Source organism: Papaver somniferum, chromosome 9 (assembly GCF_003573695.1).
Source record: "Papaver somniferum cultivar HN1 chromosome 9, ASM357369v1, whole genome shotgun sequence".
Classification (NCBI taxonomy): Eukaryota; Viridiplantae; Streptophyta; class Magnoliopsida; order Ranunculales; family Papaveraceae; genus Papaver; species Papaver somniferum.
Window position 1 is genome coordinate 24,000,431 of NC_039366.1, and position 144,179 is coordinate 24,144,609.

At 36.4% G+C, this 144,179-nt stretch overlaps 6 protein-coding genes, 1 long non-coding RNA gene and 3 other non-coding genes across 14 annotated transcripts; 5 read left to right on the forward strand and 5 right to left on the reverse strand.

Annotated features, from left to right (window-relative positions):
• Positions 1–36,522: 36,522 nt before the first annotated feature.
• Positions 36,523–42,004, reverse strand: LOC113309593 (4-hydroxy-3-methylbut-2-en-1-yl diphosphate synthase (ferredoxin), chloroplastic-like). The gene is made up of 20 exons (XM_026558044.1): positions 41,845–42,004; positions 41,464–41,738; positions 41,200–41,357; positions 40,963–41,069; positions 40,739–40,839; positions 40,589–40,665; positions 39,949–40,068; positions 39,631–39,861; positions 39,336–39,452; positions 39,174–39,248; positions 39,009–39,086; positions 38,408–38,467; positions 38,254–38,316; positions 37,987–38,131; positions 37,767–37,905; positions 37,592–37,669; positions 37,341–37,500; positions 37,143–37,241; positions 36,937–37,041; positions 36,523–36,858 (listed from the first exon to the last, which is right to left on the reverse strand). Exons 2-20 carry the CDS (start codon positions 41,678–41,680, stop codon positions 36,757–36,759), a joined length of 2,232 nt encoding a protein of 743 aa, XP_026413829.1. The 5' UTR covers positions 41,681–41,738; positions 41,845–42,004; the 3' UTR covers positions 36,523–36,756.
• A 452-nt stretch (positions 42,005–42,456) lies between these two features.
• On the reverse strand, positions 42,457–44,900 carry LOC113308520 (tyrosine-specific transport protein-like). Its single transcript, XM_026556974.1, has 8 exons — positions 44,752–44,900; positions 44,428–44,677; positions 43,950–44,340; positions 43,731–43,868; positions 43,483–43,642; positions 43,197–43,356; positions 42,909–43,088; positions 42,457–42,814 (listed from the first exon to the last, which is right to left on the reverse strand). Exons 1-8 carry the CDS (start codon positions 44,865–44,867, stop codon positions 42,578–42,580), a joined length of 1,632 nt encoding a protein of 543 aa, XP_026412759.1. The 5' UTR covers positions 44,868–44,900; the 3' UTR covers positions 42,457–42,577.
• A 244-nt stretch (positions 44,901–45,144) lies between these two features.
• LOC113314361 (ruvB-like protein 1) lies at positions 45,145–49,151 on the reverse strand. The gene is made up of 12 exons (XM_026563157.1): positions 48,992–49,151; positions 48,534–48,722; positions 48,146–48,277; positions 47,915–48,064; positions 47,580–47,735; positions 46,730–46,864; positions 46,543–46,608; positions 46,342–46,448; positions 46,135–46,234; positions 45,960–46,051; positions 45,688–45,757; positions 45,145–45,585 (listed from the first exon to the last, which is right to left on the reverse strand). The coding sequence occupies exons 1-12, from the start codon at positions 49,070–49,072 to the stop codon at positions 45,496–45,498; spliced, it is 1,368 nt and encodes a 455-aa protein (XP_026418942.1). The 5' UTR covers positions 49,073–49,151; the 3' UTR covers positions 45,145–45,495.
• Positions 47,339–47,449, reverse strand: LOC113314654. Its single transcript, XR_003342536.1, has one exon. It is a non-coding gene; the product is annotated as a small nucleolar RNA snoR100 (small nucleolar RNA).
• An 11,002-nt stretch (positions 49,152–60,153) lies between the features above and the next one.
• Positions 60,154–60,226, forward strand: TRNAR-CCU. The gene has a single exon. It is a non-coding gene; the product is annotated as a tRNA-Arg (tRNA).
• Positions 60,227–61,231: 1,005 nt separating this feature from the next.
• Positions 61,232–64,920, reverse strand: LOC113310793. The gene is made up of 8 exons (XM_026559578.1): positions 64,470–64,920; positions 63,732–64,232; positions 63,445–63,613; positions 62,586–62,880; positions 62,351–62,423; positions 62,175–62,265; positions 61,981–62,060; positions 61,232–61,652 (listed from the first exon to the last, which is right to left on the reverse strand). The coding sequence occupies exons 1-8, from the start codon at positions 64,572–64,574 to the stop codon at positions 61,395–61,397; spliced, it is 1,572 nt and encodes a 523-aa protein (XP_026415363.1). The 5' UTR covers positions 64,575–64,920; the 3' UTR covers positions 61,232–61,394.
• Positions 64,921–73,629: 8,709 nt separating this feature from the next.
• LOC113309002 lies at positions 73,630–78,424 on the forward strand. Of its 4 annotated transcripts, none has more exons than XR_003340258.1 (12): positions 73,630–73,834; positions 73,920–73,965; positions 74,635–74,931; positions 75,040–75,170; positions 75,403–75,694; positions 76,509–76,606; positions 76,686–76,817; positions 76,898–76,968; positions 77,223–77,312; positions 77,527–77,582; positions 77,908–78,008; positions 78,106–78,424. It is a non-coding gene; the product is annotated as an uncharacterized LOC113309002 (long non-coding RNA). The 4 variants fall into 4 exon arrangements; XR_003340257.1 differs by having other exon boundaries at positions 76,686–76,812; XR_003340256.1 differs by having other exon boundaries at positions 76,686–76,968.
• A 15,101-nt stretch (positions 78,425–93,525) lies between these two features.
• TRNAV-AAC lies at positions 93,526–93,599 on the forward strand. Its single transcript has one exon. It is a non-coding gene; the product is annotated as a tRNA-Val (tRNA).
• A 1,134-nt stretch (positions 93,600–94,733) lies between these two features.
• LOC113309827 (general transcriptional corepressor trfA-like) lies at positions 94,734–98,210 on the forward strand. Its single transcript, XM_026558341.1, has 3 exons — positions 94,734–95,167; positions 95,274–96,000; positions 96,530–98,210. The coding sequence occupies exons 1-3, from the start codon at positions 94,773–94,775 to the stop codon at positions 97,679–97,681; spliced, it is 2,274 nt and encodes a 757-aa protein (XP_026414126.1). The 5' UTR covers positions 94,734–94,772; the 3' UTR covers positions 97,682–98,210.
• A 43,760-nt stretch (positions 98,211–141,970) lies between these two features.
• On the forward strand, positions 141,971–144,008 carry LOC113308052. Of its 2 annotated transcripts, XM_026556520.1 has the most exons (7): positions 141,980–142,069; positions 142,413–142,470; positions 142,591–142,646; positions 142,737–142,975; positions 143,189–143,236; positions 143,325–143,399; positions 143,525–144,008. In XM_026556520.1, the coding sequence occupies exons 3-7, from the start codon at positions 142,604–142,606 to the stop codon at positions 143,714–143,716; spliced, it is 597 nt and encodes a 198-aa protein (XP_026412305.1). In that variant the 5' UTR covers positions 141,980–142,069; positions 142,413–142,470; positions 142,591–142,603; the 3' UTR covers positions 143,717–144,008. The 2 variants fall into 2 exon arrangements, with proteins under 2 accessions (XP_026412304.1, XP_026412305.1); XM_026556519.1 differs by lacking the exon at positions 142,413–142,470 and having other exon boundaries at positions 141,971–142,069.
• Positions 144,009–144,179: the final 171 nt, after the last annotated feature.

Consider the following 144,179-nt stretch of genomic DNA (forward strand, 5'->3'; position numbering starts at 1 on the left):
TCCCTAAACTGAAATTGTCTCATGCTCACACTCTTTGGCCTTATGGGAAGCCTACAACGGTTAAATATGAATTTTTGAACTCACAGGAAAAGGGTAAGGAGAAAAAGATGTTGGAGTTGAGGGAGACATTGGATAAGTTAACAGTGGAAGATGTGGTTTTCCATCCTTACACCATTGCATCAGATGAAGACGAGGAAGATGTTGAGATTATTGATTTCTCACCTGTTGCGGCTTATAATGGACTGTTGTTTCATCATGGAGGTTGTACAATGTATAATCCTCGAAGAGTAATGAGACAACTTTCTTGTGTCCAAAGTGTCCCACAAGTGGAAGACTTCAACTTCAAGGTGAAGAAGCAGGAAACTAAGAAAACCGAGAAGAATTTCTCCCCAAAATACGATCCTGCTCCATCAATGGACCATTGGAGGAACTTTGGGAATTATCTTGTTCCAGTCGAAGAGTTGCAAGATTCGTTTGATGAGCCAAATGCTGCTGACGAGGGATATATGGAATGGTATGAACATTTTTCTCATCCTCGTGTAATAAACAGTGTCCAACAAGCCCGTGCTGATAAAGGAAAAGCGAAGGCAATGGAGAAGGAGGCTCATAAACTTATGAAGCATACCCCTATGTATGGTGATGAAGCCTTGCGCTTGTGGAATTCGGCGGTAAGATATTTACTCTTATTTTTGTTTTTCAAAATGTTATAAAGTATTGAAAAATAATAGTTAATTATGTTTTTGATTGACAAAAGGTGAAGGCAAGTGCTAAATTTTTGAAGAAAATGATGGCAAAAATATGGAGTGGAGAGCCGATGGACACTCGACAACAAACAGAGCTCTACAACCAATGGATTAATGTTTTTAATCCCAACCTTGTCGATACAAGCCAGGTTGATCCAAGCCAGACCATGCCGTTGAAGAGGAGTTGCCGACAAGGGGAAGGTTCAAGTTGGATGGTTGAACAACAAAGCAGTGGAGATGACACTCCTAGTGACGATGGACGACCTCAAGCTCCTAAACGCAAGACTAGAAAAGTTTCTCGTAGTGGTCGTGGAAAATGAGTGATTGCAACAATTAGTACTTTGGTTTCTTATGTTTGAAAGACTTTTTTATTGCGGATTTGGTAGTTTGTTTCCTTATGTTTGGAAGACTTTTGTTTTGCGGATTTGGTAGTTTGTTTTCTTATGTTTGTTTCCAACATTTAGTAATGTGGATTAGTAAATGAATTTCATAATTTGGTTTTTAATTTGTGTTTTAAGGGATTAGTTCGGCTATTTGACTCATATGTATTTCATTAAGTTCAAAATTTTAAGAAATAATTAGGTAGTTCTGTTAGTAGACTAAATATCGTAAACAACCGAACTTGATGGTCCACAAGTTCGGTTTGTTTGCAGATTTTGCAATATAACCGAACTCTGCAACAACAAAATTTCAAAAGATACAGTGAAATGTTCGGTTACCTGCAAAATAATACCAGGTAACCGAACTGTGGAGCTCAAAAACCAGTGAAAATTTTCCTAAGTTCGGTTACCTGCCATTTTATACCAGGTAACCGAATAATACACTTTTGATTTATTTATTTTTTTGGCTGAGTTCGGTTACCTTGATTTGACGGAACCAACCGAACTTGAGGACAACCAAGTTCGGTTATAATTATAAAGTTCGGTGGCAACCGAACACCGGTGTTCGGTTTTGTCGATGCATTTCTTATGAAACCGAACTATGTATTTTGAAATTTGAATGACACAAATTTCAAAATAACGGCTATTTTTATAGCCGTTATACACCTCAGTAGTATAAATATGTGTCTCATAGTTAACAATTTGTCTCAAAATATTCTAGAAATGGCAGCTACTACTCCTAAATTTACTGTAGATGAAGATCTTTCTCTTTACAGAAACTACATACTATACTATCCAAAGAGGGGTGAAGAACGAAGAATGAATGGGATTATGAGTCAAAGTTATTGGGGGAAAATTCATGAGTTTTTCATAACGCGTTTTGGATATTAAGTGTTATGTTCGGTTATGTAATTTTATTTCGGCATTTCCTTGTAATTTTCATTTCCTAACTGAACTTCTGTCATGTAATAGTTCGCTATTGTATTGCAATTTCATTTCTTAACCGAATTTCTATAAAATGCATTGCGAAAAACAACAAAATATGAGCAAATAACACAAAAACAAGACCAAATACCAAAAAACACAATCTTTCATTCTTATGTTGATGTCAAAACATACATAAGACCAAATACAAAAAAACACAATCTTTAATTCTTATGATGATGTTCAAAGCATGCATATTCTAGTTAAGGGTACATTTAATCATCCCCAAGGGAAATTGAACCTTCGTGTATAATTTTGTTCGATTCCTCCAAAGCTTTCCACATCCCCATGTTATGTTCATACATAATGCACCAACCCAACATCATGTCGGGGTTAAATCCACCCCAATAAGAGCATCCGCATATCGGAGGCAATGGACAATTGTATTCTAACCGGAGGCCTATAAAATGGTTGTTGTTAACGAGCGCAATCATCACTCTCCTACTTCTAAGTTGCTCGACACATATGGTTGTTTTGGGAGTGTATGTGAAACTAGCACCTTTTGAGAAATAGTGAACCACACAATTGAATGTGTCGGCGATTAAGTGCCCACATATCGGCATGGCCATCCAATGATCCCTTGTGATTGTATTGGCCCCGTGGAGACGGATTTGATACCTAACAAATTGCATATTGATACTAGCATCGCCATCGGACAACATTGTCTTGTAAAATTCCGGTTTCTCCTTTAGCTTCATCAACAACCTTTGAAAGACATAAGTGATTTGATTATCATCATATAGCTTGGCACCTTGAGTGAAAGGCCCTAGTTGTTGTACGACTACATGGAAACCGCAATTACCATCCGAAGGGACGTCATGGGTGGATATGACGTAATCTCTAATGTAAGGAGGTAGCACTTCCAAGTACCTTTTATCATCAAGAGGTGGTGTATCAATTGGAGCCTTTAGCTTCACGTCTCGTTGACTTGGTTGGCTCGGTTCCGACGGAGTAGTTTGAGAGTATAACATTGGTCCTTTTTTCTTCATATCCCGTTCACTTGACTCGCCCTTTTCAATAATATTCCTTCCCCTTTTCTTAGAATCTTCTTGGTACTTCGCCAGGGTATACTCATCCCCGAAGGATCTCTAGTAAAAAGGGTAATTTCACTTTTCCTTTTAGCCAACACCTTTGCATATTCTCTAACTTGTTTTTTTGTTTCTTTGGTTCTTCGCCTACCTTTTCCCTTGCCTTTATTCGGTTCTTGCACATTCTCCGAAGTGTGCGGAAAAACGATTGGCCGCATGTCATCCCAAAAGATTTGCCTTTTGAGTTTGTTCATGTTCTGGTACATTTCGATAACGATTTTTCCCATTTCATTGTCACCAAACTCTTCTCCTACACCGCCCTTTGGAGGAGGGACAAAACTTAATTTTTACCAATGTGGATCAATATCGCTTAAAGGGATTATGCCATGTTCATACTTAGCTATCATGTGGCGACAAGGGAGTCCCATAGACTTCATCATGTTGCAAACCCACACCTTATCCGGCTTGGTTCTCCATATGTCGATCAAATTCACCTCAACCATTAACCTCTTAATGCAAGCATGTGAAACATTATAGTGGAGTCCCTTGAATAACCGAAGGTCCGACATTTTCTTGATGTTACCACCTTTGTCTACAATCTTTTTATACTTCATGATGCGGCTTTTTTGGAACTTCTCTTTAATTCTCTCAATATCGTGGTTGAAGTAACTCTCCATTGCGTTAAACACAACCACAAAATTATCGACACATCCAAAGAGATTTTTCTTCAACCGGTGGTGAGCCGATTCTACCAAACTTGTCGCTTGATTCTCAAAGTGTTTATAGTTGTTGGTAAAAGCATAAACGAAGCGCTCTTTGTGCGGTTCCAACCATTGCTCCACCACGTACGTTATTATATCCTCCGGATATTCGGGGCTAGACCAATGTTCTCTAAATTCGGCAAGATTTAGATAATACTCTTCTTCGGTCAGATACCAAGTCAATGCCTCCCATTCCCCGGAGAAGGCAACCCATTTAACGTGATTTATGGTGTATTGTTTGTTGAATGCCTCTTTTGCATCCGCTTGTTCATTTTCCGGTAGCCTACTAATCTCTTCCAATCCTTTCCTCTTAGGCGGACAAAGTTGAGGCTTGCACCTATTCATCACATTGCACCATATATGAAATGTACAAAGCGTATTATGTGCCAATGGGAAGACTTTCTCTATTGCGTTCATCAATGCTACTTCATCGTCCATCATGATAACTGATGTGTTTTCAAAGTTGTTGTAGATAGTGATAAAAGGGTTGTTTTAAGACTTGTGAAGGAAATAAATTTTATACTTAATAAAAATTTAAAAACAAAGAAAACTTATTACAAAATTAACTTCAAGATATTAGAAAACAACCAAGACACTGATTTCACTATTACACATGAATAAATTATGGTAAACAATCCAAAACTCTAATTATCTTTTAAGACTCTTATTTCTTAATTCACAAATAATCTGGAAAATTCTCAAAAATTAATTGTATCCCTAAGCATAGATTATCTAAACAAAGCATAACCTATCTAATTGAATCACAACTAATGAAGAAAATTTTTGCAAACAATTAAAAACTCTGCAAAAGCAGTGATTGAGTGAATTATAAATTATAAATTAGAGGAAATAAATGATTACCAATTATTCATGCGTAAATAGCTTCCTCACTGCCTTGGTTGTGGGATAAATTAGCCTCTCATCATGTTGGAAACACGCTCAAAAGTTGATTTCATTTATGCTCAAAGATGGGTTTACAAATGATGAAAAGGGAGAAATATAATGAAAACCGGGTTTGTAACAGTTATATGTGTTATTGTTTCTCTAAGACCCACGGTTCTGTGTCGCTTTCACTGTTGCAGATAAGTCTGCCCTAGTGTCGCTGTTACTGTGCAAATAAGTTTGTCGCTCCACTGTAGCATGAACGACGGTTCTCTGTGGGTTGTTGTTCTTCGTGTGTTCTTCACCAGCATCAACAATGGAGTTCTCTGCAACTTTGATTTCTCGCCTCTGTTGTCTTCTAAAGTCTCCCTAACTATCTCCCAGACTCTCCGTCCTCACTCTACTGATCCTCCACGACTTATATAGCCTCATTGCCCCCAAATATCCCCTCATAACTGCATATAATTCTCCATTGATTGCGATTATTCTCAATTGCCAATCACGGGAATAATTTCGTTTTACAGATCCTTCACGCGTTATTTTCTCTCTGGCATACTCCAAACACATTATTTCGCGTCCCAGCTGGAGTATAACTCTGTTAATACACATGTTATCTTCTAATATGCACAGGAAATCCCATGAATATCTCGTGTGAATATTTCTCCACTGTTTTGTATGTTGACATGATTTCTCCCTGTTTTTGCGAAACTAAAAGACTTACCATTCTTGTTATGGTAAAACATGATATTTCCACTTAAATTTCACGAGAATATCTCATGAAATCACTACCAAATTAACTCCGGAATATTACGCAGACACAAAGAATATTTTCCCGCCAGAAAATTTTTTTGAAATGTTGAAGATGGTGTCCCCCTAACCAAACTGGGGGTGCGAATAGCAGGTGCCCAATTGAGGTTCCCCTTATCCAAATTGAGGGTGCCTTTAGTACTTTTCTCCGGGAGTCCAAATAGCACTTTTTGAGCAACTTTTTCCACACAAGTGTATTTCTCCAAAAACACCTACAAACACACAAAGCATCAAAATTAGTACAAAAATCGAGCACTAACAATAGAGACATTGAGTACAATTTAGACACAAAAATGTGTCTATCAATAACCCCGGGGATATCATCATCTCGGTAGATCGCCTTCACTTATTGTAGCGCCCAAGTGTAATTTGGTTCTTGCTCGTCCTTTAGAAAACAAAAAGCAACGGTAAACGGTGACTTCGTCGACGTACGACCAACAATGTTCAACAATGGCATCTCGTATTTGTTTGTCTTGTAAGTGCAATCCATTATAAGAACTTCATGGAATGATTGAGCCAATTGAACACTCTTCGGATGAGCAATGAAGAGATGAGTAATTTTTTCTTCCGGGCCTACCTTCTTTTAAACCGCGTAGCCTTTCTCTTGAGCCAAAAAAAAAAAACAATTGTTGAATTACTTGTCTATCCTTCCATTCATTCCTTTTAATTGTCTCAATTGCATTGTAAATGGTGGACAAAGATGATACGTTATCCAGGTTATCTTCCTTTAATAAGCGAAGCATAACGGTAGGTGGAATACTCATTTTCCTATACTTAGCAATTTTTTCCATTTCTTGAGGAGTAAGCCTTGCGGCGATTGCATGTCCTTCAAGATCTTCCGAGCGAGGGTGGTTATGACAACCTACCACCTTATCCATAGCTAGAAACCATTTCTTCGTTAATTTGCCCTTGCTAAATACTAACTTGAACGGGCATTTAATTTTCTTTGAGCATGTTGTGTTTTTCCTCGTCGTCTTTCCTTTATACTCATAACCCTTCCTCTTGTGACTAACATCTGGATCTCCACTTCTCTCACAAACCATTTTAAAATGAGTTTGGATTTCTTTTCCATTCAAAACTAAGACGCACTTGACTTTCTTAGCATGTTCTCTAGCCCAATTCTCGCATCAATAGGTAAGTCAAATACCAACTCATTAGCATAGTGATGAGATGTATCTTCGAACAACATACCAACCGGAGAAGGTTGATCATGCATTGGTATAGGTTGGCATTCCATCTACAAGAAATATAACAACACAATTGGAATTACATTAGAGTTCGGTTACTTATAAATTTTATCGTGAAAACCGAACTCCGGGTTCGGTTCCTAAAGCATATTTGACATGTAACCGAACAAATAAAAAATAAAATGTTCGGTTACTTCCTATTTTATCTAGGTAACCGAATAGAACACTGTAACTTTTGATTTATTTTTTTTGCTTAGTTCGGTTGTTTATGCTCTTGTTTCGAGTTTGCGAAACAACCGAACTTAATACATTTAGTATACTCTTATATTATGTCAAGTTCGGTTAGCTAGTTCGTAAACATGAAGTTTGCGAAACAACCGAACTTCGTACACTAATTTAACTCTTATTTCTACGTAAGTTCGGTTAGTTATTGGTTAATTGGTTGCGAACCAACTGAACTTTGTACACTAAGTTAGATCTAATTTTTACGTAAAGTTCGGTTTGTTAATTTGTTATGAACCAACCGAACATAACGCTAGTAATCCCAGAAACTTCCATTAACGGTGAGTTCGATAACCTGCGTGTTTGGACCAAGTAACCGAACTGCACTTTCAGCCGAGTTCGGATACCTGTTCTTCACACGATGGAACCTAACTACACATTCAGGAGAGTTCAGTTACATGTTCTTCACAGAAGGTAACCGACCCGTCCCAAATCCAGTTGAAAATTTTAGATTTTTAGGAAAGTTTTGACCAACTCAACATACATTATCCAAGTTTGGAGCATACATTAACAAATACTCTAGGAGAGGATGGAGATGAAGAATCAGATGAGTTTTTATCACTTGAATACCCAAAGTTAGTGAATTGGAAAAAAAAAATTATTTTCCATGTTTTTCTCCTTCATCTTCTCTAACTTTACTCTCTCAATAATTCTACCCATCTAATAAAAAACCCATCTTTTAATTTAATCTCACTAATTAATTTTAACTAAATCATTTCACTAATCATAACCTAAAATTAATTATGAGGGTAGTTTAGGTATTAATATGAATATCTAGATATGAGGTGACCTAGGTTTACTTCTAATGTCTTTACCCAAAATAAAACCATGGTCCCCCAAAGAAACCATGGTGCCCAAAAAATCGTTCAGAATAAACTCACAAGTCCTAAACAACTTGTGAAAATAATTGGGCCTATGCTGGTTCTCGGAAAAGTCGTGTCGTGGAATCCAAGTCATTCCAAGCTTGGGAAAGGTATGAAATGTCAAGTTCAATGGCTTTCAAGTTGGGTTTATCCACACTTTTTTCCAGACGTGTTCCAAAATTCCGTGGAAAATATCTTGGAATCCAAAAAAGTGGTAATCTGGATCGCTTTAAATTTTATGGTTGGTTTTACTTCTAAATGTAAAGGTCTTTCTTTGACAGTCGATTTTATGGGATAAGATTATAATCACGTTTAACGTAATTCCGAATCGCGTTTTGGAATCTATTTACCTTCCACCATTAAAATTGAACTTCCATGATTAATTCTAAAAGCTTATGTGTCATGGAATTTGGAAGGTGGAATTCTTCCACCATAAGACTTGCTCTTAGCTTAATTACACAGATTAACACGATTTATAAAGGGATACCAAATCTACCGGGAATACCAATCCATAAAACATTTGAAACAAAACTTTCTTAACCACTTGGATTTTTGGATTGTTACCCCTGATTAGGTTTTGTATCCCCTTTACCAATCGTAAATGGTGCATATAAAGTAACCAGACACAAATATAGTATAGTTGGTTGTATCACAGAGTCTACCAGTTTATGAATATTATTCTTTCTTCTTCCTCCATTATCCAACTGAGGAAGGTGTCTTGTATTACAGTTCCCTTCTTTAAAATGCTTGGATTTATCTCTAGTTAATCATTTTATGTGCTTCTCCATTTTTATTTGCTTGAGGTTCATCTTCCATTGTGCTCTGTTGCTGATTTCCTCATTATCAAGTTTACCTGGCTCTTCTTGCAAATTTTACTTTTCAAATTATGGGTAGATTAGCACTTTGTCCAGCCGGCAGACACTTGGATCATTTTGTAAATTTGACGAAATGTTCAAATCCTAACTAAATGTTAGGTCAATGAGATCATGAGAGGCCATAAATTCACTGAAAAGTCTCCTCCCCAAATTTGAACCTCCATCCTGATAAATCATCAAGATCTTTCAAAAACAAAATCTAATCTTTCATAATCATTATAGGGACTATACACATTTATGAGTGTCCATTCAACTCTGTCATTTTTATTTGTAAATTTCTAACTTACGGCGTTTGGAGAAATGACATTTTCATCGCATATTAAAGCATCATCATTCAATATGATCATCACATGTCTACCTATTCAGAAGGCATCATACTCCATTTATAGTGCTCACCTGCACGATTTCTTACAAGCCGGCTTGTTATTCTCCATGTTTTTATTTCCGCGTGACCACAATATTTGACTTGTGGATCTTTATTAGACCTTTCAAACAATTTTTTTATCAATACCTTTAAGGCCCCTTGTATTCCACGACCATACTTTAGTACGTATTGATAATGCTCATATCCTTTTCAACGAATGCTCTACTGCTTACTCCAACTTCCCCTCCTTTACCTGGTGTGATAAGACCTTGTTCATGCTTTTCTACAATGCTTGCAAAAATATGTTGAACCTCTATGTTCTTTCAATTGTGGTGAGTACCCAAAGTACTGTTCACTTCCATGAGAAGTTCGACTGTGTTAGATGTCGTGTCTATGTTATTTGCAACATTCGAGTTTAATTGTCGAATATCAATTATCACCCATCTATCTTTGATCTTAAAATGACAATTCTCATTCCTTGCAAAAGTGTTTACTTCTAAAATTAAGCCTGAGTAAGGAATCGCAATTGCATCTTCCCTGATCACCTCTACATTTTTCAGGTTTCAGTATCTCTCTTCATTTGAATTATGTAATTGATTTTGTTTCGGTTGAAACATCTTCAACATGGATCAAATCATATTTGGTTTTGGATTTATATTTGAAAGGCTTGGATTTCTGTTCTTTTTATGTTTACCAAAGAGACTAGATGATTTTTCAAAACCAGCTACTTCATCTCTATCGTATTTGCGCCACTTACCGCCACATGAGAAGTCTGATCATTAACTTGTTGTTGATTGAATCTTCCACATGCTAGTTAGAATTCAAATTCTAATTTTGAAAACCCGCAACAACTTTCTGGATCTACCATCTTGATTGTGTATCAAATTAGCATATTCTTAGGCCGACGATGGTCTTATTTGAATGAAAAAGCAGTGCAAGAGTGAAGATCTTATTATAAATTTCTATCTTTAAATATAAGGTGATCACAAGTTTTTCTTCTCAATCTTGTTGTCAATATAAGATGTACAAAACTATATCTTGATTTTAATATACTACACTTAAGTCTAGGACTAGGATTATAGTATGGTAGTTGAGTTTCAAACATTACTGAATAACCCTCGAAGATTGAAGACTGAAGAACAAACGAAGACATTTGCGAAAACTACATCGACAAAGTGGCATGTGAAGATTGACCTATCCTATTTACTCACAATATTTACTATTTTATCTTATGAGACTATGCCGTATGATCTTAGTAGATTTAATATTGAAAACAAAAAATCGAGATCAAATTTGTCTTGGTAAAACTCTCGAAATATGAATCAAGCGCAGTTTATTGTTCAAGAACTATTTTTGTTTCCCAAGAAACAATGCATACTGTATATGGATATTAGGAATGATTCAAATTAATTACGAGACAAAAAGAATCGCTTGGCGATATGTAAACATACTTGTATGTTTTACCGAAGTCAGTCTGGATTCCGAGAACTGTATAGGTTCGCAAACCCGGTTTGCAAACCCCTACCATCTAACTTTCTCTAACTTCCAGGGTTTTCAAACCTGGTTTGCAAACCTTTATGGACTGAGTTTCGCGAAATGCTAAGGTTTTTAAACCCGGTTTGCAAAACCTGTCCAGTTCCAATATTAGAAGAAGTCACAAACTACTCTATATGTTTAAGTTCGATTTTGATACAATTCTCATAGACACTTTTAAAAAAACTTTATTCACAAAATAACTTAATGGTTGTGGGTCATTGATTAGTCTTGAGTGTTATTGAACACCACTATGTGCTTATAAGTTTAAAGGCTACTTAGCAGCTATGAACTATCATTGTGTATGGTTTTCAGAACCCAGGACCATAATGCATATTCTTCTGTGTAATTTCAAGGCAGACTTCTCACGTGCTTACATGAATTCCTAATAAGGAATACATCTAAACCGAGAAAGTGTTTGCTTAGATCTCAAGCTATCTTGGCTTGAATTCAAAGCTACCAAGAGCCTTTAAAATCTATAAATAGAGAGACTTGTGCAACTTGATTTCTCAATCCATGGCACTCTTATATCCTAGTTGTTAATCTAGAGTCGTCTTCCATAACATAGGTTTCCTTTGAGAAACATAATTAGATTACGACTTTGAAGACTTCACTTAGGAATTCGTGAAGCCCGTCAGACTATATTTTCTCTGATAGTTCGTGTATCCTGATCTTATTCTTATTGATCATTGAGGTTTTTATAATTTGGATCAGGAACGAGACAAATAGAAATCACAAAGTTCTCTTCGTGTCAGACTTTGTGATTCCTCAAGATAGCTATCTAAACTATTCTTTGAATTGTTTGGATTGTTCTTGAGAGGTGGTTAGTAATCCAGGCTTCTCAGCTCACTGAGTATAAGTGTTCCGGATTCGTGAGGTTTGCTTGACTTTGTCTATTGCAAAAAAATTCCAAACCTAGATTGAAAAATTAAATAGGCTTGTTTGTTAGAGGCAGGTTGGTATCAAAAGTCTTCCCGAGGTTGTAGCAACTATTAGGCTGTAATGGACATCAACTAAGGGAACCAAGTGCGCAGAATCTTGCAAATTCAAGAGGGGTAAGGAAAATGACTGCAGCTGAATTTCTTGGAGCTTTAATTTGGGCTGAACTACATTCCAAAGTATGTTGGTATGCTAGTGACTATAGCGGTTTTGAAAAGGAGAGGGTACCAAGTGCATCACCAAATTTTTCGTTCCGAAACCTATATGGACAAAACCTAATACAATTGCAAGTAGGCCAACTTAATGATCTTTGACAATATGTATACATAGTTTATATCTCTATCATATCTCTTCTCGATCAATATGTATATAAAAAAGGAGTCTGTGAACCTGATTGTTAAGAAGAGTACTTGGACGATCTCAAGAATCAATATCCAAGATCAATCTAGTCGTATCCAAATAATCCAATCAGAAAATTTCCAAGTAATAAACTTCTTACCTATCTTTCAAGATACGAATTTTACAAGAAACGAGTCTCGTAATCTATCACAATTAGATGGACGTATCTACTAAGATTGAATACGTACAACTTGTGTAAATACAATTATAAAGATAAACAATATAATGCGGAAAAGGAAAAACACCAGAAGTTAATTTAACGAGAAAACTGCAACTGCAGAAAAACCCCGGGACCTCGTCCAAATTTGAACACCAAACTGTATTAATTAAGACGCTATAGACACTAGCCTACTATCAGACTTCTAACTGGAATGTAAATGAGACAGAATCCACCCTCAAAGAAATTAGTTACAGTCGCGCTCCTTATGTCTCTTGAACCTCGCAAGGATCTACGCAGTTGATTCTCTTAGGTGACGTCCTTTTACAGCCTAAGAGTAAGTGAATACTTTTAATACCAATCTGCCTCTAACAGATAAGCCTATTTGATGTCCTTTTAGATCAAAGATCAAGGCTTGGAAATATGTTTGCACTAGACAAACCTAGAAAACCACACAATCCAGAACACTTACCCTCACTTAGATGAGAAGCCTGAATCTTTTACCAAATCTCAAGAAAAATCTTCAACTTATCAATTAAGGCCAGTTTTGAGATATCTATCCTGAGGAATCACAAAGTCTGAGATGAAGAGAACTTTGTGATTTCTATCTACCTTGCCTAAAAGAGATTACTCACAACCTCAATAACATAAAAACAAGATTAGGATACACGAACTATCAAGTTAAAGACAGTCGGACTTGGCTTCACGAATCCCCAAAACGAAGTCTTTCAGTCATAGACCTAATTATGTTTCTCAAAGGAAACCTAGGTAAATAGAGGACGACTTTAGAAATCAACTAGGACATAAAGTGTGAGGGATTTATTTTCTCAGTTGAAAGAGTATATTTATTTATCGTTTTTCAAGACTGAGGGTTGCTTAGAATTCAAGCTAAGATAACTTGAGAAACAAGCAAACACTTTCTATGTTTAGATGAAACTCTAGTTAGGGTTTTAATTAAACATGTGAGAATTTATTCTTGATAATACAATACAAGAATATACATTACGGTTCGGTTAAGAAGTATGTATAATGATTGTTCGGTTTCGCAAATATGTCATGTGAACAATAAGCAAACAATGTATAATGAGAGTATAACAATGCTAAACATATTTAAAAAATAAGTCTTCGAGCATATGCTAAATTCTACTGGAACTGTTGGTGAAACGGTTCGTGAACCGAAAGGCTTGTTCACGAGTCAGGGTGCTACGATTAGTGAACCGGGTTTGCCAACTACTAGTCATTTAATACCAACATAAAAATCCAGTTCGCCACGGTTTGTGAACTGTCCCCAACTGAACTTATGGTTTGCGAACTGGTTCTCCAACCTTCTCTGTATTTCTGAAACTCAGATATGTATGGTCGCGAAGTGGTTCGTCAACCTACCCTGAGCAGAAATATTAGAAGTTCTGAATTTATCTCTTTCTATGTTTGAAGCATTCCCAAGTGATAAAATCATTTGCATATGCAATTTTCAATTGATCCACAAATTAATTCTCAAACAATAAATTATTTCAACCTACTATTGTCAAGGACCGTTGAACATCTATGCTATAATCATATTTCGAGATTTTTAAAAGACAAGCTTGACTCGAAATTTCTTCTTGGTGAATATACTAGAAGTCATATGACATAGTCTCAATAGATATAGTGGGTAAGATAGTGAGTAAAATATAATGGTTTAGTCTTCACATACCTGATATAGAAGTTCTCCAAAGGTCTTTGTCGAGCTTCAGTCTTGAGGGTGATGTCTGATAATCAACTACCAAATTCTAACCTAGTCCGAGACTTGACTTAGCAGACTAGAAATCAAGATATAGTTTTGATCAAGTAACTTTGATAACAATCTTGAGACAAGAAAACTGGTGGGTTCAACCGAGCATTGCTCTAACAGGTTTAATAAAGTACGGTGTTCAAAGATAGACGAGGTATCGGGGATTTTCTGCAGGTACAATTTTCCTCATTAAGAAATTTCTGGTATCTTTTCTTTTAAAACATTATATTGGTTTATATTTATTGAAAATATGGGGGTACCACAATACACCACTAACTTTTTCGTAGGAAACCTATATGTACTAAACTAAAATACAATTCCGAGAGTTCAATTTAATGAATCTTAACCAAAGAATTATATGAAGAGATTATATCTCTTTTCTCTCACAATTAGAATGTTTACAGAACCAAGTCCGTGAACCTAATTATGTGTGAGAGTTCATGGACGATCTCAAAAATCAATATCCAAGAATCAATCAAGTCGTATCCAACAAACAAGGATGGATATATCTACTTTGATTGACTTACATACACCTTGTGATATTTCAATTATAAAGATAAACAATATAATACGAAAAAATAAATAACACAGACACTAGAAATTTTGTTAACGAGGAAACCGCAAATGCAGAAAAACCCCAGGACCTAATCCAGATTTGAACATCGAACTATATTAAGCCGCTACAGACTCTAGCCTACTATCAAAACTTCGGACTGGAACGTAGTTGCGAACGAATTAAACCGTCACAACAATTCAGTTACAGTCGCGCTCCTTATACCTCTTGAATCCAAATAGGACTCCGTGCAATTTATTCCCTTAGCTGACGTCCTTTACAGCCTAAGAGTTGCTTCAACACAATTGAAGACTTTAAACCAATCTGTCTCCCCACAGATAAGCCTATTTGTGATTTTCGTTCTGATCAAAGATCCAGGTGAGGTAGGAAATCGATTGCAATAGACAAAGTCTAGGAACCTCAAAATCCGGACTTATGCTTCCCGAAGAGCAGCCTAGATTATTATTCACCTCACAAGTCTGAGACGAAGATACTTTGTGTTTTTATCCATCTTGTTTGAGTGAGCATATCAACAATCAAAAAAAGATCAGGATACTCGAACTATCAAAATAACGATAGTTGGACCTGGCTTCACGAATCCCTATGAAGTCCTTGTTGTTGCTAAACCCTAGAAGGGTTTGAAGGAGTGGACGATTCTAGTTTACAACTAGGACACACAAGAATACTGTCGGGATTCAAAGATCTTAGTTGTTAGAGGTTCTCCTTTTATAGACTCTCAAGGTCAAGGTTGCTTTAGGTTTAAGCTAATTTGGCTTTGGAACCAAGTAATCAACAATCATCGTTAGATGAAAAACTTGACTTGAGATTTACATATACATAACAGAATATACACTCTAGTTAGGATGAACCGTAACCGAACCGTGTATAATGACGCAGTGATATCCGATTCTCAACCACACACTTTCATCCTAATCCGAGACTCACTAAATATAGATTAGAAATCAAGATATAGTTTTGACAGCTAAATCTGACAACAAGATTGAGATAGCAACACTCTTGAGTTCGATCGAGCAATACTCTAACAATCTCCCCCTTTGTCAATTTTTGTGACAAAATTTTCAATACATTTGGATTAAAAAATAAAACATCAAAACTCCAGAATCCACTATGCTTTATTTTCTTGGTTCTTCAACTTCTTGAATTCTTCGTTACTTTAAGTTGCAATGATTCTGAACGTGTTCAACTCAGCATAGTTGTTGTTGAAGATCCATAGCGATAACAAATTTCAAAACAGAAATTCTCAATTGTTGTTATATATACAGAAACATAGTATTATTATCTTCTCCAAAGTTCAATTGTATCACAACTTCGAAGTAATAATATGGTGATATGTGTCTCCCCCTTAGTCAATGCTTGCATCTTTTGCATAATAGGTGAAACCTATATATTTTGATTCACCCCCCCCCCCCCCCCTGCATAATGGTACGTAAACCATATGTATGTAGTGCGAAACTACTAATTAATTCTCCCCTATTTTGTCAATAAAAATTGGCAAAGGTACGAAAACTATGAGATCGTAATGAATTAAATCAAAAGATATTTCAAGACTTAAAGGTACTACATATCAACTTTAATTTAGACGACAATACAAAATATGAAATACTTAGCGTCTCGTTTAGGATATTTAAGATACAAGAATCCCCTTTAAATTCCACATCCATGCTCCCACAAATATATAGCAATTAAGCACGAGTTCATTTAAGAACTCTCCCTGATTGGATGTCATTCTCAAGAGAACAACATGAGTGACCTCACTTTAATGAAAAATAAGGATTTTGTCGTACATTGACAAATCACTTGGATTTGTATCCTGGACATCGATATAAATTAATCTCAGCGCCAATTACGAACAAGGAGATAATTTTAATCGGTATTGAAAAGACGAGGGTATCCAAATGCACCACAATCTTTTTATTTCAACATATAAGTCCGATACCAAGTATAATCGTCTATGGACAATACGAGAACTTGATATTCACTTGATAATAGTTACAGTCTGAAACCGATTTATTATAGGATCAATATCAAGTGATTAGGATTAGCGCACAAGTGTATTTACTTTATTATAATATAAAACAATTATACTGTGGAAGTAAAGTAAATAACACAGCACAAAATTTTATTAACGAGGAAACCGCAAATGCAGAAAAACCCCGGGACCTAGTCCAGTTTTGAATACTCTCAGAATTAAGCCGCTATACAAAATCTAATACCAACTTCGTATAGTTGAGACCAACAAACTACCCCTAGCTACTTAGTTACCTCAGTATCCCTGCGCCTTCGACTTCTAGAGTCACACACATGAATAACAAGTTAGTTAGATCATATTCTAAACACCAAAGGAATAATATGTTTGGTAACCACTCTAATAAATCTTGCTACAAGATATATATATATATATGAGTCGTTGATAAAGGATCTTCCGTTTAATCTAATAAATTCCTTTGTCTGGTTAGAACAATCTCACTTTAACTACCGAAATAGTCAAGTATAGATTCGCACTCAATAAATATAAATATCAAAGTGAAATATAGAGAATGTCGATCTCACGCAACTAATCAATCATATCTATCAAAGATAAACTGATTCTAGTCGGATCCCAGCCGATCAAGGTTTGTGCACAAAATTCACAAGATACGAAAACTAATAAAAAATCTTCTTCGTCTTCAAATATGTTTTTGTCTTCAAAACCTGCACAACACCACTTGAATCTCTTGTGATCAATCATACACAGAACGAAGTTTGTTAACAATGGATTATCACAAGATGTCTTTAGATCTAACAATAGTTCTAAAGATTCAGTCGGTACTTTGATCTAGTCTGAGTGAATCTTGTATCAGAAGAGAAGATTCTCAAGCATAAACAAACTAGGTGCAATCAAATTTTCAACAGCTGTTAGTCAATCAAAAAAAATCGAAAACTAATAACACTGCAATTATCTAGTTTCCCACCAACGGTACTTGTAGAGCTTCTTGATACCACATAAGTCTTTAAACGAGCGATCGTAAGAGATTTCACCTAATTAGGATACTTTCCTCTCCGGATAGACGGCTCCACTAGAAACAACAAGAAATTATGTTTGCTTGGATCTTAGGCTAGAAATGAAAAACTAGGTATTTATAGACCAAGGATGTTTGGACACCAAGGAATTTCCAAAACCGAAGATATTCTCAAGATATGCAATGAATGTCAAAATTCGATTTTCATAATTCCAATAAATGCTTGTCCAATATTTCCGAAATCTCCCAATAGAAAATATCCAATTAGTGAATGCACATTACTAATTTTTATTCTCTAGAGCTATGTATTAATTGCTGGTAATTAAAGCATATAAAACCAAAAACCTTAATCAAAAGATTCTTAATTTATTTCGGTACAAGATCACCTTGAGTACCAAGGAATATCTTTGAACAATAAATGATAAGAGTTACTGCTCGTGTTCAAATTATGTTGACATCTTTTCACTGCAAATCCTTATTTCATATTTACATGGATTTGCTTTCTTGGAATCGGTTATATCACACTTCCAAACAAGTTTAGAATTGGTTTGCATGTATTCCAAGACTACTATGTAATTGGTCATACCAAATCACATACATGAGTTCGGATCGGTTATACCAATCACTAGGATCAGTTATGCCTAAATATGGTAACTACTTATGATCGGTCACACCAATCATTAGGATCGGTTACACCAGTTACAAAGATCGGTTCCATATACACATGGTATCTACTTTTGATCGGTCATACCAGTTACCAGGACCGGTTACACCAATTACAAGGATCGGTTACATAACACTTATGATCGGTCACACTAATTACTAGGATCGGTCACACCAATTACAAGGATCGATCATACCATCTCATGGTGAATTTAGGATTGGTTGCACCAATTACCAGGACTGGTCATACCAAATTATAAGTCTAGGCATTGTGATTAGTTATACCAAGATACATAACCTGAGTTAAGATCGGTTCTACCATCTCACACATATTGGTCATCCAAAGATATGCGATGAATAGCCGGACCAATAAGCATATTGATTTCCCTTTCGATTCACGAAACAAGTTCATGAATGTGCTTCCTTTAGACAAATGTAAAACATTGTTTCCTAGGATGAAATCTTCACCATAACCCATTCCCATAAATCATAACACTATATACAAGATTATGTCGATGTCATATCTACAAAGTTCAAAAGATAAGCGTTATACTTCGTAGTCTAATTCCTTAATAGTATGATCGTACTATTATGATCATGTCATATCACTAGAGTATTATATACAATATGTACAGTATATACAACTTTGTAGTTATGTTTTCAATATAACAAGACTTGAAAGATATGTTAGGATTGGAACTGTTCAAGTCAATATTACTAACCTCAAGTGGAAGGATGATGTCGTTGTAGTTCGTTACTTCTTCACATTCTTCAGGTCTTCGGAGTAACGAAGTTGACTCTAGTATTTAATCAAGCGACTTTAGATGAGTTTTGATACTAAAATATGACAACCAAACTTGACATACCAACGCTTGGTGAGTTCAACCGAGCTATGCTCTAACATGTATGACTCGACATAAGAAAATCTTACGGAGATTATAGTGCAATAATTTCATAAAAATGGGACTACAAGAGGATCAATACTGCGAAAATTTCTCATAAATTTTAATCTATTTCATAGTTTATTATAAAACACAATAGATTTAACTTTTGAGCATATATGAGATATCAGTTCAAATCACATAAAGTAAGGACACGTATATCTCATAAGATTTTGCAATATATTAAACAAATAATGATCAAATACTGCAAGTTCATCTTCCCAAAACTCTATAATTTAAATAAATAAATCTAAACTCATGGACTCAACTACCAAAATACACCACCAACTTTTTCATAGGCAACCTGTATGGACTAAACTCATATACAATTATGAGAGTTCAACTTAATGAATCTCAATCAAAGAATTATATAAAGAGCTTATATCTCTTTTCTCTCACAATTAAAATGTTTACAGAACCAAGTTCGTGAACTAAATTATGTGCGAGAGTTCTTGGACGATCTAAAAAATCAATATCCAAGAATCAATCAAGTCGTATCTAATAAACAATGATGGATATATCTACTTTGATTGTTTTACGTACAACCTGTGATATTTTCATTATAAAGATAAACAATATAATACGGAAAAAGAAATAACACAGATACCAGAAATTTTGTTAACGAGGAAACCGCAAATGCAGAAAAACCCCAGGACCTAGTCCAGATTTGAACAATGAACTGTATTAAGCCGCTACAGACTCTAGCCTACTACCAGAACTTCATACTGAAATGTAGTTGTGACTGAATTTAAACGACACAACAATTTAACTACAGTCGCGCTCCTTACACCTCTTGAACCCCAGCAGGACTCCGTGCAATTGATTCCCTTAACTGACGTCCTTTACAACCTAAGAGTTGCTTCAACTCAATTGAAGACTTTAAACCAATTTGTCTCCCTACAGATAAGCCTATTTGTGATTTCCGTTCTGATCAAAGATCAAGGTGAGGTGGGAAATCGATTGCAATAGACAAAGGCTATCTAAGTTCAAAATCCGTACATATGCTTCCCGAAGAGCAGCCTAGATTATTATTCATCTCACAAGTTGAAACTTGTGGAATCACAAAGTCTGAGACGAAGATACTTTGTGATTTTTATCCATCTTGTTTGAGTGAGTAGCTCAACAATCAAAACAAGATCAGGATACTCGAACTATCAAAATAACGATAGTTGGACCTGGCTTCACGAATCCCTATGAATTCTTTGTATTCGCTAAACCCTAAAAGGGTTTGAAGGAGAGGACGACTCTATTTTACAACTAGGACACACAAGAATAGTGTCGGGATTGAAAGATCCCAGTTGTTAGAGGTTCTCCTTTTATAGACTCTCAAGGTAAGGTTTCATAAGGTTTAAGGTAAGATAAATTTGAAACCAAGCAATCAATAATCACCGTTAGATGAAAAACTTTACTTGAGATTTACATAATAGAATATATACTCTGGTTAGGATGAACCGTAACCGAACCGTGTATAATGACGTGTTCATGTAGATTAGCTGAAACTAGCCAATTGAATAATAAGCTTAACCATTTTCATATAACACTTTAAGACTTTTCTTGAATCACACATATGATCAAAAATGTCTAGATAGTGTTTTTAGAGAGTTGTTCAAATGCCGATTATCTCATAGAAATAATTTCGATGCATCTGAAAATGTTTGGCAATGTAAGACGTGTATTGTGCCTGTTCGTGAATTATTTATGTCATGGTACGTGACCGGGTATGTGTACCCTTAAGACAAAAATAGATTTCGGAACTTACATATCTTTTCTTGCTTGCATACTGGGTTGGATACCACACCGGTTTCAAAACCAAAAATTCTTTTATGTATGCATACTAAGCATGCCTACCTTCCAGGTTCACGAGTTCACAAACTTTTTATGGTATGGATACCGAGTATGCGTACCAAAAATTTGTTGTCGAACTATAGCTACACCTATACATGTACTGCGGATCTGAACTTGTAACAGTTCTCCCAGTATGTGAACTGGTATGCATAATGTTCTGTATCCAGATTTAACAGTAGTTTATATATCTCTAGAAATCAATTTGAAACATTCCCGAATAACATCAATGACACATATCACTGTTCCATGCCATTTTCAAATGATTAATTTCGAGAACAATGATTAGTTGTTTTAAACCAAATTCATTAAGTATGAACAAATGTTATTAAGATTAGCCATATTTTGAGAATAAATATTCAAGATAAACTTGACTCGAAATTTCTACTATACATATACTATCTAATTTAGTCATGAGACAATGTATCAAAGATAGAATAGTGAAAACTTGAGAAATATGTGGTTCGACTTCAAACGGTAGAACGCAGTGATATTCGATTCTTAACCACACACTTCTATCCTAATCCGAGACTGACTAAATGTAGACTAGAAATCAAGATATAGTTTTGACAACTAAATTTGAAAACAATCTTGAGATAGCAACACTTGTGAGTTCGACCGAACAATGCTCTAACATTTATAATAGGAATAACACAAGTAGTACGTAATCAATATAGATAGTTTAAGTCCTTATTATTTGAGATAAAAAACAAGATTGTTCTTGTTGAATTCATATATTCAAAGATAGATTGAAAGTTTCATACTTGTTGGGATTCGGATCTTTTTAATTCGGATGTGACATGATTGATCTTGGATATTGATTTTTGAGATCATCCAAAAACTCCTCTACACAATTAGGTTCACAGACCTTTGGTTTAAACATATTGTTTGTGGAAGATAAAGAGAGAAAATCTATAATAAATCTTCTTCAAGGGTCTTTGCTTTGATATCCTTATGAATGCATAAGGTTTTGTTCATACAGGTTGCTGAACGAAATTTTTTGTGGTGTATTTGGTACCCTATTATTTTCACAGACTAGAGATTAATAAAAAAAAAGACCCTTTTATCTTCATCCACATATTACACTCTCTAATAACGTCTGGGGATATAGTATCATTATTGCAAATACCATCTCCTGAGCTAAATCAGTGTAGCTTTCACATGCGATTTTAATGGCTACCAAGTATTCATCCACTCATCATCATTATTGGGTGAGAAGTAGCTTGATTTTTTATTGATCTTTAAGTACCGATTCCACTTTAATTTATGTGATATTGCTTTTTCCAACCCACTGCACGCAAGATCCCGTTAACGGTGATAGTTACCGTTCGTGATATTTAGTCCTTGATGGAGTGATTACTGACATGTTGAGATACAAAATAATTACTCTATGTAATGGCTTGATCACTGGTTTGACGACCGATTTATATCTCTAAAAGTTCTCCGAAATTCAACCAACTTCCTTATTTTTCTCCTTTTAGAATGCTTAGAAGTTAATTATTTTCTTCTACTTTTATCGAATGTGGATATTTGCATACACTCTCCCTCTCATTCTTTTTGAGTTTTACTTGGAAAGCATAATCATCATCTTTCTTGCTCCATCATACTTCCACTTCTTGAATTTATTGGATGTAACTTTTTCCATGACCCCCCTTTATCCGTTCTCCCATTGATAAAAATATTAAAACCCAAAAGTAAAAACCTTTTCTTTATTTTCCCTCGATTTTAATCCATTTTCATTACCCAATTTGTTTTCTGAGATCAAAAGATTCCAGTCGATCTGAAAGGATTTTGAATTACTACTTTGTTGAGACATTTTTTTGAGTTGACTCAGTACACCACCGATCTGATGATTCACTCTCTCCTATTCTATTGACTTAATATGAGTTAAATCTGAATGTAAATGCAAGTTTTTTTCTTCATCAAATCTTTACTAAAAGTTTTTTTTCTTTTATTGACTTATATGCTTGTTCACATATTAGATTCGAACTTATGATCACATGCCTATGAGAACAAGCACTCTAACCACTGAGCCAAGCATTTTTTTATGGGTTATGTTGCATATATTATAGATATACGTCAAATTACATTCGTAAAATCATAGTATTTTTTCATAAAACTTTGTCCACTTGTTGCTAAAAGGTTTATTCATGTTATTTAATATGTGTCGATTTTTCAGTGTCAAATTCATATTAGTATAACGACTTATACACATAATATGATGAATTGCTAACTAGGGATCCGACTGAGCTAATTAATTTCATTCACCAAGAGTTTTAGAAGAGTTAGAAGCTCTTTAAGGATGTGTTATTTTTTCCTCTCCTTATTTATTTATGTTTGTCTCTACTCTCTGTTTTTGTTTTCAGATCCGAAACATGGGTCAACCTTTCCAAAATATAAATATTTCGGCAGATAAACCGATGCACATGATGAAATATTTCAGTATTTTTGTATCTAAATCTTGTTGTGGAAGTAAGGTTCACGATCTGAAAAATACTGAGAGATTTCACAGATTTAGATACAAAAATTATGAAATATTTTTGCATAGTATATAGGGAATCACTTATAGATTAATTTGCAAGCTATAAGTCATGGTGTTGTACTATGACGTTGTATATTTTATAAATTAAATTTCCATTTCATAGAAAAGTGTGAAACAACCAATGCAAGATCAGCCTATAATGGAGGCAGAGTTATTGCTTGTGATGAAGCAACTACTCATGTTATTTGGTTAAAAAAGTTTATGAGGGGTCTTCAAGTTATAGAAAGTTTTACTGTGATAACCAAGCTACAATAAGTTTTGCGAAAGACAATCAAGGAACATGAAGATCAAAACATATAGATGTTAAGTATTTCCTGGTAAAGCGCAAAATCAAGGAACGAGAAATAGATATTTCTCATATTTCATCTGATCGTATGTTTGTCATCCAATGACGAAATTTTTTAGTCCTAAATTGTTTAAAGAGCATGTGTTTTCTATAGGTATTGTTGATGTCTTTTACTCCCTTCGTACAAGTTCTATAGGCGGAGAAACCAAACCTTTTAGATTAAGAAAATTGTATGTGTTTTATAAAATTCCATCCTCTTTACTTTTGATGAAAACTAGGAATATTAAATTAAATTTAGTGTAATATTACTATCATAAATATATGAATAATTGGAAAGAGTTATTTAGGAACTTGAACTATGCCTATATAGATGGACAACCAAAAACTAATTAGGGAGTAAGTTTTATTGAAGCTTGTATGTTCTGGTTATATGATATATAATCAACTACTTCAGTTCTGCATGTCAACATGTTCTTTTTTTATATGCTCTCTTTATATGCTTCTGTTAGGTCTCATTAATGCAACATAATAAGGTTTTGTTTACAAGATAACAATACTAAAGGTTTATGTCAGCTAAAAATACAAAAGAAATTTAGAACTCTCCAAATTTAAGTGATGAACCTAATTTTTTTTTTCCTTTTTTTTTTGGGCAAGGGGCGCTGCACCTATGATAAGAACTTTCCTGGAGGACGTTCTCTTTCACCCTATATTTATGAGTCCTGAAGAGAGGACAGAGTATCTTGTGAGGGTCAGTGACCAAATGTACACAAACTCTGTGCCTGTCAATACCCTTCGGATTGAGCATATTTGCACCCCAAATGTTAGATACTCTAACTGGAGAACCAATTGATTGGAGAGATTGGACTTTGGTTCTTGGTCAAACACAGTATAAAGTCTGAAGTGAAAGTGCATTTAAATTCAAAAAAATTAAAAAATAAGTGAATAACTCACATATATCTCGAAGAGATATGGTAAAAGCTTGGGCCAATATGATACCAGCCAACCCCTAAAATTGTGTTTCGTGATAACAGGAGGGGGGATATCCACCGGTAGGTTGCGCTCCCCTATCGCATCATTCACATGGGTGACTCAGTTGCGAGAAAATCTTACACACTCAGAGACACTTCTTTTATAGTAATTTTTTGTTTTCAAAGTTCCCTGTCATTTTGGAATTTTTATATATGTTAATCATCTTCTTTTTATTTTTCTAATTGTTGCAGGGTAGTTGTACAGACAAGAGATCTATTAGGACGTGATACGTGTCAGCAACACTACATAAGTGAGAAATTTTAAGAATAAATATATATATATATTATAGGTAGAACTCTCAGTTATTAGAAGTTAATGAACAATGATAACTTTATTTGAAAACAAAAGAAGCAAAATCCTCCAATTAATACATGCGGATAAACTAAGTTGTTGTTTAATTTTTTGAGAAATTATGCATGCTTGAACTGAAGACTTGCTTGAGTAGATCATGAGACATCTATATAGACCCTTATAATGGTTATTGGATGACTATTATGGAAGTTTTGTCCTACTGACGTTCTTGCTAAAAAAAATTGTTATGTTTTTTTGCTAGTCTATAGTTGGTTGACAACAGCTCCCTAATGTGGATATGGATTGTAATTCGGGAACATGTCATTACAATCAAAGGAATGCAGGTAAGTACATGGGTACTCATGGTCCTCACAACTACTTCCATAACAGAAAGATAACAAAAATAAAGAGAACCAGCAGTATGTGAAAATATTTGATACAACAGATGTTACAAAAAAGAAAACTAAGTTATACGATGCCTTCTTATGGTTTGCAATATTGTGCATAGTTGCGTGAATTATCGAAAATGTTTCTTCTCATAAGAAACTAAGTTATAGTACAACTTAAATGACTAATCTCATGAAAAGAAGTCATAGTACAACTTCAATGATGTGTTGCAAAATTTAGCACACTTCTGGTTTGCAATATAAGTAAATTGATGGAGGCCGAGTATATTGGTTATATTTTATGATGTTATATTGGTTGTTTTCCACGAGGTTGGAAGGATCATGCAACACCTTCTATGGAAACCCTACAATTACCCAGAATCCATGGACTTCCTTAATCAATTATCTAAACGTGAATATGGAACAATATAATATGAGAAGAAGTTCATAACTTTGGAAGGTTTAAATCAAAAGGGAAAACATGAAAAATGGAAATGGGTCTAGGAGTATTTGGACTATCATTTTCAGATCTTTATTTCTTAATATGCTGCTTTAACATGATAATAAAACAAAATTCCTATAATATGATTTCTTCTTTCAGAAATTTACAACAATAAAAATAAAAATCCAAAAATATGAAGAAGGAAAAAGAGAAGAAGAATCATTGAAACAGTTAGAAAACTTGTATTTTCCATTTTTACAAATTATAGATATGAATCCACTTACTTTTTTTGGGGATGAATAAACATATATTCAAATGCAGAATGACTTGTCGAAAATCGCCGGTTGAGTTGGTCCGACCAAGAAAAGCACGGGAGTTACGGGGCGGAAGTGCCTCGGGATTTGTACGGTTTAAAGTTGTGAATATGAATGTTGGAAATTATCACCATATCACCAATTTCATCATTCAGAACCGATCGTGAAGGAATGCAAGGTGTGCGACCCCACATAGTCGAATTGTTTATTTTAATATAGTTAATGATATTATAATATTTTAACTATAAAACATCTTTAAATAAGGTTTTCCTGATAATATTTTATGATGAGTTGCAAATCAACTAACTCATATTTCATATTGCTCCTTCACACTTTTAAATTAAAAGATCACATTTATACACTCATAAATGTTTTACCATATGAGACACACTTTCCAGTTAAATTAGTATTAGTGCATACAATAAGTATATTAGGATAATGAAAATACTTTATCAAGTTAGGTCATGATATTTGCTGAAAATATATTTTGTAATACTTATATAAGTATTATACGTTGGGTATATTTGGTGATTATTAACTAAAACTCAAGGGAGAATTTAATATACACAACTTACATAAAAGTTATTTATATCATACTTCTTGGCTTAAAAATATTTTTTTATATATATAAACGAAAAAAAAATCGAGATCTGCATAATCTCGTACATGATTGTATGTTGGTTGAAGTAAAGATGGAAATATTAGCGTGTCAAATAATCTGTAACTTACAAATCTCGAAGTCTATGAACCCAAGAAAGAAATAAGCAATTTAAAAATCTATATAATTCGGAATCAATTCAAGTTCGATCCTGACTTGGATCGGTCCTGAAATCCTTATTTGAATTCTAAAGTAAATTCGAATTCAAACTAGCTTTATTATATGTTTCTAAAATTTCTTTCTAACATCTTTCCAAAGCACGGATTCAAGTCGAAAGTTCATCACTAATTAATAACAAGTATCATATTAGTGTTATGTCAAAATCACGAAAGTATAGAAAACTATACTACATAACGGAATATAATAAGTTGTAAAAATAAATAATGTAAATCCTTCCTCTTAATACATTGACTGTAGATAATGATCAGGTCATTTATATACTAAGTTCATGTAAAAAAAAATCGCATGTTATCTTTTCAATGAAAAATACTGTAAGAACTAGATAAAATGAAATAATTGTTCAATAATTACTAACCTCTATTTGAAGGATGATCTCTTTGTTTTTTCTTCAATACGTCTTCGCGTCTTCAATGAGTAACTAGAGTTTGATTCAATATATATGTAGGGATGTAAATAATACTCGAAAATACTCGGTCTGCATGTACCCGCCCGAGCCTTCATGTACTCGTATGAGCACAAAGCATGTTACAGCCTGTCACAGGCCGCCTGGCCGGATTAGCTTAAATGGCGGGCTCGGGCTTTCCTTAAAATTCAATAGCCTAGTCTGGTACCTACCCAAACACCCGGCCTGGTACCTGTTCAATTTTTTTAAGGGTTTTAATTCCACATTGGAGCAAATGGTTATGTGTTTTGGTTATATTTTGGATCTAATCATTTATTTTAAATATATTAATAAAGAAAACGATGACAGATAGAGTCTTTTACATAGAAGGCAAGCGAGCAACAAGCTGCGCCGCAAGCCCTTTTTGGATAGCAAAACCTATCCTTCTAAAAACAAACTCCATCGAACGGGGAGTCATGACATTACTGTGCATGACTTTCTGAACTCTCTTGAGGAGTCTAACCGCCTCTGGAGCCAAATAACCGAAAATGTCAAAAGCAAAGGGGATAAAAGCATGTCCATTATCAATACACGCTTTCTCATGCTTTGCTATCTTACCTGAGGAAGCTCTCAGCGCTGCCTGGCCAACTATAAAAGTGTCATGCCCAATACCAACTAATGGAGAAATACCCGTGAGGTCAACACATGCATGTTTACCATTATCCCATCCAAAAATAAGAACGTCAGCTGGCCTAAGTGTAGATCTCCCTTCAAGTGGGTTAGTCAAGAAGTTGACTTGCGCCTCTTTCTTTGCTGAAATACTATCTCTCCACAATACGTCATACAACATATCCCTCACATGATCATGTCTATATTTAAACCCAGGATCTACCTTGCAGTGGACTGCATGTTCCCCAAATGAATCCAATCATCCAATAATGCAAGAAGGACACTGTGTATCAGAGGGGTACAGAGGAATCATTAACCTGTATTTAAGGATGGACCGATACTCCACAGGTGACATCTTCTCCCCAAGGCCATCAATCGGAATAGCAAGAAGAAAATCCCGAGCATGCGCTGCTTGAAGGCAACCGAAGACCGTTTTTTGTCTATCCGAAAGCTCATAAACACTATCAATGTCCTTAACTACTTTACAAAAAAGAGCACTCGCCAGGATGCTTTTTGCTTCTTTTTTTTTTTTTTTTTTTGGGGGGGGGGGGGGTGTCCTTACTTCTAAAGTCATAGTCAGGAAGAGTTACTTGTAGTGCCTGCAAAGCCTTATAGAAATTGTCATCCATGCCTTCAACCCCGCTGTCCCTTAAAATGTGATCTTGTAGACCCCAGGATTGCACACGTGATGCTAGAAAAGCATATTGCGACGCCTCCTTAGCAGTGTATAACCCAAGGCCTCCATATCTAATAAGCAGGGTAGATAACCTCCATTGGAGCTCCCAAAAAAAGGGACCCCCACTCACCACAATACCCTCCACCACCTCTCTCAAGCCTCTATCAAAGATATCTACCGCAGTTGTAGTATATTCCGGGTAGAAAATACGAAGTCCAAAGATCAGCTTGGAGATGCCCATACAAGCACGTAATAGTAGCAATTCACACTGAGGATCACGGAGCTTGGATAAAACCTGCATTAAATCCACTTCCTTTTCTGCCCTACGGATAGCAAGTTCTTGCACAAACCCAATATCGAGGCTGACCGCACCACCCAATAACTTGATCCCCTTATACGTCCTTGAAATTCCAGTAGGGAACAACCCATCTCTCCGGTCATCACAAGAGGGCCAGAAAATTTCTGTTTTCTGAATATTCAATATAAGTCCCAACTCAGGTCTATCTTCCTGAACAACTGCAAGTGCCTTAGCCACTTCTGCAGTGTTACCAATAATAGTGCCATCATCAAGATACCAAGCCTGTAAGGATAGCGTACACTGTCATTTATCTTTGTAATAAGCCGATGAAGCACCAAAGCAAATAACAAAGGCCCTAGAGGGTCACCCTGTTGAACTCCTGTAGACGAATAAATATAATCATCTGCCACATACAGTCTCGCAGGTTGGCCATACAAGTATTCGACCCATGGCGATATAGATGGACATAAATTACGCACCTCAAAAAGCATGGTTGTTCGGTCAACTAGATTAAAGGCATTTGTGAAGTCAACTGTCAACATAGTCAGGCAAGCATCTGCATGATTTTGGATTAAAATTCTTATTTTCATTTTTATTATACATTTAGAAGATTAATTATTTAAGATTATTTTAAATTATAGTTCATTCAATCTCCAAATTCTAAACAGAAATTAAATCAGTAATTACAGAACTTTGAAAGTACAAAAAACCCTAAGCCTGTTTGTCCGGCCTAACATAATGGGATTTTGGCGGGCTTAGGGCCTCAAAATAAGTAATTTTATTTGGCCTGACGGGATATTTGGGTAGCTAAACATGAGGCATGTATAGCCTGGAATGGGATATGAAACGGGTCGGGCTTCCCGGCCTGTCCCAATTTACACCCCTACATTATGTGTCCTAAGTCTAACCTAGCGAAATTGACTTTAGTAATCAATTCAAGCAGTGAGTTTTGAATTATACTTTACGACTAAACTTGACATACCAACGCTTGGTGAGTTCAACCGAGAAGTTCTCTAACATGTTCAATGTTATTCTTTGCTCGTCTACTACAAATACTAAAATTATAGTTTCGATAGTAACAGAGGCGGTAGAAGATAAGATAGAGATCTCTGTTGAGAAACCTATTAAGCAACAATGTGGTTTATCGTCCTTTCTTCTTAATTAATGTGGGAAGGTAATATTATTTTCTTAGATAGTTACTTAGAACTTATGGTTTCTTATGAGTAAGAAAACATTGGGCGAGCACAATGAGTTTCGGATATTATTTTGGTTGATGTTGGAGCTTCCTAAGGTTAAGAAGACGATTTGGTGTGTTTGGGTCTTTATATATTTTGAAGGATGGTTTGCCATATTTATTTTGAAATAATTATTGGTACATGTTTGAGGTAAGGTTTACTAAAGAATATGCACGAGACAAAAAGTGTGATTTTATGCAATTTTCCCCTATGGTTAATCATATTTCTATAGGAGGTCTGTTAGTTTTGGTATGGCGGTTTGATTAAGTGTACAAAGTCGAAACTGCATTTTTTCCTGGAGTTTTGGTGGAGGACATTAAGTTGTCATACCTCATTTTGTTTGAGTTTGCTGTCTAAGTTTAGAAGTTTGGTGCGTCAGTTTTTGGAGTCACTAAGTTAGTGATTGGTGAAGCTTGACATTTTTTTTATCTTCGTTTTCCTTAACTCGTTTTGAGGATATGCTCATGGAAAAAAGCATGTTAGCCTTTGAAATCTTGAAACCCAATTGGGTTTTGGAGTTTTGAAACGAAAGGAATTTGTTTCTGCTGGGAACACATAAGCGCAAGTTAAGACGAGATTTGTATATTTATGTTTTTTGGGGGATAAATTGGTATTTGATTTGATTTGCTTGATATTGAGGCCTTTCAGATGCTAAGGCGGCTGTCTTGTTTGGAAATCAACTCAGATTAATGTAATATTTACTGAAGTGGAGATTTGTTGAATCATCAACATGTGGGTATTGTTGAAAACTTGTAGAATATTTGAGATTATTGAGATGGTCTTGGAACTCCATCGAAATGGTTCCGAAACCCACCCACCAAGAGATCTTATATTAGGGATTCCATATTGCGTAAGTATTTCCTAGTTGGTATCCAATTTAATTAAGAAAGCTTATTTAGGGTTTTCATGTTTAAGAAGATACTTGGATGTTAATTAAATTTACTTAAAGACTAAATTTACTCAGAGGCCAAGTTTGAGATTACTATATAAGGAGGCTTATATGGTGATGGACTCTTATGGTTTTCATTATAGAGTCTTGAGGGTTTCATCCCACCTCTTGGGATGGAGTTTTAGTAGGAAAACAAAAACTATTCTAGCCATTAATGTTGAGAGAATACATCATTTGAGGATTTTGAGACAATAGTTCATTGAAGAAGTATTCATTATAAAGATGTGGAAGACATCGTTCAGTGAAGATAATTTCATCTTGTTCGTTGATGGTGAAGATACGTTATTGGTGGACACATAATTTAGAAGGAGATCATCTCATTATGTGAGATATGTAGTTTCTTGCTTGGTTGGAGGCATTATTTGGTGAGTTATAGAAAGTTTTGTTCAAGAGAGTTATTTAAGGGGGTATGAATAACAAAATGTTGGATCATATTTTATTAATTGATTCATCAATCATTGAGTGTGTAATTCTCTATTTATTAGTTATATATTTATAATGACGAAGTGGTAGTCATTTGCTGGATATACACACATCGTGTATTATTGCCAAACCACGTTAAATCTTGTATGCATTACTTATCACTTCTTTTGTTTTTTAACTTTATATATCTTTTAATCTACGTCGATCCAAAGTTCTTGTTGACTAATGAAAGCTATCACCCCCCCCCCACCCCACACACACACACACATAACAGTTAATTATCTTTGTGAAACGAGAAGGACGTCAGATACACCATTGAATCTCTTATCTTTTAATATACGTCGATACAAAGTTCTTGTCGACTAGTGAAAGTTATTACCCTCTAACAGTAAATTGACTTTGTGAAACGAGGAGGATGAGAGATACACCATTGAATCTCTTATAGTGTCCACACCATCAAATTAGTAATCCGCGAACGAGATTTACTCAGCAATAAGTACCAAATTTGTCGAGGAATAAAACGGTTACATGCAACATAACAAGATGATTTTTTTTAGGAGAACTCTTAAACTTCCAAATGTTATGTTATTGTGTCATTAAACTCAAGAGAGAATCTCTTGAACATGGAAAATTCATTATATATTCGGAACAATTACACCACACTGTTTGTATAAAGGTTTCATTCTTACTGTAAACTGACAACAATTATAGTAATTACATTTTGTGACAATCCTAAACAACAAATAGTAGCATGAATAGTTGTTGTTCAGGATTATTATAAAATGTATTTATTATAAATGTTCGTCATTTTGATGCAAGAATGAAACCTTTATAAAAAGCAATAGGAATGTAATTGTTTCGGATATAGAATAAATTTTCGTGTGTTCGAGAGATTCTCTCTTGATTTTGACGACACTCTAACATAATCTTTGGAATTTTAATACTTTTCATCGAAAAAATACTCTTCTTGTTACTATGAAAGTAACAAGGGAATTATTTCAATCTACCACCATCTAAATATTTATTTTACTAAAATATCGTCAATTTTTCAAACTTTTCTAATATACCATCACAGTCAGGAATTCCGTTAGGACCCACAAATATGGTTAAAATCTCGTTGACCAGCATCAATTTATCATTGTAAGAGATGAGAATATAGTTGAAATTACTTTGTTTCCTATTGCAAAATGATATCTCCATCTACAATTCTACACAACTGAAAAGGAGAGGGTACCAAGTATGCCACCAGTTTTTTCGTTCGACAACCTGTATAGACAAAACCCAATACAATCACAAGTAGGTCAAAGCAAAGACCCTTGAATAAGATATCATATATAGAGTTTTTTCTCTTTGTCTTCCATAATCAATATATTTAGGCTAAAAGTCTGTGAACCTAATTGTGTAGAAGAGTTCTTGGATGATCTTAAAAATCAATATCCAAGATCAATCTAGTCGTATCCAAATTCTAACAAGTGTGAAACTTGCAGTTTATCACTCAAGATGTGAATTCCACAAGAACGAGTCTTGTTTCTTTTCTTAATTAGTAAGGACTTAAACTATCTATATTGATTACGTAGTGCTTGTGCTATTATTATTATAATGATGAAACAATACAATGCGGAGAAGGAAAAACACTACACACCAGAATTTTTGTTAACGAGGAAAACTGCACCTGCAAAAAAAACCAAAGACCTCGTCCATCTTTGAACACCATATTGTATTAAACCGATACAAACACTAGCCTACTATCAGACTCCGGATTGGAATGTAGTTGAGACCGAACTAACTCTCCAAGAAATTCAGCTACAGTCGTGTTTTTTACGTTCCTTGAACCTCGCAAGATTCTACGCACTTGATTCCCTTAACTGACATCCTTTACAGCCTAAGAGTTGCTTCAACCTCATTGAAGACTTCTGGTACCAATCTGCCTCTACCAGACAAGCCTATTTGATTTTTCTTTGATATGTTTCAATCTAGGGTTGGAAATCTGTTTGTAGTAGACAGAGTCCAGCAAACCGCACGAATCCGGAATATTTACACTCAGTTACCTGAGAATCCTGGATCACTAACCACCTCTCAAGAACAATCCAAAAAAATCAATGTAGAGTTTAGATATCTATCTAGAGGAATCACAAAGTTTGAGACAAAAATAACTTTGTGATTTCTATTTATCTCGTTCCTGATCCAAGATTACGAAAACCCCAACGATCAACAAGAACAAGATTTAGATACACGAACTATCAGATAAAAAGATACTCTGACTGGGCTTCACGAATCCCTAACTGAAGTCTTCAAAGTCGTAACCTAATTATGTTTCTCAAAGGAAACCTAGGTTATAGAGGACCACTCTAGCTTAGAAACTATGAAACAAGAGTGCTAGGGATTAAGAAATCCAGTTGCAAGGGTCTCTTAATTATATTTTCAATACTCTAGGTAACTTTGAATTCAAACTAAGATAGCTTGAGATCCACGTAAGCACTTTCTCAGATTAGATGAAATTCTTATTAGGAATTCATGTAAACATGTGGGAAATATGCCTTGAAATTACAGAGAAGAATATGCATTATGGTCCAGGGTTCTGGAACCGTGCACGATGATAGTTCATAGCGCCTAAGTAGCCTTTGAACTTACAAGCACTACCGGTGTTCAATAACACTCAAGAGTAATCAATGATCCACAACCACAAAGTGATTTTGTGAATTGAGCTGTCTTAGAAGTGTCCATGAGAGTTGTAGCAAAAGCGAACATAACCATATACTCCCTCCGTTCCATTTTACTTGATGTTTTAGGGGTTTTTTTATATTCCAAAATAGATGATAGTTTTAGTATTTTTCTCATATTCTCACTGATTTTCCCTTGCTTTGGAATCATACAATATCATTAATTTTTATTGTAATCAATACTCTAATTTTAAATCTACTCTAGTTTGGTAGTATATCCCAAGTAAATTAATAGGGAATTGATAACTTTCTCTAAAATCTAGAAACTAAAACTAGTCATTTAAAATTTTAAGAAGAATTAATATGGGTAGAATTGGAAAGATTTTATTCTCTATGGTATTTCTTAATCTCCGTGAAAAACTCTACAACGTCAAGTAAAACGGAACGGAGGGAGTATAAGAGTTTGTGTACTTCTGCTAATACTAGAACTAGGAAGGTTTGCAAACCTCTGACAGTTCCGAAGTCAGGCACAAGTGTTTGCAAACCTTGGAAGTTTGGGAAAGTCAGGACACAAGGGTTTGCAAACCTTGGCACTTCGTGAAAGTCAGATGGTATAGATTTGCAAAACGGGTTTTCAAATCTATACATTTCAGGAATCAGACTCTTTTTGGTAAAATATACAAGTATGTTTACCTATCGCCAAGCAGTTATTTTTCTCATATAATTAATTTGAAACATTCCCAATAGCCTTGGACAACATACATTGTTGCTTGGGAAATTTCCAAATGATCAACTTGATACAAAAATAGCTTGTGAACAATAATTGTTCTAACTAAGATTGCTAAGGATCTACGAACATCCATTGTTTGAATCATCTTTCAAGAGTATAACCAAGACAAGCTTGAACTCGCAATTTGTTCTTTGCAAACTAAAATCATATGACATGGTCTCATAAGATAAAATGATACATTTCGTGAGTAAATAGGATTTGTGAGTCTTCACATACCTCTTTGTTGATGAAGTTGTCGCAAATGTCTTCGTTTGTTCTCCAATCTTCAATCTTCGAAGGTTATTCAGTGATGTCTAATACTCAGCTACTGTGATGTAATCCTAGTTCGTGACTTGACCTTAATAGACTAGAAATCAAGATACAGTTTTGCAAATCTGACATTGACAATAAGCTTGAGATAACAAAACTTGTGAGTTCGACGAAGCGATGCTCTAACAACACTTTATACTCGAACCGCAACAACTATCTTCCTATTTAGGAACAATACTAGCCTTTTTTGGACGGAAAAAGTGAAAATAACGGTACTTTGGGAAGGTTTTAAAAAGTGATGATATTTTAGTATGTTAATTTTTAGAATAGTGGTATATTGAAAAATCCCCCAAAGTAACAAAAACATAAAATTTTTTTACGAAATTAGACCATTCCTTTATGTACTTATTTCTTGTTTCTCCATCAAAAAAGTTTCATCGATCAAGAAAAAAACTAGTGCCAATGGTGTCACATTAAGATTGGTATGCAACAATTTACCGAGAAATATAATGAATAGAGTACTGAAGAAAAAATCTTAATCAAGTGTACAATACATTTTGAATATTGAGGTTACATGGACTTACCGAGAAATTTCCAGCAGAGGCTCTGAGTCTGCTGGAAACAGCAACTTGGGCAAATAGCATCGACCTAAAGAACTTCTGGGTGGAAGGTGATTGCAAGAGGTTGATTTATTATGCTCAAGGCAAGCAAAGTAACATTTTTTGGAGTAACCAACGATTAGTCGCAGAAGCAGTGAAAGTTCCGAGGACTTGTGAATTTTTTTTGGGTTTTCTGTTTAAGAATAGGGAAGGCAATGAAGTTGCAGACACTCTAGCAAAAAAAACGCGCAAACGGGGTATACATAAACAACAATGGTTGATAATGCCGCATTTCCTAATTTCTGTTTTCTCGAAGGATGTATGTTTTTCAAATTCAGTTTTTAATTCTAGCTTTCTAATTTGGGGTAACAATTTGTTGGTAGACACCAATATCTCTACCCAGTTAGAAGAGATAAGGGAAACCAACCGTTTGGAAAACCCAGTGTAACTTATTTTTGTTTCAATGCAAGTAATTTTCAAAAAAAAAAAATGAGGTTACATGTGATTTCCTATATTTTTGATGATTTCCTATATTTTTGATCGAAACAGTATTATAAGTTTGTAATAATACCGATTTGTATAACAAGCGGCTGCACTAGCCTTGATTTTCTTGCTGGCTATATATTGGAGTTTGTTTGGGTTGCTTCTAGTAATACAAACACTAATATGCACTGGTAATGAATGAGAAAGTTAAACTGCCCGAATTATCTGGTCTGGTCTAACTTTACTCTTCTGCCGGTGGATCTACCCAACGGTCATGCTCTTTTATCAGCTGGATCAAGGCGTCGGTTGCATGTTCCATCTGGATTCCTCGCTTCACCACCGTCTGCAAACAACAACATTGATTCAGTTAAAAACAAAAATTATTAGATTCTGTGGGTGAGAATCTGAAGTGCCATTTTACCTTTCCAACATATAGATCAATCTTTCCAGGAGAACCTCCAACATAACCAAAATCTGCATCAGCCATCTCTCCAGGTCCATTCACGATGCAACCCATGATTGCTATCTGCAACAAAGAAGAGGTCCCATTTTAGATTTCACCAGACATGATGAACGGCTGCTTGAAGTTTTTGATGATCACCAAAGAAAAAAGTCATTGAGGATTACCGAAACTCCAGGCAAATGTGATGTCTTTTCTCTAATTTCAGCACTTATCTCTTGAAGGTCAAATAATGTTCTGCCACATGATGGGCATGAAACATACTCCTACAAATATTTAAGCACCAGTAACAAAGTTAAGCGAAAGAAGTTTCAGCTTGGCCATTGGTTAGATAAAAAAAAGTCATATATAAAGGATATTTTTACCGTCTTTGTGTTCCGCATTCTGCAACCTTGCAATAAGTTGAAGGATGTATTCCTGAGGAAGTCGAAATCCTGCCCTGGTGCTTCTAGTAAAAGTCCATCTCCAAGACCATCGACTAAGAGGGCTCCTACGTTGCTACCAGCACCGATTACTAAGTCATCTCTGCATACGAACGAAAGGTGGATAATTTATAGGTGAGCAACTCTTCATACATTTCGTGCTAATTAGCTAGTTATGCTTATACCGCACTCACTTGTGAATCCCGTTCGAGAACTGCATGTGGTGGATTACAGGGACATCTAGTGCATTTTCGCCTAAATACTCAAATAATCTGCAGCCAGATAACTGTATTTATCAAATCTGAAAATGAGAGAGAAGGAAGAAAATCAGAATCTTCTAGACACAATCATTATCGCTCTAAACATCACCTCCTTGCTGCATGTACTCTGCTAATTTTATCTTCGGTGTATGGTAGATCATGTAAGAGCATTGTAGCATCAACATCTTTGAGAACGTGGAGATCCTCAAAGGATTCATCACCACGAACAGATACAGCCAAGCGTGTGCCTACAAGATCACAAGGAAACCTGTATTAACAGTATGTTTTAGAAAATTAATATCTTAGGGGAAAAAAATTAAAGGTGGTACCTTCTGGCAAAAGCTTGTGAGCTCCAGATGACAATTCCTTGAGGTCTACAAGCACAATGGCATTGGGCAAAGGTTTGGTTAACTGTTCTGACAAAGGAGTTAAAACCCCCATACTTATGTCGATTAATCTTTTCAGAGCCAGCCGCTGTCATCACATAAATGAGAATTTTCAGCCATCTTTTATGTTTTCCACTATTTATATACTATTGAAGTAAGAAACTATACAACACAACACATGCAAATGTGTCCGCTATAAATTGGCCTTACAGCATCTCTATCTTCTACTGGCGGAAGCTCTCTGAGAAGGATAGAATCCACTGTTGCCAGATCCTGTTGCACACATCAAAAATTTAATGTACTTAAGTGTCAACGTTCATAACTAAATGCAAATATTACTTTAAAAAATTAAAAATATGAGTACCTTAAACGGCATGCCAACTGCAAGCTTTGCAGCAAGCGATCTGTAAAGGAGTTCAGGTGCCTGACAAAGAAGCATATTACATAAGCATGATATGTCAAACTAAATGGAAGTAACTATGTGAATAAAGTTCCGATGTCAGTGTGAGATGTTTCACAAAATAGCCGTTGAGGATAACACAACTACTAGATTTCATGAATTAGTATAATCATTAAAACCCGTATACATGGGATAATAGGAATTATATATTTATGATATATTCCATGTCTACCGTGTATACATGTCATTTGGCTTCTGCCTTCATATCAGCCAGAGGTAAGTCAACTGCTTTCAGGATAAGTTGGGAAAACCCTTAAACAACATTTTAGGTTATGTGTTTTGCTCTGTTGAGGTACAAGCCAGCTCCTGGCCTGGTATAGGCATGCCTTTATTAGGTGGTTATTCGTAATACCCAAACAAAAAAAATCAATTACAAACTGTAGTGGACTGAGATAAATTCAAATTGTTGGGTCATAAACAAGAGAATAATAACAAATTCCACAAGTCTGAAAAGATCGAAAAAGAGGTAAACAGGCATATGACAGGTAAAGCAGTTAAGGTGTACCTTTAATTGATCCAGGGACACGGACATAAGAACGGAACCATCACGATGCAGAGCTCCTCTATAGTCAACATCTTCTCCCTGTATGTAAGAGGAAGTGTTAGTTTAAGTTCAGAAATATGTCAAAAGAGGAAGGAAGCCCATCCATCGAAATTGCAAAAAACTAACCTCTTTCTGCAACGGCAATTGACCAGTTCTACGTTGGAAGTCGAAATAATGTCTGTGCTTCTCTTCAAATGGTGCCTGGAAGGTCAACAGCAGAAGTTAACAAGCTGCAGAAAAAGAATAGGATCAAGATATGAAGTGTATTAAGGACAACAAGAAACTAACCATCCCTTTCTGAAGATCTGATGCTCTCATACCAAGGTTCGCCAGTCTCTTGCAAGGGTCTATCTCTTCCTCTGGTGCTTCTGTGAGGGAAACCCTGATTGTATCTCCCAGACCATCCTGTAAATGAAACAGAGTCCATTAATCGTCGATTCTGCCTAGAATACTATCAGTTTATATCCTTGGAAAACATTTTGTGTTTAACATAACAAAAATGATCTGCGATACCCAAAAAGGTTACTATATGAATAATGTTCTGCAAGAAAAATAATAATATCTTACGAAAGCATATGAGTACCTGAAGAAGGGTTCCAATACCAATTGCAGATTTCATCCGTCCATCTTCACCTTCACCAGCTTCGGTAACTCCCAAGTGCAAAGGATAATCCCATCCAGCAACATACATTTCAGCTACAAGTAGACGGTATGCTTGAACCATGATAACAGGATTACTTGCTTTCATAGAGAAGACAAAGTTGTGGTAATCCAACTTCCGGCAGATTCTGGCGAATTCAAATGCGGATTCAACCTGTTTCAAAGTCAACCAAAATGATATACGATAACCAAAAAGTGCAATGACATCGTACAGCATGAGAGAGTATAGTTCTTCGCCTACCATTCCCCTTGGTGAATCACCATAGTAGCTCATGATACGATCAGAAAGACTTCCATGGTTAGTTCCAATTCGCATTGCCCTTCCATATTTCTTGCACTTTTCAACTAGAGGAGTGAACACCTGATGTTGTGACAAGAAAAATCTCAATGTCATAAAACTAGTAAGGTTTAGAAGAAAATAACAGCAAAAGCTAATATTTCTCTCAGCCGCATTCATGGATACAAAATTCATCTTTAAGCCACTTAATCTTCGGTAGATGGTAACCTATATGGCCTTTCAAGTTGGCGCCTTCACAGACTATGAGAGACTAGGGATAAATGACACAGAAAGGGCTTTCATCTTGTTTAGCCAATTGAAACGCATCATTGAATGGTAAATTATTTGTAACGTCGTATATATAGGTAAAAATGAAGTCCAGAACCTCAATTAGCTAAAAGAATTTGTAGTTGTCGACTGACATATAGACTTTTATACACGTTTTGCATGCATCCCCATGAAAATCTTCAGGCAAATCACAGTATCTTATGCATCGTTTAGGCCAATATTTAACATACCTAAGTGTAAGCAATAAATGTAAGGTGTGAGGGAACTTAACCTAATACTAATAGGATAACTACCGTAAGGAATGAGTTAAACTAACCTGCTCAATGTGCTCAAGCTCCTGCTGGTAGTCATCCTCTGTGTATTCTAACTGCACAAACTGGGCCCTTCTATCAGCTGTATACAAATATCTCAGCAACTATGTCTGTAATCTATATAAAATGCAATAGAAATGAAGTGAACTAGTTACCAAAATTGCCAGGGTTGACACGAATTTTGTCAAAACATTCAGCAACTCGCAATGCAATAGGAGGAGCAAAATGAATGTCCGCCACCAAAGGAATGTTATAACTGCATAAAAAGAAAAAATGTAACACGGGGATACATGAGTGTTTCATATGGAAATGGTCACCATATTTATGGAAAGCACTCATTACACAGCGACCCTTAGTCATTTCAAGTTATCAGATGTACTTTTTCTGGACAAGCGTGTTTTTTATATCAAAGCAAGCATCCGCTTCTTTCTTTCCTTGAACTGTAATCCGAACAATATCTGCGCCTTTATCAGCTATTCTCATTACCTAATAACATTAGTTCTAAATCATCAGGAACCTCAAAGAATATGCAGTAAAATCATAAACAATGCCATCCTAAAGCCAAAAACTAATGTAAATTACAACATGAATTCAAGATCAAGTGTAATAAATTGACCTGTTCCACTGTGCCGGCAACATCCTTAGTGTCAGTTGTAGTCATAGTCTGAATCCTAATTGGATGATCACTACCAAGAGCCACGTTTCCTACCATCACAGTACACGTTTTCCTCCTTATAGTCTTATAAGTAGATTCACAGTACTTCTGCCTAGGAACTACACACAAAATTAAAACAAAATCAATCAGAAAATATCACTACAACATACAAACAATTCTCCTTCCAATTACAACGCAAAACCGAAAAATTGGCCAAATCATTACCTAAGAGAGGACTTCCTTCAGAAGCAGGTTGGAGCTGAGCAACATCATAACCATCAGAACTTGAATTCCTAATTACAGACACATTCTTTCCTCTAAGGGACTTATTAATCCTCTGCAAATTAGAAACTTTCACAAAATCCACACTTTTTGCAAAACTCAAAGCATTATCTTTACTCATCAACCCAGTAAATGAAGTTGGAACAACAGTAGAAGCCATTTCTTGCCCCAAAAAAGAAACCCTTTCTCCAAACTCCCTCACAATCCAAAACCCACCCCTAAAAATCCAAAAATTAAATAAATCCAAGTTCAGATAATCTATGAGCTGTACATATTAAAATTCATAACAAAATCACAAAATTTAAAAGAAATTAAATTACTTACTTGAAATTATCAAAATTGAGTCATCATTAATCCCCAAAAAAGGTCTAGTTAGAGTGTGAGAAATGACAAAGGAATAGTCTAGATGGAAAGGGAATTAGTGGTGGAAGGAAATTTGTTAACAGCCTTGTTGTGAAGAGTGTGTTTTGTACGTTTGTTTGGTCATGAAATTCAAAGTCATCTTTTCGGTACGGTTTATGTAACAAGATTTTGTTGGCTTTAACTGTAAAAACTGGTTAATGGGGTGTCTAAATTTGGAAATTTATCGATGAAAATCGCATCTTATGGGACAATGGATAACGATATTCCCTCCAGTAAACGACTGAACTGATATAGAGTAGTAGAGAAAGACATTGGAGTTTGATGGCGTTAAGGGGTGGCCAACTTGGTATGGATAGCTTGGAGGCGTTAAGGGGTAACCAAATTGTGATGGCATATAGATATTCTGGAATTTCATTATTGCAAATTGCAATGCCTTCTGGTTAGGTGCAGAGTTGGATTGCAATGCAACACAGATAAAGGAAGCCGTGCACATAGAATTTGGATGAATGAGGTTGCCATAATGATACTTATCTGTCAGACCTCATAGTTCCTTATCTGCTTAAAGAACTGGCGAACAAAGATCAATTTGTTGACGACATAAACAAATTTATGATTTAGAACATTCTGTTACTGTCTGTACAAAAATATACATTTACAAGCACATAGTAGTTGCATATCCACTTGAAAATATTGGCTAAGGATGCAACTTTGAAAGGTCTTCCAGGATTTGATCTATCACTATTCCACCAGAAATCAGCCCCACACCAATCCAGGCAGGCTTCATAGACAGTAGTGACACTGATCCATCATTTTCCGCCTCGTTGTTTTGGTCGACGTTGTTAACTACAGCTTTGTTCGATGATCTTGTATGCATTACCCATGCCATTACTGGAGGAAGAACTCCGTATAATGTTGTCATACAATAACCTCCCTACATAAAAATCAATATACACATTGAAGTACTAGAAACAACCACAAGTACAATTATACCCAAAACTAATGTTGCAATATGCAAAATTTCTTACAGCAATGTCAGTGGCGACTGAGAATGCATCTGGAACTGCGGTTGATATGAATAAAGATGGAGCAACAACCAATGTTGTTGCAGTAAAGCCAAGTTTGTTTGCTAGCCACCATTTCTTTGGGTCAAATAACTTGCTCTTAACATTGCTTGAAACTCTTGGTTCAAAATTTTCTTCCAACTTCTGTTAACAGATAAAGAAACATCGTGTAAATAAGAGAACATCGGGTCAATAGCAATTAGAGAGAAGATTAGACATATATGGTGATAGGGAGAGGGTTAGAAAAGTTACTAGTGGTTGAGCTGATGATGAAGTATAAGAATTTTTGGCGAAATTGTCGAGTTGTTCAACAAAAAACTGTGAGAACCCCAAAAGTGTACCAATTAAGGATGTTCCAACTGCTAGAAGTGAAAATGTCTCCACCATAACTGAAATCCCACTCCATTCCACCCTACAAACACAACAGCATTTTTTAAAGACTTGAACAAAAAAATTCTATCCCGTAGCAAGAAATTTGCAACCATTATTAGAGGATACTGAGATGTGGAAATGGGGACAAGTTTTATCACTTAAGTACCTTGTGAGCAACTCCACTGGATCAATAACAAGATCAGCATGAGCTGAAAGGCCTAATGTAACTGCATCCCAAACAAGTAATGTGAAGAGCGGGACTAAGCTACCAATTATGAATGATGTCCTTATTCGTGCGAGGTCACCATCAAGATATGCACAAATAACTGCAAAGTTTTGTGCAGCATAAGCTATCATCACTAAAGCAAAACAAAGTAACAAAATTGAGTCCCAACTGACAGTTTGAAATTTTACCTGGTAATAGATCATGATAAACCAAAGAAAATATGATGACAGGTATCGTTGCTGGGATGTTCCCCCAATTGCTCGAACCATCTAAACCTGTCCATCCTCCATATAGAACAACCGACGCCTCAATTGCAAGTAGTATTCCTGCAACATCAGTTCTTTAGTTTGTCAATTCAGGTGGGATATCTTTGCAAGCGAACTCATATGTTCAAAGTTTAAACTGACCTATCATAGTAGCTGTCAACCATTGGTTGACGTTGTCAGTGATCCGTGTTCCTCCAACAGAGATTAGAATTGTAAAGAAAACGGTGAAAAAGAAGCCAGAAACGGAAGATGGAAGGTTAATCAAATTGTGGATGATTGCTCCGGACTTGGATGAATACGCAACCATGGTTGTGTAACCCAAGAAGAGGTAATTGACAGTAACTAAGTTACCACCCCACACTCCAAGTGTCTCTTGGGCCATTGTCCTAATGGAAATTACCTCCAGTTCATCATTTTCTATCTTCTTCTGCTTCTTCTTCAACAAACCAACATTAATTTCCGCGAGCAGGAGTGCTTCAGTCAGGAGAAAACCCCAACACAGTATCATACATACTGAACTTGGCACGAATCCCTGCATTGGAAATAGAAAGAACAAAACATCATGTATCTACAGAGCTTTTATCTATACATGAACATGTTAGAAGGGGAAAAGACTTACTGCAGGGGAAGTCTTTCTTGGCAGTTCAAGAATACCAGAGCCGATGCTGGTTCCAATAATTAGAGCTACTGCACCAACTATGCTCCCATTTTTCTTCTTGTTCTTTGTTGATCCATCAAGGACAACGTCTGTGACTTTCGCTGTGTTCTTGGAAGCTCTTAGTAAGAAGGCCTTCCTATTCAATCTCAACGATGAGATCTTCCTTCGATTTAAACCATAAGTAGTAGTAGTGCAGCAGCTACAGTAATCACTGTAAGAGACAATTGCAAGACATCAGAGCAGAAAGCTAATCACACACTAGAAATGTTTCAAGATGAATCTTACATGTTACTGGTTCTGAGGATTATTGCACGTTTTCTGCTGTGATTTGGAACCAAAAATATCCCAAATTCACCTTCACAACCACGTGAGTAGGACATGATCAGATTCTTCATTTCCATTTCAGTAGAGAAAGAAAGAGAATCAAATGCCTGGCTGTGATTCTCTAAAGAGTACTGAAATACTCCCAAATATCTTGGCAATGGTCCCCATATTAGTAGTCTATGATTGGATTCCCAGTCAACAAACTTCAGTCAAGGAAATGATTTATGTATCACTGACTTGGGTGGTAAACATTGTTACCAGTTACCACAGTAACCTTCAAGAAAATTACTAACAAGAAACTGAATAGTATTGACAGAAGAGAGTGCGAGCAGCATTGATAAGAACAATTTCTGCTCAGGGGGCTAATCAAAAATATATTGTTTTTCAATTTTTTGAAGTTTTAACACTTTAATCATCCTTTTAGTTACACATACATATTTGTACCAAAAAATCTTAGTAGTCACTGCTGGAAACAATTCTAAAACTAATCACATCAACTAAAAGAAACCGCAGAAGAAAATAACATGAACAAAAAAATACTGGAACTCCCATTCAGCCGCAGGCTATAACCAACTGGAGCTGTCTTGCTAGTTACAAATTTAACCAGATAACTTTCTTGGTTGTTGTTTCTCCACATTATCTATCCCAAAACTTGCTGTCTCTTTCAGCTCCTCCGCCGAAAAAATAAAGTCAGTAGAAGATAGTCTATGTAATATATCTTTCCTGCTGCTCCTGTAGAAGCTTAGCTGAAGATTTTGCATCCAGGTATAGGGAACACACTTCCTCAAGATCAGCCTTCCAAAAAGAAAAGAAAAAAAAGTCAGGAACAGGTTAACAAAGGCCAAATATGTTTTAATAAAAGAGGCACAATGTATTATTTGGTGTAGTTGTGCATACCTTGCATATTCCATCACGACCATTCATTTTGGCCACGATGCTGGCAGGCGATAATAGCTGAACAGCATGCCTGAAGGAGGGACAAGACAAAAATCCATCAACCAACCCACAACAACTAATAACATATCTATAAGTGCGAAGCAAATTAAGTTCAGTCACATGCCAAAGTCAGGTATTGAGTCCAATGTCAGGTATCTGCACTAACTTTGCAAATTTAGAAGAAGTTCAGATGTTATCTCAGATTCTCAAGTGTATTGCCTATATTATCATACCTTAAGGATGCCTGCTGCCCAATCTCCCCGAGATAAGCTAAACTCTCTTCATCTACAACCAGTTCCTCCACCTGTGCCCGAATAGCTAAAATCTGGCAAGTAACAGAAAAGATTTGAGTAAAGAACTAACATTCTAATTTCTTTTAAGTTCGTACTCAAGTGATAAATCACAAACCTGTATCATGTCTGCAGGTCCATATGTTTCAGTTCGAATAATAACAAGCCGGTCTAAAAGATCAACAGGTATGCCATGTGGACTACTAATATCAGTTCCTCTGCAAATGAAAAACACAAAAGATCAGATTTGACATGACAATATAATGCACTTCTAGTAAGAGCAGAGAGTCCTCAGATTTCGAACTTAAGAACTAAACCATCTTACCTAACATTACATATTCCCCTATTTGTCGCAAAAATTACTATTGGGGACAATGAACTCTCCAATGCGCGGTTCATGTAGGAGAAGCATTCCATATCCAGCATGTGCACCTGCAACGTAAAAAAAATGTTAAACCATGAAAAAGAAAATCCACCATAAACTAGCAGACACACAAGAAGTTTAAATTAGAATTTGAGTACAGACCTCGTCAATAAATAGAACTCCAGGCACAAGTTCTGCCACTCCTTCATCAATGTAGCGATTAACAACCTATCAGGAACATTGAACTTTTTAGTTAAACCAGTCTCATTTTCATCCTCGGACTTGCCAAAGAAGCCACATTAGGTTGAGATCTCCTAAACGGTCACAGAGGAATGTTATGGATCTGTACCTTGTTTATTTCCTGTCGTAGCTTATCAGTGATCTCAGTTTTCCTTGGTTTCATCATCTGTCCCATTAGAGACAATATATCCTGTCCTCCTTGTGGTCGAGCATTTGCTGCATCAAGATCGTGGAGCGTTACATCCTGTAAGAATATTAGACTTATTAGAAAACAAAATATTTCAAGAAGACGATTAAAAAGTAAAGCTAAAACAGAGTGTAACACTGATTGTCTATCATTGTCATGTCAACCAAAATGCATAATAAGGTTAGTTCTAACTGTAGGTACACTTCCAGGCCCGCAAAATCAGAGCGAGTGCATCAGAGCAGCAGACATTAGATTTCTGTACACAGTACCATGCTTCCCTCATTATTTTTCCGGAGCAGCAGGCATACAGACTGACATACAACTTATACATGCCAATGCAAAAGCAAATCCAATTTCAGATCCTTCACTCAATCACTCTTTCCAAAGGCTTATATTAACAAAATGGTTCAGCGCGCATTTAGCTTGGCGACTATGTATTGTAGACAAGAAAATGCAGAACCAAATCTGGTCTCAAATCCTATACTCTTTCACAGAGGCATACAATTCACTAATTCCATAAACAAAAGACAACAATGTAGGTACATTTCCAGGCCCGCACAATCAGAGCCAGTAGCATCAAAAAAGGCAGACATTAGTACCATCTCGTTGATTTCTGTACACAGTACCATGCATCCCTCATTATTTTTCCGGAGCATCGGCTTAATTGAGCACAGGTTGACTACCTCAGTGCATAGCTGTATGAGGCTTTGCCATACATCCATGATGCTCGCAAAAAAAGAACATGGTAAATTACACGAAATTTAGAACTAACCTGGACTATCTCCTTCTTTTTATGGACCTCTCCTTTAGGAAGTGGAACGTACTCCTCTGCCTCGAGATCAAATTCTGTAGCAAAAGCATCACTTCTACCCACCCTTTTAACTGCTCCACTATTGGCCTCTATATATATAACATCTCCGACAGCAACCTGAATTGTAGAATTTGATAAAACATGTCATGTAAGAATTAATCTTGATGAAATCTACATCTCATCAAAGACTGTACTCTATGGATAAGTAATAGTTCATGAAAGCTGAAAGTACTTTGCTGAAACTTTTGATGTGGATACACAAAAATGACTGCAACGTAAGAATTAAACGCCATTACCTTTTCCTTAAGTAAAGCATCATAAATGGTTGGGTCCAGCTTTAATTGCTTAGTTCCTTTGACAGTTTTCAGCCCGATAATGACATGGCTAATACTCTTCCCATACCCACCAGTGATGCTCTCAGCTTCTTCCGGTGAGAGCTCAGTGACCTAAGACAACAGCACATAGTCTTATGATTATTTCACTTCACAAACAAACAATAGTCAAAGTCAAATGAACGAGTATCTTACCTCCCCTTCATAGACCTCCTTATTTTCCTTCATACGTAAACCAATAGCCCTCCGGAAATTTTCCATAAGAACCTCAGTTTTCTTTACTTCTGATGAATATACTTCTGATCCAACCATTGGGCAGAATGGAACCTACAACAAATAGAAATACAAAATTTCTGTAAAAGTTCATTACACATAGAACCCATCAAGTATCAACAACTAGAAATGCGAACCCTTTTCAGCATAACAAAAGAAGTTTTGACTATGCAACAGAGAATAAGAACCAAAATTCACAAAACAGTTAAACTTTCCAAGCGAAAATCCAAAATCTTAAGACAAGTGCTCAACCCAAATACAGAACAATGACAGAAAAAATGAATTACATATAGACAATTTCTGAAATTACCTTGCTTCCAAGCTCCTGAGATATCCCAAGAGCCAATGCTGTCTTTCCAGTACCAGGAGGTCCAGCAAGTAATAGAGCACGCCCCGCCATTTTCTTTTGCCTAATCATATCAACAACGAGACCAGCTGCTTCTCTTGCACCAATCTGACCTACAAACCCAGCAGCCATAGGAAGTGCATTCCCATTGGGCTACAAACAACAACAAATTACTCCATTTTCCTTTAGACAATCAGTTTCTTAAAACCCTAAAACCTTTTTTTTTTTTTAAGAATAACTATTCTTAAACCCTAAAAAAAAAAACATCAAGCTCAACTATAAATCAAACAATCTAACAAAATAAAGAAAACCCAGAGTAGGTAATCGAGAACAAACGAAGTTCAAAAACCCTGAACCCTAAAAAATTTAAGAGAAAGTAAAAGTGTTGAAAGAAGAGAGATGGAAGAGAAAATGGGGTATACCTCAAGACCAAGTCCTTTGATATGGGTATGAGTAGCTACTCTTTGTTTCTTTGTTGTTGATTGAACTTCTTCGATCTTCATCTCTCTTTCTTTCTCTAAATTTCCTTCCCTTCTCAAACAAAAACCTAGCAGACAAATAATGGTCTGGTGTCTACTTCAACACAGGAGAATGCCTATAGTGATACGGTGGATGTGTTCTATTGTAATATAATACGACGCTGTTTCCTTTGTTACTGTTGGAATCATCTCATCAACATCGGCGCCTGTAGCTCAGTGGATACAGCGTATGGTAATTTGCATTACCTCTCCTACAAAATTTAAATTAGCAAAACCTCCTCTGATTTTTATTTTTTTTGAAGTAATTTGCATTATTTTCCCTGTAAAGATTAGTAATTTGCATTACCTCTCTTACAAAAAACCACGTGTAAGTTTGTGCTGAGTCAACTAACTTGCAGGGGGGTAGTCCTCGAGTGATTTCGGGGGAGTTGAGTGTATTTTAAATCTCAGGGATTTTGAGAGAGTTTGAGAGAGTGTAGGGAGTTTGAGAGAGTTTTGTGTTTTTGAGTTCAGGGAGTTTGGGGGAGTGTAGGGAGTTTGAGAGAGTTTATTAGAGGGAGTTTGGGAGAGTTCACTCCTAACTCATTCTCTTTTAAGAAACAATAAACTCTTATTTGCAAATAACATTGATCTTTAATCAAAAGAAAAAAATAAATGAAAATGATCATATCTCTGTATCAATAGTATGTTATTTTGTGCAACGAGATAATTTTTTTTCCCTTCAATTTAACGGTCTCCATACAATTCTAACTCCCTTTGTTCACGAACATTTTCCCACATATCATCCGCTATACTCTTTTTCCATGCATTAGCTTCTTGACGTTGTTGTTCTTGAGTTTGTTGTGTCAAAATTTCATCGTCATTTACAAGCGTTGATGGATGGCTATCTTCCTCTTCCTCTTCCTCGACCGAAAACTCATCTGAACGACATTCTTTTCGTAAGAAGTTGTGTAGACCTGCACAAGCTGTCATTATCTCCGCTTGCACCTGATACGAAAATGGAGGTTGAGACTTAAAGATCAAGAAACGAGACTTCACAACACCGAAACACAGTTTCAGATTGTCCAATCTTTGCAGTACTAATATGATGAGTCCTAAAAAGTGCATATTTCAATATATTTTTCTTGGCATTTAACTCATCTTTTGTGCATTAATTCTACATTTTATCCCATATTCTGTATTTTCTTTGTTTTCAAGAATAAATATTTTTATTAACTAATTTTGCATTTTTAGGTAATAAATAAAGTTTGGATGAATAGCGGAGCAAAAAGAGCAGAAAAGTAGTGAAAAGTCGGGAGGAATTACACAAGGAAGCCGCGAAGAATGTTGTGCGCAAGACCAAAAGGCTAGAACTGGGCTTGAAGAGGAAGAATTGTCCTTAAAGAAGATATGGGCTTGGCATACCCAAGGCCCAAAACCCTCACCCAAATCCATTTCCTATATCCATACCCGTTTCCCTTTCTAGCCGTCAGATTGGATCATCTCAGCATCCTATGGTCGCTTCATCGTCGTGCATCGAAGTCTGAAGCTCCTGTCAAACACTACAGCACCTAACTCCATCTTGAGCCGTCAGTTTCGTTGTACTTCCGCATCCAACGGTCGCTCCTCGCTTCCTTCTGTCTCGCCGTTAGATCGATCCATCATCTTCCGCATCCAACGTCGCATCCTGGCTGTTCATCAACAATTGCTAAACCCGCTCAACACCCGAGTACCAAATACCCTATACCCAAAACAAACGCACCCCAATCCATTTTCCATCGACTTCTTCTCTTTCTCCCTCACCCTCTGCAACACCACCATACCCTGCCGCACCACCATTCCCACCACCTTCTCCTGCTGCCTCCACCAACTCGAGCAAAGCTCGAGTAAACAAACCCTCACACATCACCATCACTCTTTTATCCACCTATTATCAGCCTACATCTTCACCTTCTCCTCTCAGTGAAGAATTAGGTTAATATTAGTTGGAGTAGGGGTAAGGATTAGGGCACCAACTCGCACCAAAGAAGCATGGGAGGAAGCAGAAGAATGGGTCGAAGGCTATGAAGCAAATCAGAGAAGTATGGGTAAGATTCAACAAACCCTAATTTCAACTGTATTTGAGTATTTTTGGGAATTGGGTGTATGAACCCTAATTATGTAAATTGGGTATAAATAGAAGGTGTTTGGTGCTGTTGTGGGCATGCCTGGGCTAGTCAGAGCTTCACCCAAGAGGACTGGACTAGCCAGTTCCTCAACTGTCCTGTTTTTAGTTCAACTGTTTTGTGTTATTTTCAATTGTTTTGCACTATCAATTATGTTCTAACCTGTTCTGCTAGGGTTGAGATGAAGCCCTAGCTTATTGCTTGTTATTCATGCTCTTGTCAGTAGCCATGATGTGTGTAAATGCTCATAGTGAAACTCCATCTTAGGGCTTCAACACTAGTCTTTCACATTGGATGTCAGGCATCCATTGTAGTTAGAATCATCTAGTGTTGCTGAACTGCAACTCATGCTTAATTTTATATATTGTTCTTTTGATTAATTGTGCTTTAAACAGACAGTTAATACTTAGGGAAGATACCTTAGTTGTGATAGGAGATTTCATATCAAAATGACCCTTGCTATATAGAGGATTGACATCCCTCTTGCTGGTGGTTATAGGAAAACAATGTTACTGTCAGTGATGAATAATCAGTGTGAGTTAGAGGTGGATTCAAAAGCCCTAGCATGTTCCTGTTTACTTGCTTTACATTTTACTGTTTTTCAGTTCAGTCACTGCCATCATCTCAAGTGTGTTTTAACACAACCAAGACTCTTTGTTACAACTCAGTTTTAGTGAAACTCTAAGCTTCAACTACACACACCTTGTCCCTGTGGATCGACCCGTATTTGCATTGTTCTACACCTCGACACCGTGCACTTGCGGTATTAGTTTGTGACTCTTTTAGAGATCCACCATAATACTTACCTGATCCTCTTGAAATTTTTACGGTACACTTACAACCCAATATTCCAAAACACACTCAAAAATCATAGCATTCCAATGGTTCATTAAAAAGATACATTACTCAGAACCCGACTACTTTCAATACGTGCATACAGAATTCAGTTCCGGATTTCTCACACTTTGGTGTACCTAAAGTGATCAGAACTTCATCAAATTTATACAGTAGGAAACCTTCATATATAAAAACATCATACTAAAATTTCAGCTTTGTCCGATAAGCGGAGAATCAGATAAATAGGAATCAGTCCCCTATTCGGGATTTAAACTCAGCAGACCATAGTCATATATTGTGCAAGCTTTGCAGTAGCAAACGTGTCCTGATCCGCGTGAAAATTTTACTGTACTTCTATAACAAGGTAAACTACGACATACTCAAATTTCATCATATTCCAACGGTTGAATTTAAAGATATCGTTATAATCAAATCATGCAATTTCTTACCAAGATCTTTTGAACCACAAATTAGGGTTTTGACAGAGAGAGAGTACCCACAAAAAAAAACTATACACACAATCAAAATAAACAATCATGGAGATCAAAGATATGAAAAACAATCAAAATAGTACACAAATCAAACTATTATAAACAATCATGGAGATCAAAGAAGAAAATAAACATATCTGGAAAAAAACGTTTCCTCTTCTTTCTCCTATGGTTTTCTACGCACCAAACTCCTTCCCAAATCTCTACTCTTTTGAGAGATTTGTTGTGAGACCAAAATACACTAAAAACTCCTTCAAACTCCCCAAAGCAACCAACTCCCTAGTATTGTAGGGTTTTATGACTAACAGAGAGTTCAAGAGCTTTTTTTAAACTCCCCAGCGACTAACAGGTGTTTTCTAGAGAGTTTAGGAGACTCCTCTAAACTCCCCCATGACTAACGGAGATTTGGAGAGACTCCCTCAAACTCCCTCGGGACTAACAGGAGAAAACCTAAATACATTAAAATCTCTCGAACTCTCCCACGACTAACCCCCCGTTGGAATAGACAGAATTATTGAGGAGAGGAGGTTTTACTAATTTTATTTTTGTAGGAGAAGTAATGCAAATTATCAATCTTTACGGGAGAGATAACACAAATTACCCTCTTTTTTTTTGTTGTTGTATTACACTGTGCAAACTTGAACAATTTCATCAAATTGTGGGACGGTACTATCTCATCTCTATATTCTTTAAATAATACTGTCTTATCCCTACTTCTGAAGTCAGTCGTTCTCTGATTTGCTTAGTTTCTGAATTTTATGACAATTATGTCGACGTCGCGGTACAATAAGTCTACTGACAAGGATAGCTAGTGGATGAAAAAAAAAAAAAGGAACAAACTATTCCAAGGTGATTGTGAAATCAAATAGTGGAAGGAGAAAATCAATTTGATTCAATTGCAAAAATATATATGGTTGATTAACAAGTGGAAATTTACTCTGTTTATACCACTTTCAATCAAGAACACTCATTTTACAAAACTTGCCAAATTCCTTGAAAAGAAACTCCGAGTTTGGTTACAAAGATATGCTAGATAAATCCCTTTAATTATCAGTCCTCTTGGTTTGTATATTTTTATGTTCATTTTTTATTTATGTTGTTGCAGTCATGCTCGGCTTCCTGGAAACTAATAACCCTGTTGTTGAATTGGAACAACACTAAAGGCATTATTATGTTATCATCTTGCAGTCAACTTCTTAAAATTAACTTCAAACGTATTACATTTGATTATTGCTGCACTAAATTCCAACTGGATGATAATAATTTCGATGACTCAAAGTGATTAAGGTTTGAATCGTTCACCATATATATGTATCTGATAATTTGGTCTTTCACCATTATATGTATCTGATAATTTGATTTTTAACCTTATATATGGATGATCTTTCACCTTATATATGGATTATAATCTGAATTTTCACATGACAATTAGATGGTAATTGGAACAACATCTGTTTCGGAGCACCCCGAATCCTATTGAATAAAAACTACCTATTGAGGAGCCTTGCTCTTTGTACGCATCATGCTATGTACTGCAAGTTTTCTCTTAGTGAAAAATCCAACTTTCATCATCCGTTCCAAAGTGAAAGTTCACTTTTATTCATGTGAAAATTCCAACTATCATCATATTCCCAAGTGAAAAATCAAATTACTTGGCTAAAAGATCAAATTTAAAACAAGCTTATTATAGGGGCGGCATGATTTATCAGAGGGGCGGCATTCTAATAGAACAAAAAGGGTCATTGCATGATCATTTAAGGTGTCCCTTATCCAAAAAAAAACTGGAAATGACAAATTAACCCTCGTTATTTATAACCTAGTTTAGTGATGATAATCAAGTTTAGTGTTAATGATTAGTTTCACTTATATTAACTCAAAATCAAAAGAAAATCAGATTTTTAGAGTTAAAAGAAAAAAAGTTCAGAGGAGAAGAAAAAGAAAAACTTTTGTGATATTTGTGAAACCCTAGATTTTGTTTTACTCAACCAAAATGAGTGGTTCCAGTGACCCGGTATACTTCTAAATTAGTTCCCATTAGCTTTTTCTCGCTCAAAATTATCTAAAGTACATAACAAAATCAAAACTTTTAAATTTTCAGAAGAACTTACGGTTGCAATTTTGCTCGTGACCAACCGTAACTCTTAGTTACGGTTCGTAAGTTATCGAATACCAACCATAACTGGTTAAATTTGGGGAAGATCCAATCGTAAAACCAGTCACGGTTGGTAATTAAATTTGGACAACAACCGTAACTAAACTACGGTTGGTAACTAATAAATCGAGACCAACCGTAACTACCCTATGGTTGGTGTGTCAACTTAACTTTTGAACCGTAAATCATTATTTGATAAATTCTTAAGACACGTGATTATTTACGGTTGGTATGGTTGTTTGAGTAACAAACCGTAACTCAATTACGGTTGATAAATATGATGCAAATATGGCTAACCATTGATTAACTATTTGTGAACCAACTAAGTGTACACGTTTAGGTATGGTTACTCAAACCTAAATGAATACATTTCATTTGCGTGTGACAAGCTAAGTTTCGATCTAACGGTTGAAAGATATTAGCTTGGTTGAATCAGGTTTTTCATCTAACAGTTAATATTGAATGCTTTGTTACCAAGGTAACTTGGATTGCAAACCCTGGTTTGAAAACTATATAAATGAGACATCTAGCAAGTGGAAAAACTAATCTCCACACCTCATGTGTGATACTAGTTGCTTTTGCTAGAGTCGATTCTCCTTTAACCTTAGGTTTCTTCTCGAGACCCTGTAGGTTAACGACTAAAAGACTTCATTGGGATTGTGAAGCCAGCCGAAACTACTTCTCTTGTAGTTGAGCGATCTGATCTTGCCACTTTCTATCATACGAGTACAATTCAATAATTTACTTGAGATTATATCTCCGACAGGGCAAGATAAAAAGAAATCACAAACATCTTAGTCTCATTGTTTGTGATTCCACAATATCTAGTTTCACTACCATACAATTTAGATTATTGTGAGGTGATTGATAATTCTAGGCTGTTCTTCGAAAATATAAGTGTGGGTTATAAATTAGTTCTCATTCACCTTTATTTATCAAAAGACGGAACAAAAACTCATAGGTTTATCTGTGGGAGACAAATTTATCTATTATCGTAGACAGATTTATAGGGGGAGAATTAATGTGTAGTTCACACTACAAATACATATGGTTTACAGATCATTATGTAAGGGGAAGTGGTTTTCATTGTGAGATGAAGTATTGACTAAGAGGGAGTGATACATATCACTGTAGTATTATTGTCAAAGTTGTGATACAATTGAACTTTGATGTTGTGTAATAATACTGTGATGGATCTTCAACAAGTACAGGATGAACACACGCATATTTGAAGAACCAAGGAAATCTACCATGTCGGATTTTGGAGTTGTAATGATTTTAACAAGTACAATCCATATGTAAAATGGCTTTGTCACTAAAATTGACAAAAGGGGAGATTGTTAGAACATTGCTCGGTTGAACCCACTAGCGTTGGTATGTCAAGTTAGTTGTCAATTTTAGTTGCCAAAATGCATTCTTGATTTAGTATACTAAAGATAGTTTCGGACTAGATTAAGTCTAAGAAGTAGAATCGAAGCTATCCTTGAACGATGAAGTTTGAAGACTGCAAGAAGACATCAACAAGGACTTCATCAACAAAGGTATGCGATAATTGATTTCATTTGGATTCTTGTTCAATTCTACCTTTCTAATCTATCGAAACAAATGCTCACTCTATGGAACAATTCTTATGACGGTAAATGTACATTTTTGTATATATACTTGAGGTTATGAGCCACGACTTTTGTGACAATAACCTTTATCCCTGGAAAGGTTCTCATGTTATAGTGAATGAGCTTACGAATCCAACGAGCAAAGAATCTCTCATTTTCGAGTTATAACGATGAAGTTATTGAGTGATTTATTAAAGTAACAATTATAAGTGTTTCTGTAATTGTTACAGTTTGTTAGTAGGAAACTATCCACGAGCTGTTTGTAACGGTTCACAGACTTGAGCCCAATTACGTGACTAGAAGCCATTTTTGGTCATGTAATTGATGTTTCCTTATCTAGGAAAGATAGCTATTACTCCAAACATATTTGATTACCATATTAAAGTGTTTGTGATTCCTTCCTAAGGTAAAATGTGATTTACTCACATAAATACAATATTTGTTAATTAATTATTTATTTAATTATTTTGGCAAGAGTTGTAACTTAGGAAAGACTCCCAAAATTAGGAGAATCTTGAAAAAGGAAAATAGTTTTTCATATCTTCCAAGTTATTGTTCACTATAAATAAAGGGTTCATGAGTGCTACAAGTTTTCATCCCCTTTTGGAAAATTGGTGTAAGCTTCATAAGGTTGTTTTCCATGTCTTTTGTTCTTCGTGAACAAGAGTGAAATAAAATTCTTTGTATTGGGGATCACAAAGTCGAGTTGGATCTAATCTTCGTGATTGATTATACAACTTGTAATCTAGGTTTGTCACCCTTGTCTATTCTAAGGTTTTAACTTCTAATATAAAACCATTCAAGAGTTGTTGATCATAAACCCTAGGTTTTGGTAGATTTCAGTTTTCGATCGTATACCAACACTTGTAAGTCGAAATCGGAAGCTAGAAAGAAAACTTCGATTAAGGTATCTCGTAAGAATCCTTAAGAAGTTTTAAACATGATATCTCTAGATTTATTCTAGTTGTTTTTGTTGTAGACTTATTAGGGTTTTCTTAACTTGGAAATTGATCTTTGGAATCGCCCAAGTTCACTTACGAAAATCAGTTTCACAGGCTCCTTGTGTGTACGCATACTGATTGTAAGTTAAAACTCTAATCTACAAGTTTGTTTCGGTTATTCTACTTTTATCTGGTAGTCGTTCGGAACAAACACAAGATTTCCAAAACCTTGATTCACATCTAAAGGGAAATCAAACCGGTGTTTTGTGCCAACAAAAAATCGAATCGTATCAATCGTGTTGTTGTATCTTCTAAAGAGAGCCTTGGGTTTTGCTAGAATATTTACGAGAAGAATTCCTAAAGACAATCGATGTTGTGCTAGGATTTCTATAAGTTCTTGAATACAACTGAAGCAGGTATTACATCTAGTCCGAATAGGTAGTAGGAAATTGGGGTAACAACTTTTAATCAGTGTGTGTTTATTCTGGACTAGGTCCCGAGAGTTTTCTACATTTGTGGTTTCCTCGTTAACAAAATTTCTGGTGTCTGTGTTATTTCTTTTCCGTATTATATTTGTTTATATAATTGAAATATCATAGGTTGTGCGTAAGTTCAATCAATTGTGAATCCGACCGTTGGGTTGTTGATTAAATTGATTGACACTTTGATATTGGTTTTTGATACCGTCCAAGTTATTTCTTATATTCAATCGGGCTCACAAATTCCTATTTGTTTGATTGCGGATTGAATTGAGATATAACTCTTTGATATACTTTTCTCAAGATTGAGTCTGGCTGTCTAGTTGATTCTCTTGAAAGTATATTGGAGTTAGTCCATACAAATTGCCAAATGAATTATTAGGTGTGGTTATTAGACCCCCGCTTTTCAAAAAGCTAAATTTTCCATAATAATCAGATGATATAATATCATGAACATCTACCGATTATGCTAAATCGGGAGTCAAATTACATAATACCTTACGATTATGGTCATTGGGATTTTACAGTTCTCCTGTAACAAAAATACCTAATAAGCGGAATTTTTTTTATCTCATTTACTACTGATTTTGTTTAATCAAGAGTCAAGCTACATACATAACTTACGATTATGGTCATTGGGATTTTACAGTTCTCCTAAACTGCCGATTACTCCGATTAATAATCGGAAGTTTGGTGAACTTCAGAAACTGCCGATTACTCCGAGCCAAACTCCAAATTTTGTCCAACTTGATACTCGTTAGTTTGATTAACATAATAATCTATCGATTAGTGTAGTGCCAAATTTCAAAAAATTAGAGCTTTTAGCAAAATCAAAATTTGGGGAAACTTCATCATCAGAAGTTAGTTGAACATACTAACCTACCGATTGTTGAAGTTCCAAAATTCGAAAAATTAGAGATTTTGGCAAAATCAAAATTTGGGGCAACTTCATAATCGAAAATTAGTTGAACATACTAACCTACCGATTATTGTAGTGTAAAAATTCGAAAAATTCAACTTAATAATCGGAAGTTAGTTGAACATACTAACCTACCGATTATTGAAGTGTAAAAATTTGAAAAATTAGAGATTTGGAAAAATCAAAATTTGGGGCAACTTAATAATCGAATGATAACAGTAACTATCGACTGTACATAATCGGTAGATGTTTTCATTCAACATACTTCCCATTATAACCATTACATAAAATTCAACAGACGCAACATTGCAAATTCGATTAAAAGCACCTAAATCCATACTATCACAATCACTTAAAAGTCTTAAAACAGATCATCACTTTCGGTGACCATAGAAATTGTCTCTCTTGATTTTGTAACATTCTTCATGTTCAAATCATTTCTCGTAGAGGGACACATACGGGTGATCAACAAGGTTTCTCTGAAATTACAAATAAGTAATAAATTAGTACTAACTAATGTCTATTTGAGTCAAAGTTACTAAGATACTTACTCGTCTTTCATACGTCCACCAAGGAAAAGCGTTCCTAACAAATCGTTCCTCATTTCAAGTTTGTCAATCTCCTTATCGATCGTCTTCTTTGTTATCTTAATGTCATCGGACGATCTTCCAATTCGATTACCATCTACCGCCTCAAATACCCTTAAAATACGGTTCCATAACTATTCTTCGGATTCCGATTTGTGAAGCGAGTGATTACGATCATGAATTGTTACCACAACCCATGCTCTATAAATATCACAATCTTCTTCTTGGGAAAAAGGAATAACCATGTTTTTCTTCAAATGAGGAATGTTTTAAACTTTGAATTGAGTAGAGGTAGAGATCTTGGTGCAAATGGGTTGTTAGAGATGAGTTTCCTTATATAGATTTAAACTCCAACGGCTAGTTTTTTTTTTTCAAAAAAACTACTAGCCGTGCCTCGAAAAACACACACAATCGGTTATAAAATATTTACGACCGATTATGTGTGTGGAAGGAAAATCTGGTTACAAAAATGCAAATAATCGAGAGTCTAACAGAATACCTTCCAACCGATTGTTTAATCGGTAGATAGACATGAACACATTTCTACCGATTATAGTTCATTTCAAAGTAACAAAACTTAAAATTACATATGTACACATAAACTACCGATTAGTTAAGTAAACTACCGTTTGTATAAGGACATATTAGCCATTTCGAAAAATCAAAGATAAGGGATGGCTTCGTTTTACGTTTGGATGACTTTATTTTGTCTTATTAGTCGCCCCTAATTTTTTCGGGATCAGCCCCTAAAAATACCATGTTTTTAAAAGAATGAGAAACTTTTGTACTTGCTGCATTAGTATGGTTAAAGATAAAAACTAAACGAAACTGATCAAGTTCAGTTACATGCCAACTCTCATGTACAAGTGCCAAGCATTGCTAAACTCACTTCTACAATCAGCTCCTCCACGTTTTGGCAAATGACTACTCTAACAAACACCAGCGCCTGTAGCTCAGTGGATAGAGCGTCTGTTTCCTAAGCAGAAAGTCGTAGGTTCGACCCCTACCTGGCGCGGCATTATTTTTGTAGCTTTTTTTTTTTTTGGAGGGGGGGGGGGGGTTCTGCAGGACTGTTTCATTCATCGGAAAGAAAAACAATCTTTGTTCATTAGTAAAAAAAAAATGTTACTATAAAAAGATTATTGAACTCTACAATTCATAAATTCTGAAATTTCATGTTTTATATATAATTGGGTAAAAAAGCTCGAGAAAAATAAAAAACGAAAACACAATTATGTAATAAAAATTAAGCAAATTCTTAATGATTCTTCTTCTTCTTCCTCCTCCTCATGTCCAACTCTTATAAACAGGAAGCGGCACAAACTGACGGTACATCTCACGAATCAGATTGTTCCAAGTGGTGATTTCTGGGTATCCTTTTTGTGCTCGAAGAAGTTGAAGATCGTTCCACCATGCCAATGCAGAAGACTGGAAGCAAGAAACTGCTAGTGTAACTTTTAATGGATCTTCTATGACATCCTTTTTATCAAATACTTTATCTACTTCCTCACACCAATCACGAAACACATCTGTATTCGAACTATCTCCATGAAATTCCGGGAAATCAAACCTTGTTATAAACCTATTCGGATCATCATAGTAATCACCATCATCAAAGTTTAACCACTCATCATCCTCATGATCCATGTTTCAACGATCTCTCAAAATCAAAATCACGGACAGACTTTTGTGCTTCTTCAACTCAGACCCAAGCTAGCTATTAAACTTATAAGATGCAAAGAATATCAATAATCTGATTGGTATATATAGGCGTCCAAGGTCCTGAATATAGAAGCAGGGAAATCAAACTAGGAAAGGCTTCCAGTCCTGAATATAGAAGTCGGCTAATCTTAGGTTTCATGCTTTCCATAAACAAGTTAAACTCTAGATTCGCCACATGATATGCGTCACAATGATTCACTCTGCAATTAATTGCTGCTTGTTGGCATGAAGCATCTTCATGTGCATTGCATCCTTATTTTTGTAGGAAAAGCAAGGTTCAGGTATTTATAAATTTTTGTAGGAAAAGTAAGATTTGTATATAACTGCCAACTGCAGCGGCACTAATTTTGCATACAACATTTCACTCAGGTGATCAAAATCCGAATTATTGATGAAATGTCTGCATAGACTAAACAGTAAGAGAGAGACAGGTATTACATAATTTCTGTACATCAGCTTCATCAAATAGTGACTGTATTTGCGGTTCCGACTTCATTGTGGATGTTAGAATGAGTTCTCTGTGTTGGTTGCTCTTGTTCTGGCTGTTGATCTGAACCAGGTGTTGTTGTTCCTTGGTGGGTTTGACGTCGATTAGTTGACCAAACAAGCCACCTTCTTCTACATCTCAGGAATTCCACAAATATAGAACTACCACTCATGGCAAGGCCAAACCCCGTGAATGTGGAAAGTAGGATTGACAAGATAGATTGCACATGAAGCTGTGAAATCCAGATTCAAGGAAAACGGAAAAGCAAACAACACATGTTATATTTTGGTTTGAGAAAATGTCATTTACTTGTAAAGTTTGGACTGGTTATGCCTAAAATCATAGATACATTCAATGGATTTGGCTTGGTTTAGTCACATATCCAAAAGGCAAATGGCTTTGTGGAAGTAATTGACTTCGAAACTGCTTTATGTTTAAGTCTATTTGTTTGGTTACACCTATCAAAAGGATATAAATCCAGTTGGGGGACCTAAGCAACTAGACATAATTCTAACTGAGTAACTGTACCTCAATAACGAAGAAAACAACATCCGACTTACCAATGAGTAGAAAATATGAGCAAAGAAAACCACCATTACGAACTGCACTGATGCGTAGACCCAGATATACTTTCTCTCCACTGGATGTGACAGTTATGCAACACATAAGCAATTACGAAGTTAGTCTAAACTGTAGGATAACAATTATCTGGAGAAAACTATTATAGGCTATAAAAACTTTTAGGTTTATTTACCCATGGTTGATGATGTCATAGATGCAAGAAGACCCAAAATGCAAGCAAATGGCAGTGATATAGCAATTGCACCAGTTCCCATTTTACCAACCTGCCAAAGAGGAATAGCTAAGAAAAAGTGCTCTAGGGAAGATACTAAAAAACGTAGTACAACCATAAGCTGATGTTAGTCTTACCAAAAGCTGCTCGAGAAAACAAAAATATCCCAGCATGCTGACAATGACAAGAATAGGAACATCCTGCCAAACCCTGACAAGAGTTGCAGTAGAATGGTTTAGTTCGCTATGTCATGGAGATTTGGATCAAACTAGCAATAAATTGCAGACTGAATGAGGATTTTGAAACTAAAAGACGAGTTCAAGAAAAAATAAATTCCTTGTTGCTATAATCATTATGTCATATTTCACTTGCCTGTATCTTTGAACCACTCTTTGCTGACCTCTGTTTGGATTGCGGATCTGAACACTTTGGATTCGAAGAAGGGTGACAGGAAGATTCTGAACCTCTTGCTGACATATTTCGCATTTTTTGTTGCCTTTAATACTGAACCATTTTATAGCGCACTCTTGGTGGGCCAGGGCAAGTTCTCCCTTGCAACTGCATTCCATCTTGAGGGTGTCACCTCCTTCAGCAAGTTCAACAAAACATATTCTACACACAGCCTCTTCCTCAGCAATATCTTCACCACCATCAGCATCACTGATCTCTGAACCAAGATACTAAGATAAGACATAAGTTGGTAACGGAAAATGCAGTTAATCAAGGATAAATAGGAGAAGAATAGACAATGCAGATGACGAGCTAAATCCCAACATTCAAGTAAATCAGCTAATAAGAATCAGCGAATCCCTTGAACACATCTAAGTACACTTTCAGCTATATGAATCCCTTGTCATGAGCTACATGGAGTTGTTGCTGGGTTTCATATGGCCCTGACTCATGGTGTAACTCGGTGTTATTCTGAAGGCTGCTTCTCATTAGCAATGCTAAGTGCTAACCCAGAGCCTCAATGATTTACATGGGGAGTGTGGACCAAGCTTTGCAGGGGGAAGGAGGCCTTTGACTTGCTTCGGGTCTAGCACATGTTTAGGGAAATCAATCCTGCAGCAAATTACCTTACACCTACTGTTGAGTACTTAGAGAAAGTACCCAATTCATTGCTCAAGAATCTAAAATTCATAGATATCATCCCCTACTACACTCAACTTAAGAAGATTTTTCAGAGAAATGTCTTATCTAGGCCCCTATAAGGTGACTAATAGAAGGATACCTGGGTGTGGTGTCGGTGGCATGTTTGACGTAGTACAACTGCTTTCTGTCACTCGCGGCGTTGTGGGAATCACACGAAAGACACCACCTAGAGAATCCATTCTCCTTATGGTTCTTGCTTTGTCTGGCACTGAAAGAGAACGAGCCATGTGATGCTGGAACACATTTTTCTGCAACAAACAATGAAAAAAGTAACTAAAAATCATGTATCAAAATGCACAACAACTCATTGACCACTTGATCATGCCCAAGGTCTACTACACAGAACATAAAACCACTCTTACTCACAGTCGAATTTGGCGTGTCCACAACGCTCACTCCACGCACAGAATTCGGGTTCGAGTGTGCAATCGGCGTAACCGGCAACGACGATGTCCTCTTTATCCTCGGAGTAAAAAACTTAGTTAGAGACACTGACCTGATGATTGAAGTTTTCTCCTGTGGACCTGCCACCGGAGTTCCTATAGCTAGCATAGAAGCTTTCTCGGTATCTAAAGTTGAATCCTTCTGCTTGAAGCTAGTCTTTGGTAAGAAATTCTTCATAGATTTACCTCTAGATGAAGGGTAAGGGGATGATGATGTATTATTTCTTCTCGAGGAAGGGCTGGGTGACGGAGGAGGTAATCTAGCTCTTGTTGGAGTAGAAATTGGAGTTGGAGGCATGTTTATTCTCACAAATTCTTCAGGCGGTTCATCTATTGTCCTTTCCGGTATCTCTAGAAATAGATTTGGGCGTCTCCAGTGTGGAGCAGATGGGGCTTCTTCTGTTATCCCACTTGAATTATCATCCTGCAAAACCAATAGAGATAATCAATCAAAATTTCATGAAAACCCAAATTAGATAACCCAGAAACAGAAACTTTCTTCATATTATGAACAAAAATTATTTCACAAAAAAAACAAAAAAAATGCCTTTTTTAATTTTGGGGGTTTCATTTTTACTTAATGATGCACCCCCAGTAAAGAATTTTTTTCCAAAAGTTAGACTTTTATGATGAAATTCATGTCAAGGGAATGAAAAAGTACCTTCTGGTTTGTTGCTAGAACAGCAGTTGATGCAGTAGTACTAGTACCAGTACTAGAACTTTGATGATGAAGTTGAGACATACTAGATTCCTCTTCACTTTTCATTTTTCATCACCAAATTAAAAACCCAGACTCCAAAATCAAGAGTACAATTGTACAAACCTTAACAATTTCTCTATTAAGATCCCCTCAAATAAGTACTTGTAAATCTCTTCAGAACTACCTTAACTATGATAGAAACCTTTAACAAAAAAACCCACTAAGAAAAAGAAAGAGAGAGATGTTGTAGTAGAGAGACAAGAGAGGGATGTGTAACTGAAGTTATGTAGTGATATGGAAGTGATGATGATGAAGTGGGAAAAATGAATAGCAGTTATTGCTGGCACGAAACAGAGTATTACAACTTCACAGAAGAACCCCATTTTGTATTTGAGTTAGCCTGTTAGGTAACTGAAGTTATGTAGTGATATGGAAGTGATGATGATGAAGTGGGAAAAATGAATAGCAGTTATTGCTGGCACGAAACAGAGTATTACAACTTCACAGAAGAACCCCATTTTGTATTTGAGTTAGCCTGTTAGGTAGCTTTTTCTTTTACCAAAATTTAATTTCCTTGAATTGCTGTTTTGCTGTGATATCAAAAATGTGATCTCGCAGGGTTAAAAAATGGTATTGCTTCTATTTTAGGGGCGGGAATATTCAAAAACAATTGTGGGTCTATACCTGTTTTTGTCATGAGCCATAGGTAGGTTGCGACATTAATACGAGAGTAAGAAGATATCTGTGGGTTTGTTGCTTAAATGCTGTGGGGGCAGTAGCTCCGCAGTTCAAGAGAACGATATCAACAGTTTTCTGGTCACGAGTCATGACTCATGAGGGGGAATAACCAATCCGAATGCATGCAAGAGAGAGGTGAGAAGAGAATTCCCACCCACGACTTAGTGCAGGTGGGTGGGGAGTTACAGTCGGTCGTATAATTAATGATCTGATTTGAGTTCTGCTGACCGGAAATGAAACTTGGTTCAGATTACGGACTTGTGGCTCTAAGATCTTGTGGAATGTGGTCCTACGCTACTTGCTAAAGCCTAAAAATCATATGCGTGGTCTCACAGTGTGGACTATGGAGCAGCTTAACTCCAACTTCCGAAACCACCCCATTTTTTTTTTTTTTTGTTTTTAAGGGTTGGAATTTATTTATTTAAGAAACCGAACTTACATATTTGGAATATCAAAACAGATTTTATCTTCTAATGGCCTAGGAGGTAAAGGTTGTGGTCTGGTGATATCCGCTTTTGGTTTAGAGGTCTTTCTCGGTTTTTCCAAGCATAACTTACATAGAAACATGTTAAGCAACGTGATTAGGGTCTTTCCTAGCTTGTAGGTGATATGAGATTGCATGGTTGTATGACTCATCTAGCTTCTTCTTGATTACGATGTCAGCTGCTTGTTGGAGGTGTGGTGATACACTCTACTTCGAGAGTGGTAGAATGCGAAGGCTAAGACTATTAGCTCTTCTAGAAAGACTACCCATAAGAGCAGCCCATAATTTTTTGAATGCAACAGTTTTGAGACTTTGTCATCCCTTGTTGGCAAACGAAGTGCCCACCGGAGATAACCTATCCCAATTTCCTCGTAGTTGTCATCCCTAGTTGGTAAGCTAAGTACCCGCTAGAGAAAGTCGTCGTGGAGAGAGGGATCACTTGGACAGGAGCTGTGGATGGCATATGTACAAGTTGTTGCGGAGGCAAGCTGATGTAGAAACGTTTCCGGTGTCGAATGGATCTTAAACCTGCAGAGTGAATTGTTGTCCGCCCAAATTTCAAATCTTCACCTAGAACTAGATTTTCATAGTAACTAGTACACATAATGGCAGACATGTTTGCGGACATAATAACTAAAACAGACACAAACCCAAAGCTACTAAATGACATACTAACTAACACCGACACATACTTGAAGCGACTAAAGGAGTTGAACTTCGCTACAACTGGACCCATACTAAGAAATTTAAAACGTTTATTTAAAAAACATAAAAGATAATCCTGTCACAGACACAGACCCAACTTGTGTCCCATATCCTTTTGCGCAAAAGTTTTTACGTGTCGTCCAAACGTTCCCTTAACTTTTTCGTTGTCAGAAACCACAACAGACAGGTACACAGGCTCTTCCCCCGAAGCGATATATGTCCCCAGTAGAGATAATGTGACCCGTATCCACATTATTCTGGGTCGAATCAAATTAGTCTTCCCCATTGAGATTGCTTCCGATTCCGTAACCCGGGTTTCCATTGACTCGGCCAAACTGCTCGCCGAAGAAAGTGAAAAAAATGAAGAAGAAAGTAATGTCATCTTCCCCGTAAAACACTTAACTAGGACTATATTTTTCTTGGTAGATCCGATTTCAACCGAGCTTTGATGTTGAATTTCTCCGATTTGGTGGATATGCAGATCAATTTCCCAGGATTTCCAACCACCACCAGATTGCAGATGGAGTTTACCAAAATTACTGTTTTCTTTTCCAGACTTACAACCAAACTAATTTCTCTTTGTTGATTAACTATCTTCTTTGGTTGATGATTTACAAGCACCTGTGTATCCATAACTTTAAATCTCTTTATTTGTATCAACTTGGAGATCCAGATGTGGCTCCTTTTGAAGTACAAAGGAGTTGTGATAAACCCATCAAATAAAAACTGATAGTTATAAGCGCTAGTATTATGGAAACAAGAAAACAGATTGTGGCATGATGTAGATGATGTTGATTGGGGTTTGGTCATATGAGGAGTTACCGTGGAAACTGTTTGGACTGATTTTGGTGTAGAAATATAAAGTAATGAGATTTAACCTAATCAGCAAGGGTTGTGAGAGAACAAAAGACTCGGAATTGATTTTGGATGTTACTACTTTTTCCAATCTAGGTACCACAAACAGAAGGAGACGAACTAAACTGAAAACAAAAGGTACGATGCTTTCAAACTTTTGGGTACTTACAGGAGGAAAAACGGAGAGAGATTCCAGGAACTCAACCCAGTTTCTGGCTTCTGGAATAATTAGATTTTCATCTACTCGACCAAATGCATCTAAAAACTCAAGAGGTATGAAGAATACATTTCTTCTGAATCCTTCATCTGCAAAGCAATCTCTATTCAACCAACATCAAATTGAAAAATCATTGTGATTCAGGTCCGAATTGTTGATTTGTTGATACAGAAGACCAGACTATGGAGAAGAAAGGAGGTTGTTAATGGTGGATCGGTTACAAACTCTCAAGGAGACCGAGTCGCAAAGCAAACTCGAAAGAGAGAGAGAAAAAGTTTTTCCTTCACAAGTTGGTTTAACATGATGACCACACCCCATGAATCTATCAACATTTGTATTATATTTTGATCTCATTAAGGTCTGCTCGGAATAGTGATGGCGGAGCATTAAAGGTCGGCCAGGTGGAGCCAAGATCGAAGATAGATTTTGTACTACAAGGACGAAATTTAGTTTCGTTAACCTGGCAATTATGGTCACAATGCAGATTTTATTTGCATAATAAATTTGGGTTATGGGGTATATTTTGTAGCATGAAGCAAATTCTTCGTGTCATAGTAATATTCTGGATTATGTTCAGATTTTAGGTCACAAAATAAATTCTGAATAACGGTTTAGATTTTTAATCCCGTTTAATCTGGTTTTTGTTAGCAAGATAAACTTTGGCTTATTGAGTTTGTAGTCATCCGTAGGTCTAGGGATTATAATGTAGAAATCATGTTATCAGGATGATGATTATTTAGCCCTAAGACAGATTCCCGGCCTTTTAAATGATTTTATAGATGTTGGACCACTGTGAGCATACTTCCCGCTAGAAGGCCAATTTTATTTCGTGGATAGGTTAATTTAGTTTACAAGCACCATCCTAGATCAATCAACAAAATTTTGATCATTCGATATTTGACCCTTATTTAAGTCAGTCGGCAATTTGAAGTTCTCGAAATTTTCATGTCAATAGATTACTGGACACGGTACACATTTTGGATAGAATCTTTGATCACAATGCAACTTGAAGTTCTCGAAATAAGAAATCTTTTCCAAAATCAATCAACAAAATCTCGTGTAGGATTGGTGAAGTGTAACGCACTTGAGAGCCGAGGCGCATCAAAGATTTAGTTCAATAGTGTTGCGCATGATGACCCAGATAATCGAGATAAACGTGATTTTACAGCCGGGAACCATCCAAGACGGTACAATCTCAGCCTAAACAAAATTTGATGGTTTCGCAACTTTTAGTCAAGTGAGTTTCATAAAGTTGACAAGGAATTCGGTTCGGCCCGTAGATCAAATGCATACAACATGCGGCATTAAACCGTAGATGTTACGGTTCAACGACATAACAGTATACCGAGGGGGGAGAACTGTACTTGCGTGTACTACAATCAAAATGTGGCCGACCCGTATAGCTCGTTCACACTCCGAATGCCACTGTATCGGGTTTCATTCCCTTTCGCAGCTACTAATACTTGGTGCCAAACAGCCAAAGTGGCTTATCACCTCTCATCTTCTCTTTTTGACTACCAAAAAAAGTGATCCAGCCATCAAGGAATGAAATGGGTGCTACTGCAACTAATTTCTCGATGACTTAATGATGCTCTAAGCCTCTTCACCATACAAGATTAAGACGGAGCATAAAGAAAACGATAGCAGCAGTAATAAGGAAAAGCAAAGTCAAAATAATCCTCCTACTTAACAACCACCAACCAACTCAAGAATCATATTCTAATCATACACTAATTTGTAGCTTACATGCTAAACTACAAAATTCATGCACAAAGTATACAAGGTCTTTACACTTTAGCTCATATTCCCTCTCCAGATCATTATTAATTTTTCCTCTTAAAATTCCATTAGGTTTTGGTCCTCCCAATTTGAGTTACTAATATTCTAGATTAAGACAGAATGAATAATCAAAGGGAAACCAAAAAAATGTTCTTTTTACATAACCTGTGGTGGGTAATGATAGAACATTTAGAAGTACTATAACCCCATTAGGCCACTAATCAAAGTTGCACACACAATATTATATGGTGGTGGAGTTGTAATTAGTGGGGGTTTATGCATTAGTGTTGCGGTTGGATAATCTTCTTCAAAGGTGTTGTTTTGATTTTAGATATGCTTCTTTTGTTTGTTTTCTTTCTTGGACCTACTTTAGTGTGAAATGTTCCCCCAAAAGTCACAGCAAAATGTAACCATGACATCTAACTTCACTATAACATGAGAAAGAAAAAAGTGATTAAACCAACAAATAAGGATTAACATCTAGATTAATGATAACAATTTGTAGGATGATAGTGATGATCAATTAAAATATACACCCATTTCTCATTATGTCATAAAGAGATAGGGATGATTTTTGGAACTTAAGTAAATGCTCCATATATAATGCACATTCATCACCTTTTTTTGTTTAATTAACGGTAATTAAAAACTAATGTGAAATATCTTTGTTATAGGGGTGTACATAAGACGATGTCCAACCTTCACACTGATATTTGTATTTTACTTTTTTAGTTATAAATCTGATGGTTCAAAGATGCATGTTGCATGTACAATGACACTAATCTTTAACATCGAGATTGAATTTGATAGTCGTTTTTTTAAATTTCTAAGATAAATCACAACTAAGATTGCAATCAATTAAGGGAGACACTAAATCGTAAAGTATAGCAAAGTAAGAAGCATGCCATATATTAAAGACCAATTGGTTATAAGTTATGTGTAAACAGTAAAGTGGATTTTATTCTTGACTCTTTACACCAATCGACTATCATCTATAGACGATTTAGTCGTCTATTGTCCCATGCAAAGTATTCTTGTCATCACTAGATGATAGCGAAGGACACTAGATATCCACTTAGAGAAGAAATCTCAACCCAAAAATCCACCAAGGAAAAAGCTCTGCATCTGTGCTTATCACAATGGATGGCAGTTGCTTATCTCAATCATATGTCGTTGTTTATCACATTCTCGTCCATATATTAGACTTAACAAAACAGCTCCACCTTTATTAAAGATCTTTTGAATTTTGCGTATACAAATCGGCATAACTTGGCAATATGGATGGCTACATAGAGTATAGACTAATAGCATAGACTTTGGTACGTAATGCTAGTAGTCCGAGGTTGAAACTCGTGTGCATATGGATCTTCCATTCAGACTTCAGGGTATATCCCAGACGAAATTTAAAACGCCATTCAAAAACAGAGAGATTCATTTCCGGTGTTTGTAAGAATTGTTCTCTACGTCTCTTCTCTTTTTGTCTTACCGTGACATTAATTAAACCATTAGAAAATTTCTTGCATGAACATTTTGCCTACAACTCATGGAGAGTTATTACTAGCTTTGGCCAAGTGGCTAGAATTTCGGCACTTGACACTAGGTAGGAAATGGTGAGCTCTTATGAGTCCCGAGAAGGAATTGTCTGACATCAAACAACTTGTTGTTACTTGCTTCATTGTTCCAAAAGACTTCATCATGGACATATAGGATTGTCTCCTAAGAGCATCCACAGTGGGCGAGTATAATTAAAAATTTGGGCTGAGTTTGTAACGCAGTGGGACGGAGTAAAGATCATATCCCAGATCAAGACCAAATCCCAGACCATATTTGGTCGAGACCAAATCCCAAATCCTAATATAGTCGGGCGTAAATTTGAATTACGCTTGTTGGTGGGCGTAAATTTAAAGTACGTTTGTTAACGAACGTAAATTTGGTATCCGTTTGTTAGACGGGCGTAATTAAATTTTACGTTTGAGACGGGCGTAACTGAAATGTACGTTTCATGGGGCGTGAAGGAAAAATCCGCCCGAAGCCAGGCGTTGATTTAAACTCCGTCCCACTCAGGCGTACACCAAAACTCCGTCACAGTCAGGCGTACACCAAAACTCCGTCCCACCCAGACGGACATAGATTTTACGCCCATTCATTTTGTATTACGCCTGACCATAATCAGACGGACATTTGTACAACAAAACTTTTTTATTCATTTTGTATTACGCCTGATCATTAGAACCTAAAGAGAAATGAGTGAAACCCATTTGATTACTATTAGAGATCTCATTCGTTTCATGTTAATTACCCATAAAGCTTTGCCCAAACCTCATTCAGTATTAAAAACAATTCCAAGTATAGAAAGTTTAAATCTTTTGCTGCACAAATGGCTCTCTCACTCAAGCGTGAAATTTTGTTACGCCACATTTATCATCAGGCGTACAACAAAACTCCGTCCCACTCAGGCGTATGCCAAAAATCCGTCCCACTCAGACGTACGCCAAAAGTCCGTCCTACTCAGGCGTGATTTAGAAACCCGTCCCACATCAAACGTAATTTATATTTACGCCTGTCGTCAGGCGTAAATTTAACGTATGCCCGTCTCAAACGTAATTTATATGTCCGCCCAGAAATCAAACGTAACTGGATTATCCGCCCGTTTTCACGCGGTGATTTATTTTACGCTCGATCAAATTTAGTCTTCGTCCCGTAGCGTCACACTGCAGACTAAACTATTTTTTGGTCGTTTTTTTTGGTCTTTAATCTTTGGTTATACTCGCACCACTGCAATTGCTCTAATGGAAAAGAATCTGTTAGCAGGGGCCATGAGCGAAACCACAGTCAAGCGAAGCCAGGCCCAAAAGCCCAAGAACTACATTTTCCCACTACCTAAGATTTTATCAGGAACGATTTTTTGGGGACTACTCTCAAGTTTTGGGGGTGGTTATTGGTAGTAATTTCCAATCACCCCTTATCTGATTTTTTTTTAAATATCTATTTTATCCTTAATGATTAATTTAATTAGTGTGATGATTAATTAGTGTTAGTCTTACGATTCTGATTAATTAGTGATTAGTGAGTTATATTAGTAGGGGCGGAGGGGGGGGGGGGGGGGGGGGAGGAGGCGGAGGGGAGGAGGAGGAATTATTTTTTTTTTTTTTTGAGTTTAGTAATTATGATTTGAGTGATTCACGTGATGATACTTCAGAATCAGAATCAGAATCCCCTTCACCTCATTGTGTATTCACTACACCATATGGCCTGATTTGAGACATATTAATTTTTGGATTCGAGACACATATACATGTCTTTAGTGCTTCCACTCATATAAGAGTCTCAGATTAAAAATATGAGTTGCTTTAATTCTGATTTTTCAACTACTCATACAATTGTCTTAATTTTTTTCTTAGAAGTGTCTTAAATATTTATAACTTATTTTAACATATATCAATTTATCATTTTGATTCCATTATATTTCCTTCCAAAACACCAAAATTCCCTCTCTTTCCAATTTTCTATAATTTCTCTCAAATTATTTCCCTCACAAATTCTCACCCATATCATTGTCTCACACCAAATTCTTTTGAAATTTATATTTACACCATTTATTTTGGGTTCCCCCATTTATTTGGGTTGTCCAAAATTTAGGCAATATATTAAATTCATATTTTTTTGTCTTTAAATTTAGACACTAATATTAATTTTCTTTTGATAAAAATCTAACTCTCCAGATTCTTCTCTTCTTTTCTCTTCTTTCTTCTCTTCACCCTAGTTAGCAATTCGGGATTCGGCAAACGTACGGAACGACAAACGTACGAGTATTATACGGTTTTGTAAAATTCAAATTAAGTCCAAAATTCGGTCAACGGGACGTGATTCGTCATTAATTCGGAACGGCATACGTACGTGTATAATTCGATTTGTAAATGTGAGTTCGGCTCTGAAAATTCGGTATCTATATATAACAAATAATTTGTATTTATAAGGTCATAGACCAATTTTTATGCATGTGTGAGTTATTTAAGGAAAAAATAAACTCAATATGATGATATTAATAATATATACAACATTGGTTATCCAAGAGGACGTCGTATGGTGGTTTAGATGCTTGGTTAGTGAGTTTGAGATCTCTCTCACCTTCACCTTCAAATTTGTTCAATCGTTTTTGTTTCATAAAAATTACAACATGTTTAATATTCGATCGTGTATCATTCGGGATACGTAAAATTCGTGAACGATTCGCGAATAATCCGGGAATGCCACATAATACGCGACTTGGGTTCGGAGTTGCAAACGTACGCGAATAAGACGGTTAAAAAACCGAAAGAGAGAAATCGAGTGAGAGAAACCAAGAAAAAAACCCCTCTTTACAATATATCAAAGATAGATTCATACCTAAATCGATCGAAAATCCCTTTTGTAGATGAATATGCATGTTAGAACTCAGATCTATTCTTCTTCTTCTGATTCCAAACCCTAAATTGAACAAAACTTGTTTCAAGCATGTTACCGGAAATAAATACCCGTTTTTACTGAGCTTGAATAATCTAATTTCAGGTATGAGGCCCATTTTACAGATTTGTATATTCTGATTTTCTAAACCCTAGAAATTGATTTTTAATTTTTAATTTTGAAATTGCAGAAAAAGATTGAGGTACAGACACCTAGAAGATTCAGAGAAGATTCAGGTATAAAACCCTAACCTTATTGATTGTTTTGAGTTTGATGTAAGCTTAATCTGTGAGCAATATAGTTCGTATGATATGCTTCTCTCTAGATTTTACAATTTATGTGCTTGTTTAGTTGCTTTCATAGAGTTTTGAATCATGGGTATTCTTATAATTTCAATTTTATGAAGTGAGATTTTTAATTTTGGTCATGTCTCCGAAGGGTTTAAATATTTAATTTTTGATTTTAACCTTTTGTTCAACTGAAAATGGTAGTATTTGTTTTGATATTTTCTTGTGTGTTGTCATGGAAGATTTTGAGTCTTGGATTTTGTTTGTGAGCTGAGAGAGGGGTTAATGTATTAAGTTTCAACTTAATATTGTTGTCTTTTCAGTGTAGATTGAGTGTTAAAATAAATTTTGAAACTGAAAACTTGTGTTTCTGCTTTGGTTGTCCATGGAAGGTGATATGTGTATTTTGTTGTAACTACTAATGTCCTTTTATCATGTGTAAGTTATTTTTCTTTCAGTGTTGTGAAATATGGTGGTTATAAATATAGTTTTCCCACCCTCAACGGTATCCTTTTAGCTAGTGGTACTGAAAGAATTCTTTTATTTTAAGCCATGTATGCTTTCGTTCGTGGCTACCTATACACATGTTCTTATTTCTTGCTTTGATTTACTTTTCAGGTTGATTGCTTTCATGCACTGCGGAGGATCGAGCCTTTTCAAGCAAGGACTTTCTTCGTTTGTAAGCATCCACTTGAAATGTTCTTTCTGCGTACGTCTTGGTCCCTCTCGTCCTAACGGTTTGATGACATAATTATCATACAATTACATCCCTGCTTCTTTCTCGAAAACCAACCAAATTATACCCCTGCTTGCTGGTGTAGTTTAATAACAATTACCAACATATTTATGCGATTATGCAAAAGTTCAGAATTTGTGTTGTCAAGTCATGGAGTGTTATCATCCGCTCTTTTCTAGGTGAGAATAATCACATGTGATCCTCATTATCCCTCCGAGTTGTTCATCCTTACATATTATGAAATATTCAGTTTTCGTGTTTCTTATCCACTTACTTCATTCATTCAGGGTTTACTACCTGAAGCATGCATTCACGATGAAGTGTTACTCTCAGCTTTCCTCAATCAGTTATCAACAGTCTCGCCTGGTCTATTACCAAATTTGTCCGTTTCCGTTCGTGAGATACAAGAAAAATCCAGGTCCGTATTGAATTTCTATATCTTTCATGACATGGGTATCATGATTTTCAACCTGGATAATGGCCTATACTGAGAAGATTTATAGTAGGCCCCAGTTTTACAGGTTACCATGTAGTTATCAATGCAATTGCTAATATGAGCATAAGTCATTACAGTTTTTTCGCTCTTTTCTTGCTTGATCTTATCTTGAATCCATAACTTTTGTAGCTCATATACACAATGTTCGTTGCAGGTGGTTGAGTTGCAGCAAAGAAAATATGGAGAGTAAAAAAAATGACTTGCTTTATTTACGTGCATTGTGGATTTTATCTATATGTTGAGCACCTGTAATTTTCAACTCGTCCTTAGGATTTCAACTCAGATGCGGTGTTTGGCTTCAACCAGTTCAACCTCGCTTTCTCAAGATTCAGTATATGCGCTATTTGCAGCGGGTTCATCTAGAACTCAACATACCTGTCGAGGAACAAGATTTGTTGTTAGAGATGAAAGTGTGAGCGTTGATTTACTTTTTACTCTTCCTTTGGGTACGTAACAGATTTCCCATGGTGTCATCATATATTTTATAGTATAAGTGTAAGTTTCCCTGGTTGCCTAGGAAAAATATTGGGGGTTAAGTAATGTTAGTTGAATTGATATTTTAAAGCAGCAGGTTAGGTTGGTGGGACTGTGGGAAAATATCTCTAAATCTTGTGATTGCATTTCCTCCACCTGATTAAACCCATAGCCTCAGATAGTTCTCCCACATGACAGTGACTCATTATGTTGTCTAGTGACAAAAATGACAGGCTTTTTTATTTGGCTATTTACATGATTACTATGTTGTTTTTGGAGTATCTGAAAGTGCCAACAAGGCAGACATAAAGAGACACTATTTTAGTACATTTGTGCTTAGAGATGCTAAAATATCTCCCTTAGATTCTCGTCTATGAACACTTACTACACCGGGTTCTAAATATAGGTGCATACTTTTTTTAAAGAAGAGTAATAGAGGTGGTTCTGTTTATTGTTTCATTTTTAAGTCTGCATTTTAATTTTTAAGCTTATTCAGATTAGATAAGATAGCAAAACTGGTTTGGTTGTAGATGCTTGAGCCAGAGCTTATCAAGCTTTTATTTTGATCAAGCAAGGGTTTAGTTGGCTTAGTAAACCCACATAAGGGAACATCCCAAGTGATTTGGTTAATTAATATTATTTTTTCAACTTTGAAATTTGTCGATTATCGTGAACTTCATATCAGTATTGAGCTACAGTCACATGTCTTATCGCAGAATTTCAATACCTCGAGTATTTATATCAACAAAAATCAATGAATACTAACTTCTAAGCTAATATTTCCAGGCCAGTGCACTTCTCCAAAAGGATCTCGATAATGCTAAAGCAAGCATAGAGGTCCTTATTACTGATAATTCTTAAAGGACCAGGTGATGATAACAAAGGTATATCTGTGACTTCCAACTCTCTCTTATCATATTTTATTTGAACTCTTTCGCTAATCATTAGATGTTGTTGTGCCAGGTCATCATCACTTTGTTGTACAACTGGGATGTTTACCAGCGCAGGATTAAACAGGTTACTGCTATTGCTGTCAGAGACTCGCGAAGTTTTCTATTGCTTAACCTTCACGTAGTTACCCTAGTCAGAGGTCTGGTATGATTGCACACTAAGAACTTTTTACACTTAAACTTTATTTTTCTATTGTAATCAAAGTTGTCTTGTGTAAATGGAAGGAACTACATATGGGAGTTTAGAGGACCCCAAAGTCGGACTCAACAAGATTTCCGTCATTGTTGGTCTTCCGGTTAGTCCACCCTCTTATTCTCCCTAGTCAAATTCGATTTCATATTCTATGAAGCATTATAATGAACAAGGTTAGACTTTATATCATGGAAAAAATAGAAAATCAGCCGAGTTTTATATTGTGGAAAAAAATAGCAAAAGTTGAAACTGTCTTTAATTTTACTAGATTTATTTCCATTTGAGGTATGTAGGGTTTCTGATATTCTTTATGATGATGCTCAAACTTGTGTCTTCATTTGCTTGTTTGAACTGCAGTTGAGGCCAAAGAAAAAGATCAAGTAGATGCAATCCTAAAAATTTTGGTGGGTGCAGAGCCAGAGAATTTGTTTTCTAGCATCTTAATTGGTACTTTTACTTCCAAACAATTAAAATTTTGTGTTTTACTCAGAATATCATATTTGAAATTTGTGTAACAGGTCTAGTTTTAGTATCTGTTACTGGTAATCACATATCGAATCATGTTTTTCAAGTCAAGTAAAATTCTTGAAATCCGCTATTCATTTATGATGTCCTTGATAAGGATCCCTTTGATCTGATTTGGAAATTTCTTTGTTTGTAGGTGCAAAAGCTAAGCCTTTGAAGCAACCCAAGGCACAACATAAAGAATATGATGAGGTATGACTATATACTTTCTTATCTTGAAGTTAGTACAATAGTTGTTTTAGACGCTTGACCATTCTATTACCACTTACCATTAAGCAACCCATCCACATATGACTTATCCATTCAATGTGCTTCAACCTATGAAATTTGAAATATTTGAATCTGAATCTGGATTTTAACATACCTATTTCACATCATTGAGGTATTGATTTCATGTATGTTTCCACAACTGTTGATCCACTTTCAGAACTGAAAATTGTCTTTTGACCTTTTTACTTTACATATAGCACCAGGTCTCTAACAGTTTTCATTATTTCTATTGTCTCTCTCTTTGCAGACTGACTTGGCAAATCTTCAGAAGAAGAAAAGGGAAACTTTATGTTAGGTGGTGCTGGACTAAAGAGAAGTGGAAAGATCGGAACAAGATGCTCCATAAAGGTATGTCTGAAAATTGTGCCCACTTGATCTTGTCCTGTTTTTTGTTCTGGTTCTTTGGTATGTAAACTGACTCCTAGAGATGGTCCATTTACTCCAGGTGGCATTATAAGGAAATCAAGATGACAGAGTTGGATAAGCATAATGATTTGAGTGAAAAAGTTGTCGGTAATTTCTTAAGTTCTTGTAGAAAATGTATCCACTGCATATGCATGGTGAAGTCCGGTGACATTGATTGAACAAGAAACCCAAAATATGCTCAACTTTGATCCCAAATTGTAGAGACAGACCTGTCATCCATAGTTTATTTTGTTAAAATTCAGTCATCTTACATCTGTAGTAGTATTGATTGATTGTATGGATGGATACATATGTTATAATAGAAGTGATTGAATAATGGTTTCATATTTGATTGGGAATCAACGGAGTGGCTAGATACCTATATTCTGGTGTAGGAAATCAGATGTGCAGGTGCAGGAATTGTGAATATAATTTTTTTTAAATATGATTTTTATTTGAGACGGGTATAAGTGTCTCTCAATTAATTTTTGCGTCGTTTTAAATGACCAGAAATAAACCGTCGGTAAATATTTATGCGACACATACAAAAGTCTCAAACATTAATTAAGCGTCTCTATATCAGTCTCAAAACATTACCTACGCCAAAATTGAGACACTTATATTGTCTCAAAAGATAATGACAACACATGTCTCAAAACCGTCAATTTGGTGTAGTGATTTGTCAATACTTTTAATGATCCGAAAATGAGTTATTTGTTAGACGATGAAAGCTTTTTGTCCCTCAAGCTAACCAAACAAATGATGGATTTTATCAGCCACAACCTGAAGATGAAGCTATGGGTACTCAGGTATGCCTCATATTTAGTTAATGTAGCTTGAATTGTGCAAAAATTTGGCCAAACTCAAAATTTCTGGAAAAAAATCGGTCAGGTCAAGTTAGTTCGGTTACCAAATTTAGCTTGCGAGGTAACCGAACCGTTCTTAATGTGTAGTTCGGTTACTAAATTTAGCAGACGCAGGTAACCGAACTACATGTTAATGGTGATTTTTTAGAGTTCAGTTATATTTTTCCAGAACATGTAACCGAACTATTTTTATAGAGTTTACAGTGCATTGTTCGGTTGAGTCGATATCAACAATTTTGTCACCGAACTTTCTGTTCGGTAAGGTCGCAGAAAATATAAATAAAGCGTTTCTAACCGAAACTTTGAGTTCGGATCAGTCGAGTTTTTCAGTTTCATTGCCGAAGTTGTACATAGAAAATCTAAAGATCGAGTTCGGTAAGGCCCCAATTTATTTCTGGAAACTACATAACCGAACTTTTTGTTCGGTATGGTCGATAAAAAAATTTACATTGCCGAACTTGTAAGCAATTTTTGTATGGTATTGACGTTGTGCTATTACTTGTAGGTTCCATGTGATCCAATAGAACCAATGGAAAACCAACCTTCCCCAGTTGGTATTTTGTATGATGACACATCCCATCACTACATGAATGACTTTGTATTCACAAATCCGGAAGATGCAAAGAGTTGGGCTAGACAACATGCACAAAAAGACATGTGCGTATTAGTATTGAATGGGAGAGAAAGAAAAACTCGCTTTGAAATGGTTTGTGAGAGAAGCGGTGATCCCGATAAAAGCTACAAGAGGAAGGGTTATGTTTATAAAGGAAAGATAAATAGGAAGAACAAAACTTTCCCAAAGAAAATTAATTGCCCATTCAAGCTTGCATTTAATTACAACGAAGATAAGGGTGGATGGGTTCTCTATAGGGTTATGCAAGGTTGTCATAATCATCCTCGTCCGGAGCATCTTGAAGGACATTTCATGACGGCAAAGCTAACTCCTAAAGAAATGGACAAGGTAGCTAAAATGAGGACAATGAGTATTTCACCGGTACTAAAGGAGGATAACAAGAATAACCACTCATCTTTGTCCAAAATTTACAATGCAATTGAGACAATTTTTTTCTTGCATCTCAAATATGCCTTGTGACCAACCTAAACTAAAATATATCATAACCAAAAATTTTGTTTGTAAACTGACAATCAACTAACCCGCATATGGGGGAGGAAAATCTGGCATGGAAAGTGATTTGCCGTCTCAGTTAATGGTATTGAAAGTGAGAAAATGGAGAAATAGGGGAGGAAAATTTGGCCCACTCTTTTTTTCACAATATGTTGGGTCTTATGGAATGAAAGAAATAGAAGAACTATGGCAAAAAAAAAAGTCACCAAGGCCGATTAAACTCATCATCAATGAAGTGAAAAGCTCTATCTTTTTTCGGTGCTTGGAAAACAAATGGTTTAGAACAACTCCATCTAGGGACCTTGTTACCCACTGGAAAGTTATCATTGATAGCTAATTTGTAATCAGTTTGAACGAAATTGTACTTACGGTTCTACCCTTCTTGTTTTTTCTTACATCAACAAAGTTTTAACCTTTCTACTCAAAAAAAAAAAAAACTAACCGCATATGGAATCAGTGATCTAAAATGGGCCTCGTGTACAATAAGCTGCCTCGCAGCCCAATAAACGGTGTTTTCATACTTCAAAGACTAGATTTAGTTATATACCATATACCAGCGGGGGTGAGCGTGGGCCGGTATGGACCGGTTTTTACCTCATCCACATCCAATCCAATTAATTACGGATTTCAAATTTGGCATCCACATCTAATCCAACTTCCAATGGATGCACGGATGAACGGATTTGGTACGGATAATCCAATGGATTTCTTATAATTAAAATTTATAATGGAAAAATAAAACCAACATAGACAATTTCCTATAAAACATACACATTCCATATATGTATATAAATATAAAAACGCCATGAACAACACTCCAACAAACACTTTAAGAACTCCTAAACTAGCCATATATTTTCTAAAAACTATATAAATATTCTTCGTATAACGGTTATGGATGTCCAACGGATTTTCAAGGTTGCATCCAGACCCAATCCGTAATTCGTTGGATTTCAAAAATCCCATCCGCATCCAACTCATTAACGAATGGTTCGGGAAACCATCCGCAAAAATGCGGTTGGTCCCGGTTAAATCCGTGGATAACGGGCCAAATGCTCACCCCTATATACCAGTTATGCTCAGCTTGGGCACCTCATGGTTTCGTGGTGTAGTTGGTTATCACGTCGGTCAAACCCACTAAAGGTCTCCGATTCGAATCTTCAAATCTGGACCAAACCAATTTTTTCTAATTCTACTACTCTACCGAAATTTATGACAAGCTAATTCTTTTTTTTTGGAAATCACATTTCAATTAATTCAAACCAAAATAATGATTACATGATTATCAAAAACACAAAAATACAAGATAATCAAAACCCAAATACAAATGATGACACCAATTACAAATACACCGCGAAGAGAAAGAGCCATGCACCACAAAGATATCCAATTTTTGTACCAGTAGTATTAAAGAATGATGGTGTGAACCGGGATCAACTCCGACCATTTGAAATAACTATCTTCTTCAACAAGAGATGCTCCAATTAAAATGGAGTAATTTTCCCAAAATCTTGTAGATCCAAACGAATCCGGATGCCCTAAATCCCTCTTTTTGAAGATGAATCCAAAACGAATCCGAGCAGAATCATAAATATTCTTGATGAATCGAGAATAGCAAGCCAAGAAACACCATGGAGATTTGAGAGAATCGCTATTAGAGAGAAGAGAAAATCGTCCTAAAGACGAAGAAAATATCGCCCAAATAGCGAAGAAATGTGTCCATAGACACCAAAAACAACAAAACCAAAACCTAAAACTACAAATTAGACTACTTTAATTCATAAAAAAACTAAATATCCTTACTCATATCTAGTCCAAAAGGACTAAATCTGAGCAAGAGGAAGAAGAATGTTTTTTCTTTATGCTTCTAATTCTATTACCCTACCGAAAATTTTCTGCCACATTTCTAAAAAATCTGCATTGAAGACAAGGTATGTACCTGCAGTGGACGATAAAACTGCATATAGATGCGCATTCTAACACACTTTAAATTGTTCCATGTATATCGCCGGTCATGCTCATGAGAGATTTTTAGTAAAATCGGCCTCTTATTCTAAATGTTCAAAAATTTGTTAATATGGAATTGAACATGTTGTTGTCCAATAACATTCGTCACACACCTCACATATAGTGATTTTCATAGCTGTGTTCAAAGGTTGACTAGTCCGGATAAAAGGTGGAGCACTGGAGGTTATTTTGGTTCGTGGCTGGGTTGCACGGACACTCCATTTCTTGAGCCGTATTCGCGTCCGACTCACGTCGGACACGGGACACTGACACGACACGTGTTCGATGCATCAATTTGCGCGTCCTGCGCGTGTCTGATTTGGACGCACCGATGACGCGTGTCCGACGCATTTTTTTTTTTATTTTCATTTAAACTTCTTCCTTTATTTTTATTATTATTAACCAAATGAAGAAAGACAAACATTTAGATCAATAATTTAGGTCTTTATTAGGATTTTGTAATTGGAAATCACATCACGCATACCCTTAGTTGGGCATGTGTTGTTTTAAGAATGCATTTTGATTGTGCCATGTGTTTAATAGTGACTGATTGTTTGACCTTTGGCGTGTATAAACCAACGATATCTTCTTTCCTTTTGAAATTTATACACATGTAGCATCATTTTCTAATTTTTAGGATCGAAATACTTGACTTTGCTGTATAAATACATGATTATATATATATATATAATATAAATAAAACATGTATATACGTGTCCGCGTCCTAATTTTCTGAGAATTTTGTAGTGTCCGCGTCGGCGTCGGGTCGTGTCCGCGTCTTTGCAACCCAGGTTCGTGGATATGAATTTGTGGCCCCACGGAAATCTTGGGACCCACACTGGTAACACATTCTGGTCCGTTGATTGTATGATTCAAAAAAAGAATTGATCGATGAAATATTTGGTTGATTGATTTAGCATGTTTGCACGATTAAATTAATGTTGCCGTTTTTGTTGTTATGTTATCTAAAATGTTGGGATATTGACCGTTTATTTTGTAGTTGCAGGAAATCCTACACTACACTCCTCGTATGATTTTATTATTAATCAACTCATTTTAGGTTTAAACTCTTTATTTTATTGAACAATTTTTGAATATTTTTACAAGAAAAGATAAAGAAATCAAGAATGATCTCTGTTCTAGACTTTCTCTCTCCTGTTTACTTGTTTCTTACTCAAAAAAGATCTCCCTCATCTTTACAACTTGAACGACTATTTATAGGGAAATACATAGTGGATGACAGCTAATCTGTCCTTTATTTTCGGATATGGCTTGCGACATTCTCGCAACCTTACAAATGTTAATTTCGCAAGCTCTCTAATTTTCGCAGGACTATCACATCTTTCTCATGATCCTAGCTGACATCGTTTGTTATATTCTTCCTGAAATTGTTCTGTGACGCTATTGTGTCGTGCCTTTGATAATTTCGCTGAGACATTATTGTTGCGAGATTCTGATCCTACATCTTGCCTCTTCTCATATCTTCTCTGCGAAGTAGAGAATGATGTGAGAAATGCCGCAGCTGTTCTCCTCTTCATATTCTGCATTTATCACACGTATTCTTTCCTCCATTTGTTTCTCGACACGTCTTTTGTAACCGTTGCTTTTAAACCGATTATATCTTTCCGTATTAATCGTGTTTATTTTCTCGAGGAGAAATTCCCTCTATATATATTCATTACCACTCTCTTTTTCTTTCTTTTTATTTTCTCTGCAACTTCATCGTTCTTCTGCAAATTCCATTATTACAATTTTTCTTCTTTCTTCTTCAATCTTTTAAGTTCTTCTTCATCTTCATACTAGATCTTCATAGTTCGTAATTTTCTTTGAGACAATCTCCCTGCTATTATTTTTCATGGATTCATCAAGGTTAGTCTTCTCTTTTCTTCTTTATGAGTTTTGCTGAGATTGATATATTTGAAATTGATCTTGTTTATTGCCTTATTTGATGTTGTTTATGTGATTCCCATACTCTTGTTATTTCAGCAAAAGCGGCTCCAACACTAAATTTACAGTTCAGAACCCTAACATTCCCAAATCACAGCATAAGGTTGTCGCACATAAAAGAATGTCTGCGAATGAGAAGGTAGTAAGAGATACTATCTTTTTCTAATAACAATATTGTTGCCTCTGTTTCTTATCTGGATTGTAATTCGCAGGGTGATAAAGATCTTAATAAACCTCTCAAGAAATCTCGCCACCTTAAAACTGTTCCAACTTCTGTTCCCTTCCACCTACTCATTTCTTCAAAATCTCCTGCGACATCTTCGCAAGATAAACCTTTATCTCCAACACTAAATTTACAGTTCATAACCCTAACATTCCCAAATCACAGCATAAGGTTGTCGCACATAAAAGAAAGTCTGCGAATGAGAAGGTAGTAAGAAACACTATCTTTTTCTAATAACAATAGTGTTGCCTCTGTTTCTTATCTGGATTGTAATTCGCAGGGTGATAAAGATCTTAATAAACCTCTCAAGAAATCTCGCCACCTTAAAACTGTTCCAACTTCTGTTCCCTTCCACCTACTCATTTCTTCCAAATATCATGCGACATCTTCGCAAGATAAACCTTTATCTCCAACACTAAATTTACAGTTCAGAACCCTAACATTCCCAAATCACAGCATAAGGTTTTCGCACATAAAAGAAAGTTTGCGAATGAGAAGGTAGTAAGAAACACTATCTTTTTCTAATAACAATATTGTTGCCTCTGTTTCTTATCTGGAATGTAATTCGCAGGGTGATAAAGATCTTAATAAACCTCTCAAGCAATCTCGCCACCTTAAAACTGTTCCAACTTCTGTTCCCTTCCACCTACTCATTTCTTCCAAATCTCCTGCGACATCTTCGCAAGATAAACCTTTATCTCCAACACTAAATTTACAGTTCAGAACCCTAACATTCCCAAATCACAGCATAAGGTTGTCGCACATAAAAGAAAGTCTGCGAATGAGAAGGTAGTAAGAAACACTATCTTTTTCTAATAACAATATTGTTTCCTCTGTTTCTTATCTGGATTGTAATTCGTAGGGTGATAAAGATCTTAATAAACCTCTCAAGAAATCTCGCCACCTTAAAACTGTTCCAACTTCTGTTCCCTTCCACCTACTCATTTCTTCCAAATCTCCTGCGACATCTTCGCAAGATAAACCTTTATCTCCAATTCGCGAAAATGCTGCCTCTGACTACATTTCTTCAGCTGATTTTCTATGATTGAAATCCCCCTTGTGGATCCTTCTGCGAATGAAACCTCTTCTCTTCCCATTGAGAATATTTCTCAACCTTCTATCTCTACCAGTTCTCTACCCAAATCTCTTCCTCTTTCGAAAGAAACCGTGGAAGGGATAGATATTGCTTTCAAAGTTTTATCTGAAATTCTGGATGATGGAAAGATGTCTTCTAATGATCCTATCAAGTCTAATGTTTGCGAAATTCTGAGTAAGCATTTGGGTTCTGACAGAGCTGCTTCGCAGACAGCTTTAGAAAAAGAATGTAATGCTCTTCGTCTTGAAAATCAGAAGCTTCAGAATGTTTTGCTGGATCGTGACAATATTCGCAAGAAGAATGGTGAATTGAGAGGTATGATTTTCCTATCTATGTCTTTAATTTGCCTTTTTGATGGTTTTATCCTTCTCATGTTTAATTATCCTTGAAATCCCTCTTTCGCATGTTAAGCATTAAACCAGAAACGAATAATGGAGAGATATCAATTTGAATCTGCTGTTGAAGAAGCCCGTGTTGATAAAGAAATCTTGATGGATCAATATAACTAATTAGATAACCTCTATTCATATTCTCTTGATCAGATAAATAATCTTACCAATGAAAATACCCAATTAGTTCAAAGACAAGATCTATTAAGTAATGAAGTATCTCGTCTTTCTTATTCTTTAACTAAAGATAATTTAGGGATGAAAACTTTATCAGATGAGAATAAAACCTTATCTCAAGAGAAGCGAACTTATTTAAACAAGATGGCGATATCTTCGCAACAACTTAGTATTCTCCAAAAAGTATGTACTGACCAAGAGAAATCTCTTCGCTATTTGAGAAATGAACTTAAAGAAGTAACAGAGTCATCTATCGCTGAAAGAGATACACTCGTTCAAGGTAGAATAGCTTTAAGTGTAAAGGCGAATCAACTTAAAGAACAGTATTCCAAATTAGAAGAATCTTATTCTTCTCTTGCGAAGAAAAATGCCTTTCTTATTTCTAAAGAGAAAAATCTTCAGTCTCGACTTAAAGGTTTAGTTGGAGATAAGTTTGATGACGCAATGGATCGTTGGGAGAATAGTTGTCTGTCTTTGATTCAACACCTTATTTCGCAAAAGGAAGGTAGTCATAATAGTTTGACTGCCTTAATTATCTTTTCTTTGTCATATCTCTCTGAATTCCTTATCTTAATGAAATTTTGTATTCTTTCGCAGAGTCTGAGAAGAATCTTCATTCTTCTATTTCTGTTTTGGAGGCTAAATATGCCAAAATTCGCAAAGAAAATGCATTGCTGTCTCTACCTTACTGGTTCTCGCGATCGAGCAAAGAAGACTTGATTATCTTGCTTATTTTAAGGATATTCAAGATAGGAATCATCAGAGAGCACTTCTTCGCCAAGTTCATCTCCGGCTGAAGTCCTTGTAAATGACATTTTATTGTCCAACTCTCTTCCTCCTACATCAATTGATCCTTTAGAAGTAGATGATTGAAGTTCCTCGTCCTGCTGATAGTGATTATGATTACGAAAGCGGTGCAGAGGATAATTTCTTGGAAGATGAAGAAGAGGTTCCTTCTAAAGAAGTATCTGCTGGTGTTAATCAGAATGAGAAAGAAATTTCTCCTGAAGAAGTAATTGCTGGCGATAATCAAGATGCTAGTCATGGCGAAGATCAAAACCGAAATGAAGGAGAGGCTTGCGAGAATATTGGCGAAGAATTTTGTCATCTCCTGCTACTGAATTAATATTGAAGCTTGAGCTTCTTATCTAGCTTTGTCTTCTTGAATTGTCTTATCACTTTTGCGAATTACATTTTCTACCAACTTTGGAATCAACTTTTCTTTTAATATTTTGTTGATGAGAAAGATAATGCTTCTTGTGTATTGATTCCCATACTTGCCTCTCATTATCTTTCTTGCAAAAATAATCTGTTGCGAATACTTATAATTAATTTGTTTTATCATATGGTCTTATTTTGCCTTCCTAATTAAAGGTCTTATTATGCCACCTTTGTCATTGCGACAAAATCGCAGGACGTCCTTGCACTTTCATGCAAAAACCCATTGATCTTGCCTTAACTTTTTCTTTTGTATTATGGCCTCTTCAGGAATGTTGCGACAATATGACAGGCCTAAATATTCTTGCGAAAATAAAGCCCCATGACATTGCCGTCTTGCGACGAAATCGCAGGACGTCTTCGCACTTTCATGCGAAAACCCATTGATCTCGTCTTATTTTTTTTTGTATTATTGCCTCTTCAGGATTGTTGCACAAATATGACAAGCCTTAATATCCTTGCGAATAAAAAGCCTCATGACATTTGCGTCTTAAGACACTTATCAGCTCCCTAATGGAGGGTGCCGCCCTTATCTCCCCCTGGTTGCCCCTTCAAGGAGGCGTACTTCTACCATACAAGGTTAGCTCCTCCCATCCAGTCTTAACAACAACCAGTTGTTTTCGCAGCCTCTTATCCCTTTTACCTATAGGGCTTATGGTTACGAGACTGCACCCTAAGTGGGGTTTTCTTCAGGCCGAGTGCAGTATGAGCCAAGACTTGTCAAGAATGGCAAGGACGCTTCAAACGCCCCGCACTCTTGACTCAACCGTGTACCTCGGCGCCTTGATCAGATTCTGCACTCCTTGGGAGAGTCCTTATTACCTTAGTCGCCCAACCTAAGTCATATGCTTAAGCTGAGAATCCAAGGTGCCTCTCCCGGATGGGCTTTATTGACCCCAAATCTCCATGACTCAGGTTCCGGTGGCGGTGTAGCCTTTCCCTGAGCCATGCAACAGGTACCCCCTAATATGACGTACTTTAGGTCTTACATTTGCCTCTTGCGAAATTTTATTCGCGAACTAGGGTGTACGCCATAAAGGTTCGCCCTTTCTTTTATGTCATTGTTCTGTGATTATCTCTGCGAAAATTTCGCACATCATGATCTTGTTTTGATATGAGTAATCTTGCAATTATTCTTTCAGATTCCATAACTTCTCAAAGCTTCTTACGGATAATATCTTTTTAATACAACCTGTTCCATGGTCTGTCAATCTATGACCAACATTCTTCCTTCTGGATCCATTAATCTATAAGCTCATGTTCCAACTATTCCTTAATGATGTAAGGTCCATCCCATTTTTTCGCTAATTTTCCACCATTTTCTCGCTGATATATTGGTGTTTCTCGCAGAACTAAATCTCCTGGTTGAAATTCGCGTACTTTGACACGTTTATTATATTCTCGAGCTAATCTTCGCTGATAATTCTCCATATGTTGTAAAGCTTTTTCTCTTCTTTCTTCTAATTCATCAAGTTTGTTTAAAATTAAGCCCGCACTAAGATTTTTCTCCCAAGCTTCTCTTTTTGTTGTCGGAATAACAACTTCTGTTGGTAACACCGCTTCAACTCCGTATGTTAAACAAAAAGGTGACATTCCAGTAGCTTCTCTTCTAGTTGTATTATAAGCCCATACTGCATTATGTACTTGTTCGCACCATGCTCTGTGATGTCCTTCCAATTTCTTCTTTAATATATCTGCAATTGTTTTATTTGTTGCTTCTTTCCCATTAGCTTGTGGATACAAAGGAGTGACTTTCCACATTTTATCTTGAATGCATTAAGTAACATTTCTATATTCTTCCCTCAAACTGTTTCCCATTATCAGATACCAACTGTGCAGGAATTCCAAATCTGCAAATGATATTTTCGAATATGAATGTAAAGATATCTTTGTCGCGAATATGTTGTACTGCCTTCACTTCTGTCCATTTTGTGAAATAATCTGTTGCGACTATTAAGTATCTTCTTTGTCCAGTTCCTGGTAAAAATGGCCCCACAATATCTAAGCCCCATTTTCCAAAGGGCCACACACTGGTTGAAGATGACAATGGTGCTCCTGGTGCATGTATTTTCTTTCCATGCCGCTGACAATCTTCGCAACGTCTTGATATTTGTTTTGCATCTTCATGCATGTATGGCCAGTAATAACCTTGCATTTTTGCTCTATGTGCCAAAGATCTTCCTCCACTATGATTGCCAGCATCTCCACTATGTAACATTTTCAGCACCTTTTCTCCTTCCTCTCGTGTCAAACATCTGAGTGATGGTCCACTAAAGGATTTTCGGTATAACAACCCATCTCTTAATTCAAAATTCGTTGCTCGGCTCTTTAACTTGTGTGTTTCCAATCTATTTCTTGGTGTTTCTCCTTTTGCCAAATATGCATGAAGTTCCATTCTCCAGTCTGCGACATTATTTATTTGTTCTTCTTTTTCATTATCTATTATCATCACATCCACATCTTCCTCTTCTTTATTGATTGATGGTGACATAAGTGTTTGTATTTTTATGCATCTTGCAGTTGGATCTGTCATCACGCTTGAGATGAAAGCAAAAACATCTGCGAGTCTATTATCCTTTCTTGAAATGTGCCTCCATTTTATTTTTTGGATTTTCGCTGATAATTCTTCAACCAGCTTCTTGTATTTATTCAAGGATGGTTCATTTGTAGTATACACTCCTTTTATTTGGCGAATAACTAGCTGCGAATCACTAGTGATCCTTGCATTTTCTAGTTTCATTTCTATTGCGAATTTTAAGGCATGTATCACAGCTTCATATTCTGTTTCATTATTAGTGGATGCAAATTCTAATCTGAATGAAAAAACCATCTTTATTCCTTCTGGCGAAATTAAAACAATTTCAACTCCATTTCCTTCTCCATTTGATGATACATCTACCAATATTTCCCATCTATTTGGTTCTGTTAATAAATCTTTTGGATCTCCATGCTCTTCTTCTACATCCATCATTTCTTCTACTGCTTCATCTTCTTCTAAAGGAAATTCTGCCAAGAAATCCGCAACAACTTGTGATTTTGGTGAAGACAAAATTTCATATTTAATATCAAAGTGGCCTACTTGTGCGTTCCATCTCTCCACCCTTCCTGATCTTTTAGAATTCTTCATCACTGATTCAATTAGTACTTTTGTTAATACCTTTATCTTGTGTGATTGAAAGTATATGCGGAGCTCAAATGATGCATAAACTAATGCTAAGATTAACTTTTCAATCTTTGAGTAATTCTTCTCAGCAGTATTAAAAGTTTTTCTAATGTAATAAATGGGTTTCTTCACTCCTGCGTCTACTCGCAATAACACAACACTTAATGCATGCGACGTTGTCGCAAGGTAGATCAATAATTCTTCTCATGGTTCTGCTTTTTGTAAAATAGTTGTATTCATAAGATGTTCTTTGATTCCTTGAAAAGCCTTTTCACATTCATCACTCCATTTAAATTTTGCACCCTTCTTGAGTATATCGAAAAAATATTTGCATTTGTCTGATGATCGCGAAATGAATCTCCCCAGTGAAGCTAGAAGCCCACTCAACTTCTGTACGTCTTTTATTGTTGCTGGTGTTGGCATGTCACGAACTGCTTGCACTTTTTCTGGATCAACCTGTTTTCCTTCCTTTGATACAATGCAGCCTGAAAAATTTCCCGTTGCAACTCCAATAGTACACTTCTCAGGATTCAATTTAATGTTATATTGCCGCATTTGTTCAAAAATCTCCCTCAAATCTTGTACATGGTCTTTAGCTTCTTTACTCTTTACTAACATGTCATCCACGTATACTTCTAACGTCTTGTGTATCCATTTTGCGAACACCTTCTCTACCATTCTTTGGTATGTTGCTCCCGCATTTCGCAAACCAAATGGCATTTTCGTGTAACAATATAAACCTCTAGGGGCAAAGAAAGCAGTATGTTCTTGATCTTCTTCAGCGAGAGGGATTTGGTTATACCCTTTGTATCCATCTATAGATGATACCCTATCGTTTCCCGCTGCGGATTCTACCATTTGAGGAATATCTGGTAATGGAAAACTATCTTTGGGGCAAGCTTTGTTTAAATCAGTGAAATCTATGCAAATCCTGATTCCTTTGTTTTTCTTTGGGACAATGACGATATTCGCTATCCATTCTTGGTATTTAGCTTCTCTTATGATTCATGCATCAAGCATTTTTTGTAGTTCTTCTTCTATTTGGGAATGGTAAGTTGTTGCAATTTTTCTTATTCTCTGTTTAAATGGTCTCATATTTTTGTTAATCTCCAACTTGTGACATGCAATTGATGGATCTATTCCCGGTATCTCATCCATGCTTCCTGCGAAAACATCTTTATATTCTCGCAACAAGTTAACATTTCTTTCTTCTTCTTCCTTATCCATTTTGGTTCCGATTCTCAATATTAGAGGTTCCTCTATAGTCCTAACGTTTATTTCTTTTGTTGGTTCTGCGGAAGTGTAACTGGGTTTAGGTTCTCCCATTGGTGTTGGTTCTTTTATTGTTTTCATAGGCTCTTCTCCTTCTTCCGAAATTTCGCTGGGTATTCCTTTGCCTTCTTTTGCCCTTATCATATATACTCTAAATTCTTCTTCTTTCTTTGCTTCCTTTGCCAATTTTCTGCGAAATTGTTTCTTTTTTGCTTGTCCTTCATAATGCTTTACTTCAATCTGATGACATAATTTCGCATTGTCAACATCTCCTCTGATTTCACTTATTCCATTTGGAATGGGGAATTTAATACATTGATGCAACATTGATACCACAACTTTTATCGCATGTATCCATGATCTTCCTAATAACATATTATATGGTGATTCCATATCCACTACGCACAATGTTACATGTGTTTCGATTTCTCCAAGTGGAATTCGTACCACTATCTCTCCTTTAGGTTTTGTTGTGGATTTTCCGAAGACGTGAACAAAATATGTTGAACTGGACATTTCTTCATCTTTAAATCCCATTCCCCGGAATGCGTGATAAAATATTATATCAACTGAACTTCCTGTATCGATTAAAGTTCTGTTCAACATCCATTCTCCTGTGGATTTTATTGTTGTCCCCTTCTCTTTTCGTGTAATAGGCACTGTGATGACCAACGGAGATGTGTGGTTCAAATTTTCTTCTGGTATTTCTTCCGCCATGAATGCAATTTTTTGCTTTTCCCAATCTTTCAAGGGTGATGTTTTTTCTACCGCCATAACTTTTCTCCTTCAAAATTTCGTTTATGTATTCTTCCTTTGATGTTTTCATGGAATTCATTAACCATCGTTTTTGTTTCCATATTACACTCCAATCTTTTGCCATTTTCATTAATTCTATTCATCTTTCTTCTAACTGATTCACTGATTTATTTAATCACTTTCTTGACTTGAATATTCTCAATCAACAATCTTCAACTTTCGATCTTCAATCTCCCTGTTTCTAGCGCCATTATGTAGTTGCAGGAAATCCTACACTACACTCCTCGTATGATTTTATTATTAATCAACTCATTTTAGGTTTAAACTCTTTATTTTATTGAACAATCTTTGAATATTTTTACAAGAAAAGATAAAGAAATCAAGAATGATCTCTGTTCTAGACATTAGCTCTCCTGTTTACTTGTTTCTTACTCAAAAAAGATCTCCCTCATCTTTACAACTTGAACGACTATTTATAGGAAAATACATAGTGGATGACAACTAATCTGTCCTTTATTTTCGGATATGTTTGCGACATTATCGCAACCTTACGAATGTTAATTTCACAAGCTCTCTAATTTTCGCAGTACTATCACATCTTTCTCATGATCCTAGCTGACGTCGTTTGTTATATTCTTCCTGAAATAGTTCTGTGACGCTATTGTGTTGTGCTTTTGATAATTTCGCTGAGACATTATTGTTGCGAGATTCTGATCCTACATATTTTGTGCACGATCTATTGGAAAATTCATTTGTCATGTCACCTGATATGCCGAACAACATTTTTCTGACATACCCGTAGGAATAGGCCTAAGAGCTACACACACTCAATCCATTCTATATCCCAAGATCTTCTTTTTGTCACCCAAAATCTTCCTCATGGTAAATATGTCTCGTGGCCTGTATGTTCTTCGCGCTGTGACCTGAAAGGGCCATTGATGTAACATCTTTTTTCCCTAAAATCATCTACCTCATGCCCCAAACTATGTGACCCAAAAAAATTTTGCATCCCAAGTTTGCCCTGCGACCAACCTAAACCCAAAATTTTGCTTGTAAACTGTGACAGAAAATCAACTATTACCCGGACTTTGCATAGTGAATTAGTGATCCAAATTGGGCCTCGTGTACAATAAGCTGCCCAGTGGCCCACTGAATGTAAGTAAATCGTGGACAATAAGCCTAGATTTAGTTAGTAAGCTTGCACAGCGTGGGCACCTCAAGGTTTCGTGGTGTGGTTGGTTATCACTTCAGTCTAACACACTGAAGGTCTCCGGTTCAAACCTGGGCGAAGCCAAACTTCTTTTTTGAAGGCTATTATTGGGGCGTCACATTCATTGGAGGGGCGTCACCTGATAGGACAAAAACGGATTATCCATTAGTAATATCAAAAATCCCTTATCTAAAATAATTTTGTAATGACTAAACAACTTTTATTTAGTTAATTTTAATTTAATTAGATAAAAATTAAATTAATGAATTTTGTTGTATACTTGGTGAATTCTGGGACAAAGTTTTTGTGGGAAAAAAAATTGGCCGTAAAATAAACTTTTACGGTTGGAAATAATCCAAACCTGGACGTAAAATCACTTATAGAGTTGGAAATAATCTAGACCTGGACGTAAAATCACTTCTACGGTTGGAATTAAAAGAAAACTAGACATAAAATCAGATTCTACGGTTGGAATTAAAAGGAACGTGGACGTAAAATGAGCTTCTACGGTTGGAACTAATTCAAACCTGGACGTAAAACTACATGCAAATAAAATTCTACGGTTGGAATTAATCCAAACCTGGACGTAAAATCACTTCTGCGGTTGGAATTAAAAGAAAACTGGACGTAAAATCAGATTCTACGGTTGGAATTAAAAGAAACCTGGACGTAAAATGAACTTATACAGTTGGAACTAATCCAAACCTGGACGTAAAATTACATGCAAATAAAATTTTACGGTTGGAATTAATCCAAACCTGGACGTAAAATCACTTCTAGTTAAAGGGTAATGTAGACAGTGTATATTTTTGGTAGGATATTCCATAATCACTTTTTTGGACATTAAAAATCCAAATGAAGCCCCTCTATTGGAGTGTGACGCCCCAATAATAGCGTTCGTTTTTTTAGTCCTGGATAAAAGGTGTAGCACAGAAGGCTATTTTGGTTCGTGGATATGAATTTGTGGGCCCCACTGAAATCTTAGGACCCACATTGGTAACACGTTCTGGTCCGTTGATTGTGTGATTCAAAAAAAAAGAAAGAAATTTTTGAACGATGGAATATTTTGCTGATTGATTTAGCATGTTTGCACGATTAAATTAATATTGCATTTTTTGTTGTCATGTTATCTAAAATGTTGGGATATTGACCGTTTATTTTGTGCATCTTGATTTTCATGTTTAGAAAAAATGGACCTCCGTCGTTTATATAAACGAGAACTTATAAAAAGGCGAAATCCCAAACCCTAGGTTTAAAATGGGAGGCAACGAAGGAGGAGGAGGAAGAATACGAGATATGATGGTATGGGGAACATGGGAAGAACTGTTATTAGCCTGCGCTGTTAAAAAACATGGAACTAGCAACTGGGAATTAGTTGCCAATGAAATACAAAACAAAAATACTAATACTATTGTAACACCTCACAACTGTAAACAGAAATACCACGATCTTCATCAAAGATTTATGATCGTTGATGATGATGATTCTGAAATAACCGATGGTCGTCGCCATAATAATAACCATAATGATAATGATGATGAAAATCTATATTCAAATAACAACAACAACAGGATTCCTTGGCTTGATGAGTTGAGAAAACTTCGTGTTGCAGAGCTTAGACGCGAGGTGCAAGAATATGATGTTTCGATCTTGTAATTCCTTTCTATTCCTTTGATAATTTTGTTTTTCTGGATAACGACCTAGATCTCGATTCAATTCAATTTGATTTACTCTGTTCTTTTTTTATTTTATTTTCAGGTCTTTGCAATTGAAAGTAAGGAGATTGGAAGAAGAAAGAGAAGAAAGCTTAAAGAAAGATAATAATATTAATAATTTAGATGTAAAACCAGATCTATTGGAAAACAGAGCCAAAGAGGAAGAAGAAGATGGGAAGCAGATTCAAACTGAACCGCTACGATCCCCGATTGAGAATAAAGCCGATAAACCGGTTCCTGGTGATGAATCTGACCGGGATAATCAGTCATTTAACGAGTCTAATTCATCAGATCTAAAAGATGTGAAGAAGAAGAGTCCAGAAGTTGAGAAAATACCAGAAACAGTTACAGAGAAACAGGATCGATTGGGGGAAGATTCGTGCAATGGAAGTTCTGAAACTATTGCCAAAGATTCAGTTGTTCGAGACGTGAAGAAATCATCGGAGACGACGATCCCTGTTACAGAAACTCGTGAACCAACCGAGTTATGGGAATCGGTGGCTGAGTCAAAAAGTGGTGGTAATGGAGGAGAAGAAGGGACAAAAGAGAGTAGCGACGTGCAAAGTTCTGCGAGCTTATCAAAGAGAAATCGACGGAGGAAAATCACTTCCGGAAGTAGTAGCGGTGAAGAACGAGAAACAGACGAGGTTTCTCCCGCCATCAAACGGAGCTCTGTTAAATCAGAAGAAGAACCACCGTTGCTTGGTTTTCTCGACATGATTCTTTCTCACAAGTTTGGCTCCCTCTTCGAGAGCCGGCTCGAAAGCCAGGTAATTTATTTGTTACTACTACCATTTTATTTACTGTCAAATTTTCAGGATTATACGAATTACACACTGCTTTGTAGTTTGCGCACCTAGAAATCCAAATCTATCATCAAGATTTCTATGACCATAAAACATTGAAACGAGACAAGAATATTAGTTTCTGGTATTTTCTTGCAAAGAATAATAATAAATAAATATTATTATTAATTCAAAAAATAAAATAAAGAGGGAGTTTTTTTTTCTTGGTGGAGAAATTTCGAAATAGGTAACTTTTGAGTCCTTGTCAGTAGATACGTGCATCACTGTATGTCAAGCCAAATCATTCTTTGATAATCTCAGCTGCGCAGTACATTAGCCGAAGTCTTTGGCATTTTCTAGGTTGTAATTACTCGTTAAGCAGCCTTAATTATATTTATAGCTTAAAACGCTCGTATACTACTATACTAGTACAGGATCGTTATCTTGGTCAATAATGATCTTTTGACTCCGCGTGGACCATTTTATTTATTTTTTTGTTTTTTTTTTGATGTAGGAAACAAGTGAGTACAAAGGTCTAATCAGACAACATATAGATATCAAAACTATTCGAACAAGATTGAAAGAAGGTAGCTACAATGGTAGTTGCAGCTGGAAATTCTTCAGAGATTTGTTACTTCTTTTCAATAATGCTATTGTCTTTTACCCGAAGAATTCATCAGAATCAGTTGCAGCTACCGAGCTCCGTGATTTGGTTCTCAAAGGAATATCGTCAAGATCGTCAAGGTCATCATCATCTCGTAGTCAAAACAACAACCCCTCACCTAGAGAACCCACTGCGCCAAAACTACAGCAATCAACATTACTCTTGCCTAAATCTGATCCTGAACTTTCGGATTCGTTCCTGCCAAAATCGAAACCAACTGGCCTGATCTTTGCGTGTCGAAAACGCAGCTCAATCTCTGCTAAGGCGGGAAACAGCGCTAAACCAGTTGAATTCAAAGGATCAGATCAGAAGATTGTTGAGGAGAAACCAGTTTTGGATAAGAAACTGAAAGAAAATGCTTCTGCAGTGGAAGAACAAATCGTGTTTAGCAAACGAAAAGGGCAAAGATCTGTTTCTGGTGCGAGGAGTTCAGCATCAAACTTTAAGAACCGCAATAACAACAACACTGACAGAAATAGTTCAAAGGGTGGCAGTGGTTTTGGTGGAGACGAGACTAATTTAGAGACTAAGAAAGAGAAAGATAAAAAGAATGACAGTAACAATGCATCAACAGCATTGACAGATACAGTAGCTAAGAAGAAAAGTGCGGCAAACTTCTTAAATAGAATGAAGACGACTTCTACTTCGTCCAATAACGTTAAATTGTTAGAGACGTTAAAGAATTCATCTTCAGGAAACAACTCTAATACTACTAGAGGAGAAAAAGGAGGGAGTAGTAAGGATGAAAAGCATCGAGGTAAAGGTAGTGGTAGTGGCAGTAAGAAAGACGATCAAGTTACAAGACAGGGTGATCAAGTTACAAGACAGGGTTCATCGAAAAGACAAAGGGCTCAAGAAAGCAGTCCAGTAAAGAGAAGTGTGGGGAGACCACCAAAGAAAGCACCACTGCTGCCGCCGCCATCATCTTCAAAGAGAACTAGAGAAAGAGAAAAAGAGGCTGAAGCAGAGGTTAGACAGCCAAGGAAACGAACAAGAAGGTGAAGGGGATAACATGAGTAGCTCTCGTGTTTCTCTTTAGTGTCAGTGTGTGTTTCGTTTGTATTAGACTAGATTTTATTTTTCTTTTGTGATACAATTGATTTTGGCACTGCTCGGAGAACTTCAGAACGCTTTTTTGGATCCTACTCTGAAAAAGGCATGGAACTACTTTATCTCAAGAACGGACCCTTCTTGGATTCACAAGGTGAAGGTAAAAGAACAATTTTCATGGACAATAAGCAAAGGTGAGAAGATGGGAAATAAAGTTCGACAATTGTTACCTTTTGCCTGTTGCAATTATGTGGGCTCTCTCGTCCCAAAGAAACTACAAACCTAAGTCAAAGATGGTGGGGGTGGGAAAATGAGATCTGTTCATTTCCATCCCATAATGGCATAGGCAAATATGTAAATGAGGTAGAGGGCTCGGTTCTAATTGGGATGACAATTGTCTCACTCAGAGCCGACTGTCCCACTTTGAGTTGATTATAGCTAGTTCAATCCAATCGTTATAATCTCATTCCGTACGAATTTTATTACTTTTAACTCTAAAATTATACCTTCTACATCCAATTTTTTTTTATAATCTCACTTTCAACATAATTTTTCACTTTCAAACTCTTAATAATCTCTACAACAGAAGCAAAACAAGTCAAAAACAAGGTCCACTTCATCACAACCACCAAATACTTCAGCATAAAATATTCGAAAGAAAACTCGTGGTCCAAAGTATAGTCTGGATAAAGATAAGGTTATTTGCAGAGTTTGTGTAATGTTTACACTTGATTCTATTAATGGTGCTCAACAACAACATAATACTCTTTGGGAATGTTCATAAGCTTTTTTCTGGGTTGTCAGGTCGTTTTAGTGCAATCGGCAAAGATATGATCATATGAGTAGCTTTGATGATGCAAGCAGTTCGTCAAGTTGCGAGCGATGAGGTGGAAGTCGATTTAGTAAGTCGCATTTCAAATGGTTAAATTGATTTTTAAAACGTGTTTTGTAATAACTAATTTATAAAGATCTAAAATGCGGCGACTAAAAACTCGAGAGGAATGACAAGGAAATACTCTACGAGTTTCAAGAGGAATTACCTTATGAAACTACAAATGCTTCTCAAGAGTTTCCTCATGCTTCACCAGAAAGAAGCTCAAATCCTCAACCCAACAGTGGAGGATTTCCACATGGTAATTCTAATCTTAATGAGCAAAAATATTTGATGGATCGGGTAACACAAAAGCAAAAAGAAACTGAAATTGCAAATCAAGATGTCGCACAATCATCAACTTTAGAATACAATCTTCATGAATATTTTGAAAAGCAGAAAAAATCAATATTGTTAAAATAGTAGAGCGTAAGAAAACGGGTTCAGAAATGAGAAAAGGTCGCAAGGAGATTAAACAGAATTTGTTTAATGCATATGAGAGGGATCATGGAGATGGACACGGCCAAAAATGAATTCTGCACGAGAAGGTGAAGGAGAAAACATGAGTAGCTCTTGTGTTCTCTTTAGTATTAGTGTATGTTTCGTTTGTATTACACAAGATTTTGTTTTTCTTTTGTGGAATGGCTTGTCCGGCTATTATGTTATTGCTGCCCGCTTGGATCAATTAGATAAATGCCTCGAAATTTGAATGCAAATTCTTCATAGCTTTCTAGGCTAGATATACCAATCTGAAAATGGGTTGCTTTCTATGCGGATTCGTTGCATTTAATGAATATTCTAAAAAGTAAAACCATAAACTCTTACAAATTCGAGGATACAAAATAAATAAATAAATATATATATATATTCTTTTTTTTTTTTTTTTTTTTTTTGTAATGGCTAAATTATCTTCAAGTACCCAAAATTTGTTGACAATTGGCATTGGTTCAAATGGAATCGGCATTGATGACTAACAATCGGTATTGGAATCATGAAAATTGACCATGTCGCCTCCTAACAGGCAACAATACCCATATAATTTAATTTCAGTCGGTTCGACCTACAAACAAAGCCGACTAATACAGTCGGTATTGGTTTCATCAGCAAAACAATACCGACTATAACAGTGTGTATTGCATTCAAACTAACATCAATACCGAGAGTGAGTAGTTATCTGGGTATTCAACAATTTCGCTAAATTTTCTTGGTTGTAGCATTGGATCGACTTCTTTCTTCTAGGATTTCTCAGCAAAGTCCATGTTTCTTTACCCTGTTATTAAATCTTACAATGGAAGATCAAAAGAACAAGACGACACCATTAAAACTCAAGTTGAAAATTAAAGAAGTATTAATGGAGGTCTTGAATTTGATAATTCTTACCATCAAGAAAATATAGAGTAAAAAACAATGGAGTTCTTTTTAATATAGATCTATCAAACACTATAAAGATATTTTGAATAAGGTATTACAAAACCGACCGAAAACTAAATAACTTAAAAACACAATTTTTTTTATCGATATCAAATCATTCCACTGAAAAAGATCGATTTGTTGAAATTACTTGTTGTTTGATGTTATTGTTAGTATACTTGTTTGATTGTGAATCGTCACATCATCAAATGATATTATTTCACATATATGATGGGTATACCAAATTAATAGTACCCCTTAGTCAAAGTCCAGCCCCATATACTGTAGAAACTCCATATAAGAATACTCAATATATGAATAACCTCCATATAAGAATAAAAATTTATGGTCCCGACTTAGGCCAGTTGTATTTTAGAATAAACTCCATATTGGATTAAGTCATATTTTTTCCGGTCCCGTCTTAAGGAACTTACCTCCATATAAAAATAATTGCATTAAAATATAAATAATATATGTCTTGTCATACACCACAGTTTAAGATGAAGAGATTTTTGTAACCATTTCTGCAAGATTCTTTTACTTCTAAGTGAGTTTGATGCTTTGTTTTGCATATTTTCCAAGTCCTTGTTGAGTTTTGTGTGGATATGTAGTGCACACTAAATTCATATATCCTTGTTTGTAAACTAAACAATATTTGTACCACATTTTGGTGCTTCATATGCTTATGCATGTATTTTTCGCAGGTCTATGTATAACAATTTTGTTTTGATCTTTCCAAGGTGGACTTCCATATAAGAATAACCTCTATATAAGAATATTTTTTTTCAGTCCCCACAATATTCGTATATAGAGGTTCTACTGTAATCGTGAATATTCCCCAGAGAATATCTCCCAATTGTGCCTTCGTAAAAACCGAAACTAATCAGAGAAACTAAATTTCTTTATAAGAAAAATATCTAATCAAGAAAAAGGAAAACTAGATAGAATCTTATGTTGCTTCACAAAAATAAAAATGAGAATCTTACGAATGACTGAGGATGAAGCTCACTGACTCGCATTCTAATAATAAAATTTCGTGGAAAACGATACCATTGGTTTTCGCGTTGCTCGGATTTTTGGATCCTACTCTAAAAGAGGCATGGAAGTACTTTAGTTCAAGAACAACATGGCTGCTAATAGGGGTACCAATTTACTGAGGAGGTTACCAATATCCATATAAGACATACTAGAAAGCCTCTGTCTTATATGGATTTTGGTACGCTCTCCAGTAATCCGACACTCCCATTAGCAATGTTGCAAGAACAAATTCTTTTTGGATTCACAAGGTGACTGCGGTAAACTGACGGAGGCTCGGTTCCAATTGAGACGACAATTGTCTCATTTAGAGGCGACCGTCCTACTTTGAGCCGATAACGACTAGTTCAATCCAATCGTTATAAACTCATACCCTATAAATTGAATCACTTTCAACTCTAAAATCACACCTTCTACACTCCATTTTTCTTAAAATCTCACTTTCAACTCACTTTTTCACTCCAAAACTTTTAATCTCTAAATCAGAAGGAAAAAAATTCAAAAAAGAAAAAAGAAAGAGGCCATTTCCTCACAACTACAAAATACTTATGCTGAAAATACTCAAAAGAAAACTCACGGTCCAAAGTATAACCTGGATAAAGATAAGGCTATTTGTAGATCTCATGTAATTTTAACACTTGATTCTATTAATGGTGCTCAACAACAACAACATAATACTCTTTGGGGAACATTTATACGCTTTTTTATTACAAAACTGGGAATATTCAAAACGTGATACTTCTAGGATGTCAAGTTGTTTTAATGCAATCAACAAAGACATGAACCTATGGGTGGCTTTGATGATGCAAATACATTTATCAAGTTACGAGTGATGAGGTGGAAGACGATTTAGTAACTCACTTTTCAAATGGTTAAATTGATTTCTAAAACGTGTTATGTTTGTTGTAATAACTAATTTATAACTATTCAAACTACAACAAAGAAAAAATCGAGAGGAATGGCAGAGGAAAAACTCTACGGGTTTCAAGCATGAAGCCTTTACCACATCTTCAAAAATCTAAACAGATATAACCCTGATTTGTTCGATGGATATCAAGTACCAAAGGAATCACCTTATGAGACTACAAATGCTTCTGAAGGGTATCTCATTCTTCACCAGACTCAAGCTCAAACCCTTATCCCAACAATGGAGGATTCCAACATAGTAATTTTAATCTTAATGTCAATGGAAATGTAGAAAGATTTGATGGACAAGATAAGAAAAAAAAACAAAAAGAAACTGAAATTGCAGATCAAGATGTCGCACAATCATCATCTTCAGAAGACAACCTTCATGAATATTTTGAAATACATAAAAAATCGATATTGTTAAAATAGCAGGGTGTATGAAAAGGGTTTCAAAAAGGAGAAAAGGTCGTCAGGAGGTTGAACAGAATTTGTTTAATAGCTCAAGAGAGGGATCATGGGGATGAACACGACAAAAAATGAATTCTGCACAACTACAATTCTGGTAAGAAGAATTTAATGAAGTTCAAGCATAGAAGGAACTACAATACCCAAAAATTATTGATATTGATTCTGATGAAGAATATGACCTGGATGAGAATGGCGTTACACTGATTTAGTTTTGTTAGTTTTAAATTCTGTATGTAACAGTTAGTTTTAAATTCAATGTAACCCTAGTTTTAAACTCAATGTAATTCTTAGTTTCAATTTCAATGTTTTTTTATTCCAAATTACACAAATCAAATTAAGAAAATGTAAATAAAACAATTGGAATGATAACTATAAAGTAAAAATATTAGAGCACTACTCGGTCGAACTCGCAAGCGTTGCTATCTCAAGCTTGTTTGTCAAGTTTAATTGTCAAAACTATAAGTCTTGATTTCTAGTCTACTAATAGCTAAGTCTCGGATTAGGATAGTAAGTGTAGTTGAGCATTAGACTTCACGGCGTTCATCGATTGAAGACGAAGAACTACTAAGGGGAGCTTGTGGAACTTCATCAGCAAAAGGTATGTGGAGACTTGAACTCATCTATCACTCAAAAGTCTATCTACTCTATCTCCTATTTGATATAAAAGTTGTATAGCAATATACACTTCGATTTTACACATTTGATATTTCGAGCTGAGTTTAACTCGCTTACATATTTCTCGAAATATGTGTTGGTAAGATTTCGTTTTAACCAAGTTCATCTTATATTCTTGATGAAAGTCAAAAGATGATCATATGAAAATCGCCTTGTAACATCTTACATGATTTGTGTGAGACAGTCATTTGATGTAGACTCGGAATGTTTCGTATTGATCATTCAATTACTTGAAAATTGCTTTGAAACTAATAGTTTGTGTGAGACATCTATTGTCGTCTTCTATAAATGTTTCAATGATTGAAATGGGAGTTTAGAACAAATAACCATGATTGGATATAACACAATATGAGTACTTGTATGCTAACTGTTTCACGTTATTCCAAGTCCGGGAACCACAGTATGCATACCTGTATGCTTACTGGTTGGCTAATGAAATCCCGAGAACTTAGCATGCATACCGGTATGCGTATTGGCGTGAGTTTCAAGTTCCGAAAATTCAACTGAGTTTTGAAGGTATGCGTACCCGTTCGCATACTGGCGAACCCAAACTAAGTACGACCACTTAGGTATGCGTACCCGTTTGCATACTTGAGTAGGTTATGTTCTAAAATCGGTCTGTTCATGAACTAATACATTTATATAATAATAAGGAATGCAATCTTTTGCAAACCGTGGCTATAATGTTCATGAATTGATTCGAGTTAATCAAAATCGATTTTGCTTCAATTGTGTCTTGTATACTTCTATGAGAATATAAACAATTGAACAACTCTAGAACTAGTTTCATTTGAGTCATTTGAACTAGTTATAGTTAAGATGAATATGGTTGATATGAAAGTGTTCATATGACTAACTTCGGTTAACTATTATTGATCCAACAAGGTGTACACGTTTAGGTACGGTTACTCATATATAAATGAAGTCACTTTTCATTTGTGTGTAACAATCTAAGTTCGATCTAACGGTTGAAAGATATTAGCTTGAGTCTAATCAGGTTTTCATCTAACGGTGAATATTGAATGCTTTGTTACCAAGGTAGCATTGATTGCAAACCCTGATTTGAAGACTATATAAGGGAGAACTCTAGCAACTGGGAAACATAATCCCCACACCTCCTGTGTGATACTAGTTGCGACTAGAGTCGATTCTCCTTTTGAAAATCGGGGGTATAACAACACCCAATAATTCGTTTGGCAATCTGTATGGACTAACTCCAATATACTTTCAAGAGAATCAACTAGACAGTCAGACTCAATCTTAAGAAAAGTATATCAGAGAGCTATATCTCTATTTCTCAATTCAATCCGCAATCAAACAAATAGGAATTTGCGAGCCCGATTGAATATAAGAAATAACTTGGAGGGTATCAAAAACCAATATCCAAGTGTCAATCAATGTAATCAACAACCAAAGGTTGGATTCCCAATTGATTGAACTTACGCACAACCTGTGATATTTCAGTTATAAAGATAAACAATATAATGCGGAAAAGAAATAACACAGACACCAGAAATTTCGTTAACGAGGAAACCGCAAATGCAGAAAAACCCCGGGACCTAGTCCAGAATAAACACACATTGATTATAAGCTGTTACACCAATTTCCTACTACCTATTCGGACTAGATGTAATACCTGCTTCAGCTATATTCAAGCACTTGTAGAACTCCTGGCATAACACCGATTATCTTTAGGAATTCTTCTCGTATAACTTCTAGCATAACACAATTTCCCTTTAGAAGTTATTCCCGAAAATCTTATGGTAGAACAAAGTTCTCTTCAAAAGATACAACAACACGGTTGATATTTTTCGATCTTTTGTTTTCACAAAACACCGATTTGATTTCCCTTTCGATGTAAATCAAGGTTTTGGAAATCTTGTGTTTGTTTCGAACAACTACCAGATAAAAGTAGAGATACCGAAACAAACTTGTAGATTAGGGTTTTAACTTACAATCAGTATGCGTACACACAAGGAGTCCATGAACCTGATTTTCGTAAGTGAACTTGCACGATTCCAAAGATCAATTTCCAAGTTAAGAAAACCCTAATAATTCTACAACAATAACAACTAGAATAAATCTAGAGATATCTTGTTTAAAACTTCTTAAGGATTTTTACGAGATACCTTAATCGAAGTTTTCTTTCTAGCTTCCGATTTCGACTAACAAGTGTTGGTATACGATTGGAAACTGAAATCTATCAAAACCTAGGGTTTATGATCAACAACTCTTGAATGGTTTTATATCAGAAGAGAAAACCTTAGAATAGACAAGAGGTGAAAAACCTAGATTACAAGTTGTATAATCAATCACGAAGATTAAATCCAACTCGGCTTTGTGATCCCCAATACAAAGACTTTTATCTCACTCTTGTTCATGAAGAACGGAAGACATGGAAAACAACCTTATGAAGCTTACACCAATTTCCCAAAGGGGATAAAAACGTGTAGTACTCATGAACCCTTTATTTATAGTGAACAAGGTAGTTTGAAAGCTAAGCAAAGTTATTTTCCTTTTTCAAGACTCTCCTAATTTTGGGAGTCTTTCCTAAGTTACTTGCCAAAATAATTAAATAAATAATTAATTCAGCAAATATTGTATTTATGTGAATAAATCACAATTTATATTAGGAAGGAATCACAAACACTTTAATATGGTAATCAAATATGTTTGGAGTAATAGCTATCTTGCCTAGATAAGGAAACATCAAAAACTTGACAAAAAATGCCTTCTAGTCACGTAATTTGGCTCAAGTCCGTGAACCGTTTCAAACAGTTCGTGGATAGTTTCCTACTAATGAACTGTACCAATCACAACAATACTTATAATTGTTACTTTAATAAATCACTCATAACTTCATCGTTATAACTCGGAATTGAGTGATCCTTGGCTCGTTGAATTCGTAATCTCATTCACTATAACATGAGAACCTTTCCAGGGATAAAGGTTATTGTCAAAGTCGTGGCTCAAATAACCTCGAGTATATATACATAAGTGTACATTTACCGTCATAGGAATTGATCAATAGAGTGAGCATTTGTTTCGATAGATTAGAAAGGTAGAATTGAACAAGAATCTAAAAGAAATCAATTACCACATACCTTTGTTGATGAAGTCCTTGTTGATGTCTTCTTGTAGTCTTCAAACTTCATCCTTCAAGGATATCTTCGATTCTACTTCTTAGACTTAATCTAGTCTGAAACTATCTTTAGTATACTAAATCAAGAATGCATTTTGGTAACTAAAATTGACTACTAACTTGACATACCAATGCTAGTGGGTTCAACCAAGCAATGCTCTAACACCTTTAACCTTAGGTTTTTCGAAAATCCAGTAGGTTAACGACTTGAAGACTTCATTGGGATTGTGAAGCCAGACCCAACTATTTTTCTTTGTAGTTGCATGTTCTGATCTTGTTGTTTTCTATCGTGATTGAGTACTATATTCTCTAATATTTGCTCGAGATTTAATCTCCGATAGGCAGGATAAAAAGTAGTCATAAACATCTTCGTCTCATCGTTTGTGATTCCACAATATCTTATTTCGCTACCATACGATTAAGATTATTGTGAGGTGATTGATATTACTAGGATGTTCTTTGGTAATATAAGTCCGGTGTATCAATTGGTTCCTGTTCACCTTGATTTATCAAAAGACGGAACAAAACTCATAGGTATATTTGTGGGAGACAAATTTATCTATTCAATAGACTTTTCTGTTGGAGACATATTAGTTTATCAAGTCTTCGACTTTGGGTCGTAGCAACTCTTAGTTGTGGGTGAGATCAGTTAAGGGAATCAAGTGTGCAGAATCCGGCATGGTTCTAGAGGCATAAGGAATGCGACTGTACCTTGATCAGTGTGAGATTGGTTAGGGCTCAACTACATTACAGCTCCAAAATCCGACATGCTTGATTTCCTTGGTTCTTCAACTATGCGTGTGTTCATCATGTACTTGTTGAAAATCCATCATAATATTATTACACATCATAAAAGTTCAATTGTATCACAACTTTGACAATAATACTACGGTGATATGCATCACTCCCCCTTGGTCAATACTTCATCTCACAATGAAAACCACTCCCACTTACATAATGATCCGTAAACCATATGTATATGTAGTGTGAACTACAAAAAAATTCTCCCCCTTTTTGTCAATATAAGTTGGCAAAGGTACGAAAATTGTGGGATCATAATGAAATTCTCAAAGAGATTATTCATGATTAAAAGAGAACATATCAACTTTACTTTAGATGATATCACAGAGTCGAAACTTAGCGACTTCATCAAGGAGTTTATTAAGATACAAGTTAACCCCTCCATGTTCCACAACCGCTTCTCCCCTCAAAGATATAGCAATTAAGCACAAGTTTAATTAAGAACTCTCCCCCATAAAATGTCATTCCCGAAAGAACAACAAGAGTGACCTTTCTCCAGGGAGAAGGATTTATATATTGGATTTTAGAAATCCCACAAGGAGATACGAGCTAAGGACCAATCATTGAAAGTCTCTCGTGAGATCGTGTTACTAAATTAGAACTATCTCATGGTAACAATACACAATATATAATCATGAAGATCAAGTATTGTGATCATCTTTTCCAAGATACAAACTTGTATAAACAAGAATTATATGCTTAGAAGGAAGAATAACCTTTTCCACAAGGATTTACACCAAGAATGGTTACCATAAGTGTATGAAAAAGTTTCTTTGACAATAAATTAAAACCAACATCCAATGGCTTTGGTTATTGGTTCTAACCTGTTATACTTAATAATTTCAATCACAAGTCAAGTTAGGTAATTAAGAATCATACACGTGGTATTTAGCCATATTCATCTTAACTATAACTAGTTCAAATGACTCAAATGAAACTAGTTAGGGAGTTTTTCAATTGCTTAGATCTCATAGAAGTACACAAGACACAAAAATCGATTTTGATTCACTCGAATCAATTCATGAACGTTATAGCCACGGTTTGCAAAGATTGCATTCCTTATTATATAAATATTTTAGTTCATGAGCAAACCGATTTTAGAAAGTAACCTGCTTAAGTATGCAAACAGGTACGCATACTTAAGTAGCCGGATTGAGTTTGTTTTTTTTACTTCCAAACTCCAGCAGAAATTCATGGACGTGAAACTTCCGCCAGTGTGCGTACGGGTACGCATACTTAATCGGATTTCCAACAACCGCCAGTACGCGTACGGGTACGCATACTTTAGGTTCCCGGTTTTGGACTTTTATGCAAATGTAAGAACACACTATGTTTATATCCAAACATGGTTACTTGTTCTAAACTCTCATTTCAATCATTGAAACTTTCTTAGAGGATGTTAAAATAGTTTTTATCCACAAACTATTAGCATCAAAGAGATTTTCAAGTTATTGAAAGAATCAATATGACTTTCGTCACGAGTAAAGATGAACTTGGCCAAAGCGAAATCTTACCAACACATATTTCGAGAAATATGTAAACGAGTTAATTAAACTCAGCTCGAAACAATAAATTGTTCCACATATTTAAAAATTACCCGACATAATATGTGCGCCCCAATTCTTTTGCAATCCTCACCGCATTTACTAGGGCTTCTTGGTGAGGATGCACTTCCAACACAATCAGATTGTGTTGAGGTGAACAAAATCTTGCTCACCACAGGTATTTGAAACAAAATCATGTATGGACTCTAGGAATTTAACAACTTCCCTGAAACTTTCAGTAACTGTTCCATACCTTTTTAAGATGTTATCCCTTGTTGAATTCTTGGCTAGGAGATCCTTCTTAATAACACTCGTTGCTTTATTGATCTTCTTTGGTACTCATTTCTGAGCAGCTTTTGGAGCAACGTATTTCTTTTTCTCCCCAATATAATTATGAAACTTTTTGGGGGGAATACTGGAAGAACTGATATTATGAGTCTCAGTTTTTCTCCAGTTTGGGACATCAGATCTTGTCATCTTAACAGAATCATATCTGGTTTTATCTCGTTTAAGAAATCTGCACTTCCTTTGCAAGTGACCTGGTTTTCCACAATAAAAGCAATGTTTAGTAGAATGGAAAAAGTTATGTTTAGTGTTACGTGAATGTGTATATGCTTTCTTTGGAGCTTGATAGGATTTCCTCTTTCATCATCGGCAGTTGGTAGAGATACTTCACTTTTGTCAACCGTGGAAGGTTTTGGTTTACAAGAATCTTTAGCTCTGAAAATTTTTACCTTTTTGCAAATACCAGGAGAGTTTATTCCTTCATAGCCCAATCCTCGTGTATCACGATGAATTCTACATGCTCCCAATATCGAGGTTTATTTTTCTGAGCTGCTATTTCTAGACAGACTCTCTTGTAATCCATATGTATTGGTAGTTTTATTACTAAAATTGACAAAGGGGGAGATTGTTAGAGCACTGATCGGTCGAACTCGTAAGCGTTGCTATCTCAAGCTTGTTTGTCAAGTTTAGTTGTCAAAACTATAAGTCTTGATTTCTAGTCTACTTATAGCTAAGTCTCGGATTAGGATAGTAAGTATAATTGAGCATTAAACTTCACGGTGTTCATCGATTGAAGACGAAGAATTACTAAGGGGAGCTTGTGGAACTTTATCAACAAAAGGTATGTGGAGACTTGAAGTCATCTATCACTCAAAAGTCTATCTACTCTATCTCCTATTTGAGACAAAAATCGTATAGCTATATAGACTTCGATTATATACATTTGATATTTCGAGCTGAGTTTAACTCGCTTACATATTTCTCGAAATATGTGTTGGTAAGATTTCGCTTTAACCAAGTTCATCTTATATTCTTGATGAAAGTCAAAAGATGATCATGTGAAAATCTCCTTGTAACATCTTACATGATTTGTGTGAGACAGTCATTTGATGTAGACTCAGAATGTTTCATATTGATCATTCAATCACTTGAAAATTTCTTTGAAACTAATATTTTGTGTGAGACATCTATTGTCGTCTTCTAAGAATGTTTCAATGATTGAAATGGGAGTTTAGAAAAAATAACCATGATTGGATATAACACAATATGTGTACTTGTATGCTAACTATTTCAAGTTATTCCAAGTCCGGGAACCATAGTATGCATACCCGTATGCGTACGGGTTGGCTAATGAAAGCCCGAGAACTTAGTATGCATACCGGTATGCGTACTGGCGTGAGTTTCAAGTTCCGGAAATTCAACTGAGTTTTGAAGGTATGCGAACGGGCGAACCCAAACTAAGTCCAGCCACTTAGGTATGCGTACCCGTTTGCATACTTGAGTAGGTTATGTTCTTAAATCGGTTTGTTCATTAACCAATACATTTATATAAAAAGGAATGCAATTTTTTGAAAACCGTGACAATAATGTTCATGAATTGATTCGAGTGAATCAAAATCGATTTTGCTTAAATTGTGTCTTGTATACTTCTATGAGAATATAAATAATTGAACAACTCTAGAACTAGTTTCATTGGAGTCATTTGAACTAGTATGGTTAAGATGAATATGGTTGATATGAAAGTGTCATATGGCTGACTTCGGTTAACTATTATTGAGCCAACAAGGTGTACACGTTTAGGTACAATTACTCATATCTAAATGAAGTCACTTTTCTTTTGTGTGTAAAAATCTAAGTTCGATCTAACGGTTGAAAGATATTAGCTTGAGTCTAATCAAGTTTTCATCTAACGGTGAATATTGAATACTTTTTTACCAAGGTAGCATTGATTGCAAACCCTGATTTGAAGAATATATAAGGGAGAACTCTAGCAATTGGGAAACCTAATCCTCAAACCTCTTGTGTGATACTAGTTGCGACTAGAGTCGATTCTCCTTTAACCTTAGGTTTTTCCAAAACCCAGTAGGTTAACGACTTGAAGACTTCATTGGGATTGTGAATCCAGACCTAACTATTTTCTCTGTAGTTGTGCATTCCGATAATAAGGACCCTCAAACTCGTCAACACTATTTGACTGGTCTAGCAATGACTAAGAGACGTTTTAGCCACTGATGACTCGATTAGTTAACATAGATTTTAATTAATAGAAATTAATCTAACGATAACTCTGATACGAAACTAGTATCACTAGATAGATCTCTAAAGGTTACGGGGAATAGACTACTCGAAAGCGTCACTCGGATACCAGACAAAGAGGATATCTTCATATAAGGGAAAAATTGTCATTTTTCATTTTAACCGACCTGGCTTCCCTTATCCTTTTAGTGGGTACCTTAGCATTTTAGTCGGCCTTATCTTCACAACGGAGGAAGAGAAATTCATTCTTCTCTTCTCTTCTTCTTTCTTCTTCCTCTCTTTCTCCTGTTCTTCTCAGCTCGTGTTTCTGTGAGAGGATTTTGTGTTCTTGAGATAGGAAACTTAAAGGAAACATTAGGTATTGATTTCTAGTGGCGATGTTGATATTATTTGAGCTCGGGAGAAGGAGTGGATGCTTCTGTAATATTTGAGTTAGGATTTGAGAATGAGTTCGAGTTTATAAGTGAACTGATGGGTTGATTGAGATGTGGATGGATGAAGAACTCGAGGGTTGTGGATGAATTATTGTATTAAAGTTGTTCTGATGATTATTTGAAAAGCTAGGGTTTCTGTTCTTTTCCAAAATTGAGATTAGGATTTTATAGATGGAGATTAAGACGATTGAGGACTGGGTTTAGATGATTGAGGAACAAGATCAAGTTAATTATATGTTATGGAGTTGTTCTATGGAATAATTGAAGAATTAAGGATTTCGATTCAAGTTACTCTTTTATTAACTACGATCGATTCAAAGGATGAACCAGTGGATCACGGATCTCGAGGCAGGCATGGCTTGTCATCAATTCAGGTGGGAACTCTGTAACCTTCTTGTAATCATTAAACTTTCTTTTATCTGCGAGCATGATGAGTCTTTACTATCTGTGTGCATAATTGCGTGTACATTATGTACTATTCTTGTACCTTGAGCATGATGTATATGTTGTAACTGTATGTACGACGTTTTCTATGAATGTGTTTGTGTGTGATATGCATTGTGAGATTTACCTGCGAGGAGTGTCTGTGTTTCTCCACGACTCTTAGCTAAGTTAAGTAAGGCGGTAATTCATTCGTTGACAATATTATTTAGTAGGGCGGTAATTCATCCGTATGCTATATTATTATATCTATTTCTTTTAGTAGGGCGGTAATTCATATGTTATAATATTATGCTTATTAATATAGTAGGGCGGTAACTCATCTGTTTGAATATTATAGTAGTAGGGCGGTAATTCATCCGTTATGATATTATATATACTATTTTATTTGAGGGAAATCACTCATGTGCATATTATACTTGTTTGACTAACTTTCTGATCTTGATAGTGATATTCTGAATCATGGTTTGTATGGGAACTCTGTGTGGATGATGTTATTATTATTGATTAGGGTTGTTCTCGCGTCGTCTTCTCCAATGAGTTTGGCGAGGTTAGGATAATACTTGCTTCTTGATGCATAAAATTTTGAATGCTTTAATTCGTTATCATTCCTTAAAATACTGTTATTATTTCAGTGTTGTAAAATAGGCTAGTGATTACCTGAGAGTTATATGTTTTCCATTGAGCACCCTTTGGGATGATGTGCTCACTCGTTCCCACTTCAGTTGCAGTTATAAAAAAAAATGGTGCATGTGAAAATATCTGTTTTTCGAAGCGTAAAGTCAAAATCTCTGAAGATGTTTATGTATTCTTTCTCTGCAAACAACACATTATTATATACATATCACTCGATAGATTTTAATTTTATGATATCAGAGAGTTTGGGTTTGTTATTAGACTTTATGTAATTATGATTCTTAAAATCGATAAACTAAATTTGATGCTTCAATTAGGTTGTAATCCTATTATCTAAGCAGGTTTAGCAATTGGGGTGTCACAGTTGGTATCAGAGCTCACTATTAGATCTTACATCGGAAACAATAAATAATAGCTAGTGCCAGTTAGTGTAATAGTTTAGTTTAGAACTGAGATAGGTTGTGAGATAAATATTAAACACTAAAAGCTATCAATAACTAAAATATTCTTTTGGTTGATTGTTTGTTTCCTTGCGGTGTGTGATTGAAATTCATATAGGAACTTATCGAGTACTTTAACTTATACGAAGATTTATTGAAATAGAAAATTAGTGTGAATGACTTAGACATATTTATTGATTAGTGTTTAAATCGGTAAAGCTGAGATTGAAAATTTGGACTGATAGATTACAGATTCTTGTATCACTAGGCGTAGAAGGGAGACTTACTTCTATAGGTGAACTGGTAGATCCCAAATTTTTACTTAGAATTATAGAATATCTTCTCTCGTAAATAGTACCATTCACATATTGAAATAGAAATTAGTCTTTGAATCTGGAGCCACAAATTATAGATTTTGGTGGTAGAAATCCAAATAGGTTTGTGTTTCATTTCATGTTGTTTTGTACTCATTTGAAATGAGTTATCTTTTCGCATGTTTGTAAGTATGAGCAGTACTTGCATTTAGTCGAGAGATATTGTTTCTCTATAAGCTGAGGAGTTTTGAAGACTAGAAGGACGGTTCGATTTTCGAGGACGAAAATGTTATAAGGTGAGGAGAATGTAAGGACCCTCAAACTCGTCAACACTATTTGACTGGTCTAGCAATGACCAAGAGACGTTTTAGCCGCTAATGACACGATTAGTTAACATAGATTTTAATTAATAGAAATTAATCTAGCGATAATTCTGATACGAAACTAGTATCACTAGATAGATCTCTAAAGGTTACGGGAAATAGACTGCTCGAAAGCGTCACTCGGATACCGGACAAAGAGGATATCTTCAGTTAAGGGAAAAAATTATCATTTATCATTTTAACCGACCTGGATGCCCTTATCCTTTTAGTGGGTGCCTTAGCATTTTAGTCGACCTTATCTTCACAACGGAGGAAGAGAAATGCATTCTTCTCTTCTTCTTTCTTCTTCCTCTCTTTCTCCCGTTCTTCTCATCTCGTGTTTCTGTGAGAGGATTTTGTGTTCTTGAGATCGAAAACTTAAAGGAAACATTAGGTATTGATTTCTGGTGGTGATGTGGATATTATTTGAGCTCGGGAGAAGGAGTGGATGCTGCTGTAATATTTGAATTAGGATTTGAGAATGAGTTCGAGTTTATAAGTGAATTGACGGGTTGATTGAGATGTGGATGGATGAAGAACTCGAGGGTTGTGGATGAATTATTTTATTGAAGTTGTTTTGATGATTATTTGAAAAGCTAGGGTTTCTGTTCTTCCACTAAATTGAGATTAGGATTTTATAGATGGAGATTAAGACGAATTGGGGACTGGGTTTAGATGATTGAGGAACAAGATCAAGTTAATTAGATGTTATGGAGTTGTTCTGTGGAAGAATTGAAGAATTAAGGATTTCGATTCAAATTATTCTTTTGTTAACAACGATCGATTCAAAGGATGAACCAGTTGTTTGAGGGTGAAAACAGTTTCTGCTGATTTCAGTAATTTCGCGTGAGCGGGTGAGAAACTGAGTCTAAAACCTAAACAATGTACTGCAAGGGAGTACTTTAGATTCGAGAGATCAATCTGTACAAATCCGGCCTAAACCAAGAAATGGCCGTTCCATACTTTCTTCGGTCACAAAGTGAAGGAGAAGGGTTGGTTTTAGGGAGGGAAGCGAAGAAAGTGTTGAGACCAGAATAGTTGATTCTGGAAGAGTAGTTGTTTGACTTGTATCAGAAAGTGAAATCTAACAGATGGGAAAGCTAGAAAGTGATTTCTGAGTGTTGTATGATCCTGGCCAAAACCTGTTCTTTGGTGGAAATAAGTAAGACCTATTTATACAAGTCCAAGTGAAACGTACTCTGGTCTCGTAAGAAATAGAAACAAATGAGTAAATGGGAGGAGGTGGTAACCGGTAACGCCTGGAATTGATGTTCCATAATGAAGGAAAGTGTTTCACCATTACTCCATGTATTTACTAACCACCTCATTCTTATGACACTGTCTTGTAACGGGCGTAGTGTACATCACACGCTGTAAACCGCCAAACCAATACCCCAATGCGCATCCCCCAGTTTGTGACATGTGTTGATGTCTCGAGTGTTTTCGTGGAAAACGTGTAGCATGTTGTTGTTGTTTGGCAAGTTGAGCTTGGGAGACTTGCCGGCTCGGTGGTGACCCTCGACGGTCGAGATTTTGCATCTTGAGAATAAAGGTAGTCGTTGATTATTCCAACCTTTCGTTTGTTAGCCAACGACATGAAAGTATGGCCGACGTGGCTTTGACATAGTTTAGGCGTGGCCAAGCTAGGATTCTGGCATAGTTTAGGCGCGGCCAAAAGTAAGGCTTGACGTTGGGCCAAAGGTTGCCACACGTTAGATGGTGACCTTGGACGGCTAAGATATGTATCTCAGCTGGAAGGATGGCCGTTGATTGTTGCAACCCTTCGTTTTGGCAGCCGACAGCATGGTTTAGGGATGGCATGGCTTTGGCCTAGTGTAGGCGCGACCAAAATTAGGGTTAAGTGCAACCCGTGATGTTTTTCCTTGTGCCGCAAGTTTCCATGCGTTTGGTGGCGAACTTGGACGGCTGAGATATGCATCCCAGATGGAAGGGTGGCCGTTGCTTGTTGCAACCCTTCGTTTGGCACCATCGGTATGGTTTAAGGCCGGCCTGGCTTTGGCATGGTGTAGGCGCGACCAAAATTAGGGTTTGGTACAAACCGTGATGTTTGTCCTTGGGCCACAAGTTTCCATGCGTTTGGTGGCGAACTTGGACGGATGAGATCTGCATCTCAGATGGAAGGGCAGCCGTTGATTGTTGCAACCCTTTGTTTGGCAGCCAACGACATGGTTTAGGGCCGGCTTGGATTTGGCATGGAGGCGTGGCTGGCATGGTTTTCCATTGGCACGGAGGTGTGTCTGGCATGGTTGGCATGCCTTGGCACGGAGACGTGGATGGCATGGTTTTCCATTGGCACGGTGGTGCGGCTGGCATGGTTGGCATGCCTTGGCGCGGAGACGTGGCTGGCATGGTTTACCATTGGCACGGTGGTGCGGCTGGCATGGTTGGCATGCCTTGGCGCGAAGACGTGGCTGACATGGTTTTCCATTGGCACGGTGTGAGAATTAGGGTTTGGTATATACGAAGATGATGTCGGTCAATACTAAGGGTTCTGCCGTGGAACATGACAAATGTATATGAAAAAAGGTACCCTGGTAATTCTTACGTAGGCATGTTGATTGATTCAATAAATGCGTTAATGGTCGTAGTGACGTCATGTCAGATGTATGGTTTTACGATTTTAACTCTAATCTAAAAACCACCATCAACATTAAGTCCCCTGCTTAGCTCGGAACATGAGCATTGTTGCGAGGTAAGCATAAGATGGTGACATGTAAGGACAAAATCGAAATGACAAGGCGTGAAAAGATGGTCAAGAATACCCGGATAACCTTTTCCGAGAGGTAAGGAGAGTTCATGATTCTCGTGTTGGCGGTCTTGCATAGATTCTACTTGTGGTGTTGCTGGCTAGACCGTGAAGTGGTGTGACGTAGATTCTCGGCTTGGTTTGGTCATGCGTCATCTTGGCTGGGTTAGGGAACGCGGAGGTGCTATCTTAGTGAGTTGTTGGCGATGGTCGGCTTGGAATAGGAGTCGTAGGAATTTCGCGGCTTGGAAGGGAGCCGCCAGCGTAGTATCGGCTTGGAATGGAAGCTTTAGCGTAAACTTGGCGTGGGCCCTGACTTGGGCTCGGACGCGACTTGGATTGGTGCGGCTTGGACGCGGCTTGGACAAGGAGCCGCAGGCATTGGTCGACTTGGAGTGAGCCGTTAGCACTATACCGGCTTGGAATAGAGCCGCTAGCATAAATTCGGCGCGGGTGCTGATCTGTTGGCCTGACATGGCGTGAGCGTTGGCTTCGGGAAGATAACAACTTGCTTCGGTTCCGTGGGAAGGTGACGACGGCTTCGGGAAGATAACAACTTGCTTCGGTTCCGTGGGAAGGTGATGACTGGCTTCGGGAAGATAACAACTTGCTTCAGTTCCGTGGGATAATGACAACTTTGTCTAAATTAGGGTTTAGCATGCCGAAACCCTAATTAGCGCCCCTTATTAGAATCGTTGTAGAATTCTCGTACGAAATCGGATTTTGACGGTCCACCCCTCCATTTTAATCGGAAAAGAATTTCCTATCTTCCTTAGAGGGAATATTTAGGTTTTGAGCTCGTTTAGGAGGTGAAAACGTCCCGACGGTGAAACTCAGGAAGAATTCAGGAGGGATGTTGCGGGCCCGGGGTAGCATAGTCACGCCGAGTTATCTATTCCCGTTCATGTAGCAAGAAGGAAACTTTATTCTGTGCAAACTCTAGAAACTCCGTCCGTATGAAAAGAGGTATTGATCTTCTTCTATTTTTTGTTGCTCGTCCGGATCCGTGCTTCCGTCTGCAGTGGCTCTCCAGTGAATTCCAAAATTTACCAAACTCCATTGCATTCTTGGGACGGATGGATGTGGTTCCATTGTCGGTCCATCCTTGATTTTAGGTTGTTCAGCGCCTGGACCTTCTGATCGCGATGACAGTATGATGTGGATGCTTGTATGGTCGAAATCTTTCGGGGCCACTGAATGAAATAGATTAGTTGGGAGACGTTTCGTTGCCGACGTGCTGCTATCAAGTCTTCAAGGACTTTGTTCCAAGAGACATACTTTAAACCATCTTCTGAATCTTGGACTATCGTATGGAATGAGATGCAGTGAGCAGTCCCCAGGTTAGATCTGATGGCACGGCCGAACATATGAATGTATCTCTGTGGCGTGCTTTTGGAGTCTTCGACGCACATGTACGACTTCGTGTTGAGAAATTCCTGCGACTCGTAAAACTTCGACAGTGATGATGTTGAAATCATAAATAACCTGGTTGAGGGGGGTGAAAGTGCCTCGTGCTGGTAGTCCCCATGTGTAGCCTAATTTCATTGCATCACCTTGAATCCACGTCCACGTGATTTGATACAAGCTTATTATACTCTTATGGATGTGACGCTGTGATGCTCAAAATATCACATGGATGAAATACTCTGGATAGTAAAGTGGTAAAAATGAGAGATTTATGTTGTTTATCGTGGCTCCCTCTGCTTCTTCAGGAAAATGTTTCAGCCGCGTCTCTGGGGTTATCTCATGAGTCGTTGATGGTCATAGGGATGGACTGTGATGAGCAGTCCTCAGTCACACTCTTCTTTAGTTTCAGAAGTTGTTTCTTCTGAGCAGTCTTGGGATCCACCGCGGCCTTGTAAAGTGTTGCAGGCGTCTTCTAGACAGAGAGGTGATGATATTCTTACGCTGCACCCTTGAAGAGTAAATGACCTCGTTGTGACTATGACCTTTTGGTTGACCGTGTCTTCTGAGCTTTGACAGTGAAAGGATTCTGTGTAGATCCTCAGTACCCAAATGTGGTTTACATGTTTCCATCTTCGTAGTGATTGTGCTTTGGTGAAGCTCCCGCTGGTATCAACAAACGAGCGGCACCGGTTTTCGGCAGCAGATGTGATCAGAAGAGACTACATTGTCATGGGAACAAAGTAGGTTAGCTGGATGCGTAAGCGAGAAAACTGTCCATGAACACGAGCTTTGGCGGGAAGGAGGCGTTGAAGCGGCTTCGGTTCTTGGAGAGGACGTTGAAACTTATAGAGCAAAAAACACTAAAGCTTCGTCTTCGGATCCTGGAGCAGCTTATGGAGAGAACGCTGAAGCGGAGCGGCTGCTGGAGCGAATGTTAAAGCGAAGAGGCTGCGTAAATCAGTGTGTTGTCGAACTGGACACCCTTCAAGAGAACAGTGGTTAGGAGTCCCTAGTTCCATCTATCAATCGTGCTTTCCAAGAGAGGTTGGGGTTTGGGAACGACTTCCTGGCTGGAAACAGCTGCTTTCCTGGTGCAGTGCGGTTGAGGGCTGCAAATATGTCTTGACGTTGTGCCTTGGGTAAATATATAATCTCACATAAATGTTTCATCATAGACTGCACGATTTTGCGGGCGAAGTCCCCAGAAATCATGCATCTCCTGACAGGAAAAGAGTCTTTGTGAACTCAGGGGGGTTGCTGATTTTCTTTGCTTCGATTTTGGAGAATTCGTTCTTGATCTTTACGTGTGATGAAATTAGATTGCTGATTCCCTTCTACTGGGCGTTCAAGAGCAACGCTGGAAGGATGCAAGCTGCTGCCGCTGGGAAGATACAAGATGTTAGCCCTGGAAAGATGCAAGCTGTTGTAAAGATGCAAGTTGTTAGCGATGGAAGGATGTAAGATGTTAGTGCTGGAAAGGATGCAAGTTTTTGGCACTGGAAAGATGCAAGCTGCTGTAAAGATGCAAGCTATTAGCACTGGAAGGATGCAAGATGTTGTAAAGATGCAAGTTGTTAGCGCTGGAAGGATGCAAGCTGTTAGGGCTGGAAAGGATGCAAGCTTCTGGTGCTGGAAAGATGCAAGCTGTTAGCGCTTGATCGGCTTGGAATGGGCGCTGGCTTGGCGTGGACGCTGGCTTGGCATGGACGCTGGCTTGGATTTGGTATGGCGCGGACTGTTGGCTGGACATGGCGCGGACTGTTGGCTTGGCACGATGCTGGCTTGGCGTGGCGCAGACTTGTTCTTGCGGGTCCAGTTGCCTCTTTCCATGCGTAGCTCAAACAGGAAATCCTTTCCTTATTAAAATTCCAAAAGTGTTATGCTTATGAAAGGGGTTGGCTCTCCTTTTTATCTCGTATCTTTGTTATCACGTCCTAGTGTTAGCGGTAGCGTGGTAGAAATAAAGTGGGCAAGCATATTCTAGCTATGTACTCCAGCGTTTCTCTTTCAATTTGTTCTCTTGTTTTCTTGTGTTGGTGCAAACCCTAGCCATAGGTATGCCTTCCATAAATCTGTAGAAATATTTTTCTTCTGAACTGGTGTAAACCCTATCCATGGGAATTCCTTTCATAAACTTGTAGAAATACTTCATCATAAACAATTCCTCTTCGAATATCACCGTAGTAACATCGTCTACCTCATGAATAGTGACAGGTAATCATTATTATGCAAAGTAGGCATGTACGGGTAGGTGACTGTTTTTTTTTTTTTGAAAGGCAAACAAGGCGCCTGGTTTATGGTTTGATTTGAATTGATAGATAACTGTTATCTATGAGGGTTTTGGATTATTCTTTTGGAATGAATTATTTTAGAATAATGTTGTTTTGGTTATGACTATAAGTAGCATAAGTATCCCAGGAAAGCCATGGAATTGTGAATGTTGTGCGACAGTAGAAAGCATGAAATGAAACACGGGAACAATATGGCTATCGTTTTTTATCATCTCTGTGAAGATTTGAAGTAGTAGACCACGTATTTTTTCTAGCAAGACTTACTCGGTTTTTCGGATCTCCTAACAAAAAATGGATCTTCCGGGTGCAAGTATGAGTTTTGTGGGAAGCGCCGTCGTGATCGTGGAAAGTCGCCAGTCGTCCCTGAGTCATCTGATAATCGAGTCATCAATCCCTGGGCGGATCGTTTGCTTCTACCATCTTGGAAGTCCCCAGTCACCCCTTGCCGTGTTATGACCGGTAATTGAGTCGCCAGGTAACCGAGTCGTCGATCCCTTAGCGGATCGTTTGCTTCCACCACCTTGATGTCTGGGTTGAAGTATGAGACCGAGAATTAGAAATTGATATTGTAACCGAGAGATTAATCCTCCCGCCGTGATCGCCAATTGTATGAGGGTGAAAACAGTTTCTGCTGATTTCGGTAATTTCGCGTGAGTGGGTGAGAAACTGAGTCTAAACCCTAAACAATGTACTGTAAGGGAGTACTTTAGATTCGAGAGATCAATCTGTAAAAATCCGGCCTAAACCAAGAAATGGCCGTTCTAGACTTGCTTCGGTCACAAAGTGAAGGAGAAGGGTTGGTTTTAGGGAGGGAAGCGAAGAAAGTGTTGAGACCTGAATAGTTGATTCTGGAAGAGTAGTTGTTTGACTTGTATCAGAAAGTGAAAGCTAACAGATGGGAAAGCTAGCAAGTGATTTCTGAGTGTTGTATGCTCCTGACCAAAACCTGTTCTTTGGTGGAAATAGGTAAGACCTATTTATACAAGTCCAAGTGAAACGTACTCTGGTCTCGTAAGAAATAGAAACGGATGAGTAAATGGGAGGAGGTGGTAACCGGTAACGCCTGGAATGGATGTTCCATAATGAAGGAAAGCGTTTCACCATTACTCCCTGTATTTACTAACCGCCTCATTCTTATGACACTGTCTTGTAACGGGCGTAGTGTACGGCGCACGATGTAAACCGCCAAAACAATACCCCAATGAGCATCCCCCAGTTTGTGACATGTGTTGATGTCTCGAGTGTTTTCGCGGAAAACGTGTAGCATGTTGTTGTTGTTTGGCAAGTTGAGCTTGGGAGACTTGCCGGCTCGGTGGTGACCCTCGACGGTCGAGATTTTGCATCTTGAGAGGAAGCGTAACCGTTGATTATTGCAACCTTTCGTTTGGTAGCCAGCGACATGAAAGTATTGCCGGCGTGGCTTTGAAATGGTTTAGGCGTGGCCAAGCTAGGATTTTGACATAGTTTAGGCGCGACCAAAAGTAGGGCTTGGCGTTGGGCCAAAGGTTGCCACGCGTTAGCTGGTGACCTTGGACGGATAAGATCTGTATCTCAGATGGAAGGATGGTCGTTGATTGTTGCAACCCTTCGTTTTGGAAACCGGCGGCATGGTTTAGGGACGGCATGGCTTTGGCATAGTGTAGGCACGACCAAAATTAGGGTTTGGTGCAAACCGTGATGTTTGGCCTTGGGCCGCAAGTTGCCATTCGTTTGGTGGCGAACTTGGACGGCTGAGATCTACATCACAGATGGAAGGGTGGCCGTTGATTGTTGCAACCCTTCGTTTGGAAGCCAGCGACATGGTTTAGGGTCGGCTTGGCTTTGGCATGATGTAGGCGCGGCCAAAATTAAGGTTTGGTGCAAACCGTGATGTTTGGCCTTGGACCGCAAATTGTCATGCGTTTGGTAGCGAACTTGGACGGATGAGATCTGCATCTCAGATGGAAGGGCCGTTGTTGATTGTTGCAACCCTTTGTTTGGCAGCCAGCGGCATGGTTTAGGGCTTGCTTGGCTTTGGCATGGAGGCGTGGTTGGCATGGTTGGCATGCCTTGGCGTGGAGACGTGGCTGGCATGGTTTTCCATTGGCACGGTGGTGCGACTGGCATGGTTGACATTCCTTGGTGCGGAGACGTGTCTGGAATGGTTTTTCATTGGCACGGTGGTGCGGCTGGCATGGTTGGCATGCCTTGGCGTGGAGACGTGGCTGGCATTTGCCATTGGCACGGTGGTGCGGCTGGCATGGTTGGCATGCCTTGGCGCGGAGACGTGGCTGGCATGGTTTGCCATTGGCACGGTGGTGCGGCTGGCATGGTTGGCATGCCTTGGCGCGGAGACGTGGCTTGCATGGTTTTCCATTGGCACGGTGGTGCGGCTGGCATGCCTTGGCCCGAAGATGTGGATGGCATGGTTTGCCATTGGCACGGTGTGAGAATTAGGGTTTGGTATATACTAAGATGATGTTGGTCAATACTAAGGGTTCTACCGTGGAACATGACACATGTATATGAAAAAAGGTACCCTAGTAATTCTTACGTAAGCATGTTGATTAATTCAATAAATGCGCTAATGGTCGTAGTGACGTCATGTCAGATGTATGGTTTTAAGATTTTAACCCCAAGCTAAAAACCACCATCACACAAGTGGATCGCGGATCTCGAGATAGGCATGGCTTGTCATCAATTCAGGTGGGAACGCTGTAACCTTCTTGTAATCATTAAGTTTTTTTTATCTGCGAGCATGATGAGTCTTTACTATCTGTGTGCATAATTGCATGTACATTATGTACTATTCATGTACCTTGAGTATGATGTATATGTTGTAACTGTATGTACGATGTTTGCTATGAATGTGTTTGTGTGTGATATGCATTATGAGATTTCCCTGCGAGGAGTGTATGTGTTTCCCCACGGCTCTTAGCTAAGTTAAGTAAGGCGGTAATTCATCCGTCGACAATATTATTTAGTGGGGCGATAATTCATCTGTATGCGATATTATTATATCTATTTCTTTTAGTAGGGAGGTAATTCATCCGTTATAATATTATGCTTATTAATATAGTAGGGTGGTAACTCATCCGTTTGAATATTATAGTAGTAGGGCGGCAACTCATCCGTTATGATATTATATATACTATTTTATTTAAGGGAAATCACTCATGTGCATATTATACTTGTTTGACTAACTTTCTGATCTTGATAGTGATATTTTGAATCATGGTTTGTATGTGCACTCTGTGTGGATGATGTTATTATTATTGATTAAGGTTGTTCTCGCGTCGTCTTCTCCAATGAGTTTGGAGAGGTTAGGATAACACTTGCTTCTTGATGCATAAACTGTTGAATGCTTTAATTCGTTATCAATCCTTAAAATACTGTTATTATTTCAGAGTTGTAAAATAGGCTAGTGATTACCTGAGAGTTATATATTTTCCATTGAGCACCCTTTGGGATGATGTGCTCACTCGTTCCCACTTCAATTGCAGTTATCAGAAGAAATGGTGCATGTGAAAATACTTGTTTTTCGAAGCTTAAAGTCAAAAGCTCTGAAGATGTTTATGTATTCTTTCTCTGCAAACAACACATTATTATATACATATCACTCGATAGATTTTCATTTTATGATATCAGAGAGTTTGGGTTTGTTATTATCACTTTATGTAATTATGATTCTTAAAGTCGATAAACTAAATTTGATGCTTCAATTAGGTTGTAATCCTATTAGCTAAGCAGGTTTAGTAATTGGGGTGTCACACTGATCTTGCTGTTTTCTATCGTGATTGAGTACTATCTTCTCTAAGATTTGCTCGAGATTTAATCTCCGATAGGCAAGATAAAAAGTAGTCACAAACATTTTCGTCTCATCGTTTGTGATTCCACAGTATCTTGTTTTGCTACCATACGATTAAGATTATTGTGAGGTGATTGATATTACTAGGATGTTCTTCAGGAATATAAGTCCGGTGTATCAATTGGATCCTGTTCACCTTGATTTATCAAAAGACGGAACAAAACTCATATGCATATATGTGGGAGATAGATTTATCTATTCAATAGACTTTTCTGTGTGTGACAGATTGGTTTATCAAGTGTTCGACTTTGGGTCGCAGAAACTCTTAGTTATGGGTGAGATCATCTAAGGGAATCAAGTGCGCAGAATCCGGCGTGGTGCTAGAGGTGTAAGAAACGCAACTGTACCTTGATCAGTGTGAGATTGGTTAGGGGTCAACTACATTCCAATTCGAAGTTAACTTAGAGTAGGCTAGTGTATGTAGCGGCTTAATACAGCGTAGAGTTCAAATCTGGACTAGGTCCCGGGGTTTTTCTGCATTTGCGGTTTCCTCGTTAACAAAATTTCTGGTGTTTGTGTTATTTCTTTTCCGCATTATATTTTCTGTATAATTGAAATTTCACAGGTTGTGCGTAGTTTCAATCAATTGTGAATCCAACCTTTGGTTGTTGATTAAATTGATTGACACTTAGATATTGGTTTTTGATATCGTCCACATTATTTATTATATTCAATCGGGCTCGCAAATTCCTATTTGTTTGATTGCAGATTGAATTGAGAAATAGAGATATAACTCTTGGATATACTTTTCTTAAGATTGAGTCTGACTGTCTAATTGATTCTCTTGAAAGTATATTGGAGTTAGTCCATACAGATTGCTAAGCGAAATATTGGGTGTGGTTGTTAGACCCCCGCTTTTTAAAAGAACAAACTAAAGATATCTTCTTCCGAATTCATCCCAATTGTGCGCAGTGACATCCTCTCTTAGTCTTAAATGTAACCCTCTATTTTGAATTATCTCTTTTACTATTTTATATTCTCTTCCGGCACACCATGAAGGGGTTGAATTTCTTTCCTCAAATCTTTATCCGGATAACTTTTCTAATTGGTATCCCGACGGGTCTCCTCAATTACCATATTGTGAAAAATGGTACAGGTGAACATAACCCTACACATTTATATTGGGTTAAACGAACGATATGATCCACAAATTATACTGAACTTCTTCATCAAAATTCCAAATGCTCGTTCGACATCCTTCCTACACACCATCTGTTTTCCGTTAAAATTTCTTCTATCACGATACTCCTCGGCTTCCGGTATCTTAGCCTAAGATTGAAATAAAGTCGACCATGCTGGATAAATTCCGCCAGTTAGAAAATATCTCATGCTATAGTTATTTCCGTTGGCGGTGAATTTTGCAGTTTGAGCATTTTCTTACTTTACTTCTTCAAGTATGAGCGATTTGTGCAAATTGATGTCGTCATTTGAACCCATGTGTCTCCTAGATAAGATCACCTAAAAAACCACTATTGGATAATTTTTATTATTGAGTTCCAATTCGCTCGCTACTCGCGTTTAGCATCATTAGAGCTTAACGCTCAAGTCATATCCAAACAGTCTGCTCTTATACTTACAAAAATATAAGTCACTGATGGACTTATTATTTTCATAAGACTTGATATTGTTCAATCTATTTAATTAAAATTAGCATCTGGTCCCAGTTACATGTCACATGAGGGATACTCATTAGGGTATTGATCTGGCAGTCTATACCTACATGCAATGTAGAAATACACTCATGATGAGAAAGTACAAAGTAGTGGGAACGGTTAAAAACATTTAAGAGAATGAGGGAGTAGTGGTACTACGTAACTGATGCTTTTCCCATACGTAGAGGACACGAATTCACCACTACTACACAACCTCTTATCCTCTCCTTTATAACTTCCACTTATTACAAGTGTTAAAGAATTTCTCGGTCGAACTCATAAGTGTTGTTATCAAGCTTGTTGTAAAATTTAGTTGTCAAAACTATATCTTGATTTCTACTCTACATTTAGTCAAGTCTCGGATTATGATAAAAGTGTGTAGTTGAGATTCGGATATCACTGCGTTCTACCGTTTGAAGGCGAAGATCAACAGGAGCTCTGGAGAACTTCTTCAACAAAGGTAAGTGAAGAGTGAACCACCTATTTCTCAAGTTTTCACCTTTCGATTTATGAGACATTGTCGCATGACTAAATTAGACAATACATGCATAATAGAAATTTCGAGTCAAGTTTATCTTGAATATCGTTCTCGATTTATGCTAAACTTAAGAACATTTCTTCATATTTGATGAATTTGGTTAAAAACAATTTATTGTTTATGACCTGATTATGATTCAAGATTTAATCATTTGAAAATAGCCTAGAACAGTGATATGTGTCATTGATGGTATTCAGGAATGTTTTATATTGATTATTAGAGATATATAAAACTACTATAAATTTGGATACATGACAATATGCATACCAGTTCACATTCTAGGAGAACTGTTATAAGTCCAAAGCCACATGCACGTACCCAGTAAACGTACCGGCGTAGTTATAGTTCGGCAGCAACTTTTTGGTACGCATACCCGGTATCCATACAATAAAAAGTTTGTGGACTCTTGAACCAGGAAGATACACATACCTAGTATGCAAACCGGAAAAGATCTGTTGGTTTCAAAACCGGAGAGGTATGCATACCTAGTACGCATACCGTAAAATATTTGTGAGTTCCTAAACTTGTTTTTGTCTTAAGGATACACGTACTATGAAAAGAACATTCGCGAACAGGTATGTTACACGTACTTACCCTGTCGAATATTTTTACATGCATCAGAATTAGCTCTATGAGATAATCGTCATTTGAGTAACTCTCTAAGAACACATCTATATATGATTGATCATATTTGTGACTCAAGATAAGTCTTAAAGTGTTATATGAAAATGGTTAAGATTATTGCTCAATTGGCTAGTTTCGGCTAACTTTTATGTACCAAGTATTATACACGGTTTGGTTACGGTTCATCATAACCAGAATGTATGTTTTGCTATGTTAATCTCAAGTCAAGTTTTTCATCTAATGATGATTATTGATTGTTTGATTCCAAAGCTACCTTAGCTTAAATCTAAAGCAACCTTGATCTTGAAAGTTTATAAAAGGAGAACCTCAAAAAACTGGGATCTTTGAATCCCTGACACTATTCTTGTGTATCCTAGTTGTAAACTAGAGTCGTCCTCTCCTTCAAACCCTTCTAGGGTTTAGCGACTAAAAAGACTTCACCTAGGGATTCAGGAAGCCATGTACAACTATTGTTATCTTGATAGTTTGTGTATCCTAATCTTGTTTTGATTGTCGAGCCTTGCTCCAACAAACAAGATAGATACAAATTACAAAGTTTCTTCATTTTAGACTTTGTGATTCCACAAATTTATACTTGTGAGGTGAATAATAATCTAGGCTTCTCTTCGGGAGTCATAAGATGAGATTTTTTACTAGACTTTGTCTATTTCAATCGATTTCCTACCTCACCATGATCTTTGATTAGAACGGAAATCACATATATGCTTATATATGGGAGGCAGATTGGTTTAAAGTCTTCAATTAAGTTGAAGAAACCCTTAGGCTGTAAAGGACGCCAACTAAGGGAACCAATTGCGCGCGGAGTCCTGCTGGGATTCAAGAGGCGTAAGGACCGCGACTGTAACTGAGTTGTTGTGACGATTTAATTCGGTTTCAACTAAATTCCAGTCTGAAGTTCTGATAGTAGGCTAGTGTCTGTAGCGGCTTAATATAATTTGGTGTTCAAGTTTGGACTAGGTCCTAAGGTTATTCTGCATTTGCGGTTACCTCGTTAACAAAATTTCCGCTGTCTGTGTTATTTCTTTTCCACATTATATCGTTTATCTTTATAATCGAAATATCACATACCGTACGTTAAAATCAATTCAAGTAGATAAGTCCATCACAATTGTTGGATATGACTTGATTGATTCTTGGATATTGATCTTTGAAATCTTCCAAGTACTCTGATCAGGTTCATGAAAGAGTCTCTGTAACATTCTGATTGTGAGATAAAGAGATATAAGCTCTTCATATCTTTCCTGATTGAGATTCATTAAGTTGAACTCTCGGAATTATATTTGAGTTTAGTCCATACAGGTTGCCTAAGAAAAAGTTGGTGGTGTATTTTGGTTCCCCCACGTTTTTAACAAGAAATTAGTGAGTTTATTATAATTATAAATAGATAATTCAATGTATTCAGAAAAGGATGACCTACATTCAAAAGTACAGCCTTTACAAAGTAATTCAATAACTCCACTACAAACACATCACACAGTTTTTTCTCAACTTTTTCTACTTCCCTCCCCTAAGATCAACCAATCTCCTCCTTTATGGCCGAAGAAAGACGTGAACGGTTATTCCTTGGTTTAGCCTTGTCTTGTACGATCTTGATTTCTCAAACCTAAATACTTTTACATTGTATTTTACATTATAGTTTTTTTACCTACTCAAACTGATTTGTATATAAGTAGCACTCTTTTATTTTATCAAATAACTCAATGAGCTATGCGGTAAGATCTAAATCTTGTTTTATATTAATCAAAAATGGGTTACTAATTTCTCTTACTTCTCCCCTTGCTTTTGCGTATTTGTTTATCCAAAGATGACGTTGGCCTGGTATAAAGTGTTGATTATAGCGTTGGCTGCTGTTGTAATAATGCTTGTGGAAGCAAAAGTCTCATTGGAATACCTCATTGTTATTAACTTTTTCATGAAGAAAATCCATCCAAAAACAGATCATGTCAAGGAACAAAGCACTTGTGTCTATCACACATGCAGGAAAAGGAAAGCTCGTTAGAAATTTGAATCCATCCTATACCTCCTCATGTTTTGGTCAAAACTTAGGCTTACTGTTTCCATCTCAGTTTCAACAAACACCAACAATATCACAATGCCTATTTCCATCTTAGTTTCAACAAACACTAATAATAGTTCAATGCCTAATCTTCAGGGATATTATTCTAACTCTATTTTCAGTAACCCTATTTTGATGCATATTTATCAAAACCCTAAAATCCAAAAACTCATTATACCCTAACAATCTCACTTTCTCAATCAAAAAATGGTCTCAAATACAAACTCTAGAAACTCGGAATGCACCACAAATACTGAAATGATGACCTATCCCGTAAGTTCAGAAAGGCAATTTTGGAATTGAATGCGGAGGAAGATGCTATTTTTCTCAATGAAAATGAATCATAAAATGAAGTTTCAGAAGATATGGAATGGGATTTTTTCTTAATAGGAAAGATTGTTATAGAAGGAAGAATGGGTTATTGGTACTGTTGAGAAGAACTTACAGTTCACTTGGAATTTTGTTCCACCAGAAGAAGTAAAAATCATCGAAGTGGATACAAATGTCATGATTTTCAAACTGAAGAACAAAACGGTGGTGGATCAAATCATTGAACAAGGTCCCCGTAACATTGATGGTCATCTATGTATTTTGTTCGATTATTTCCATTGTTTAATCCATCAAAACCTGGATTGGACAAAACAAGTGTATTCGATCCAATTACAAAAACTCCAGCCTGAACATATGAACGTGAAATCGGTAGAATAAATGGGAAAACTACTGGGAGAAGTGCTAACTATCGAACCACCGAACGCTATTCCTGTGGATGGCATTCCTGTGAAAGTTTGTGTGAATATTGAGCTTACTACTCCACTAAGAAGAGGTGTGTTTGCGATTACTACAGCAGGCGTAACAAAATGGGTTCGATTTTTCTATGAAAAGCAACCCAAAAAACTCTACAATGATTGTTTCATCATAAATCATTGTAAGGGGGTCTGTGAAGCTGCAGCTGTTTATGTGAAATATATCCATGCAAAACCTTACCCATTTGGAGGAATATGAAAATTGAAGAAGAGCACTACAATTAGTAACAAAACAAACATCAATCCACAGCCAATCTCCAGGAAGCCAACAAAAGAAATCTTTTTTGTGCCTCCTAAGGATGGGTAGCTTTTGAAAATCCTAAATGTATCTGAGAATGAAGAAGTTCAAGCAAGACTAGGGAACAAACAAAGATTCATAGATCCTAATTATGTTGAAGAAGTAAATAACATTGAGGGTATTACTGATGAACAAACAACAACTAGAATCACACCGAAGGATAAACATGTTGGAGACACTGCTGGGGAGACTGAGGTATTTTCTAAACATAAACCAAATACCGCTATCTACATTTATTTTAACTGCAAAATTTATTGTTTTTCCATAACTGCATTGATTTCTTTGCGTAATTTACTAGCCATAAAGATCTTATCCTGGAATGTTTGTGGATTTGGGAATACGGATACTAGGAATCACCTCAGAAATCGTATAAGATCTAATAATCCTGATATTATTTTCCTTATTGAGACAAAAAACAATACCATAAAAATGAAACAATATACCTTTAGTCTTTATTATCCCAGTATGTCCTTTCATGATCCTATTTGTAGTTGCAGGAAATCCTACAACACACCCCTTGTACTATCATGACTATAATTTCTAGATCTAAACTTATTTGATATGAAAATAAAGATAATGAAAATAGAAAATAAGACACAAGATTTACGTGGTTCGATCAATTTGATCTACATCCACGGGGTTAGGTTTCACTGTGATCATTGAATTACATATGAATTACATTGAGACTCCATTAATGAGTATTTGGAGCTCTCTCTCTGGTTTTTGGGGAAGAATAAGAAGATAATAATAATACAAGTTAATTTTCTCTTTCCTACCTTTCTCTTTATATAGGATGCTACCTAGTGTATGACAGCTCATATACAGTTAAGATTTCCCCTAATTTCGGATCTGGCTTGCGATGATATCGCAAGCTTACAAATGTTAATTTCGCATATCTTCTAATCTTTGCAAAGTTATTACATTTTTCTTATGTTTAAGCTAATATCACCTATTGTGTCGTTTCTCAAAGTGCTCTGCGACATTTTTGTAATGCGTTGTTAAGAATTTCGCAAGCGTATCGTTGTCGCGAAATTCTGATCCTACATCTTGCCTCTTTTTTCTTGAATATTTCTTGAAGAGCGATCTTCAGGAAAAAAAATCCATTGTTGTAGTTGTTGGAGAGAGATACGTGTTGTTGGAGTAGTATTTGATCTTTGTTGATGAAGGAACGAGCAAAAGAATACTGGACTTGAAAAGTACGTACTTGCCTCTATTCTTTTGTGAAGTTCCGGAGCGTTGCGAAGTAAATAAGAAGTATCATCTCTTGAAGTATGCGAAGTATGAAGTATCCTTGAAGAAGTATAAGAAGTACTCAATCCTCGAAATATATAAGAAGTATGAAGTATCCTTTGAGAAGTATAAGAAGTATTCAATCCTCGAAATATAAGAAGTATCCGTCCTTGAATGAGAATAAAAAGTATTTCCTCTATTCATGCGAAATTATTACTCCATTTTTGGTGATTCTTGCCGAGAAGATAAAGAACATAAAATATTTTCTTGGTAATCCATAGTTGCCTCTGTTATTTATCTATGATGGTAGAATCCTTGAGAAAATGTTGAATGTGCGAATTGTTTCTTCATTCTTATCTTGCCTCTGTCTCATGTTTTGTGTTCATGCTATAGTATAATCTCTTCAAGTTGCTTATAATTGTGCGAAATAATTGAGCGAGATAATCACATCATTCGGAAGAATCATATTCTGCGAAATTCTGACACATTCTACGAAATTTTGAATCATTCTGCGAAATTCTGAATCGTTCTGTGAAGTTCTGAATAATCTTGCGAAATTCTTGAATAATCCTGTGAAATTCTGAATAATCCTGAATAATGCTGCTAAATTCTGCGATATTATTGCGAAATTCTGCAATATTATTCCGTACAGTTTTGTAAAGTATTTATGCGAACATAATGCTTATGTTATGAAATGTGTATGCGATGTTTATGCCATGAAATGCTTATGCAATGCTTTTATGATGCGAGTATGATTCTTGTATGATAGGAATGCTTATCTATTGCAATGTATAGTTAAGGTTTGTGTTACTTAGCTCATTTTGCCGTCTAAAATTGATGTAGCTTTAAATTGCTTCCATTCTTCATTTCTATGCCTCTTTTTTCTTTAGTGTATGCATTATTCCTCGTGTAGTTATTGTTCTTCACAAGTTCTTACTTGTGTTTCATCTTCCCTCTTTCCTGCACTATTAGTATCTCATAACACTATGATCATAATATCAAGTCTGCGGCATTTTCACTGCCTCAGTTTCATTTCCATGTACATATTCGCAAGCTTGTTTGCTTACATATAATCATTCTCGCAAGCTCACTTGATTAATCATTTTCTTATGTGGTCTTATTTTTCCTTCCTAGTTAAAGGTCTTATTTTTCCACCTCTTGTCATTGCGACAAAACCGCAGGACATCTTTGCACTTTCATGCAAAAACCCATTGATTTTGCCTTAACTTTTTATTTTGTATTATTGCCTCTTCAGGATTGTTGCGACAATATGACATGCCTAAATATTCTTGCGAAAATAAATCCCCATGACATTTTCGTTTTGTGACGAAATCGCAGGACGTCTTCACATTTTCATGTAATTACCCATTGATCTCGTCTTATGTTTTTCTCTAGTATTATTGCCTCTTCAGGATTGTCGCACAAATATGACAAGCTTTAATACCCTTGCGAGTAAAAAGTCTCATGACATTTGCGTCTTAAGACACTTATGAGCTCCCTAATGGAGGGTGCCTCCCTTATCTCCCCCATGGTTGCCCCTTCAAGGAGGCGTACTTCTACCATACAAGGTTATCTCCTCCCATCCGGTCTTAACAACAACCAGTTGTTTTCGCAGCCTCTTGTCCCTTTTACCTATAGGGATTATGGTTACGAGACTGCACCCTAAGTGGGGTTTTCTTCGGGCCGAGTGCAGTATAAGCCAAGACTTGTCAAGAATGACAAGGTACGCTCCAGACGCCCCTGGCACTCTTGACTCAACCGTGTACCTCGGCGCCTTGATCATATTTTTCACTCCTTGGGAGAGTCCTTATTATCTTGGTTGCCCAACCTTAGTCATAAGCTTAAGCTGAGAATCCAAGGTGCCTCTCCCGGATGGGCTTTATTGACCCCAAATCTCCATGACTCAGGTTCCGGTGCGGTGTAATCTTTCCCTGAGCCATGTAACAGGTACCCCCTTATATGACGTACTTTAGGTCTTACATTTTCCTCTTGCGAAATTGTATTCGCGAACTAGGGTGTACGTCATAAAGGTTCGCCCCTATCTGCGAAATTTTATTCGCGTTTCTGCGAAATTTTCACGTCTCTTTGTTTCTGCGAAATGTTCGCGTTTCTTTATTCTCTCATTCATCTTTTCATTTCTGTTATCTCTTTCATTCATTCTTTCATTTATGTCATCTCTTTCATTCATTCTTTCATTCTCATAATATCATATCATTTGAATCAAAATATATATTCAAGAGAAATTCTAATACATGGTAACTCTGAAATCTTTGTAGTTGTGAAATCTTTGTAATTCTGCGATTCTATCGCGTTTTGTAAATCAAATCAAAAATCTTTTTATTCTCTGCAAAAGAAATATTCTAGAGAAATATATAAATTGAATTTTCTCAGTTTTCTGTAATTTTGAAATATCGAAATCTCTGTAATTTTAAAGTTTTTGTAATCTTGAAATCTTAGTAATCTTTATAATCTTTGAGATCTTGAAATCTTTGTAATCGTGCGATTGAATCGCTTTTTGTAAATCAAATCAAAAATCTTTTTATTCGTTCTTAGTATAAAGTAAAATGTTCAAGGAAGTGGTACTTATCTTTCATGTGAGTCGATGTTGTTGTTAAAGAAGTGAATAAATGCCTTGAAATGTATGAATTTCGCGCAGCAAAAAGAAGTGTGAGAAGTGAGACTTAAACCCTTGACCTACTTCTTGGATTTTCTTGCACCATACCAACCGTACTAAGCCTCTCTTGCGAAATAATCAAATTTCTTGCGAAGTAATCAAATTCCAACTGTGTGAGAGGCAATGCTGTATAAATTTCGCGTAACAAAAATAAACATGTGAAAAGCAAGAATTGATCCCGCGACCTGCTGATTGCATTCATGCCTCCTGACCAACTGTGCAAGCTTTTTATTTGCGAAATATCTCTGCGAAATTATCATCAACTCTCTTCTGTGCGAAATAATCAAAGAAATATCTGTGCGAAAAAATACGCATGTGTTGGGACTTGATCACACGACCATGAACTCATTAACTTCGCAGATGACCAATTGTGCTGTCTCTTGTTTGCGAAATAATGAAACAATATTGCGAAATTATTCATTTTTTCGCTCTCTGCAAAAAATGAAGAAAACTATGTTCGCAGGCGAATTCGAACTTGCGACCACGAACGCACATACTGCTCTCTGTACCAATTGTGCAAGAATCTCTCTGCGAAATTAACGCATAACTTTTTTCCTTATTATTTTATCCTCCCATGCAAATGAGAAGAAAATGAAAAATATGTGTCTCTGCGAATTCGAACCCGTGACCTATTTATTGTTCGCTCAGCCTTGAATCATTTGTGCGATTTCTGTTTGTGACATAAATCACAACTTCTGACTCTTATCATTATCTTCGTCTTTCCTTTGTTTCTTCACAAAATGCCTCTTGTTTTCTCCTGAACATGAAAATCTTCCACCGAAACTTCCATTTTTTCCTTAATTTCACCACAACAACTAATTTTTTCTCTCACCCTTTTCATGTCTTTGAATTGTTGATGATGTTTACTCCCTGAAAGTGTGATTTCTTCCATAAAATTTCCATTTTTGAACCTAAATTTTGTATATCTAGAAAATATGAATAATAGCTAACCTTTATGGAAATTTCTTGAACCAACAAGTTACAGGAAGGATAAATCCTTTACTCGCTCCCTGTTTCTAGCGCCAAAAATGTAGTTGCAGGAAATCCTACAACACACCCCTTGTACTATCATGACTATAATTTCTAGATCTAAACTTATTTGATATGAAAATAAAGATAAAGATAATTAAAATAGAAAATAAGACACAAGATTTAGGTGGTTCGATCAATTTGATCTACATCCACGGGGTTAGGTTTCACTATGATCATTGAATTACATATGAATTACATTGAGACTCCATTAATGAGTATTTGGAGCTCTCTCTCTCTCTATGGTTTTTGGGGAAGAATAAGAAGATAATAATAATACAAGTTACTTTTTTTTTCCTACCTTTATCTTTATATAGGATGCTACCTAGTGGATGACAGCTCATATACAGTTAAGATTTCCCCTAATTTCGGATCTGGATTGCGATGATATCGCAAGCTTACAAATGTTAATTTCACAGATCTTCTAATCTTCGCAAAGTTATTACATTTTTCTTATGTTTAAGATAATATCACTTATTGTGTCGTTTCTCAAAGTGCTCTGCGACATTTTTGTAATGCGTTGTTAAGAATTTCGCGAGCGTATCGTTGTCGCGAAATCTGACCCTACACTATTGGCACATCTGGAAGCCTCTGCCTCCTTTGGAAAGATGGTATCAATATACACTTGGTAGAGCCCAAAATTAATACGATACATTATACTGTTGAAATGGATGCTAGAACCAAAAACTCATTGGTGATATTTATTTATGGTGCTTTGGATCCCATAGTTAGAAAAGAACGGTGGACTTATATGGAGTCTATTGCCAACCAATTAAACCTACCTTGGATTGGGCTGGTGATTTATTTTTTTTTCTTTCCCATGATGAAAAGGATGGTGAAAACCAAATTATCCAAACCGTCTTAGATGAGAATAAGGAACTAAATGTCCAGGCACACTAACCACATTATGGTTCAATGCCCTCTTTATAGAAATCATGAGGAGAATTTACAACATATGTTCTTGGATTGCACTGTCTTCTCTTCCATTCTATCCATTATTGATGCAAACTGTGTGCAGGTCCTACAGGGGAAAAATATTCACAAGTGGTTAAAATCCTGGTTTGATAAGGATGTCCAAAATAGACCCACTAATGTTACTCAGTCCAATATCATTTGTTTCACAATGTGGCATATTTGGAAAACTAGGTGTTGTGTTGTTTTTGATAAACTATAGGTGAGAACTGATGATGTTGTTGTGAGTATACAAACTCATATGGCTGACTGGCAAAGAGTTCGTGGTGTCTCTTCTCTGGTCAGGAAAGAACACACTCCTATGAATAATCTAAAAATCTGGAAAAGACCAGATTTACATGAAACTAAAGTCAATTTTGATGCAGCTTTTTGCAAGTTCAATAAACACACAGGAATAGGAATAATGAGTCGCGATTTTGCAGGTACAAGCTATGGAGCTAGGGGATGATGTACGAGAGCATTAGATCCTGAACAAGCTGAAGCTTTGGCAGCCTTTGAAGCAATACGGTGGCAAAAGAAAAGGGTGTTACAAAGCTTCACTTAGAAGGAGACAACCAAAGAGTAGTGAAAGCAATTAATGGAATCAAAGGAGCAGTAAATATATAGCAATAATATATAGGAACAATGTAGGAATAATATATAGGAGACTCGATTTTTCTTCTTAATAGTTTTAGCACATGGAAATGTAGTTTTGTCCATTGTGAAGGAAATAATATCGCAGACACTATTGCGAAAAAAGATTTATCGTTTTCCAGTTCTCAAGAATGGCAACATCATTTGCCATCTTGGTTAAATAAAACTATTGCAGCTGACGAATCTCTGTTAATTTCAAACACTTAGTTTCAATAAAATTCATTCCTTGTTGGAGTAACAATTAGAGAAGGAGAAGAACTTCTTATTGATAAAGAGGCATACTATATTACATACACATAATGTTCTTCATATACATGTAAGGGAAAACCTAGTCATCTAATGGACCGCACATCCATGGGTCATAGGCCCTATAAAACTCCCCCTTATTCGGTTCAACAATGGAACTCCAGATGTAGTGCTTCACATATAGTGCTTCGAATGTAGTTCTTCAAATGTCGTTGTCTCCTTGATGACTTGTGTCGAAATCAATTTCCTTATTAAAAATTTGACAAGGAAAACCCCAATGGGATAAAACCTTGGTACATCTCTTCACATGTAGTACTTCACATGTTGTCTCGTACTTTACATGTAGTTCATCACATGCAATACGATCTTCAAATATCGACGAGTCTAAGTTAATTGTCTCGTTAAAGCTTCGTCAGGAAAACCCAAAGGAACAAAACCTGAACTAAAGAAAATGAGTACAATATTAAGCAAACTTAGAACATAGTTGGACTCGAATATGTTGCCTCATTAAAACTTTGACAAGGAAAACCCAGTGGGATAAAACCTTGACGAAGGGAAAAGAGTACAACGTGACAGATGCAAGTAAAGGTGATCCGTTGCAGATGATCACTTTGCTCCGTTGAAGTTGACTTGTTTCTACATAACTCTAAGGCAGAAAATCCTCTTGGGAAAGAAAATAGCCTTAGTTGGGAAATTACTTACCGGTGTCTGTTGTTGTCTCATTAAAAACCTTGCCGAGCAACAAAACCCTGTGGGGAAAAGTAACCTCGGTGAAGGAAAATAGTTCAACATACCATTAGATGCTCCCCCTGATGTCAGACAATTTTCATTAGTTTAATGCAGTCAAAAGGAGTTTATCATACTTTACTTTGGTGACTTGGATGTTTATAGAACCATGTTGTTGATTCTGGAAATTATGTTGCTTAACGGACTATCGTGTTTCATTTATTTGATTCAGATATTTTCAATAATATCAACGTGATCTTTATGTCTTCAACGTTCAACATACTTGATGCTTTTAGTATTATCTCACTAAAAACCTTGTAGAGTAACAAAACCCTTTGGGAAAAACTATTCTCGATCGAAGGGAAAAAGAGTACAACACAGCTTCAATTTCGAAGTAAATTATGTCGACATCATATCCTTGGATCCTCCCCTGATGTCGACATCTTCCCCTGATTACTTTCAGAGTTGTTCTAGACTGTTCCTTTAGTCATGTACTTTTCGAAACTGAATATCGGTAATGGCCTAGAAAATAGTCTGTCGTATCCCTCCCTCCCCCCCCCCCCCCCCCCCGATTACTTTCGTTGGAGAAGAGATTATTGCTCCTTTATAATCAACAACCTTTGTATTGCACTTTCGGTTAGCATTCATTTTTATGTCTTTGTATGGATAAATTTTTTTTATGTCAATGGTTACTTTTAATCACATGATTACATTCACTATACCATTCCAATGACGTTGCGTTGGCGCTGAGCTATATCTAGCTAACAAGTTCATTGAGGATGTAACATTTTGTCTAGTATATTATGCTAAGTACAATAATGCGTCTATTATACTTAGATAAGGAAAGTTCATCTCCCGACCCAACTTCGTCATCTTCCTTTAGACGAATTGGTCATTTATGTACATTTGAAACTCGACTAATCGTGGGAGTGCTAGCATCATGCACGTCCTTGTTAATTTTCCTGACAATGGACATATGAAAAATGGTGGAATAATATACCACAAGCTCGGTCTTCTAGTTTAGGACATAGACAAGATCGAGATTTCCCAGGATTTTCATATCAAATTAAGATTTTAAATAGCTTGTAAGATCTCATATTCCATTAAGAGTACTTATCATGTCCATACCGTCGACATAGATAGCTATAATTCTGAATCAGGAACTTATTTAATACGCATGGCACGAAACCTTACTTGTTTTTCCCTTCCCAATCAAATAGTCACTTAGACGGGTATACCACATCCGCCTGATTGTTTAAATCAATAAGTGAGTGTTCCAGTGTAACTGCAAACACACTCTATGGTTTAGAGTCATTCGACTTGGGAAGCAAAAGGCCACCATGCACTTTTTCAAATATCTTTGATCCTAAATCTCCAGAGATATAACCACATCTATTATGTTTCAAGTTCTTTTGAAACTACCAAGCAAACTAATTAACTGAACATTATGATGTTCTTTTGCGATCCATGGGTTTATGAGAAATTAACCTCGTGCCACAAGGTGATTTTTTATACTTTAATACATCATTCTTTATAACCACATATGTCCCACAGGCTTTACACTAGGTTGGTTAGCACTACCACACCAAATACCCGTATATTTATCAAAGAACTAAGTTCTACCTATATTGCGTAGGCCAAATATGCTATTTATTTGAAATTAATCAAAATAAAGCATGGTTCGATCTCACTGTGCTCTACTTCTGGAGCAACTATTTATGGATTATATCATCATTGTGCACGCATGATCCTTCCATTGACTCATGTGCATTCTCATAATCCGTCAGGATTTCATTGTTCTCTAGAATCATTTAAAACTTCGGAGTGTCCTCCAGTTTGATTCATGGACATATTCAGAGACAATCTTATGAGATGATTTCTGATGATATAAATAAGTTGTGCTTACTCACCTACTTCCTTTCTAGGTGAGGATTGATCGAACCAAGTGATCTCTCCAACTCCCTTTATGGAGCTACGGCCTCAACCACACTTCCACTAAGTGTAGTTGCAACACCTTAGTCTATGGTGTATATCCCGTATTGAGGATTTGTAACTTTGCAGGTAGGTTTGCAGCTGGTATGTGTGATCTCATCACTTTAGCAACATCAATGTACATTCTGAAAATCTAATATTCTTTATCACTTCACATTTACATTTGTGGAGTACAAGAATCGATATGAGACTCAGTGGGAACACACCACGACAATTCATGTTGTTCCCTTAGAAAATACTTTTTCTTATCTCCCCCTAACGACGGGAAGACTGTCTCGTTAAAGTGATAACCCGCAAATCTAGCGGTAAGAGATCTCCTGCCAAAGGTCTTAAAATGCGGATAATTGTTGAGAGTAAATATCCAATAAAATTACTTAATCATTTTCGTGACCCATCATAGTACGATGTGGACTCGTAATGGCACATATATAATGCAACCAAAAATGCGTAAGAACACAAATGTCAGGCTTATAACCAGTTACCAACTGGTACAGAAAAATGGTTGACTAATTGTGGGTTCTAAAACGAATAAGTGAATATGTGTATAATATTGCATATCCCCCAAGCATTTGTAGGAAGGTTGTTACGCATAATCTATCCTTAGACACCAGAGATATCTAGGATGCTCTACAATGATCCTATTAAACATGCAATATCCATCAAGTCCTTTTGATGTAAAATATCTAGCAATAACAAGGTTGGTGAGACCTTAAACTGTATAATATGTGCTAGAATTGTTTCAAGAACGCATAATTTCTTGTGAACAATAATTAATTCAACACTTCGAATTATCCACCAGAGCCATAAATCACTTGAATGGACCGCATTCTGTATGGATATGTCCACAAATATAACCTTGTTTCTTTTGAAAAAATGGGTTGTTTACCATTTGCATCTTAGGATGGTCTCAATCCTTTTTACTAAAGAATGACTTTGTAAAATAAGTTACATGCTTTATTACTTTAAAAGCATAATGGAAGGGGAGGTGGTGTTTCTGGTACTTTACAAAGAGTTGATTGTGAGAGATGTCATTTGCATTCTTTCAATCTTTGTGATTCCCATTTTCTTATTAACTCAAATAAAAGGATGTCCATTTGAGTTCTTTCAAAACAAAACATCATCTCACAACATAGAAGTTATGCCTTCATCTTTTAAACAAAGCATCGTCATTGGTTGAAGGTTTTCATGATGGAAGTAAATACCTTGTAGACACAATTGACTTCTGTATCAGAGGCTCTTTAATGGCGCTCAAGTACTTCTGAGTCCAAAAGGTCAAATTTTATTCGAGTTGGTTTAATCAGAACCCAGTCAACGGATTGGTCAATGCTCGGTCCATTGGGTTGACTATATCATGGTTAACAAAAGTCCACATATATGTTCCATTATATATAAATTGCTCAGGCCCATTGATAATAACCTTTAAACTATTAGCATATGAGCCCAAAACATATTGTTAACCCTAAAATTGGAAATTTCATCATCCAACTTTAGTGATCAGAAAATAATTGTAAGCATATCCGATGATTATGAAATTTTTACCATTACTTCATAATAATGTTTCTACAATCATAATAAAATTTCAACTAAATCCAACGGCTAGATAAAAGTTATCCATGACGCCGTATGACTGTTCTAGTTAGCGTTTGTGTTGACACAGTTTAAAATATCACGTACTTTTGAGTATTTTCATGGTTGGATCTTTATTAAATTTTTATAGTATCTCACCAAGAACAATATACAAAACATACCAAAAATATAGCATAATCCAACGGTCGAAATTCTCAAAGCTTAGGTTTTTAGACGCTGTTAAAAATTAGGGTTTTTCTGAACGTACACAGTTTTATTAAACGCAGGTTTTGGAGATTGCGTCGTATTCCGATTTGATTGAAATTTTAACACAGTAAGTAATGACTGATTGGGTTGAACATCTTAAAATTTCATGAAAATCTAACGGTGAAATCTCTATGTTCGATAATCATATGTTTGTGGAACCCTAATATATCTTTGTTCAAAAGAAATACCTGGTAACACATCCATGATGATAAACAAATAGGATCAGAACCACGCTAATGTTCAAGGAATAATCCATAAACAATCTTGAACGAAGAAAAAAAATTTGCACCAATTGGTAGAGTCGTGCATGATAACGTGTTGGAGTAACAATTAGAGAAGGAGAAGAACTTCTTAATAATAAAGAGGCATACTATATTACATACATATAATGTTCTTTATATATAGGCATTTAATGGACCGCACATCCATGAACCAAAGACCCTATAACATTCCTTTGGTATTAAAAAAAAATACTTAGCTTACTAGTCGTTTTCTTTATCGATTGTGAGGGTGCCTAAATAGAAATTGTCTCAACCCAGCTATATAACGCCGTGTCTTTGAACCGGAGGGCTCGATTCTTCGGAATTTGGAGGTTACTCTTCCTTTCGTACGTCTAAATCCTCTCTTCGGCATCAGCTTCCCGCGATTAAAAATCGAGGAATTTTCCTAAAAATTAAGGTAAGTTTGTTCTGCTAAAACTCAATCAATTTGTTCACCAGTAAAATTCCAATCGATTATATGTTCCGTTTGTGAGATTGGGATTACTTGGTTGATTTCATGGAAGAGAGAATAGGGTTTTCTTTACTTTAGGTTACCATCATTAGGATACTGCATGTTTTAATCTTTGTTGTAATTTGTTTATAAATTGATAAAGAGAATTAGGGATACAAAATCATAATGCACTATAACTGTTCTTCTTGAACCCCATAGCCTCCACTCACTGTGCTAGCTTCTTTGAATTGTGTAAGTGGTTCACATTAGTGGCAATCGGCATTGAATTCTTAATTTTACATTTGAACAGAATTTGTTTGGTGATCTCATTATAGCCAGCTTCCAGTCATTAGGCTACTTTCTTTAAGGTATTATTACTATTATTGTTAGAATAGTTGTCTGTAAGCTTTTTTCCTTCTTGTGTCATGTATGCAAGTGAGCGAATTTCAGATTATTCTTTGTTTAATTCTCTTCTAATTTCTGGTTAGGTTATTACAAGTTATGGCAGATACTACTGCAAGTACCGGAGAGGTTTACCCAGATGGTAAGCTGAGTGTTTGATAATCTGCCATCATTTTTTTTATGAAGTCCATTTATTGATTTTGTATTTCAAATTTTTTTCGAATCTTGCTAGATATTCAGCAGCTTCTCACAAAGCATTCCAAGTACCACGATGTTGGTTCACTTGCGTTTGCGGCATATCTAATCCGACAAGCAGAGATAACCGAACAAAACCGTGAGGCTTTCAGAAAGGAATTATCTTTGATGAAAGAATTGTATTCTAAACTTGTCATTCAGAGAGATACTTCAAGTATGGAAATAAAAACATTATCTGAAAGACAAATGTCTTCTTGTGAAGAATTGGCTAAGAAGGTTCCAAACATTAAAGAAATGCCCCAGTATATTGGTTTTACCTTTAATCAAAAAATAATGATTGATAGTGCTCTTGTGCAAGCAGAAAGGCGCAAGAAGATAGACACATTCACTTTAATATTCTGATTGAATAAGCATATACGAAGAAATAAGAACCTCAAAGTTGTATGTATGCAGTTCTGTCCTTAATTTTGAGCTTGGTGTCTTCTATAGGTACTATTGGCTAAAATCGAACCGCTGGAACTTGCTGGAATACTCAATGTAGGGATACAAGCATTTACTCTTATATTTTTCTATTTGTTTTTCTAAAATTCACTGTCTAGATAAATGTTGTTAATTTTCTCGTCAGGTACGATTAGATCTGGCAGAAGAACTGAAGGAAAGCTCTTCAGCAACATCCAACGATCCAGAAGAACCTTCTCAGGTGCTTACTTTGATTTGATTTTGATCTCTAAATATATTATAATTTTTCGTAATTCATTTGAAAATGAAGGACCTAGAAGCAAACATGGATTCGTGAATTAACATAACTTATGCTGTTGTTTAAAGGATATCCATGGTAAATTACAATGTATCTCTACCAAGATCAAAGACCATCGTGAACGTTTCAAGTGTTGTTTGAGTTTGCTTCAAAATGTGAGCTATTTTAATAGTGTCTTGGAATCTCGGTTAGAAAGAGAGGAGAGCATAATTAGACGAGGAGGACGCCGCCAAGAAGGAAAGAGAGGAGAACATAATTAGACAAAAGGAGGACGCCACCAAGAAGGTTAGACAAAAGGAGAATGCCACCAATATCAAAAGGAGGCCGGAGACTAAAACAATAAAAAGAGGAGGGACCTGGATGCGTTCAAGAAGTATGCTGTCTAACTAAATTCTTGCTTCACGATGCACAATTCTTGGATGCTGTTGAGTAATCAGATTTTTATGGAGTGATACTAGTTTTAATTCATTGACAACCTGACATGTTATTCTTAGCTGTTTGGTAATGAAAATTATATCACGGTCTTGAAATGATTTAATACAAGTTGTATGTTCTGATCTGTTAATGTTTGGGCCATGGTATGCGATTAGAATCATGGTTATGTGGCTACTAGCCAGTGTCTCTGCTGTTTTTTTGATTATACCACTTGTTAGTTAGAGGACTTAAGAGGACTAGAAAGTAATGCGTTGCACCTATGTAATGGATGTGGAAGAGCATGATCAG

Bases quoted from the DNA above. Each gene is read 5' to 3' on its own strand.
- LOC113309827 (XM_026558341.1), top strand. From the start codon at position 94,773: ATGGGAGGCAACGAAGGAGGAGGAGGAAGAATACGAGATATGATGGTA. The intron at 95,168-95,273 runs GTAATTCCTTTC...TTTTATTTTCAG, and splicing joins GAATATGATGTTTCGATCTT to GTCTTTGCAATTGAAAGTAA. The intron at 96,001-96,529 runs GTAATTTATTTG...TTTTTGATGTAG, and splicing joins AGAGCCGGCTCGAAAGCCAG to GAAACAAGTGAGTACAAAGG.
- LOC113308052 (XM_026556519.1), top strand. From the start codon at position 142,604: ATGGCAGATACTACTGCAAGTACCGGAGAGGTTTACCCAGATG. The intron at 142,976-143,188 runs GTTCCAAACATT...TGTCTTCTATAG, and splicing joins GTGAAGAATTGGCTAAGAAG to GTACTATTGGCTAAAATCGA. The intron at 143,237-143,324 runs GTAGGGATACAA...TTTTCTCGTCAG, and splicing joins AACTTGCTGGAATACTCAAT to GTACGATTAGATCTGGCAGA.
- LOC113309593 (XM_026558044.1), bottom strand. From the start codon at position 41,680: ATGGCTTCTACTGTTGTTCCAACTTCATTTACTGGGTTGATGAGTAAA. The intron at 38,468-39,008 runs GTACACCTTAAC...CTTCTTTGTCAG, and splicing joins TGTCCCTGGATCAATTAAAG to GCACCTGAACTCCTTTACAG. The intron at 37,242-37,340 runs GTAAAAATATCC...AAATATTTGTAG, and splicing joins GAATGCGGAACACAAAGACG to GAGTATGTTTCATGCCCATC.
- LOC113310793 (XM_026559578.1), bottom strand. From the start codon at position 64,574: ATGAAAAGTGAAGAGGAATCTAGTATGTCTCAACTTCATCATCAAAGT. The intron at 64,233-64,469 runs GTACTTTTTCAT...TTGGTTTTGCAG, and splicing joins TTCTAGCAACAAACCAGAAG to GATGATAATTCAAGTGGGAT. The intron at 62,061-62,174 runs GTAAATAAACCT...TGTCACATCCAG, and splicing joins TATGACATCATCAACCATGG to TGGAGAGAAAGTATATCTGG.
- LOC113314361 (XM_026563157.1), bottom strand. From the start codon at position 49,072: ATGAAGATCGAAGAAGTTCAATCAACAACAAAGAAACAAAGAGTAGCT. The intron at 48,065-48,145 runs GTAAGATACTCG...CTGTTGTCTTAG, and splicing joins AGGAGGTCTATGAAGGGGAG to GTCACTGAGCTCTCACCGGA. The intron at 46,235-46,341 runs GTAAGATGGTTT...TTTCATTTGCAG, and splicing joins AGGGGAATATGTAATGTTAG to AGGAACTGATATTAGTAGTC.
- LOC113308520 (XM_026556974.1), bottom strand. From the start codon at position 44,867: ATGGAAATGAAGAATCTGATCATGTCCTACTCACGTGGTTGTGAAGGT. The intron at 44,341-44,427 runs GTAAGTCTTTTC...TTTCCAATGCAG, and splicing joins CAAGAAAGACTTCCCCTGCA to GGATTCGTGCCAAGTTCAGT. The intron at 42,815-42,908 runs GTAAGAAATTTT...ATTTTTATGTAG, and splicing joins CAGTCGCCACTGACATTGCT to GGAGGTTATTGTATGACAAC.